The sequence below is a fragment of the Ochotona curzoniae genome, unplaced genomic scaffold, assembly GCF_017591425.1.
Source record: "Ochotona curzoniae isolate NIBS_2020 unplaced genomic scaffold, NIBS_Ocur_1.0 scaffold_4701, whole genome shotgun sequence".
NCBI classification, from domain to species: Eukaryota; Metazoa; Chordata; class Mammalia; order Lagomorpha; family Ochotonidae; genus Ochotona; species Ochotona curzoniae.
In genome coordinates, this window is record NW_024467122.1 from 61,458,661 (window position 1) to 61,602,839 (window position 144,179).

General features: G+C 41.3%; 2 protein-coding genes and 1 long non-coding RNA gene across 3 annotated transcripts; 2 read left to right on the forward strand and 1 right to left on the reverse strand.

Annotated features, from left to right (window-relative positions):
- The first annotated feature begins 21,201 nt into the window (after positions 1–21,201).
- LOC121149200 lies at positions 21,202–28,110 on the forward strand. The gene is made up of 3 exons (XR_005882624.1): positions 21,202–21,266; positions 27,368–27,413; positions 28,088–28,110. It is a non-coding gene; the product is annotated as an uncharacterized LOC121149200 (long non-coding RNA).
- An 8-nt stretch (positions 28,111–28,118) lies between these two features.
- On the forward strand, positions 28,119–78,005 carry TEX9 (testis expressed 9). The gene is made up of 7 exons (XM_040969680.1): positions 28,119–28,189; positions 31,140–31,318; positions 33,656–33,738; positions 34,461–34,634; positions 44,831–44,965; positions 76,937–77,071; positions 77,768–78,005. The coding sequence occupies exons 2-7, from the start codon at positions 31,162–31,164 to the stop codon at positions 77,843–77,845; spliced, it is 762 nt and encodes a 253-aa protein (XP_040825614.1). The 5' UTR covers positions 28,119–28,189; positions 31,140–31,161; the 3' UTR covers positions 77,846–78,005.
- Positions 78,006–78,083: 78 nt separating this feature from the next.
- MNS1 (meiosis specific nuclear structural 1) lies at positions 78,084–109,314 on the reverse strand. Its single transcript, XM_040968453.1, has 10 exons — positions 109,189–109,314; positions 108,626–108,847; positions 96,138–96,265; positions 87,485–87,587; positions 85,320–85,549; positions 84,557–84,773; positions 83,187–83,294; positions 80,577–80,834; positions 79,419–79,544; positions 78,084–78,499 (listed from the first exon to the last, which is right to left on the reverse strand). Exons 1-10 carry the CDS (start codon positions 109,312–109,314, stop codon positions 78,407–78,409), a joined length of 1,611 nt encoding a protein of 536 aa, XP_040824387.1. The 3' UTR covers positions 78,084–78,406.
- Positions 109,315–144,179: the final 34,865 nt, after the last annotated feature.

Below are 144,179 nucleotides of genomic sequence, written 5' to 3' on the forward strand. Positions count from 1 at the left end.
TGCATAAAAAACTGGAAGAGAGGAGAGGGTTCTAAACAGGAAGAAATAATCTAATGATGCCATCTGTGTGAATTCATTGATTTACATTGTCTAATTCTGTATTCCACCAAAATGTAGCAAGTGTCACCTTCTAGTGAAGGCTTGTTCAAAACAGGCAAAGGGGGGAGCATTTGGTGCAGTGGCCACACTGCTGCTTGGGGTACCTGTATTCCTTTTCAAATGCCTGCTTTGAGTCCTGGTACCTCTACTTCTGATCTAGCTACCTGCTAATGCATATCCTAGGAGGCAGGAGATGATAGCTCAAGCACTTGGATCCTTGCCACTTGGGTGGAAAATCCAGACAGAGTTCTGGGCTCCTGGCCCGATCTTGGCTGCTTCAGGCATTTACTGAGTAAACAGAAAATCTTCTAGATCTACTTGTCTCTCTGCCTTTTAAATAAAATAAGTAAATAAATAAATGAAAATTAAGATAAAATAAATCATGATTAAATTTGCAGAAAGTAAAGACAAGAAAAACTAGTTTAAACAAGACGAAGAAATAACGATATTTAAAATCAGTCTGAGCAAAATGGTTTTTATCTATGGGGAAAAAACTTAGATTTATCATGGTAAATCTTTGCATGATAAACAATAGATTAAAGATAGCACAAGATCTCAATAGCACTCAGTATTTTTCATATGCAGCAGAAAAACTGTAAGTCGGAATTCTATACTTCGTGAAAATGTCCCTTAAAAATGACAGAGAATTGAAAACATTGTTAAGTCAATCTACACTTAAGAGAATTTGCTGCTGTTAGGCAAATCCTTAAAAATTAGGCAGAGGAAGTTCTCTAAACAGAAAAGGACAAATAGCAGAAAAACCTTGGATCATCAGGAAGGAAGAAAGAACATGGTAAGCATACTTTTGGGTAGACACAATAGGCTTTTCTTCTCATAGGTTTCTAAATTATACTTAAGACAGTGCAAAAAATCACTGTGCTCTCTGATATGCTATTCAGTAAACATAAAGCAAAAGTTCCTAAAAATCATATGCTAACAGGAAAGAGATCTACAATAGATAAAGTTTCTATATTTTTATTTGAAATGATAAAGTAATAGCATGAGAAAGCTGTGATTATTTGTATATAATATTAGACAAATTGTTTATTAAAAAAAATGCCAGAGGGGAGATATATGGAAAGTCATTATAAAAAAATCAAGTGAAGTCCCCAATAAAATTTCAAGTGTACCTAAGAAATGCATGCAGGGACCAGCATGATAGCATAGTTGTTAAAGTCCTTGCCTTGAATGTACCAGGATCCCATATGGACGCAGGTTCTAATCCCAGCGGCCCCGCTTCCCATCCAGCTCCCTGCTTGTGGCCTGGGAAAGCAATTGAGGATGGCCCAGAGCTTTGGGACCCTGCACCCGTGTGGGAGACCTGGAAGAGTTCCTGGTTCCTGGCTTTGGATTGGCTCAGCTCCAGCCATTGTGGCTGCTTGGGGAGTGAACCATCAGATCGAAGATCTTCCTCTCTCTCTCCTCGTCTCTGTATATCCACCTTTCCAATAAACATAAAACTAAATCTTTAAAAAAAAAAAGGAGAAATGCATTAAAGTGAATAATGGAGACTGAATTGTTTTTTAAAAAGATTTAACATTTAGAGCCAGCATGTGGAATAGCAAATTAATCCTCCGCCCTGTGACACCAACATCTTATGTGGACACTGATTCATGTCCTGGATACTCCACTTTCATCAAGCAATCTGCCTATGGCCTGGGAAGGCTTTGGGATCTTGCACCAATGTGGGAGACCTGGAAGAAGCTCCTGGCTCCTGGCTTCGGATCAGCTCAGCGTTGGACATGGCAGCCTTTTGGGGAATGAACCAGCGAATGGAAGACATTCTGTCTCTCTGTAAAATCTGCCTTTCAAATTAAAGTAAGTAAATACACATATTTTTAATAAAAAGGATTTAACATCATTTCATGATAAAAAAATTAAATTAGGTATGGATGGGAAATGTTTTAAAATTAGAAAGACTATATATGACAAAGTAATAGCTAGTATTATACTAAATGAAGAAAAACTGAAAGCATTTCTCCTCAGATCTGGAATAAGACATTGATGTTCACTTTAACCACTCTTACTCAATATAATATTGAAAGTATCAGCAAAAAAATAAGCTATGAAGAGAAAGAGAAAACGGGCATTAAAATTGGAAAGAAGGAAGTCAAACTATCCATGCTTGCATATAATATGAGATAAGCCTACATAGTCTACAAAAAGTTTTATAACTAAAAAACAATTCATTAAAGTTTCAAGTTACAAAATAAACATGTAAAAAGCTGGCCATATGCCAATGATGAATTTGCTGAAGGAGATAGCAAAACAAAAATTGTGTTCACAATAACCACACTCATAAAATAACAAATATTTAGGACTAAATCAAACCTAAGCAAAGAAGTGGTCTACAATGAAAATTATAATACATTGATGAGAGAAATCAAGAGCATGTAAAAAGTGGAAAGATATTCCTTGTCATGGATTGAAACAATTCATCTCAGTAAATATACTACCTAAAGCAATCTACATCTTTAATGCAATTCCTATTAAAATATCAATGACATTCTTTTTGAGAATTAGGGGAAAAATTCTAAAATTCATATGGAATTTTGTAATACTCAAGATGGCCAAATCAAACCTGAGGGAGGGGAGAATAAAATGGACACATCTTGGTACCTTGATTCAAGCATGCTACAAAGCTGTAGTAATTAAAACAGATTGGTACTACATAAAAGCTGATACATCAATGGAACAGATTTGAGAACACAGAAATGAATCCGCATAAATATAACCAACTGAGTTTTGATAAAATTGCTTAGATCATCCCTGGGGAAAGGAGAATCTCTTCAATAACTAGTGCTGACAAAGCAGATGTATATATGTAGAGGAAGAAAGTTAGAACCTTTCCTCTCACCATATAAAAAAAAATCAACTCATGATGGATCAAGCACCGAAATTTCAGAAATGAGACTTAAGTTAATGGAAGAAAATGTAGAGGAAGCACAGAGAGAAGGATAGACAGAAAGATGTTCCATCTGCTGGTTCACTCCCTAAGTGGCTGCAATGACCAGAGCTGAGCTGATCCCAAGCCAGGAGCCAGGAGCCTCTTCCGGGTCTCCCACATGTGTGCAAGGTCCCAAGGCTTTGGGCTGTCCTCTACTGTTTTCCCAGGCAACAAGTAGGAAACTGAAAGGGAAGTGGAGTAGCCAGGATAGGAACCAGCATCCATATGGGATCCCACCACATGTAAGGCGAAAGCTTTAGCCACTAGGCTATAGCACAGGGCCAAGATGATATCTTTTATTACTTCTGGAGAGAGAAGTCGGTGGTTAATGAAATTGTTTCTATAATATGCTGATTTTCTTTAACTGGCTTCAAGGTTTTTTCCTTTGGCAAATTTACTTTGATGGTATGATTTACTTCATATTTGTATTGCTTTTTATTTTTACATTAATATCTTACTTTATTATGTTATTCACTTAGTTTCTTAAAACTATATATTTACCTCTTTTACTAAATTTGGTAAAGTTTTATTTGTTATTTCTTCTGCATTATACTCCTCTCCTCCTTTGGGACTTTAATATTATGTATGATACAGCTACTGGTAGTATCCTATAAGTCCCTTGGCTCAGATTTTAATATTTTTTTGTTCAAACTAATTAATTTCTATTAACCTGTTTTCAAATTCATGAACCTTTTCCTTCGTCATTCTTACTTCGTTCTCCAACCTATGTAGTGACTTCCTCAAAATTTTAGGGAGTATAGTTATAATTACTCCTTTAAAATTCTTGTGTTTAATTTCAGCATTTGGGTCACTTTGTGATAAGGCTGTGTTGGTAACTTTATTTTGAGAATTAGACACATTTTTCTGTTGCTTCATGTATCAAGTAAATTTGAATCATATCTGAGATAATGAGCATGCTAATGTTATATAGTCTCAGAATTGTCTTGTTGTCTCCCATAGAATTGCATAAGCATGAAATTCAGTTGGCTGGAGTTAATCTGAAAAGTATCTCTTGGAAAAGATCTCAAGTTTCATAATCATCATTACTTGAACTGCTTGGCATCTACTTGTTTATGTGTATTCAGAGTTCAGCTGGAAATTTGAGTAGACTTCATACACAGATTTTTGAGCTTTTCTTCCCTGCCCTCAATTCATCTTTCATATACAAATATATATATATACAAATATGTATATATATAATATGTATGTGTATATAATATATATGTATATATAACTAGTCATGATTACTAACATTTCTTTTAGGATATGGTATTTATTTGAAAGGCAGGGTTACAGAGAGAGAAGGAGAGACAGAAATCTTCCATCAGCTGATTCACTGCCCAAATGGCTGCAACAGCCGGTACTGACCCCGTCTGAAGCCAGAGGCAGCAGAGTCCTGTGGGTCTCACAGGTGGGTACAGGAGCCCAAGGACATAATCTATTGAAAATGGATCAGAAGTGAAGCAGCCAGAACTTGAACCAATGCCCATACAGGATGCTGGCCCCAGAGTCTACCATGCCATTGTGCTAAGCCTGCTTTCTCATTCATCTGGCCTGAAGACCTTTAGCTGCTCTATGTTACAGCAACTACAACTTGCCCTCAGACTTGAAACTATGGAAATGAGAAACTCTCTTCATGATATTCCCTTCTGCCCATTTTCATTTTCTCCTCTTAAACAGCCTGCTGATGCAGTGTCTACAAGTATGTGTATGTGGGCCTGTGTGTATACAGAGTTTATGGTTCTCTACACAAAGATTGGTGCTTAGTCAGACTAGAAGTTGGATGTTGTTTTTGTTTTTAACCTGAAGAAATTTATTTTTCAACAACCAGGGAATTACCTTCTCAGAGAAACTCTCACTTTTTCCCCTTTCTGATTGAAAGTTAGATATCTTCCTCTTGGGCTTTCTGTACCAAATATTTCTGTAGTATTTGCTACATTTTAATTAAAACACTTGTGTGTTTATTTATTTTCCAAAATTTTGATTGCAGACAACCTAGCTTACTTAACTTTATATCTCTAATGTCTAGCACAAGATCTGACACTAAATATTTTGGTGCTAAATATTTTTCATTATATTAATAAGCAAAATATATACATACTTAAAAAAACGACTCTCTTTTGGCAACTGAATAATATTCTCATATTCAAATTATAGAGCTCAGAGGCCAGGATAGCTGTTGGCATGCCAGTGGTAGGATCATGTTGGCAAGCAACCAGGTAGAATGGAGTCCTAGGCATTCCACACACAGCAGTGGGAGTGAAATCCTAACTGGAAACTCAAGTGAAGTCCAGAACCTGCTGAACAGGTACTTGTGGTGGGAACTCAAGAAGGCAACCACATGGTACCCCCACAGATCCTAGATGATTCTCTTATCAACTAATTCCATGAACTTTATTCTGGAACAACCTTTGGAATTGGTGAGAAAGAACAACCCTGGCCAAATAACTGTCATACATTTCTATGTGTATTGTTAAACCTTGCATTTGCATTCATTTTCAAAAGATCTATAACTGAAGTAAAAATGTAATGGGAGACCAAAACCAGGAAGGAATGTGGCAGATGGTGGGTATTTAAGAAGAATGTTTTGGAGTGGCCAGTGTGGCAATGTGGGTTAAACTGCAATTTGGAATGTCCACACTGATATTGGAGTGCCAGTTTGAGTCCTGACTCCCACACTTCCAGTCTGGCTTCATTCCAACGCATTTTGAGGGGCAGCAGATTATGCTGTGTGCTTGGGTTCCAGAAGTTCTGGCCTCCTGGCTCCTGCCTGCTGTAGCCCTGGCTGTTGAATGTATTTGAGGAGTGAAATAGAGGACTGAATCTGAAGAGGGTGTGTGCATGTGTTTCAAGTTACAATGATAGACTAATAAAGGTGTTTTTAGTGTGAGTGTGGCAATGGAGTTAGGTGGAAGACCTGTGACTATAGAATATTCACAGGCCTGGTGCTAAAGTCCTTGCCTTGAATGCACTGGGATTCCATTTGGGCATCGGTTCTAATCCAGGCAGCGTCACTTCCTATCCAGCTCCCTGCTTGTGGCCTGGGAAAGCAGCAGAGAACGGCCTAACGTCTTGGGACCCAGCACCTGTGTGGGAGACCCATAGGAGGCTCCTGGATCCTGGCTTTAGATCAGCTCAGTTCTAGTTATTGCGGTCAATTGGGGAGTGAATCAGAGGAGAGAAGATCTTTCTTCCTGTCTCTCCTGCTCTCTGTACATCTGACCTTCCATGAAAAATAAATAAATCTTTAAAAAAAAAGAATAGCCCCATAGCTTCATTGAAAGTCACTGTTTCAGAAGACACTAGGTCAATTTCTTCTTTGCTTGCTGAATCCTTGAAAATGTAATTATACATCAATTAATATTTCCCTTTCTTTTAAGGAAAAATAAACATAATGATTTATGATGGTAACCATGATTTGTAGGTCTTAACCATGTTTTGTATATCTCTAAAGAGATAAATTGATTGGGCCTGGCGCGGTGGCGCAGTGGTTAAGGTCCTCGCCTTGCACGCCCCGGGATCCCATATGGTCTCTGGTTCTAATCCTGGCAGCCCTGCTTCCCATCCAGCTCCCTGCCTGTGGCCTGGGAAAGCAGTCGAGGACAGTCCAAAGCTTTGGGACCCTGCACCCGCGTGGGAGACCTGGAAGAGGCTCCTGGCTTTGGATCGGCATAGCATCGGCCCGTTGCACTCACTTGGGGAGTGAATCATCGGACGGAAGATCTTCCTCTCTGTCTCTCCTCTCTGTATATCTGCCTTTCCAATAAAAATAAAATAAATCTTTTTAAAAAAAGATAAATTTTACATTTAATAACACACATACGTGTAAATTTGTGTGTGGTTATGTTTATCATCTCTTGTAAAAGCAAAGAAAGACTTAACTCCTAAACCTGTTTCAAGTGAGATAATGAAACTATGATGGGATATTATCGCTGTTGAACATTTTAGTGCCCCCTTTCCAGAAAACAGTTACAGGAGGCTTAGAATACCATTCTCCTTTGCAGGAGACATCTGACTGCAGGCACATGCCTTTGGCTTTGTAGTGTGTGGTTCCACTTGAGTGTAAAAATAGTTACATCACAGGCAGAGTATCAAAACCATGTAGGTCTTGGAAGGCAGTGTGTGTGGTAACATTTGCATGTTGTGTAATACTGTTTCGATGGAGATGATGCAGGAAAGCAGGTTCACTCTTGAGTGATCTGTGAGTCTCTAGCTGGCCATAAACACGACTCATAGCCAGTGTTTGTAGCCTCTAGTTTCAGCCTGTGTCTTAAATGGACTGAGATGGTAAGATTTTGAGCTGCAGGAGTTTCTGGTTTCTTAAGTCATTTTTTTTTTAACCTAAGTCATTTTCAAAATAAGCATAAAGAATAGATTAATGATATCCTCTGTTGTGAAAGAGAAAATGTCTGTTTTATTTAGCATAGTGTATTTCTTTCTGTCAATACGTCTTTCAGCTGAACTATCTAGTTGAAGACTAAAAAATTCTTTGTTTGGTTTCTCTAAGATCTTATGTGTAATGTTGTTAAGGTGTCTTAGATGCTATTGTTATCCTTAATGCTTTAGCTGAGAGACAGAGGACACATGAAAAGTATTTTAGGAGACTCTGGTTTTCAAAACATTCCTGTAAGTGCACTGAAAGCTTTTTAAAGTACACAAGATTGAGAAAGAAGTAACTTAGGCATTTTGGATAATGTACTTCATTTTAGGAAGTTTCCATGTACATATTTAAAAGCAGTAACCCACGGGAATGTATTGGAAAGTGTTGAGTGATGAAGTGATGGATAAAGGAACACCTGTGTGTTCCTATGTGTTCACTGATGCATTTCTGTTAAGTAAGCTTTTCCAATGTTCTTACATAGGTTGAAATGTATTTAAGTGATTTACCTTCTGTTTGATAATGTAGTAGCTGAAAGCCACCCTTGTACTTGTTATTGTCCTTTTAGCTAATACTTCATAACATGGCTGGAAATCTGCAAATAAATTCATTTTCACATGAGAATTATGTTCCTTTAAAAAATAAGTTATTTGTGCAGCAAATATCAATTATTATCCTTCAAATCTGAAATATGTATCCAGTTAATAAAGATTGAAATTTATTACCTACATTCATAATATATGAGAATACTGGAAGAATATTTTGGTGCCAGTGCCACAGATCAAGAGGCTAATCCTCCACCTGCAAGTGCTTATTCATGTCCCGCTACTCTACTTCCAATGCAGCTCTCTGCTTATGACCTGGAAAAGCAGTGCAGCATAGCCTAAGTCCTTGGGACCTTGCAAGCATATGGGAGACCCAGAAGAAGCTCCTGGCTCCTGCTCCTGATCAGAAAAGCTCAGGCTTTTGTCCCCACCTGGGGAGAGAACCACTGAATGGAAGAACTTTCTCTGAGTCTCTTTAATTAAAAAAGGGTGAGAAAAAAATCCTTAAATAACTTTAAGGTGGTTTTTTTTTTTTTTTGAGGGAGTTTCTATCTTCTTATTACTCCCCTAAATACCTGCACAGCTTTATATATAATGGATTTTACTACCTAGTGTAGTTTCACCTCAATATTGTAATTATATTATTTATATTACTTTTGCCATTTAATGGTTGATTACACATGACATTAGAATAAGATTTTTCTATCAATAATCACATCATATTTTTTCACTTCTAAGAGCTAAATTTTTATTTTGAAACATAGAGAATTAAATTTTTCTACTGCTTGCAAGTTTAAAAAATCTTTCTCTAATTTTTAAAATTTTTACAGTATAAAGTACAATTGATTGAGGTCACAAAACCTGATTTCTTCTCTCAAATCGAGTATTAGTGGACATAATATTTTTTGTTTAGCTTTGATTTTGTTTTAAAAATTTATTTATTTTACTTGAAAGTCAGAGTTTCAAAAAGAAAGGAGAGGCAGAGAAATCTTCCATCTGCTGTTCACTCCCAAAATGGCCACAAAAGCCAGAGCTGGGCCAGCTGAAGCTGGAATCTAGAAACTTCCTCTGTGTCTCCTATGTGGACACAAGGGCCCAAAGACTTGAGCCATCCTCTGTTGCTTTGCCAGACCATAGAAGAGTTGGGCCAAAAGTGAGCAGCCAGGACATGAACTGGAACCTATATCAGATGCCGAACATCGGATCTTGTTATGTTTATTTTTAAGCTATCGTTTTGAGAGGCAGACAGGGTAAGAAAGAATGCTCTTATCCTCTGGTTCATTCTCTAAATGCCTGCTACAGATTCAGTTTTGGTAGATTGTATATGTCCATTTATTCTAAGCTTTCCAACTTGTTCATGTATAGTTGTTTGTAATATTCTCTGATTAATCTATGTATGTCTGAGGTATCCATCATTACATTTCCTTTTTTTGTATCTGATTCTATTGATTTGAATCTTCTCCCTCATTTTTTTTGATTGGTTGGGCTAGTGTGGACTTAATTTTGTTGATTTTCTCAAAGAGCCAGCTCTTTGATTCGTTGATCTTACGCATTGTTCTTTTAGTCTCTACTTGGCTTATTTCCTTTCTTCTTTTGATTACTTTTTTCCTGCTGATCTTGGAACTGATTTGTTGTTGTATTTTTAGCCTCTTCAAATATATGGTAGGCCATTTGTTGGTGCTTTCCTAATTTTTTGACATATAAATGATTGAAATGAACGTTCCTCTTACCACTGCCTTGATAGTGTCCTGTATCTACTTGGTAACATATCTACTAGATAACATAATTCTCTATATAAGTGATCCCAATCAAGTCCCAACAACATTCTTCACAGAAAAAGAAAAGATGATACAAAAATTGATCTGGAAGCACAAGAGACCATGAATAGCCAAAGCTATCCTGAGAAATAAAAGTAAAGCTGGTGGAATAACAATTCCAGATCTCAAGACATACTATAGGGTAGTGATAATCAAAATAGTCTGATAGCAGTATAGAAACAGAGAATTAGACCAATGGAACAGAAAAAAACCCAAGTGAGCTCTGACATCTACAACCAACTCATTTTTAACACGTGAACTGAAAATAATCCAAAGAAAAAGTTTGGTCTCTTTAACATATGTTGTTGGTACAATTGGATAGCAGCCTGCAGAAGCAAGATTCCCACCTCTCACTTTATAACAAAATCAGCACTAAATGGATTAAGGACCTAAATCTGCACTCAGAGACGTTCAAAGGAAAATATAGGAAGCACTCTATGAAATATAGGCATTCGTAAGGACAGCTTAGGAAAGTCACCAGAAGCACAGATAGTCAAAGCCAAAATAAAGAAATGGGATTACATCAAACTAAGAAGCTTCTGTACAGCAAAGGAAATGAACAAAGCAAAGAGGTAACCAACAGAATGGGAGAAAATCCTTACACACTACACAACCAATAGGAGGCTAGTATCCAGAATTTACAAAGAGCTTCAGAAACTCAATAGCAAAACAAACAAGTCTATGAAGAAATGGGTGAAGGAAATCAGCAGATATTTTTTCAAAGAACAAATTCAAATGGCTGATAATCATATGAAAAAATATTCAGGCTCCCTGGCTATCAGGGAAATATGAATAAAAACTCCATTGAGGTTCCAACTAATTCCAGTGAAACTGGTGTACATTCAGAACTCTACTTGCAACACTGCAGCCAAACTTTAATTTGCCATGCTTGTCATGGTATGGGGAGGGGCATACTCAGTTTCCAATCCAGCCCATAGACATTTATCCATATCTTACATGGGCCTTTCTCAAGCTTGTGTTGTTGTTGTTATTGTTATTATTATTGCCTTCCATGTAGCACCCTCTTTAATGGCTTCTGTCACTTTGTCAAAATTGTAAGTATAGTGGAATGGGACTTGCCTGACCCAGGAGCAGTAGCTACCACTTTTGTTTTCTATGACCACATTATATTCTGTTTTGTATTTAGTTCATTCAATGGAGGCTCTTACTGGCAACATTAGCAGGAGATTTTTGTATAATTAGGAACCATGGTGACCAAAACAATATGACAATGAATCAAAAAGAAAATGAGGTGGTCAGCAAGTCTGGTAAATATGAGATGCTACGAGGCTATTGTTCGCACAACACAGCATCCTGTTTCCTACTAAACTTCCTTTTAAAATGTAAGTAGAGGGCAGGTATTTGTCATTGTGGTCAAGATGCCACTTAGGATACCTGAGTTTGAGTCCCACCTGTGTTTCCAATTCTGGCTTCCTGTGAACACACACCCTGAGAGGCAGCAGGTGATGGCTCAAATGTTTGGGTCCATACCACCCACATGGGAGACCTGGATGTATTCCGGGCTGCTGCCTTTGGCCTGGCCCAGCCCTGGCTGCTTCTCACATTAGGGAAAAGAAACAGAGTATGGAAGATCTCTCTTTCTCTGCTGTCTCTGACCCCTATCTCAGTCTTTCAAGTGAATAAATTAAAAAAAAAATACTACTCAGTAAGTATTTTTTTTTAAATATGGAGGCACTCTAAAATAATGATAAAAGTATAATATAATAAATACGCAATTTAATAGTCTGTATTTTTATTATTAATTGTTCTATCACATACACAAGCCTGTGTGCTGTGGTTTTGTACTACTGGCAGTACAATTGGTTTGTTTATGCCAGCCTCACTTCAAACACGTGACTAATGTGTTATTATGTTATGGTGGCTGCATCAGTAGTTGGTAGGAAATTTTCAGCTCCATCATAACCTCGCGAGACTATCCTTGTGAAGGGGTGGACCAAAATGTTCTGTGGCTGTATGTGTTAGAACAGCCCTGCAAAATGAATGTGGTTTCTATTCTTGAAAATTAAAGCATGTTTTATGACCTGGAATGTTGTCTATCTCGGTGACTGTTCTGTGTCACCTTGAGAAGAATGTGTATTCTGCAGATGTTGCATACAGGATTCTATAAATGTCAATGAGATCGAGATGACTGACAATGCTATTTAAAGCACCTCAAATCAGTTTCTTTACGAATTTTTAGGGTTGCTTGGACTATATATTACTGAAAGATACTTACTCAAGTCTCCAGGTGTAATGGTGGATTTGTCTGTTTCTTCTTGCATTCCTAACCATTGTTTCTTTGTGTATTTTGACACTCTGTTAGATCCCCACATACTAAGGTTTGTTAGGTCCTCCTTGATCTGCCTTTATGTAATGCTCCTCTTTGTCCTTTTGCTTTTTGCTTTTTGTTATCCTTTGACTCTTTAAATATTTTTTTTCAATAACTTACATAAAGCATTATCCCATGTACTACTCATATATATACTGTGTTATTCACAGGCATGTAGTATATTCAAGCCGTGCAACCACAACCATGATAAATTTTAGAACAGTTTCAATAGTCCCCAAATCTCTGCGTTCCCTTAGTCATGCCTCTCTCATCTGCTAGGCCTAAGCAATCACTAATCTACTTTCTTTCTTCATGGATTTGCCTGTTCTGGACATTTCAGTTACTTGTTAGAATGCAATCATGTTGGGGTGAAGTCATATAATATGTGATCTCTTTGTGCATGAAATTAAATGGTACATTGTTTTTTTGTTAACAGCTTCTTCCACTTCTTTCAAGGGTTAATCCTATTGTAGCACTTACCAGTACTTAATATCTTTTCTTTTTTTGTTTTGAAATCACATGCCACTGCATGAATATATCATTTTAATTCAGCCATTAGCCAGATTATGACTATCTGAGTTATTTTTACTTCTCAGCTATTACAAATAGTGCTGCAGTACACATCTGAGCATAACTTTTTTGTGTAAGTTTTTATTCTAAGGCCATATCTAGAAGAGTTGCTTTATTATGTGGCAATTTTATTGTAAGATCTAAAATGTTGAAATTTTTTTTATTCTCGCCTGCAGAATAGAAAGGTTTGGATTTCTCCGTATCCTCCCTTACATTTTTTATAGTTCATCCATTTGATAATGCCCATCCTGGTGGGTGGGCAGTAGTTTTTCATGAAGGTTTTATTTTCATTTCTGTGAAGACTGCAGACATAGAGCTTATGCTTTTGTCTATTTGAAATGTCTACTTGTGATTCATTACCCATAAATTGGCAATTTTGTATTTTAATGTTTGAAATTTGATAATTGCTTATATAGTACTAATGAAAATTCGTCAGATCCATAATCTGCAAAATTCTCCTTCCTTCTAACTTTAGTATTTTTTGAAAGAACAAAAAAAATAATACTTTGATCATCTCTTCGTCCTCCCCCAACTTTTCCCCTTTCTTTTCCTCTGTTTTTAGTTCTGGTACCAAAGAAGGATGCCCACTTTCACAGCTACTATACATGTAATTCTAGATGCTTTAACCAGAGGCATTAGGCAGGAAAAAGAAATCAGAGGGATAAAAAAAAATCAGAAGTTAGAAACCTGAAAATCAGATTTCTGGCCTTCACCTACCATTCATTGCTAACTACAATATTTCTGCTTTTGTAACTTTTGCTTTGCTTGCTTAGCTGAGAAACTGTGAGCCCACAGCCTGGCAGCTTGCAGGTCAAGGTGACAGAGCATTCCTTCAGGCAAAGACCCCTACTGAGCCAATAGAAACCTACCAACTTGCTCTTTTTAACAGTTAACAGTTAGTGTCCAGCCCGGTGGCCTAGCAGCTAAAGTCCTCTCCTTGAACACACAGGGATCCCATATGGGCCCAGGTTCTAATCCCCACAGCCCCACTTCCCATCCAGCTCCCTGCTTGTGGCCTGGGAAAGCTGTGGAGGATGGCCCAAAGCCTTGGGACCCTGTACCCACTTGGGAGACCCAGATGAATTCCTGGCTCCTGGCTTCGGATCAGCCCAGCTCTAGCCATTGTGGTCACTTAAAGAGTGAATCATTGGATGGAAGCTCTTCCTCTCTGTCTCTTCCCCTCTCTACATATGACTTTCCAAAATAAATAAATAAATAAATAAACCTTTAAAAAAAGTTAATAGCTAAACTGACCAATCATGACTACGTAATTATGTGAATTGGCCTGAAGTGTATAAAAACCCTGTGAATGTGCTCTTCAGGGGCCACACTCGGGTAAGGTTGGTCAGTCAGTCGGTTGCCTGCTCTCAACCAAGAACCCAAGCTCAGAAATGCCAAGCTTGAATAAACTGTCCTGTGCACTTGAGTCGACTTCAGACTCCTGGTGATATATGGGGATCTCAAAATCTGGGTACAACAGAAGGGAGGAAGTCAAATTATTCCTGTTTCAAATGACATGTTCTGCATACAAAGCTTTAGCTTTTAAATCATAGTCTTTTTTTCAATTTTAATATTTGCACATGGTATAAGGTAAGGGCCAATTCATTCTTTCACATGTGGGTACTTTCTCAATGGATGCCTTCCTATTCTTGTGAAGCTCACTGAATCATTCTTGCGAAGACTCTCAACTTCACAATAATTGGAACCATGAAATTTATTTTGTTACTGTGTTCCATCCATGGTTCTAACCATGATTTCATTTACACTTCAGAGTAACTGTGAGCTGAGCACGCTTCTTAATCCCCTTTCACAGCTGAAGTAGCCAAGGCAGAGCGATTGCCCTCAGGCAGCATTTGGCGGTAGAATATGAATTTAGACCAGCTGATTAGAAGGCCTAAGCTCTTAACCATGCTATCAGTAAATGGCAGAAAGCATAATTTTAAAAAAAATCCATTGAAGAGTGCATTTACAGAAAAGGGGTTTGAGACCCTATTGGTCACTAACGGTTGGACAAGCACACAGAGGCAGGGTTTTACTCGCTGGCTCCCTAGGGAGTATTACAAGCCGACCAGCCTCGGGCGGCGGGAGCTCTCTCACGCTCTGTTTGAGCACGCACTCCTTCAGCTGAGGCTTCACCTGGGATTCTCGAATCCCCGCGCCCGCGGCCCCGCCCGGGAAGCGAGAGCAGGAGCCGAGAGCGCAAACTCTCGCGGGAAGACGCATCGTTGCCTCGGTAACCGCGTCGCACACGCGGAAGATGGCGGGGCGGAGTGTTGTGCGGAGGGTCAGTGCAACCCCATCTTCTCGGGGGGCTGCTGGGCTCTACGCGAGGGGCAGGGACGCCTAACCCAGGTGAACTTCGGGCCTGAAAGTTGCCTGTTTTACAGGAACGCAGCGTTCCCGGGACTCCGCTCCCGCCGCGCGGGCGGCACCCTGCGAGTCCTCGACGGGACCTCCTCGCTCAGGAGGAGGAATATAAGTAAGGAATTAAGCGATGGAGCCTTTCCTTCCCCCTCTCACCCCCTTGAGGCAGGCGACAGGCACCTTCCCTGGAGAATGGTAGCATTTGGGGCCACCACCTGGCCGGCAGTGCATCCCGCTCCCCTGCCCCGAGTTTCTTTTTTGTCCCTAAGTGGGTTCACCTGTCTCTTAGAAGATACTAGCAGGGGGCGAAAGTCGACCCGAGGTGACTTATTCTTCAGGTAGATGACGCTGTTGGAGGAATTTCTAGTTTGGCTTACAGTAATTCGGTTTCTCTCAAGGCCCAAGAGTGTACGTCTTAAAACGTTCTCTTGAGCTTGGCCTCGAAATTCTCCGTGCAAGTGGAATTACCGTGCTTGTCCACAGGTTGGAGTTGGAAGATTTCCCTTGTTTATCTCTTAGTAATTACACCCCCGCAGGTTTCACACAGCCTGGAGCAATCATTTGCACGTTTTGAGTTAAAAACGCACCAGGGTTTCCGGTTGCACTGCAAACCTGATCCATCCGGCTCCTGCCTGGGTTTTTTTATTTGATCTTGTGCCTTCCTTCCCACCCTTCCCCCCATTTCCCAGCCTTACTGGCCTGTTAGTGCTTAAATTTTTTCTTTTCCTTCTCTTCTTTTTGGATGATAATATGCCTTGTCCTGAGAATTATCTTCCTTGACTAAGCCACCCCCTTGTTCCTTTTCATTGTCTGTCTTTGTAATTAGTGTAATTTGTCACAGTCGATTCAAAGGTTCTGCATTTTCCAATGAACTGTTCCACAAGGGTTTGATTTGCCATATCATACGCTTGCAGAAGTGTATTTTATCAACTCCCTATTCAGAGTAATGGGGCTGGCTGAGCTTGTGGTGCTGAGGGTTAAGGCCCGAGCCAGTGCTGCAGGCTCTGTAGGAGCCAGAATGGGAGCCGCAGCTGCCGCTTTTCCAAACCAGCTCCGTGTGCACGTGGGAAGGTCATTGAGGACTTGGCACCCGCGGGGGAGTCATGGGTGGGGTTCCAGGCCCCTGATTTTGGCCCGGCTCATCCCGGGAGTGGACCAGTAAGTGGAACTGTGGATGTAAGACTTGCTTCTCCTCTGTCTCCCTCCCTCCTTAATGCTGCCATTAAAAAAAAATTATTTGGTAAGTCTTCAAATATATAAATAACATTGAAAACTTGGGAAACAGGCTGGCAGTTCCTTTGAGTGTTGAATAGTTACTTCGTTTGTTCCATGTGTAAAATTAAAACTGAAGTGCATTGTGCTCAGATGAGCTGAACCAGCCAACTGGCTACGAGGCAGGTCGTCATCCTCTACCTTATCAAACAGGACAGAGAAACGTAAGCAGCCCAGTCTATCCTTCCTTCACAGGTGTGTAGCAGCTGTGCCGGCACTGAAATGGTTATATCTGTTACCATTTAAACCCGATAGTGTTAGATACCTGTGTTAATTAAGTTCATTCATTTGTCTGAGATTGTGTCACTAGAGTAACAGTGCTGTTTTGGGGTAGACGTGTGTGGGAACTGCTGTGTAGAGAAGTTATTGGATGGTAAAGGTGGTGATGGCTACAGAGGTATGTGAAGGGAGTAGTACTGGCTCTGCCTCCATCTTGGAGAGTGCTTTGTGCCATACAGAAGAGTAAGGGAAAGAGTGAGTTCATGAAGATCAGCTGCGTTGCCATTCCTTGCCCTGGTGTTATGCATATTGGGGTGTCTGCGTGATCAGCAGAACCTAGCACTTAAGGGTCCGCAGCCCAGAACCTTGAGTGCTGCAGCTCCTGTCAAATGCTTAGAGGAAATGATGGCTACTTCAGACTAAGGAACATGTTGATCATTGAAATGTGCAGGTTTTCCAAGCTTCCTGTAGGTGTGAGGAAAGTGGAGGGCAGAACAATGAGGTTATGTAATTTACAGGGCAAGTACCCTGCCCTCCCAACACTAATTACATTTATAGATTAACTTGTGGACATCTGATTTCCTTATGAAACTTTTTTCAGTATTGTGATACATGTTTGTTGGCATTTTTTGGACATATATTTGGAGTAGGCTTTTTAATAATAATTTATTATTTTACTGCAAAAGATTGTTCCATGTGTATAATTTCTGTAATGAGTGACTTTTTCTCTTTTCTAATTTGTATGTTAGGAACGTTATTGACTTGTGCATGTTGCTGTTACATCTGTATGTAGAGACAGATTCAGCCCTTGTAACTCAGTTTGTTTTAAAAATTTATTTATTTGAAAGTCAAAGTTACAGGGAGAGAGAACTCTTACATCCACTGGTTCTCTCCCCAGATGGTTGCGAAAGCTGGGATTAGATCAGGCTGAAGACATGAGCCAGGGGCTTCTTTGGGATCTCATGTGGGGGGCAGGTGCCCAAACAGCCCATCATCTATTGCTTTTCCCAGGCCTTGAGTCAGGAGCTGAATAGTGAATGAGCTGATGGCCCTGAGGGCATGTCAGAGATGCAGATGGCAGCACCACCCTCTGTATAGCTCAGGGTTGACTTCTAAATTTACTAATTCATTCTGCACATTTCTTTGGAGGTTTTGATGAAGATAGTCATATCATATGCAAATTACAGCAGTTTTGTGAGTTCACAACTTTTTTCCCTCTCACTTTAGGATCTTTACTGTAATAAGGAAGTTCACCATCACATTTTCTATTCCATAAGGAGCTCATTTAAAAGAATTTGTCATTATCTTTGAGATTTGTTGTATGCAGGGTTTTAGAAGGTTCCTGTTACCAAATTTAGTGAAATTACTACCCTAATTTCCTAATTTGTGTTAAATCCTTCAACACGTTTTCGGATTCAGGTGATGATGTTTTTCCTCAATGTTTGAGCAAGTGCCTCAGACACAGTTTGGTCATTTTGCTGTAAAGACTCTGGGATGTAGTTGCTGTGATTTTTACTTTGGATCTTTTGTACCTGAGGCACACGTGAAGTATGGTTTTCTTCTAGTTATTTTTGGTGTTACTGTTACTTACTTAAAATAGAAATCTTACTCCTAGGAAATAGGCTGGGTAGTTTTTCGGATTTTTTGCCGCCCTGTAAGCCTTTAGGACCAGCGATTGCTGCTTGATGAAAGTTGTGAAACTATCTTTGTCAGATGAATTCTTTTTGCTTGTGATTTCAGTTTTTTCAGTGGTTGTTTATGTATTTGGAGCCACTGTTGCTTTTATTATATATATATTTTTTCCACTGTTGTTTTTAGAATAGACTTTGGTTTCTGAGCTTCAAGTATGCTTTCAGGAATTTGCTCAATGCTTGTTATATATCCTGGCATATAGGATATATAACAAGCATTAGGAGTCTTTTTATGGGAGGAATCTGCAAAAATACGGAAAATGTTTTGTTTAAAACTGTGGATTTCAAATTTTTTGCGCTAGTGTAAATTTAATTTCATTTTTCCATGAATGTTTTGAAGTACTCCTCTTATTCAACCTTTTTTTCTGTATTTTTTTTTCTAGTGTGGTTTATTTTATTTTATTTTTTTCTTCTCTACTAGGTTGGGAGATTTTAATTAGCCTTTTCAAAGAACTGTCTTTGGTTTCCTTGCTAATCTATTTTTTTTAAAAAAGTATTTATTTTACTTGAAAGAGTTAGAAAGTGAGGGAGAGAGATATCTTTCATAAGCTGGTTCATTCCCCAAATGGTCACAAAAGCCAGAGTTTGCAGCCAGGAGCTTCTTCCAGTTCTTCCACATGGGTGCAGGGTCCCAAGCCTTTGGGCCATCCTCGACTGCTTTCCCAGGCCACAAGCAGGGAGCTGGATGGGAAGTGGGGCTGTGGGGATTAAAACCTGGGCTTGTATGGGATGCTGGTACTGCTGGTCGTGATTAGTCTGATTTGCCACCATGCCAACCTTCCAGCCTTGTCTAACCTTTTTTCTTCTTCTACTTTTTTTTTTTTTTTTTAACATTTCATTGGTCTTTACAGAAATAGAAAGTTAGAAATTATCCCTTCTAGTAGTGATAATTGGGTTGAGATAAAATGTCATTTAAGAGTAAGTTCAAAGTAACTGAATTTTCAGAAAAGACTGCCTCTTCGCAGAAAGAGGTACGGACTAGTCTGTACTTCAGGAAAGAGAAAAGTAAACCTGAAAAAAAGAAATGTGAAGAAAAAGGTATCAGGAAACAGTAGATCTATATTAATAGAGCGCAAAAGAAAACACTGATGGATCAACTGGGTAGTGTGTTCAAAATAAAGAAGTACCTAACATACCCATGAAGTGTCACTGAAGTTTTAATTTTGGTTTGCTTTAATTTTCATTTGTGTGATCTCTTTTTCCAGATTCAGAGTTACTTTGTAATGCTATCTATGGGATTTCCATTCTTTGTTTTTTCGAATTGGAGATCTTAATCACAGAGTCCTCCTTGGTTTTGTCTCCATTTCTCACGGTACAAGTTTTCCTTTTCATTTTGTTAATTCTCTTTTTTGCGGCTTGTTTCTTTGTGTAACTTCTTTTTTAAACTGCAGTAGGATTGCTGTCAGAATGAGTAAATGTCTCTGTAGGGTGGTTTAAACTTTAGCTTTATTAGCTTAGAGATTTCAGAGGTTCCAGACCTGCTTTCTCCCACATTGAAGTTTTGGCAGGGTGTCCCTGTACCATCTGGAAAGGGGAATTAGATTGCACTCTGTGTGTTCCAGCTACTCACAGGAGAATCTCTTCCACCATGGCTGTTGCTTCTGTTCTGTTCGCCTCAAGTTATGGGTGGAGTTTTGGTAGTGTGTTTCACAGGTGTAGCCCTTCATGACTCACACGTGCAGCAGCCTCTATCTGTTAAGCTATTTTGGCTTCTGTTCCTGTTTATGGCTCTCACTTTGAATTGCTGCTTTATATTTAGTTCCAGGGCATTTCCCTTGCCTGCATTTGGAGCTTAGCCATATTTCCTTCATATTTTATCTGGTGTTTCCTTGGATTTGGAGTTGAAGACTCTTTCTTAGTCATTCTGATTTACTGTAAGGATTGGGGGCTTCTATTTTAAGTCTTCATAACCCTTGCTAGAAAAATTTAAAATTCAGATGAATAGCATTTTAAATACAGCTGTTAAGTATTTTGTAAATATTCTCTCCAGATAATCTCAAGATATAAAAATAAGTATTAAAACATCAGATTGCTTTATAAAAGAACATGGTAATGCCCCTTTTTCCTGGGGTTGGGATTTGTGATTTCTGATTATTCATTGTTATTGCCTTCCTAACTTCCAGAGAGTCTAGATGGTTTGAAAGTGTGACCTTTCAGTAGGAAAGTAAAGGGTGTTTTGAAAGATGCTGATGGTACTATTAACCTTAAAAAAGTGAGAAGGGGGCTTTGACAGTAAGGGTGGCCTAATACATAATGTTAACTGGTTCACTGGAGTAATATGGTGGCATTTTAAAGATACAGATACATAAACATTTCCTCTCTTGGCTGTGGGAAAACAGTAAAAAAAAAAAATCTGCGTTAGATGAAAAATTAGAAATGAAATTATGGTTGTAAAATTGTAAGCAAGCTAACCTTCAAAGACAATTTTCTTCCATTCTGGTAGATAATACTTTCCACTGTATACTGCATGGATTGAAAAAAAATAGTGGAAGGTGAGGATCAGAATTGTCACTTTAATTTTTGACACAGTGGATTTGAAATGTAGAGCTGACCTCGGGTGTCGCTCCCTCGTGACAGTAGCACCCCTTCCCAGAGTGGCCTTGCCCCACCCTGCCTGCCCCTGTGCTCTGGGCTGGAGCGGGTTAGAGCCTTGCCTTCTCTGCAGGAAGCCGACTGCAAGAAGAGGACGGGTGGAACTGGGTTGAACTCATCAGTTTATATTCTTTCCAAATTTATGATGCGGATAAGTCCCCTCACCTCTGAAGTAAGTTAAAGGGCCACAGAAAGGCCAGTACTGATGGTGTTGGATTCCCTACTGTAAGAGGAGGAGTTGGGATGATAAATTCTATAAGGTAGGTCTTAAGTAGAAATGTCATGTCAGTGATCGGCATTGGTTTATTAGGTCATTCGTTAAAGTCTAACTACTTCCATTGTTAGGAATCTTCAGTATGTCTCAACTTTCTGCTTTTAGGCGTGTAAATGCAGAACTGGAGGCAAAAACAGCTGAGCTGGTTCGACAAGCTGAAGAAGTAATCGTAAGTGAAGACATGTATTTCGTGTTTGTGTGTGTGTATCTGGGATATACATGTATATGTATGTCTGTATGTTTGGGAATGCCAGGTTTTCTAAGTACTATTGAAGAAATGTTTCCCAGTTTTACATTCTCCTGTCATCTAATTAGAATCTTAACCCCAGAAGCTTTTTTAGTATGAGAGTTAAATAATTCATAAGTTACTAGTGGTATGCAGAGAATATTTTGTTTCTTCAACTTTTACATCTGGATGTGACTCAGATACTTAGGGTTAGACTAGAATCACATTTTCCATCCAGCAAACATGGTGAGGTCATATCACCAGGCATATCACCAGCATGTTATCTACCATTCTGAAACCAAATTGGGTATTCCCGTGTTTAAGAAGGCCCCTTATGCACTCCCATTGTCAGCTGATCTGTTAGGGTAGCCCTTGTGAGAGGAGTTTAAATGACTGCTTTCAAATTTTTCCTAGTACTTAGTTTCATTTAAATGTCATTCTTCCTTTGAACTCCTTGTGTTACTCAAAGTGGAATTCATAGACAGGAAAGTAAATATTATACAAGTACGAATTCTTCATTAGCTTAGGAATAAGGATATAACGTAACCTTTCATGTAATATCTGTAAATGGTTACAGTTTGCTAGTGTATTACAGTAAAATATTTTTTACTATTTTTTTTTTTACGAAATGGCAGATACACAGAAGAAATTACAGAGAGAAAGATCTTCCATTCACTGGTTCACTCCCCACATGGGCACAATGGCTGTAGCTGAGACAATCTGAAGCCGGGAGCCCAGAGCTTCTTCTGGGACTCCCATGTGGGTGCGGAATTCCCAAGGCTTTGTGCCGTCCTCCACTGCTTTCCTAGATCACAGGCAGGGAGCTGGATAGGAAATGGAGCAGCCAGGATATGAACTGGTGCTCATATAGGATCCTGGTGCATGCAAGGAGAGGACTTTAGGCAGTAGGCCACTGTGCCGAGCCCTTCATTTTTCTGTATATTGTCAGGATTGAAATTTTGCCAGATTTGAAACAAATATTAATTAAATGGATTTTTTTCATTTCTTATGCATCTTTCCAATTTTCATTGCATGGAACATGACATAGAAGACTTAAGGGAAAAAATTAGAAATTACACATACAGGCTTTGTTATGCAAATTTTCCTAGTAAGACTGATTTTTTTTTAAAGATTTATTTCTTATTGGAAAGTCTTTCATAACAGGCCCCATAGTAAGACTGATTTTTTTTGATTGGACATTTCTCTTTTAGGAATGGTTTTGCAACATAGAACAAGTGAAAGGTGAAACTATGGTATCTATAAATCTTCCTATAGCATTTCAGATTCTGTGTTAATGTCATAGAAACTTGGGATGGTGCTAAAATGACAAAAGATGATTTGTGGGCTCTTTTCCCTTTGTTACTCATTATTTTACTTATCTAACTAGCGAGATCAGCAAGAGGTGCGTTCTAGGCCTGTTTCATCACACACAAAATCATATGAAGAAGGAGATGATTGCAGTTTAAAGTAAGTGATCTTTTACTATTAAAGTTTTCAAGGTAAAGTTTAAAATATGTAACTTGAAGAATACACAATATATAAAGCAATACTATTTGAATGTAACACACAATGCAAGCTTCTTACGTTCCTGTTGTTATTTTCATAGAACAGGAAAAGCACAGCATGCATGTGAATGAAGGTAAAAAAATTCTAGAGCAGAGGCAGTGGTGATAACCCAAATCCCAAGTCTTTTTTTTTAATTAATATCTTTATTTTTTAATTGTTAATAACATTGTATTATGTGATACAGTTTTATAGGTGCTTGGATTTCCCCCGCTCCTCCCACAACCCTCCCCCCATGGTGCATAACCACAGTTCAAGTTCAGTTGAGCAAATCCCAAGTCTTTAACCCTTTTCATCGGGTTGTGAACCAAGGATGGATTAACCTCCTCCCAGCCAAGTGGAAGAGAGTGTCAGCTGACTTTCTTTATGGAGATCTGTGAAATTTCACTTGGCAAAACCTCCCAGCCAGATATCTAGGTGGTCCTGTGGAGTATGTGGAAGGAAGAGGTCTGTATCTACTGAGTGTGTCAAGATGCTGAGGTTTTTAGGTGACTCTTAGCCTTTCTCACTCAGTTGGAAACTGATATAATGAGAACTCAAAGTGTGGCTTTGAATTAGCAGTTAGATGGCAAGCAGCAAAAAAGCTAGTGTTGAAGGCTATAGTGAAAATAGAGGGTTAATGTCATACAGTAGCAGTGAATTTAGTGAAACTGTCAACAGCTGTGCTAAATTGGAAGGCAGGACACATTTTAATGAACTTTTGCTGTAGTGGAAGAGGTTGGAAAACTAGGTATCAGCAGTCCGCTGCTGTCAGGTGAGTTTGGCATCGTATTATAGAAAAGAAATACATTTTAGAGAATTGGCTGTTCTGCAAGTACAAATGACACAGTAATTAGTTACCTAGTTCAAGGCAATAAAGATTTATTATGCCTTAGGTTTCTTGGGAGTTACAGCTTTAACTCTCTCACTCTGGTCTTTGATCTGTTTTGAGTTAATTTGTCTGTATGGTAGGAAATAAGAAGCAACTTTCATTCTTTGAAATTGAATATTTAGTTGTCAGTGTTATTTCTTGAGTAGCATGTTCTTTCTGCTACTAATGGCCTTGATACTCTGATCAACAATCAGTTGACCACGGGCTTAAGTTTTATTTTAGATTCTCAATTCTCATCCAGTGATCTATTTTTCTATCCTTTGTCCAGCCTTGCTGATTTTTGCATTGTAGAGTCTGTTGCTTTTAGACTTAGAAATAAAATATGATTGAAATGATATATGGGTAAATACCATTGACAGAAAAGTAGAAAGCATAAAGACTTTACTAATAGGAAACTAAATTTTGATCCACCATATATTGTTGAAAAAAGAAAAATTTTGTGAGTTAAAGACATAATATGTAATACTCAACTATAATTATTTAGGTAGATCATTCATGTTCCAATCCGAACAGATAATATCTGTACTGAATGACCTTTTGTCTTTCACAGCTCACAACTAATCATCAATCACTATGATAAAAAGTAGCAAAGAAATCTACCTGCTGCAGATAAACAGGTGTCTTCACCACTTTGTTCTTAGGAAAAATTAAAGATCTTATTTATTTTTGGAAAGCAGACAGAGAGGGAGTGGAGACAAACACAAGACACAAGATCTTCCAAACATTGGTTTACTCCTCAAATAACTGCAATAGCCAGGGTTGGGTCTGGCCAAACTCAGAAGCCAAGAACTTCTTTTGGGTCTCCCAAGCATTAGGCCACTTGCTGCTGCTTTCCAGGAAAATCAGCATGAAAGCTGGATCAGAAGTAAAGCAACCAGGTCTCAAATCAGCATTCACATAGGATGTTGGCACTGCAGGTGCTAGCTTTATCTACTATACCACTATGTTAGCCCCAAAATTTATTTTTATTCTTGTGAAATCAGAAGCTAGAAATCAATTGTTGCTGATGCTATTCCAGTTAATTGGATAGTCTTGCCTAAACTTACCTGCGTAAGGTTCATAAAATATTATACAGAATTACATATAAGGTTTAGTTTCATGTTGTATGTATGCACAAATACATGTATCAATGGTAACACAAATTTCAATGTACTAATAAAAAAAATGTATGGGGCTGACATTGTGTGACATGTAAAGCTATCACTTGTAACACCAGCATCCCATATGAAAGCTGGATTTGGGTCCTGGTTATCTAACTTCTGATCCAGCTCCCTATTCGTGTCCTGAGGAAAGCAGCACAGCATGGTCCAAAAATTTAGGCCCCTAACACACCCTAGACAGACCCAGATGAAATTCCCGGCTCCTGAATTCAGCCTGGCCCAGTGCTGGCCATTACAGTCTTCCGCACAGTGAACCAGTAGATGCAAAATTGCTTTCTCTCTGCCTCTTCTTTTTCTCTTTCAAAATAAATAAATCTTTAAAAAAATCAAAAGCAACACATGGACAATAACTTCTTGGGAGTGCCACAGCTAAACGTGGAACCACAGATGTTCAAAATTATTTTTTATTTATATAATTTATACATCATAAATCACAACTGCTTAAGATATGCTATTTATTAAATTTAAGCACTTTTGTGTGACCACATAAACAGAAAGATTCCATCACCCCTAACAGTTTCCTTGTGTAGTTGCCAGATTTATTTATTTTTTATCACAAAGTCAGATATACAGAGAGGAGGAGAAAGAGAGGAAGATCTTCTGTCCGATGATTCACTCCCCAAGTGAGTGCAACTGCCGGTATTGCACAGATCCGAAGCCAGGAGCCAGGAACTTCTTCCGGATATCCCACACGGGTGCAGGGTCCCAAAGCTTTGGGCTGTCCTCTACAGCTTTCCCAGGCCACAAGCAGAGAGCTGGATGGGAAGTGGAGCTGCTGGGATTGGAACTGGCGCCCATATGGGATCCCGGGGCGTTCAAGGCAAGGACTTTAGCTGCTAGGCCACGCCACCAGGCTCCCAAGGGTATTTTTTGTAGTGTGAGAAGTTGCATTTAGTATTAGCTATGTATATCTTTGTTTTCAGTATTGCACAAATCTTGTGTGTGATTAGTAATTGTGTAGCCTTTACTACAGTTAGATTTTTTTTAAAAAAAAGATTTATTTATTTATTGGAAAGTCAAATATACAGAGAGGAGGAGAGACAGAGAGGAAGATCTTCCGTCTGATGATTCACTCCCCAAGTGAGCGCAACAGCCCATGCTATGCTGATTTGAACGTGGGTGCAGAATCCCAAGGCTTTGGGCCGTCCCCGACTGCTTTCCCAGGCCACAAGCAGGGAGCTGGATGGGAAATGGGGCTGCCGGGATTAGAACTGGCGCCCATATGGGATCCCAGTGCGTTCAAGGTGAGGACTTTAGCTGCTAGGCCACACCGCCGGGCCCTACAGTTAGAATTTTAAAGAAGAAATTATTTATTTGAAAGGCAGAGTTACAGAGAGAGAAACAGAAAGAGAGAAAAATACTTTCCATCATTCATCTGGATATTCTCTCTTTGTACAGGGGTCCAAGATGTTGGGTCAGGCTCTGCTGCTTTCCCAAGTGTATTGTCAGGAAGTTGGATGGAAAGTGGAACAGCTAGGGTTCAGACTGCACCCATTTGGGATGCCAGAGTTGGAGGCAGTGCCACAACACTACATTGGTGCTTATGGTTATTGAATCTTTAGAGGATGTGATTGAATATTTTACATGGTAACAGTAAATAAAAATGTTTTATATTTTAAAATATATCAGTGTAGATGCTGTAGACATTTGTTCATGGGTAGGCAAACTTCATTAAGAGCCAGATAGTAAATATTTTGTATGTCTGTGTTCTTGGAGTACAAAATCTTAGCTGTTGCAATGGTTTGAAATACAAAACTTAGCTGTTGTAATGTGAATACAGTCATAGATAACAGGTGAGTGAATAATGGGGGGTAGATTTAGCCCCAGGCCATAGTTGTACACCCTTGACAATACTTGATGCTTTAAGCTGCAAACATATTTTAAAAACTGTAGTTTAAAATGAACTGCATTTGAGGTAAATTTTATTTATTCACCTGACAAATATTTAGCACCAATTGAAGAGCTTAAATGCCACATACTAAAAGTGCCAAACATGCAGCTGTGACTGAGGCAAGCCTAATCTATCACTTTGTAGCATTTGTTCAGTTTGGGGGAAACAAGCTCTTGCCAGATTCTTCAAATGCATCAAAGGAATAAGAATGCTGAGCAGGCTCACAATAAAAAGAACAAAACAAATCTGTAGTGAATCATTTTTAAAATGAGTAATCTTTGTATGTAGCCTCCAGTCACCATTTATGATTTCCATTCATTAAAATCTGTGCAACATTTTTCTACAAAAATATTGGTATTAATATACATATTCTAAAAGGTGAATGCTTAATCAAAACACTTTTCTTGTTTGTAACACTCACTGGAAATAAATTTCACATGTGGATAAATTATACCAGAATTATAGCAGAGTCTACTTAGTAGTTGTGTATCTTTTATATATAAGATCTGTAAACTTTCAGCTCTCATCTGTTACTAAAATGTTTATTTCTGATCTACAGAGGGCTATTATCTGAAGGGAAGCTCAGTCTGCAATCGGAAACTAAGGTATGGATTTGGGCTTTCTATAAATATAATTCCATTCTACCAAATTTAGAATTTAGACAAAACAGTATAAGGGTATCATTTTAGAATATATTCCCTGGTACTCAGACGGGGTTCATGCATGAAATGTTGTCCATCAAGTGCATGGAACCCTTTTTTGTTTCATAATTTCACTGACCTATTAGGAAATACAGTGGAGAGAGCTGTAAAGGAAATGAGTTTGTAACTTGAGACTTGATTTTTTTTTCTCTGAAGTTTTAGTAGAGAGAAGACCCTGGAAAAGCAAGGTACTCACCTCTGAAGGCTGTGATTGGGAAGGGTCATTCATTTTAGTGACTGTAGCGTAGAGGTAACTCCACAAGTTCCACACTTACAGAGACTTTGGGTGAGGGAATGGCTCACGTGAGCCCCGGGGCAGCCTGCCAGGGACTCAGCACATCCATGTTCTGGTATGTGAATGTCCTTCAGTAGTTCCTTTCCTTGAATCTCATACTTCCAGTGCTGTCTAGGTCTTTTCCAGGTAAGCATTTCTGGAAATATTGAAAATACAATTTGATTAATTCCATGAAAAAATAATTCTTTGTGGTAAAATTGCAAATCCTAATATGTTCAAATTTCTCTCCTTGTCAAATGGCTAGACTCTTAAGTAATCAATAATTCAAATTCCTTCCTCGTAGCTGAAGACCAAAAACAGTGGTCCTGTAAAGAAGATACAAAACAAATCACATTCTTTAAATAAAGGAAAGAAAGCAAATTCAAGGTATACTGTAGTTTTAAAGGTGATTACTAAAATGGACTTTATACAGATGAAATGGTCATCATTCCATTTGACTATTATTTGTAGTCCTTGCCTATAATCTCATTATAGTCCTTTGCTTCTTGCTTGTTGAACTCTTTATTTGTTGGAGAGTTAAGCCCTTCACCTAATGTAACTTAGAAGTATATAATCTCAGAAATAAGAAAGGAGGGAGGGAAAGAAAATTATTACATTTTTAGGATTTTAATTATGAACTATATTAAATCTGTTGAATATCTAAAGAAATAGAAAAAAAAACGAAAATGTTACTCTCCTTGTTTTCAGGGTTATAATTCTAAATACCATCCTCTTTTTTAAAAGAAAGATAGTTGATTTGTTTATTTAAAATCAGATTTAGAGAGAGAATCTGAAACAGAGTTTCTGTCTGCTGATTCACTCCCCTGTTGACCACAATGGCCAGCAAAGAGCCTGGCTGAAGCAAGGAACCAAGGGCTGGGAGCTTCTTGGTCTTCCATGTGGATGGCAGGTGTCCAAGTACTTTGGACATTTTCCATTGCCTTTTGTGGGATATTAGTAGGGAGCTGAGCTGGAAGTGGAGCAGTCAAGACATGAACCGGCTCCTTATGGCATGCAGGAATCTCAGGCAGGTACAGCTTTGCCTGGTGTACCACAACACCAATCCCAGCCAGTATCATCGTTCTTACTTATTAAGCTGTTTGGAATAAAAAGGGATATTCCATCTCCCACATAACAGGTGGGGTTGGTCCCTGTCAAAGACAGGATCCTAGAGCTTCATTTGGGTTTCCCACGTGGGTGCAGAGGCCCAAGCACTAGGATCGTATTTTGCTACTTTCTTAGGCACATTAGCAGGGAATTTGATCTGTAGTGGAGCAACTGAAACTCAAACTGGTACCCATGGGGTGCCAGTGTCACATGTGGCAGTTTTACTCACTATGCCACAATCCCAGACTCTCCTTATGTTTTTCTAGATCTTTTTGTATTCCAAATATACAAAATTTTCATTTCATGGGTCTCATTGACATTCAATAATTTCAAATATTTTTTGCTTATATAAGCTTAGAAAGTAGTAACATGTGTATGTGTGTTTCTTTTTAAAAGATTTATTTTTATTGGAAAGTCAGACTTACAGAAAGAAAAGACAGAGAAAGATCTTTTGTCCACTAGTTCACTCCACACATAGCTGCAATGGCCAGGGCTGAGCCAATCTGAAGCCAGGAGCCCGGAACCTCTTCTGGGTCTCCCATGCGGGTGCAGGGTCCCAGGCCTTAGGCCATCCTTGAGTGCTTTCCCAGGCCACAAGCAAGGAACTGGATGGGGAGCTGGGTGCCGGAATTAGAACCGGCACCCATATGGGGTCCTGGGCGTGTAAGGCAAGGATTTAGCCACTAGGCTACCAAGCCAGGCTACATGTTCCTTTCTTGTTTTTTTCTTCTTATTATTATTTTTTAGTTTTATAATACAATTCCAGAGGCTCTGTGATTTCCCCTACCTCCTCATAAAACTCCCAAGACTCTATTCAGGTCTCCACATCGGTGGCAACAGCCTGATTCCTTGAGCCATCACTTCTTCCCCTCAGGATCTGCATCGGCTGATGTCAGGGCAGAGCTGGGGTTTGAGTCCTTGTACTCCAGTGTAAGACACAGGCATCCTTGCAAGTATCTTAATTGTCGGAACAGATATATTCCCTGGAAACGGTTGTCCTGTTTTCAGACTTTAAGTTGTTGGGCCTGGCATGGTGGCCTAGTGGCTAAAGTCCTCACCTTGCATGTGCCAAGTTCCCATATGGGTGCTGATTCTAATCCCGGCAGTCCCACTTCCCATCCAGGCTGCATGCTTGTGGCCTGGGAAAGCAGTCAACAACATCCCAAAGCCTTGGGACTGTTTACCCCCCGAACGGGAGACCCAGAAGAGATTCCTGGCTCCTGGCTTCGGATTGGTGCAGCTTTGGCCATTGCGGCCACTTGGGGAGTGAATCAATGGATGGTTCCTCCTCTGTCTCTCCTCCTCTCTGTATATCTGACTTTCCAATAAATATTATTAATAATAGTAACAAATCTTTTTTTAAGAAGGCAAATAGTTTTTTTTTTTCTTCCCAAAGAGAATGAAACCTTTGCTTTTGTGTTAGGCTATTAACACCTGACTTCCTTTTTAAAAGTCAACGCCAAATCTGGTTCATTTTTGATCTGGGTTAGGAATGTTTCTGTGGGAGAATGGGAGAGGTTTGGTTCAGCACTGGACCCCACTTGAGTTCGCCAAGGCCCCTATTGGAGTGTCTGAGTTTGAGCCCCAGCACCCATCTCAGTTCTCCATTCCTGCTGATGGATGCTTCGGGCAGCAGTGGGACCCCAGGACTGTATCCCTGCTTCCTTCCTCTGGGCTGACCAAGGCGCCTACCAAGGCCCCTTTTTTTTCAGGCATTTGGAAAGTGAACCCAAGATGAGAGCTCTCTGTCACTGTGTCTCTGCCTTGTAAATAAACTTGAAATCCAAAAAGATTTTTTTTTGTTATACATAGAATGCTTTTTTTGTTAGAAAACATTTTGAACTTGACTGGGATAATTCTTGTTTATCATGAAGAGGTTGTTGTTTTGTTTTTTGTAGACTCATGCCCAGTGTGGTATCTGTTTGCATAGTCAGATTGAGAAGCATGGAAAATCAAAAGCCTTGTGCTAGATTTAACCTAGCAGAAGACTTTTGGTATTCTTCATCTTGCTATTCACTTGTTTGGGTTCAAAGGATAGTCAGATAGCCTCATAAGCTTTCCCAAACTTGGTGCTTGTGTATGATTCATGAAGTTCCAAAGTCTGTTATGTCTTTTAATGGGACTTGAAAGGAGCAATTACAGTTTCGTCACAAGTGTAAAAACTTAAATTCGTTGTTTGCGTAACCATTATCTGTTCTGCCTATCCTGTTATAACATACATGCACAAATGTGTTTTGTTTCCTTTTCAGCGTAAAATTAAAATACTCAGAGATGCACACTGCTGATGATGTTGCCATTCCAGAAGATTTCTCAGATTTTTCTCTTGCAAAAACAATTAGCAGAATTGAAGGGCAGCTGGAGGAAGAAGGCTTGCCTGAATGTGTAGATGACGATATTTTCTCTGGAGTTAGTAAAGACATTGGGACAGGTTCGTTATCTTCAATCAAAGGTTTTTCTTTATGTCATAGTAGAAAAGACTTTTGGGAACAACTTTTTAAATTTTTTTAAAAAAAAGAATTATGGATTTGTTTCAGAATAATCAAGTTGGGTGTATGTGATGGTGAGCAGAGTAAGTAGATTAATAGATAAAATCAAATGAGCAGTAAGTCAGTAGTAATGCCTGTAAAAGTTGAATTTATGAGGAGTCACCTGTGTTATTGAAATAGAAACCAAACAGTTGAGTATGTATGAACTATAATTCAGTTATGATCTCATGCAAGCCACACGGCCCTTTGGTAACAATTGTTTTGTTTGAAAATTTTCTAGTTCATACTAGGTGGTCAAAGTTATCTTTAAAATTCTGTTTTTATGACAGGTCATAATAGTTTGTATATGTAATGATTATTTTATATACTAGTTAATTGCAAGGAACAAAATCAGTTTTCTGCATATATGATATTTTCTGATCTAATCAAACTTTCTGGAGTTATGGGTAGAAAAGATAAACACAGTAAGATGTCCCCTTTCGGTTTGCGAAGGTGTCTTGATGGGCAGATGGGGGGCTGCTCCACAATACATAATAGACAGTCTGTTGCGGCCCTGTCCAAAGGTTTCTGCTTCCAGGATCCAGACAGATTTTAAATACTACTGCTTTCTTACTGATGAATCACTTGTCTGCTCTCATTATTTTTCTTAGCATCTTTGGTCTATGTGTTCATTTTTTTTAAGATTTATTTTTTTTTTTTTGTTGTTGGAAAGGCAGATACACAGAAAGGAGGAGAGACAGAGAGGAAGATCTTCTGTCCAATGGTTTATTCCCCAAGCAGCTGCAATAGCTGGCGCTGAGCTGATCCAAAGCCAGGAGCTTCTTCTGGGTCTTCCATGCAGTTATAGGGTTCCAAGGCTTTGGGCTGTCCTCAGCTGCTTTCCCAGGCCACAAACAGGGAGCTGGATGGGTTGTGGGGCTGCTGGGATTAGAACCGGCACCCATATGGGAACTCAGCACGTTCAAGGCGAGGACTTTAGCTGTTAGGCTATCACGCTGGGCCTTCTGTATGTGTTCTTATTCCAGATGATTGTGTAGAGTGGCGAGTTATGGAAGGAAATTAAGATTAAGTTTGAAACAGAGAAAGTTTTGGAAGATTAAACCTGGTGTGAGGAAGGGAGGTTAGCACTTTGGCTCTCTAGGCATGATGGTACTCAGCTCCATGAGATAATATTGGCAGCTGAGGAGAAAAGCATATGGGAAAAGTTAGGCTTTCATTTTCTTCTTTCACTTTTCCTTCCAGATGCCAGCTATTGCCAACGTTGTTGTCATTTCCTTTCTGTCTTGTGTTACCTGAGAGGCTAGGGGGAGTGGCGCTGAGATCAGAGAGCTGTCGGAGGGTCACAGCCCCAGCCCAGTGCTCACTCCAGGGGCACCTCAAAGGAAAGCAGGAGTGTGAGCGGAGCAGTTTGTGCGGTTCCTCACTGGTGTATGGCTTCCTGGGATTTGTCGTATTGGCTTCTCAAGGGCAGTTGATTGTGCTCTCGGGGAACTCTGTGAGGACAAGCTCTGCTTTCTCTCTGCTGGATTCATAGCTTTTGGATGAGAAATTGAGTAAAGGATGAGTATTATGTGCATCTCATTTACTTGTTGGACCTATGAGTTACTGGTAATATTACTTAATAAATAACATCGGTGAGAAATTACTAAAGGTGTATCTTAGGGTTTGTGGGAGAAAGTATGACAAAAACATTAGTATATATCTTCTAAAACATATCCACTACTTTTTGATTTCTCAGAAATTGGCATGTATTACACTCTGGATTTTTGCAGTCAGTGTCTGGGATTGAAGTTAAGTTTTGCTAGACAGGATTTGTGTTTGTTTCTGCCAAACTCTTGGGGACATTACTTACCTGAGAGAACTTTCAATTCTGTTTGATGTGTTTTAGACTACTATGCTACTTAGGAATTCGGTCTATAAACTTAAATTTGAATGTAAGCTGGTGGTGCAGATGCTCAGAGGAGGGTTTTGTTTCTTTGCTCACGTCCAACATTGATGTGTCATCCCTCCCTGTACCCTCTTATTGGGTGGGTTTATTTCTCAAAGGTGGGTGGCTTGCAGGGAGAATTGTGTTTGTGTGCCACATTGACTCTGTTCTCTGTTATTATTAACATGCAGAAATATCATCGAAAACATGGTATCCTCAGTGTGCCCTATCTACCAAGGAGTTTGGTGAAAGACTCTCAAGCATTTTCTCCCATAAAATAGTGTTGTATTTTATGACTGGTGCTGTTCTAGATTGAACAAAAGATAATGCCTGTAATTGTTTAAATCCACAGAAGCACAGATCAGATTTCTAAAGGCCAAACTCCGTGTTATGCAGGAGGAGTTGGATAATATTGTGTGTGAATGTAATAAAAAAGTAAGTTTCTGAAACCTTTCTAAAGAGAATGCTCTGACATCCAAGAATAAAAATTTAGGTAGCAATTTCTGGTACATTGTTTGAATAGTTTTTTCAGATGCAATTCAGTTATATTGTAAATTCAGAACTTGTTAGTACTAAATTTTATCGAAATTGAGTTCTCATGGAGCTAAATAACTTCAAGCATTTGTTAAAATGAGGAGATTTCGTGTTAGGCCTAAAATCATAAGTTACTGGGTGCAAATGAGACTGATTTTTGAAGATCAAAAGGCAACATCATTTTTCCTAATGAAAATGTGTATATCAGGGCTGGTATTGTGCCTGTGGCTTCAACATCCTGTGTGAGTGCCAGTTCGCATCCCAGTTGCTCCACTTCTTGCTAATGTGCCTGAAGGAGCAACAGAGGACAATAGTCCAGGTACTTTTTATGCTCCTTTCATCTTCATCGGAGATGCGGAACGGACGTCTAGACCCTTAGCTTCAGCCTGGTTCAGGCTTGTCCTTTGTTGCCATTTGAGAAGAAATTAGCAGATGGAAGACCATCTTGTCTTCTTTCTGTGCCTCCTTCTATCTCTGTAATTCACCTTTCAAATCAATAGATCCTTTAAAAAAAGAAAATCAGTATAAACATCAAGGATCACATAAAGTTGCTATTATTTTCTTCATTTTTCAGTACCAGATTTTATGTAGTTTTAACACGGTATTTAATTTTATACCTGTAGGAAGATGAAATTCAGGATTTAAAGACTCAAGTAAAAAATTTTGAAGAAGATTGTGGGAGACAGCAGCGAACAATTGGTATGCAACAATCTCAACTAGAAAAATATAAAACTCTTTTTGAAGAAGCAAACAAAAAATGTGATGGATTACAACAACAGTTATCTTCAGTGGAAAAGGTAATTGTTTTTCTTTCTTTTTTTTTTTTAATATTTATTGGAAAGTCAGATATACAGAGAGGAGGAGAGTCAGAGAGGAAGATCTTCCGTCCGATGATTCACTCCCCAAGTGAGCCACAACAGCTGATGCTATGCCGGTCCGAAGCCAGGAGCCTCTTCTGGGTCTCCCATGCTGGTGCAGGGTCCCAAAGCTTTGGGCTGTCCTTGACTGCTTTCCCAGGCCACAGGCAGGGAGCTGGATGGGAAATGGAGCTGCCGGGATTAGAACTGGCACCCATATGGGATCCCGGGCGTACAAGGCAAGGACTTTAACCACTGTGCCATCGCGCCGGGCCCAATTGTTTTTCTTAATGTCAAAGATCTACAGCTATTAAAAGTATCCATTTGTATACTTGATACCTTTTGTAGTGCAGTTATTTTATTTAGTATTTACTCAAAAATCTTTTCCCATATACGGAAGAGCATTTTTAACAGCTTTCTGGAGACGCAACTCACAGACTGTATTTCAGAGTTTCAGTGAACACTCCATTGGTTTTTAGTCTGTGCAGTGCTGTGCAACCATAGATAGAACATTTCAAAACTTTAGAGACACTGTGCTCACTTTGCTGCTGTGCCCTTATTCTCCTCTTTCAGTCCCTCCCAGCAGTCACTAGTCTGTTTTCTGTCTTGATTTATGTGTTCTGAAAATTTCATATACATGAACTCATTCAGTATGTGCCCTTTTGTGACAGACCTTTCTGTCTTACTGTATTCAAGGCTCACCCATGATGCGTCTGTATTTGCTTCTTTCCTTTTCGTTAAGATACAATGTAGAAGTAACACATTTGTTTGCTTGTAGATACTTGATTGTTTTGAATACTGTTGTAAATGTTCATGTGTAAGTTTTTGTGTGATAAATATTTTTGTTTTTCCTGGATACATATATAGTAGTGGAATGGTTGAACCGTATGGTAACCCTATGTTTTAATCTTTTCAAGAACTGCAAACTACTTTCCAAATTAGGCAAACCGTTTTATATCTCTGTCAGCAGTGCGAGGGAGTTTCAGTAGGTCCACATCCTCACCAACATATGTTAGATTGTTTATTGATTGTAGTCATCTTACTGTTGTAAAAGGGTTACCTCTTTATACTTTGAATTTCCCTAATAAATACTAATATTGCTTTATTTTCACAAATATTTGGGCTTTTGTGTATCTTTGAAGAAGGTCTATTCAAATTCTTTGTTTTTAAACAGTGTATAGGCATTTTATTATTGACTAGTAATTTTTATGCACTATACCAGGACACTTCAAGAAATTCAATGAAAGAGCAGATTTTGAGGTTACTGCATGGGCTTAAAAAAAGTTTTTTGCAATAAACTTAACCTTTAATTCTATTTTTCCATGAAAATTTTAAGTAGCCTCATATAAATCCTTTACTAGATACTTGATTTGCAGATATTTCACACAGTGGGTGGGTTATCTTTGCCTTTTTTTCATGATATCCTTTTAAGCAAGGATTTCTTTTTGTATTGATGAAATACAGTTTATCTAATTTTCCATATATTATTGATATCATATATAAGGGAAAACATATTTTAATTCTTTTAATTATTTTAAGATATACTGTGATAAAACTCAAATAGCACATTAAGATTACTTTGTACAATATAGCGATGATGAAAATCATGTAATACAACATTTTTTGAGACTTGAATACTATAGCATTTTATTTCTCTTAAAGTAAATCCATATAAATAAGTCTACTTGAGGCGTTTTGGTCTTATTTAGCTGCACTGTCTTTTGGAAATACATTTTAATATCTGTTTAAATATGATGTAGATGTAGTGAATTCACCCTTTTAGGGTGCAGTGGTGTGCGTTCTGATAAATGCTTACAGTTTATCTGCATAATTGAGATAAAGAAGGATCCCATCATTTTGAGTAGGCAGCTTCCTGTGAATTTAGGTCAGTCCTCATCCTAATACCTTCCCTAGTACTTTGTTGGTGGTATAGTAGTGAGCATGGCTGCCTTCCTAATACCCTCCCTGGATAGCCAGTGGGTGGTTTTTGGTACTTACACTTTGGTTTTTTTTGAATGTCATGTAGACATAATCACATTGAATTTAAATTTTGATTTTTTTTCAGAGCTTAAAACATTACAGATTTATCCAGTTTTAGTCTGTTTCTTTTTACTGAGGAGTGCAAATGTTGAATGGATGTACTTGAATATTGATGGACTTTTTGTTTGCTTGCTTAGTTATTTTTAACGTGCTCATTAGTAAAAGTTAACCATACCTAATGGATAGTGCTGTCCATTGTGGAAACTACGTGCCATATGTTGTAATCTAAATTGTGATGTGCTCTAACTGTAAGATAAACATCAGATTTGGGGAATTTTTATGTAAAAAGTTGAATATAAAATATATTAACATCTCAATTTTTAAAATATTGGTCACACAAAAAATAGCTTGTATACATTGCATTAAGTGAATTGTGTTATTACAGTTAACCTGTTGTATCTTAAGGTGGTGGTATGTTTGTGTTTATAAAGAAAATGGAAGTGGCTATTAGAAAATTTCAGAGTGCATGCTTAATTCACATGTTTGTTTTGGTCTAAGAAATAGAGCTAGCAGTATTACATCTGTGTTTTAATTTGTCCTGACTTCACCATTTGTTGTCATGTAGCCCTGCTCTGCCCTGGCTCTGGTCTCAGGTAATCTTGACAACATGGAAACACACTTGATTCTTTTCTTGCTCATATTGTCATAGTCGTGTTAATTCTTCCAACTGTTTTAATTAATCTCTTTCCAATTCCCATTGTCACCAACTGGTTAAAATTATTACCTTGCTTTTGAATCCTGCTAGTGTTGTTTGGTGTCTGTTCTCTTTTCCTTCTCTCTTGTATTATGTTCTCTGTCAGTGGGCTTATATCTCACAGAGCTACATTGATTTTTTTTTTCCTATCTCTTTGAATGAGGAGACAAAAAGAACTTTTCAGTGCTGTTCTGTCACATAAATTGTGCCATTTTCCAGAGGAGAACCTGAGTAGATAAGCAAATTGCCCAGGGTGACACCAGAAATTGCAGAGCAGGTTAAACAGTTTTTACTCGTGTTCTTCCACAAATCAGAGACTTTTTGCCAAAAACGTGTGTGCACACAACAATTGCAAAATCTCATCACTTTGGAGCCTTAAATCTGAAGCTTTCCACTCACAGTGAATGACTAAGCAGTTATGATGCATTGACTATCTTCAGGTTTATAAAAATGTTTGTGGCTCTGAAATTCCCAGTTTTGATCCTTATCCATCCAACCAAAGTGGCATAATTCTTATGGGCTAAATGAAACTAAAGGTTGAATACCTGTCCTTTCTAATTCTGTTAATTTTTACATCTTCCTGGAAACACATCTCAGAATGTTATAACTGTTTGAGTCTGATAACCCTGCTTCTTTAAACCCACAAAAGCCAACTATTCTGAAAATCTTATCTAAACTTCTTTTAGCTGCTTATGCTTCTGATTTTGCCTGAAATATAAACATAGCATTAATTTCAGCTTTGGGGATTTTGGCTTTTTAATGGTGTCCTTAAGAACTTTTTTGAATAATATCGTAAGAGTATGTTTGTTTATACAATTCAGTGAGTTTTGAAAAGTTAGCACACTCTGGTATCTACCACTAAAATCAAGGTAAAGAAAATGTCTATCACTTTTCCAAGTTTCTTGGGTGCTCTTTGCCCATAAATCTATAATGCCTAACCCTAGCCCCAGGCGATTAATTGCTCATCTGCCTCCTTTAACCACGGCTTTGTTTTCCCATCGTTAAATTTCACATCGATAGAATCATAAACTTGCACTTTTTTTGTATGACTTCTTTGCTTGACACAGTGTTTCTAAGTTTTTTTTTTATAAATTTTATTACTTATTCAGTGGTTCATTTTTTGTGTTCCTGCGTAATATTTGTCTACGCATGTATTTTATCTGATCACCAGTTAACATTAGAACCCTTTCTGGTGGAAATTGTATCTAACTTTTTAAGAAAGTGCCAAATTGTACCATTTTACATTCCCATTGGCAATGCATGAGTGTTTGGTTATTTTATAGCCTCGGTTATATTTAATTTAAACCATTCTGGAGGGAAAGTATTACTTTATTGTGATTGAGTTTGTTTTATAGCTGTTGGTGTTGAATATCTTGTCATGTACTTACTGCCCATTCATATATTATCTTTTTGTAAGATGTCTTTCCAAGTCATTTGCCCGATGGGAAAATACTCCTTCTGTTTACTTATAAACTTGTGTGTTTGTGTGTGTGTGTGTGTGTGTGTGTGTGTGTGTGTGTGCACGCGTGTGTGTCGTGTGTGTCTGTAGTTGAGTTTCAATCTGACTTGACTTTGTTTCAAAAAGCAGTTTTAACCTTGTAGCAAATCCAATAGTTGTTTTCTTGTGGTTGGTTCATATTTTAATTGTCTCCCTATCTTTGCTCAACTTTCTAAAGATTTTCACCTGTTTGCTACTAGTAGGTTTGTGCGTGTGTGTATGTGTGTATTTGAAGTTAATTTTGTGTATAATGTGAGTGTAGATGTCATGGTTCTTTTTCATACAAATAAAAGCATTTTCTGAAAACAGTATTCTTAGTTACTATGCAACCTGTCATCATATATGTGTGGGCTATTTGTAGACTTTGTTCTGTTAAATTGATTGAGATGTTTGATGTAGTTCACAGATAAAACCATGGGCAGTAGAGTCTTCTTTTGGGAGTATATTAATTTGATATTTAGTTTATTTAATCGACAAATTTGTTTTCCTCTTCTATTACCTTTTGAGTCAGTCTTGACAATTAGTGCTTTTTAAGACATTTGTACATGAAATATCTTAATTGTATGGATAATGCCTATATGATCTATAATATTAACTCCTCTTTTGTTCTTGGTATTGATGGGTTTTCTCTTGTCACTTTTGTTTTTATTGTGTTTTTGAGAAGCAGCCAAGTGTCCACTGTGGGTATTGGCTGGAGCTGGTGCTAGATGCCGAGAACTCCCTCCAACTCTCCATCTTGGGTAGCGAAGCCTAACTTCTGCCTTCTCCCCTGCCTCCTGGGAGCCACTGAAGTAGGGAGCTGGCAGTCAAACACAGATGTTCATATATGAAGTCTCAACTGACATCTTAGCCAATACGCCAAATGCCATCCCTTCTCTTTCATCCTCTTTCCAGTCCTACTTCATAAATTTCAGACATAAGTTTTCCTCTTTCACTTTCAGAAAAGTTATTCCTTCAGTCTTTCAAACCTCTCCATTCTCAGCTTATGAATTTGCCTTTCAGTTCATTAATAAAACGTAATCAAAAGAGAAATTCATTGTCTTGTGATGAAATCTACCAACCTCTTTGTTTCTGCTTTCTCATTACAATAGGTTACTCTTTCTTTGGTTAAGCTGATTCTTTCGGTTTAGGCATTCCCTCCGGCTGAAGGACTTGCTATCGGTAATTAGCCTCTCTCTTGCAAAATCAAAGTTAAAGTCATCTCATTGTTATTTAGTCAAGTCGTGGAATTTCATACATACTACCTCCAGCTCTATATTGATGCCCTCTTTTATAGCAGATCTTACCAGATAGTTGTTTCTCATTTGTCACTTTCTCCTGAAACTGTTATTAGGCTTCCGTCTCTATTCTGCCACAAAAACTAATGATGCACATTGCTGGTTTTAGTGATTAGTTGATTTTCTAAGAATTCTGTTTCTCAGAAACCTTTGAAATAGGTAATTCTTTCCTCCTTGTACATTGTTTATGTGACTTTTGAAGTGTTAGACTTGTGATTTTCTTGCTCATTTTTCTGATCTTCCATAGTGAGGTTCCCAGGGATTAATCCTCAGCTGTCTTCTCTGTGTAATGTAATCACTAGATGATCTTGTTCGTGTCTGTGGCCTTACTTGCTGTTCCTTTGTTGGCCAGCCTCATGTTTGTATTTCTTTTCTTACCTCCTCTTTGAGCTCCAGTCTCTGCTTCATATTTGATACATTAAACTTCACCATTGTTGAAGAATCCCTTCTCTGCTTTCTGCAAACCTGGCTTTCCTCCCTAGTTAAGACTTCATCCAGTTATTCATCCCAAGATTTTTAGTGTTTTTTTAAATTTTATTTTTGTATTTTTAAATTAATTTTTTAAAGATTAATTTTTATTGGAAAGGCAGATATGCAGAGAGGAGGAGAGAGAGGAAGATCTTCCATCTGTTGATTCACTCCCCAAGCAGCTGCAACGACTGGAACTGAGCCAGTCCTAAGTGAGGAGCTTCTTCTGGGTCTCGCACATGGGTCCAGGGTCCCGAGGTTTTGGGGTGTTCCTGACCGCTTTCCCAGGCCACAAGCAGGGAGCTGGATGGGAAACGGGGCTGCCGGGATAAGAACCAGTGTTCACATGGGATCCTGGTGCATTGAAGACGAGGACTTAGGACGTTAGGCTATCGTGCTGGACCCTAAATTTTATTTTTGATGATGTTTACGTAGTTGATCAGGGTGGGAAAGATCAAGGCTCAGGGGAATGTGGACAAGACCGTTGTTTACACATTTTCTTTTCCTTCCTATATCTAGGGGATAGGAAGCTAAAGTCATTTTGATTCATCTCTTTCCCCATATCTCTATCCAAGCTATTAGCAAGTACTGTCAGTTCTGTCTTCAAATTACATACGACAGACTGCTAATCAAGCCCAAGTCACTCTCATTTGTGCTAGTCCAATAACCTAGACTGGTATTCTTATACTCAGTAGGAATGCCACAGTAATCCTTGTAAAACTTAAGATAATCCACACCCACCCTTAAAAGGTTATCCACATACACCCCAAAGGTTCCCATGTCACTCAGAACAAAATCCAAATCCCTAGGCAGGGTTTACAGTGTTCACTTAAGCTAACCTTATCCATTTTTTCCTATCAGGATTAACCATAGTATGTGTGCCATGCAGTTGAAACTCACCTTTTAGGTGACTTTGGATGTGCCAAATGGCTTCTTGCTTCAGAGCCTGTGCTTGTTTCTGTTATCTCAAAGTTACTCCCAAGATCTTCGCCTGAATCATATGTCTTCACTTAATAGAAGGCTTTTGCTGACCCTACCAGCTTAGCTTGCTATTACTTTGTTCCTTTACCTACCTTTATTTTTCCTTCATAGCCCTAATCAGTGTTCCCTTCATAGCCCAAACCAGGTGTTGTATGTATTGCTTATCATTTCTCCTGGAATGCAAGCTTCCTGAAGAGTTGAAAATTGAGTTACCTTTTGAGTCTGTCATATAAAATGCTTGGTAAATATGCCAAATAAATGAGTGAAGCCTTTGGATAAAGATGTTACTGCTGCCAGTATTCTGGTACACAAACATAATCCCAGGCTTCTGACTCTAAGGAGTTGCTTTTATGCCTTGGCCAACTCTTTCTGATCATTTATTTATTTATATCATTTCAGTACTCTCTATCTGTATTACTGTTATGCTGTGTGTCCATAACAGCATTAACTGCCCTTTGTTTTGGGCTGCTGGTGCATATCCCATTCTCCACTTGCCCTCCCTCGCTGTGCTTGATACATGCTTTCATAATTATGAAAGAATTAGAACCATTTTTCTCATGAGGCTCATAGTATCAGAATTTTAAAACTATATTTTAGTTTTTCTATGACATTCAGTTTTTCATTTAAAGCTAATGAAAAACTCAGAAATCGAGATTTTTCAAAAAAATTTTGTCTAACAGCTTGTAAACTGCTTAATTTTTTTAGCAGCTTTACAATAGTGACTTTAATTTTAGGATGCATGCTTTCGTAATATTGGTACCTGGTCTGCACTTTGTAAAAGGTACTTGAGTGTGGTTGAATACAGAAGTATCTTGTAGTTTTCTTAAGATTTTCCTCTTTTTTTTTTTTTAAAGATTTATTTATTTTTATTGGGAAGGCATATACACAGAGAGAAGGAAAAACAGAAAGATCCTCCACTCACTGAATGACTCCCCAAGTGGCCACAACAGCCAAAGCTAAGGTGATTGAAAGCCAGGAAGTTCTTCCAGTTGTTCCTCCCACATGGTTGCAGGGGCTTAAGGCTTTGCACCATCCTGTATTGCTTTTTCGAGGCCACAAGCAGGGAGCTGGATGGGAAGTAGAACAGCTAGGACATGAACCTGCACCTTTATGGGATCCCAGCACATGCAAGGTGAGAATTTAGACACTAGGTTGTCACGCCAGACCTGCCTTTCTTAATTGGGTTTACTCATATAATAAACCTGTCTGTTGTACTCCACTGTTCTTCTGGCCATTAATTCATGATGGGGAGAAATCATGCAGTGAAAAATGCTTTTCAGGTTATAAGTCACCAGCTAGAAGGAGAAAAACATTGATTGTTTTGCATAGTCTAAAGACAGAGGGCAGATATAAAGCAAGAATAATTGTGGCCTTTGCGGCTAATGAGGATATCCGTGTTTTCTACATGAACAGTGGGCTAAAGCAGAGCAGCTCTTAGTGTAGCTGCCACCCACCATGCTGTGAAGGAGGCTGCGATAGCAGATGGTATCCATACGCAGCTTGGTTTGTTTAGAAACATGCATAAGGAGCAGCATGTGTTTTGTTTTGTTTTGTTTTCCCCTTAATTACTCAAAGTCAAGGAGATCAGTTTTCAAATAAAATGTAGTAATACAGCCAGGAGAAAAAGATTGTAAAAGAGAGATGCACAACACCATTTTAAGTGCATTTTAACTGTATGACATTTATTTGGTTTTTGCTTTGTAAAAAGCTCTGGATTAGGCCTTACATTGCTAGGGGATAAAGAAAAGAGTGGGTTAAGTACTACAGGATCAGTATAGTGCAGTAAACACATTCAATTACTGGGAATACAGAAATTAAGACTCCTGTCCTCAAGTAGCTTGAGTACAGCAGAAGACATAAAGTAAATGGATAAACACAATAGGTACTGTGCTAATTGTGAACCAGGACACTGGGGAAGCTTGGAAGAAAGGTATCTGATCCAGCTGAGGGGATAGGGAGTGTCAGAGAGGAAAGCCTTACTGTTCACCTCAGTCTTCTAATGTACATATTAGGTGCTGGCTAGGTAAAAAGGTCTGTGGGGGCAGAGGGCAGAGGAGTGGATCAGGGCAGGAGAAGACACTTGAACAATGACCAAGAGGCGGCAAACGAGGTGGCTTTGTGCAAGAAATGTCAGTACTGCTATTACATCTGTAGGAGTTAAGGCTGGTTGAAAAGCACCAGATTGTGGTAGAATTTGGTGTGTTTTAAATGTTCATGCTTCTTCAGAGCTTGGCCTGTTGACTCTACAAGAGAATATCCTAAAATGTTTGCAGAAATAGCAAGCAAAATTCACCCATCGATATGCAGAATAATCTGATTTTTTTTTTCTGTGTGCAGTTTGTGTTTGCCTATGGTGTGAATATAGGATGCTCTGTGTTTACTGAACACTGTCTTAGATGATACATCTTGTCAGTTCTACACAAAAACATTATTCAGAAGAGAATTTACTCTTACGCTGGAACTTTGGGGGGCACCCAAAGGAGGAGCTGTAAAAGAATTGCTCATAAAGTAAATATTGGGGGTATGTACACATAACTTAAAAGTAATTTGAAAGCTTAGCATATTAGCTACACTTTTTAAAAAATTACTTATTTGAAAGGCATAGCAACTGAGGATGAGAAAGGATGACAAACACAAAAAGAGGGAGAGCTCTTCCATCTGTTGATTGACTCTCCAAATGACTACAGCATCCAGGTCTAGGCCCATCTCCCATGGCGGACTATCTGGCCGTGTGCCACTGCCTTCCCAGGTGTGTTGGTAGGAAGCTGATCTGAAGTGGAGCAGCTGGAACTTGGGATCATATGGGATGCCAGTATTGTAGCAGTGGCTTAGTTTCCTGGGCTCCGTTGCCAGCACCGTGACTACAATTGTTATGTCTGTTTTGCTAATACCAATATGGGACAAGAATTTCCCAAAACCTTTATCATTTAGCTCTCAGCTTCTAACATAATTTTCTGAAGTAAAATTTTGAATGTAACTATTTGGGGCAAAAAAAAAAAAAAATTCGCTGAAATCCACGCATGGTGATTTTTAAACACTATATGTGAGTTCCATGAGCTTTCTGAAGTATGTTGTGTGTGTATAAAATTTTGGAGAATCCAAGGAATATGGAAAGGGAAAATGCTGTAAAATTATAAAAAGCAATTTATGATTTAATTATCCTCTTTTTGCTATATAGGAATTGGAAAATAACAAAAGACTTCAAAAACAGGCTGCGACTAGTCAGAGTGCCACAGAGGTTCGCCTGAATAGAGCTCTGGAAGAAGCGGAAAAGTACAAATTGGAGTTAAGCAAATTAAGGCAAAACAACATGGTATGTAAAAAAAAAAAATGAATAGCCGTGATTATGATCATGTTTGCTAACTACTTCCTTTATGCAAATATAAAGAATAATAGTAAAATCTATGATTTATTTAAAGTTTATTTTCATCTATATGAAAGGCAGAGTGACTCTTGGTCAGGGTGGGCCATGCTGAAGTATAAAGCCAAAATCCATCTGGGTCTCCCATGTGGGTGGCACAGGACCCAGAATCTGATCCCCCCAAAATTCATTCAAGCGGATTGGAGGCATGGGAGCCAGGTTTGGAATTAGGCACTCAGATACGGGAGTTTGTGGAAAATGGAATTACATTGTGTAGTTTCTGAGAACTTTGTATTTTATAGCCTTTAATACTGTCATTTTTTATTCTTTATATTTTAAGCTTTGTAATTAACATACACTGATAAATTGTATAGGACACAGTGCAGTAATTTAATACATACACAGTGGCAGTGGATCATACCAGACAAATAGCCTTTCCACTTCCTTGTCATTGCATTTGGAATCTACCAGCACATCTTTTCCAGTTTTTGATTACAGAATCATAACAACATCATTCTTAACTATAGTAACCCCTACTGTGTATGACATTGTGGTTCTTTCCTTTAACTTTTAGTTTCGTTTTGTTTTTGTTTGGGTCCTTCAGATGTACTATGAAATGTCTTTTTGGGGGTGCAAGAACTTACTGCTGTACATTTCCTTCTGAGTCTCACTTTTACAATATCCTTAATAACTTAGTATGTTGTGTTTTCATTTTCATTAGTTTGAAGGAATTAAAAAAATTTTTTTTGTTTCTTCATTGATGCTTTGTTCATTTCAGGAGCATGTTGTTTACTACCCATGTATTTTTATTTTTTGTAAAGTTTTGTTGATTTCTAGTTCTTTTCATTCTGATAAGAAAATATATACGATCTGAATTCTGTGTATTTCAATGTTTTGAGGCTTATTTGGAGTTTAATAAGTAATAAAATCCGGAGGAAGTTCTGGCTGTTGAATGAAATGTCTGTTATGTGAGTTTGGTTGGTAGTGTAGTTTTTACTGACATTCTCTTGTTGATTTTTTTGTCCATGTCATCTTTCTGTTGATAAAAGTGGGTTATTGAAATCTGCCACTCTAATTGCATTGATTCTTTTTTTTTTTTTAAGATTTATTTTTATTATTTTTTTATTGGAAAGGCAGATATACAGAGAGAAGAGACAGAGAGGAAGATCTTCCGTCCGATGATTCACTCCCCAAGTGAGCGCAACGGGTCGATACTATGCCGATCCGAAGCCAGGAGCCTCTTCTGGGTCTCCCACGCGGGTGCAGGTTCCCAAAGCTTTGGGCCGTCCTCGACTGCTCTCCCAGGCCACAGGCAGGGAGCTGGAAGGGAAGCGGGGCTGCCGGGATTAGAACCGGCGCCCATATGGGATCCCGGGCGTGCAAGGCGAGGACCTTTAACCACTTGCGCCACCGCGCCGGGCTCTGCATTGATTCTTAGAAGTAATGTTGGTTTCATTAAATTGGGTGCTTGGAATTAGGTGATTATGCATTTAAAATCATTGATGCCTTCTTGCTGAATTGACCAATATATCATTCTTTTGTGACTTTCTTTATTCTCTTTTTGATATAAGTACATATAAGTATAGCTATTTGATATAAGTATAGCTATTCCTGCGCACTTTTAGTTTCTATTTGAATGGAAAATCTTTTTACAACTGTTGAATTTCAGTCTGTCTTTGCTGGTAACATAAATTTATGCTAGGAAGCATATCACTGATATATATATATAACATATATATGTGAGTGTGTAAATCTATATAGCAGTCTATATCTATTAAATAGGAAATTTACTCCATATATGTTCATAATAAATAGTGACTTAGTCCTGCCATTTTCCTCAGAATTCTTATTTCCTTTGAATATCCTGTGTTCTTTTCCTAGAAGGTTTTATACATGAAATTGTTGTTAGAATAGTCATCCTTCTCTGTGTATGTTGTAATATTTGAAACATCGTTTGTAAGGCTGATACAGTGATGAAAAATTCCTCTAGGTTTTGCTTGTTTGGGAACAGTATTTTTTTCTTCATTTGTGTACACACTGCTTCTTTGTATAAAATATTCTTGGGTGGCAATTTCTTTTCAGAACATGAAACCTATAATTCCTCCAGGTTTATAAGGTTTATGCTGAGAAGTCTGTTGAGATGAGAATTTCTTTAAAAGTGATTTGGTGCTATTCTCTTGTAAATTCTAGAATTCTGTATTGTGCTTTCTCTTATATCTCATTGAGTATTTATCCCAAGAATCATCTTCTGAATTCTTAGGTACTTCATCATTCTCCTTTTCTTGGGGGTCTGGTGCTGTGTTTCTTCTGTGGCATTATGTTGCTGTGCTTTTTCATACTTTCTGGGACCCTGTGTTGATGTTTGTACCTCTGACTTGCCAGTTGTTGCTGTGTATTTTAAAGAGTGGTTTTCATGAGTGGATGGCTTTTTCCCGAAGATCTTTGGTGTGAATTTGGTAGGCTACTCTGGCTTTTGTTCCCTTTGTACACCTAAGTTCAGTGTGTCTGAACTCTCTTTTAATATATTTGATGGTAGCAGTGGTGGGGCTCAGGGTGGCATGCAGTTTGTCATGTGGACCCCTGAATATAGTTCTCTTGATGCTCAGGTGAAAGACTGCAATCTTGGGAGAAGAACTGGTTCTGGGAATAAGCCGAGTTCCCTGAGTTCCAGCTACCCTAGGAGACAGGAGCCTGTTCTAAGGGGTTGGTAGTGACACTCGCAGTAGACTGGGTGTGTTGACCCGCAGCCGCTGCCTGAAGGGGAGAACCTGATTCTGAAGGTCTAGGTATCCTGTTTTCAGGCTTTTGTAAGCAGGATCCTCCCCCGACTTTCCTTTTTTAATTTAGCAGTGAGCTAAATAGCAAATCATGTGTTTTTTAAATTTTTGAAATTAAATTTATTTTATTTATTTGATGGTGGTTACAGAGTTGACTAGAGTGGGAAGGATCGAGGATCAGGGAAAAGAGGGTGAAATCATCGTTTCCTAATTCTCCATTTCTTGTCTCTGGGGCAGGGGGAGAGATAAAGGGGGAAGCCACTCCCAGCCTCCCAAATGTCCCAGGAACCAGGGATGGGGAACTGCCATCCAATATCAACCTATGTCACTTTTGGGCATCAGCCCTTCTTTATGATCTTTAGAGCGCCCTCATGTGGTGTTAACAGTATTATAAACGTGGGTATTGCCATAATTGAATGGTAGCCGTGCTCTTTGGAGGATTCACTCACTTCTTGATGCAACACATGTTTCTTTGGGTATTCATAGAATATATCAGATACTTTTTGTTTAAATTTTTATTCTGGATTTTTGGATTTTATGAGACAATTTAGTAAAGACTGGGATTTTCCTCCCTAAAATCCCTCTACCCCCCCCACTCCCCCTCCACCTCCCCGACAGATTTTCCCCACATTGCTACAATAGTATAGTGCTTCATAAGGAATCATGATTCCATCAGTCTGTTTTTTAAGAGTGCCTGGACAATGCTGGTACAGACAGTGTCAGACAGTCCTGCATCCTGTTGTATCGACACTTTTTAAACTAGAATTTAAGTGGGGGAAAAGAGTGGTGGTTGTATGTGGAAAATGCAATATTATTCTCTCTCAAGTTTCTACAACATAAAGGGGCTGTTTTATAAGACAGAGACTCCTAAACTATAATATGTGTGTGTACCCAGAGGGCATGTTAAATCCAAGATTGCTGGACCCACCCTGCAGAGTTGCTGAGGGTCTGTCCAGGTGAGCTCTGACAGTTTCTCTGGTGATACGCTCCTTGTTCAGAAACTTGGTTGTGCTAGCACTGTTGGAGAGTTACTGCAGGAGTTGTCGTCATATACTCAGTGCTTGCCCAGTGCGTGGCTTACAGTCAGCATGCAGTGCCTTTAATGCTGTTGAATAAATAAGATTCAAATGCTGATGTGTGCAAAAACCTTTTGAATGTCTTACAAATTCTGAATGTAAGTTTTGGTTCTGTGTCAACCTAAAAATATAGTAAAATTGTGTGATAATTTCTCCTTTAGAATAATATTTAATACTTTAATAATTATTTGGTTGGTGAAATTATGAACTGTTTATTTTAATTAAATAAAGAAAAATAGTTTATTAAGTAAAAAAATACATACTATATTCAGTTTAATACTTATTAGGAATAAAATGACACTGACCTCTGTAGTTCCTCTAACATAATTAGCAAAGATAAATAAATGTGACATAGTGACTGCAGGATTGTAAAGTATCATCTGTGACATGGTTTGTACTTATATTTATGCTGGGTTGGAGGACTACCAATGGTTGCATGATAAATTGGATTGATAGAAGTTATTCAATGGATGTTAGTATTTCCAATTTGGTGCATTTTAAAGGAATTTTGGAAAAAAAATTAATAGAAGGGTAACCATGTATAATGTCAGGATGTGCTCATTCTAATTGTGGATTTGATCACAATCATTTTTTAGGAGAGTACAAAGGGAAACTGTTTCCATGGCAACAGATGACTCTCCTTACTGTAGCCAGTCATTTTGAAAATTCAAGTAACACAGTAGTGTTGGAACAACTCAGTATAAAACCATCAACACAATGGAAAATTTGTCAAGGATAAAAGCTTCTAATCTCATGTCTGCATTATGTGTGACTAATTCAATCAATATGTTGTTTGTTATTTACTATGATGTTGACATCAGGTCAATCTTTGATTTTTTAACTATTTTGTCATCTTCCAAATCTTATCTTTGAATGATATTCCTGATATACGTAGTATTTTTTTCCTGAAGTGTGTGTGTGTGTCTTTTCTAAATTTTCTTTGTTACTACTTTGCACCTATAATTATGATTAAGAAGACAGTTGAAACTATTTAAGTCTGTATGTTTAATAAAACATGAGAGAGGAATAGCAGGTTTCCCTAAAATAGAATGATTACCTTATACTCATCAAAAGTTAAAGATCTGTTTTTTTTTTAAATAATGTGTTCTTTTTTTTTTTTTTTTTTAATTGGAAAGTCAGTCCAGAGGGTAGGAGAGACAGAGAGGGAAATTTCCTGTCACGACAGCTGGAGCTGAGCTGATCTGAAGCCAGGAGCCTCAAGCCTCTTCCAGGTCTCTCATGTGGGTGTAGGGCCCCAAGGCTTTAGGCCGTCCTCGACTGCTTTCCCAGGCCACAAGCAGGGAGCAGGATGGGAAGTGGGGCCACTGGGATTAGAACTGGTATCCATATGGGATCCCAGAGTTTGGAAGGCGAGGACCTTAGCCACTAGGCTACTATGCTGGGCCCATAACGTGTTCTTTTTTTTTTTTTTTTTTTTTTTAAAGATTTATTTTTATTATTTTTTCATTGGAAAGGCGGATATACAGAGAGGAGAGACAGAGAGGAAGATCTTCCATCCGATGATTCACTCCCCAAGTGAGCCGCAACGGGTCGATACTATGCCGATCCGAAGCCAGGAGCCTCTTCCGGGTCTCCCACGCGGGTGCAGGGTCCCAAAGCTTTGGGCCGTCCTCAACTGCCTTCCCAGGCCACAGGCAGGGAGCTGGAAGGGAAGCGGGGCTGCCGGGATTAGAACCGGCGCCCATATGGGATCCCGGGCGTGCAAGGCGAGGACTTAACCACTTGCGCCACCGCGCCGGGCCCATAACGTGTTCTTTATCAAGGTTAGGAAACAAGTAGTTTGGCTTTAAAGCAAAAGTAACTTTTGAAATGAAAAGTGAGTCAACTTAAACCATGTACTTGGGCATGGGCTCAGCCAGGTCCTGTCAGACTTTTAGTAGAGGCTTGACAGGTAAAAGTGATTTAAAAGTGTGATATTTACAGTTGTACTACTAACGGTGTACAACAATTTAGATAATCCACCAAGTAAAACTAAATTAGTATAGAGACTTCATCAAGCAAAACTAAAGTACAACTTTTTTTTTTTTGCTTTAGAGGGTACGTGGTATAGCGAGTAGGTAATCAGGCCTAAGTGTGTCTTTAAAAAATGTAATTCTAAGCTGAGATCCAAATTTATGAATTCATAATATTTTTACACACAAGCTTATCTCTTAATTCCTTTTTCCATGGACTTTTTGCAGTACCTTCTTATGTAGGAGTTGGACGCCAAGGAGGAGACTATAGATAGAAGAACTAGTTTATAAAAATTGATGTATAGGGCCCAGCATGGTGGTCCTCAGCTTCAGTGGGCTGGGTGCATATATGGGTGCCAGTTCTAATCCCGGCAGCCCCACTTCCCTTCCAGCTCCCTGCCTGTGGCCTGAGAAAGCAGTCGAGGAGAGCCCAACGCTTTGGGACCCTGCACCCACGTGGGAGACCTGGAAGAAGCTCCTGGTTCCTGGCTTTCGATTGGCTCAGCTCCAGCCATTGCGGCTGTCGGGGGAGTGAATCAACAGACGGAAGATCTTCCTCTCCGTCTTCCATTCTGCATATCTGACTTTGCAATGAAAATAAATCTTTTTTTAAAAAAATTGATCTATAGAGCCAAAAAAGACAAGGATCGATGCAAAGAGAAAGGTGCAAAAAGAGACTTCAAACCTACGTGAAGGTCAAACCATCTAGCTTTCTAGGCCATAGTTAACAATTTTGAATTTCATCCAAAGAGCAGTACAAATCCCCACTCTACAGATAACGTGTAGTTTAGAGAATCAATTGGAAAGGAGCCAGAATGGTGGAGATACACTGTTTAAGCCCAGCCAGGTAATTGAGAGGTGATAATGGTGTTGACTGGAATAAAGTCACAGTGGTGGAAATGGGACAAAATCCAGTTAGGGAAAATTGCCAGGGCTTCCTGGTCATCTGGGTATGGGTTGCGGGAAAGGAAAACCTAAAGAAGAATTTTTCATTTGTGATTTTCAGGATTAGAAAGATTATTATCATAAACTGAATAAGCGATGCTGGAATCGGTTTGAGGAAGGAGATTATGACTCCTTTAGAACATGTTACATGAAATTCTTCCAAGGGATCCAAGAAGCAATGTGAAGACACAGTGGGGGATTCTGTGTAAATACAGGAGTGAGGAGAGGAGAGAGGCAAGCCCCTAGAACTGAAACTTGAGGCATTCCAGTATTTCCCAGTTGTCAGTAATGTTGAATACTGCCAAGAGGATGATGTCTGTGAGAACTGAAGAAGAATCTTGTAGTGCAGTAGTAAAGTGATGGGGAGGAGGTGAAGCTGCAAAGGAATGAAACCAACGCAGAGGAAGAAGCAGAGTGATTATCATGTAACTCCTTGGAAATAATGAGGGAAAGATTGAAACTGGAGGGACGTACAGAGGGTTTTGTTTTCTTCAAGAAGCAGAGACAGGAAGCTCACTGTCCTGCTTGTCCACTGCTTGCATGCCTGCGGCGGCCAGGGCTGGCAGGCAGTGCTGAAGCCAAACAACTCCAGCTGAGTCTCCCACACGGGTGGAACGGACTCACTGCTTGAGCACCTGCTACCTCCCAAGGTCTACATTGGCTGGAAGCTGACACCAGTATAGGACAGGATGGGTGTTGGTGTTGTTTATTTTAGATGATAACATAGTTCGTCAGAGTGGGATGGATCAAGGGTTAGGAGAAAGTGGGTGTGATCATTGTTTACAAATTTTCTGTTTTTCTTTCTTGTTTTGAGGGGCAGGCGTTGATGGGGGATAAGGGGAGAAGACATACCCAGCCTCCCAACTGCTGCTGTGCCCAGGGATTGAGAATGTCCACCTGACATCAAGCCAGAATCCAATGCAGCACATACCGCAAGGGTTCTGCTCAGGGGGTTTTGGTAGTTCTGAAATGTTAATCTTGCCAATCCCAGCATGAGGGACCCCTTTCAGTGTCCATTGGCTGACACAGTTGGCCTCAGTTTGCATTCACCCAGATATTTGCTGTCATCTTTTGGCTGGGGTTGTTGTCCAATTTGTTCTGCCAGACATCTTACAGGTCCATACCTCTAAGCACACAGGGCTTGCTTAGCATGACCCAAGGACCCGCTGGCATATCTCAGCATCTGGGAGGGTGAAAGTCCCAGGTCATGGCCTAGGCTGCCTTACCTTCCCCAGGCCACCACTGCATGCTGCTGGAGTGATGCTGAACCAGTTTGGTGTGCCTGGACCTGTGTGTGGCTCTTGGCATTAACAGGGTGCAGGCCTAGGCTGCCATCCCTCTCCTGGCCACCACTACATGCCATTGGGTGGGGGATGGAGGTTCTGTTTGGCACACCTAGTGCAATCCAAGGACCCGCCATTGCTTCTCGGCATCTGGCAGGTCAAAGTAGGACAGGGGTTTTTAAAATCATCGTCCTAATTGCTGCTCAGATGTTGCGTGATGAGTGAATTATTTAAATGAATTAATGTGAATAAAATAAAATGCTTAAGTTCTATATGTATATTTCAGAAAGAAGGTACACAGAGTGAACTCTCATCTGTTGTTTCAGTCTGCAAATGCCTTCAGATAATGGGGACTGGGTGAAGCTAGATTACAGAAAAATTGTGATGCTAGTACAGATCATTGCTAAAACTTCCAGACTTTGTTTCTCCTATTAAAATACACATTATGATGATACATTTGTTCTAATTAATGAATCAGTACAGATGTGCTGTTACAAACTGAAGATCAAACCAAGTAGGTTTCCTTAATGTCAGCTTCTTGGCTCATTGACTGGATTGTTGGGAATGACACTGTGAACTAGTAGGCATCAGCCTCTGCCTGCAGTGTCAGTATCCCTTATCGGTGCTGGTTCATGTCCCAGCTTTTCCACATCTGCTCCAGTTCCCTGCTTATGGCACGGGAAAGCAACAGAGGATGGCTCAAGTCCTTAGACCCCTATACTCCGCTGGGAGACCTAGATGAATCTCCTGGCTTAATATCAGCTTGGCTCTGGAGGTTGGAGCCATTTGGAGAGTGAACCAATGGATAGAATACCTCTCTCTCTCACTCTGTCCTTCAAATAAAAACAAAGAACACTAGGCTTTTGGATTCATTATTATGTATCGACTTGTGAGAGTTCTATATATATATCCTAACTATACATCTTTTACCAGATTTAGACTGTTTACTCACTGTTCACATTTTACATTTGTAACTTTTTTTTGTCTTTTTTAAAGATTTATTTTTATTGGAAAGACAAATACACAGAGAGGAGAGACAGATGATCTTCTGTCTGTTGATTCACTCCCCAAGTGGCCACAACGGCTGGTGCTGCACTGATCTGAAGCCAGGAGCCCATGAGTCTCTTCCAGGTCTCCCCTGTGGGTGCAGGGTTCCAAAGCTTTGGGTCATCCTCAACTGCTTTCCCAGGCCACAAGCAGGGAGCTGGATGGGGAAGTGGGGCTGCCGGGATTAGAACTGGCACCCATATGGGATCCTGGGTATGTGCAAGGCAAGGACTCCAGACACTAAGTTACTTTTAAAGAGCGTAAGTTTTAGATTTTTATGCTTTTTATGTCCTATTTGAGAATTCTAGAGTACCTAAAATTCACTCTTGAGTTTCCTTATATGACTTTTATTTTTGGCCCAGAGCAATGGCTCAGTGGCTAAATCCTCACCTTGCATGGACCAGGAACCCATAGGAGCACCAATTCATGTCAAACAGCTCCATTAAGTCCAGCTCCCTGCTTGTGGCCTGGGAAAGCAGTCAAGGACAGTCCAAAGCCTTGGGACCTTGCACCCATGTGGGAGACCTGGAAGAAGCTCTTGGTTCCTGGCTTCAGATCAGCTCAGCTCTGTCCATTGTGGCCGCTTGAGGAATGAACCTATACATGGAAGAGCTTTCTCTTTGTATATCTGCCTTTCCAGTAAGAAAAAAATAAATCTTTAAAAATTTATTTTTATTTTAAAGACAAAGTTACAGACAGAAGGAGAGGCAGAAAGAGTGATCCTCCATATACTGGTTCGATCCCCAAATGGCCACAACGACAGGAGTGAGCTGATCCAAAGCCAGGAGCTAGGAACTTCCTCTGGGTGTCCCATGTGGAGGCAAAGGGGCCAAGGACTTGAGCCATTCAGCACTGCTTTCCCAGGCCATAGGCAGGAAGCTGGATCAGAAGTGCAAGCCAGGACTGCAGGTGGAGGCTTAGCTCACTATGCTGCAGCACTGGCCCCGAAAGGTGTGTATCTTTTTAGCTTTTGTGTTTGTGACAGATTAAAATCAAGGGCTATTTTTTTTTCTTCCTGCACACATGCATTTCTTTCTTTCTTTTTTTTTTTTATTCCATTGCATTATGTGACAGTTTTATAGGTACTGGGATTTCCCCCTTCCCTCCACAAACCCTCGCCCCCATGATGGATTCCTCCACCTTGTTGCATTAACCACACTTCAAGTTCAGTTGAGATTCTTTCATTGCAAGCATATACCAAGCATAGAGTCCAGCATCTTATTGTCCAGATAAGTTCAGTGGCTTGTTGGGGAGACCTTCTCTGGTCTGAAGGTAAAGCTGGCAGAGTATCATCCTGATCAGTTAAAAGCCCCAACATAACATCAGCAACAATTTATAACGTTGACATAGTATTGAGTAACCAATATGTTTTTAAAAATGCAAGTTTTTAATCACATCCTGTGACTACTTCATTGACATTTCAGTTTTAGTTTATATACAACCGGTTCTATGCATCTTAAAATGGCTATAGATTACTGTTCAGCTGTTTCGTGTCTATTTTCATTATCATATTTAGCATTTTATAGCGTTGAAGCATAATTTTGCTGAACCTGGCTTTTTTTTGGGTAGTCTAGACTGGCTTATAACTCTAACAAGACATATGTCAACAGTTGAGGTGCAGAACAGTTTTAGGAGGGGTGTGCAGAGAAATCTTCAATACCTTAGTGAGGAGTAACTAATCTTTGTGTCCCACCTAGTAAGGTATAAGTGAATCCACGCTGACTGTTTCCTGTCTGATTCTAAGCTTTCTTTGTTGTTCCCAGTCTAGTTATTCTGGATTTTTTGTTTGTTTGTTTGGTTCTTTGTTTTTGAGAGGTGTCCTGAGCAATCCTGATGGTCATTGCAAGGGAGGGTGGGGACCCAAGTTGGAACCAAGCGAGGACCAGGGAGAGCTCCCCTCCCTAGTCCCGAAGGAAATTTACTGTTCTTCTGTTTCTGCGGGCTGCTCAGGGCTCCTGGCTGTTGTTCTCATGCCCTTGGATCCTGCGAGGAAGGATTTGGACTTCTTCCATCCCATGTGGAAGATCAAGCGGGAGTGGATGACCTCAGAGTTTCCATCCATATTAATGCACATGACAAGATTTCATTCAGTTTTATAACTGAGTGGCAGTTTGTTGTATGTATGTTCCACGTTTTGTTTATTCAGTCAATCGTTGAACAACTAGGTTGTTACCATTTCTTGGCTGTTGTGAGTTGCTGGGCATTAAACAACCCAGTAGTGGACTTCCTGGATCATAGAATAGTTCTGTTTTTAGTTTTTGTGGTGGGGAGCCCCCATGCTTCCCGTAATAGCTGTGCTGATTTCTGTTCCCATCAACAGTAGAGGGATGTGCCCTTTTCTCCACATTTTCACCAACACTTGTTTTGCCTTGTTACATAACAGCCAGTCTAACTGGAATTGGTATTTTATTATGATTTTGATTTGTATTTCCCTAGTAAATAGTGAACAACTTTTCATGCATGTTGGCCTTTGGCCTTTTGTATGTCTTCCCTTGTCTATTAAGATCTGCATCTAGTTTTTGTAAATAGTTTTTTTGCTTTTGGGTTTGTTACATACTCTTTTTTTTTTTTTAATCATTATCAGTGTATAACTTGGAAGTTGCCTCTCCACTTCCACTCCTTGGTTTCCTTTGCTGTGCAGCTCATTAGTTTCATAAAATCTCATTTCTTTTTTCTGTGCTTTGTGTGGCAAAATGTACAAAATCCTAAAATGTTTTCTCCTTTATTTTTCTAGTTACTTCAAAGGTTTAGGTCTTATTACTTTATGCCTTTAATCTATTTTGAGTAGATTTTAGTATACAGTGAGAGACAGGGGTCTGCTTTTAGTCTTGTGGAGAGCCAAAATTTCCAGAGCCACTTCTTGAAAAAGACGGTGCTTTTTCCTAATGCATTTTCTTGGAATCTTCCTCAGGAATCAGTTGGCCATAGATGCATGTACTTCTAGATCCTCTGTTCTAGTCCAGTGATTGGTTTGTCTGGTTTTATGCCAACACCATACTGCTCGGACTGCAGCTTTGTAGTATATTTGAAGTCAGCCAGTGTGATGTCTCTTACGTTGTGTCTTTTGATAAAGACTGTCTCGTCTATTTTGGTTTTCCTATGGTCCCATACTCGTTTTAGTAGTGGTTTTTCTTTAGTTTTGTGATAAAAATAATTGAAATTTTGTTAGGAATTACACTAAATTTGTAAATTGCATAAAAGAGCATGGACATTTCACAGTATTGATTCTTCCAGTCTATAAACATGAATATGGGGTGTCTTTCATTTTCTTTTTCAGAATAGTGTGGTTTTCATTGCAGAGATCTTTCACATCTCATTAAATTTATTCCTCAGGTGACTTTTTCCTCTGTCAATAGCTATTGTAAGGGGGTTTGCTTTCTTCATTTCTTAAGTGCTGCTATTGGTTAGAACTGGGTTTTGTTCATTGCATTTGTATTCTTCAACAGTTAAATTTATTTGTTTTACTACATCTTTGGAAGAGTGTTTGGTATTCTATTTGATTGTGTCCATAGTCAATTATAGTTCGACTTCCTCAGTTCTAATTTGTATATACTTTTCTTTCATCTGCCTGATTGCCCTGACTAGGATTTCAAACACCTCCCGTCTTTCAATTGGAGAATATAATTCATCTAAATGTAGGTAAATATTGACAGGTAAAATCCAGCTGCTGCCATTTTGAAACTTGTTCTAGTTTTACTTACCACTGTAATATTTTCTTCCTTTGTGGTTAAGAAGCTGTGATTCTGTGTTCATTTTGGTAAGTCTTTTATAGATTTTATCTTTTTGCCTTTTAGTTAACAATAAGGATAGAAAAATATCTCTTGGTTATAAAAAGCTATTTTGAAATTATACCAATCTAACTTTAATTTTTTAAAGATTTATTCATTTTTAAATTGGAAAGTCAGATATACAGAGAGGAGGAGAGACAGAGAGGAAGATCTTCCATCCAGTGATTCACTCTCCAAGTGACTGCAATGGCCAGTGCTGCACCCATCCAAAGCTAGGAGCCTCCTCTGGGTCTCCCACACGGGTGCAGGGTCCCAAGGCTTTGGGCCGTCCTCGACTGCTTTCCCAGGCCACAAACAGGGAGCTGGATGGGGAAGTGGAGCTGCTGGGATTAGAACTGGCGCCCATATGGGATCCCGGGCGTGTTTAAGGCGAAGACTTAACTACTACGCTATCAGCCGGGCCCCCAATTTAACATTTATTTTAAAATAGAAAAAAGGGACAGAAAAGAATACTCAGTGCACCCACATGAAAGCCCTGGAAGAGGCCCTGGGCTTCAGGTTTTGAATCAACCCTGCAGCCGTTGTGACCATTTGGGGAGTCAATCAGCAGATGAAAGATCTTGATTTAACACCATAGATGTAATCTGCCTTTCCAATAAAAATAAATCTTAGAAAAAATAGATCTTCTAGGCACGGCAGTCTTGGGTGTCATTTTTTTCTCTTTCATACTATGAAAGCCTAAACCTGCTTTTTCCACTTAGTGTTTCTGCTCACAAGTATGTGCTTAGGTATGAATTGGGACTCCGTTACGTGTTTTATCTTCCCTCTTGCAGATCTGAGAATTGGGTCTTACGAGAGCTTGATCCAATCATATGTTGGGGTAGGCTTGGTTGGACTGAATCCTGACTGGTGACCACTAATATTCCTATGCCTGGATAGTTGTATCTTTCTTCTTTGGTTTTGGAAGTATTTTGTCATTATGTCTGAGTTTTCTTTCTAGTCCTTGGGTATTCTAAAGTCCTTCATGGAACCCCATTAACTCAGATATTTGCTCTTTTAACATTGCCTCACATATTTTTATTCGTCCTCATTATTTTTCTCCTTCAATTCTCCTTCAATTTTCTTCTTCATCCTGCTTGAGCTCTGATTTTTTTTTTTATTTTGATAATTGATGCTGCCTTTCATATCTTTAATTTTACTTAATTTACTTGCTAGAAATACCAATTATTAAAAATTATTCTGCAAAGCCTTTTTTTGTATTCCCTAAGTTAATCAAGTTTCCTGGGAACAACTGTTTTTGAATTTTTTTGCCCAGATTTTTCTTTTTTGCATTTTTTATTATATTTTGACTATCTTTACATAGTTAATTAGGGTAAAAAGGTTCAAGGGCTACAGGAAAGTGGGTAAGACTATTAATAATATTTTTTCCATATTGTTTCCTTCATGTTTAAAGGTGGGTATTAAGGGAGAAGGCCCACCCAATTTCCCACCCTGCCCGGGTCCCAGATGTAGGGTATGCTCTGAGGTCCTTGCTCAAGTGGTTTTGATATTTCAACAGTTATGAATCGCTGCCAGTCTTGCCACTCCAAGCACTATGAAGTCTTTGAAAAATCCACTGGTTGACATAGTCCATCATAGAGTCTCTGTTTGCCCCGTATTACGCTGCCAAGATATAGCTGAGATGGTTGGTTGACCTGTTCTGTCTTCTCTCTTTTCTTGGTTAGGGTTCTGAGTCCAGCATTTTGACTGGGGAGATCTCCAGAGAAATTTTGTCTGAGGTGTTCTCAAACCAGATTCTTGTATGTGCTAGCAAGTACTGGGCCCGGCACAGTCCATCACCCCGATCAGCTGGTGGTTGCAATTGCCGGATTGGTTCTGTTTTCACTCCCGACTTCCACTGGAACCAATGGGTGTTGCAGTCCAGCCTGGTTCTGCCCAGCACATACTCGGCCCTCGCATAAACTAGTGGGAGCTGCAGCCTAGTTGGAGCGACCTGCAATAACCCCCACCAGGCCTGCCCCCTACCCTGGTTTGCCAGTATGTGTAGCAGTAATCCAGTCTGTCCCACACCCCATTCCACCCCAGCCGCTGTCCTAGTTTTTGTGCCCTTCCAAGGGAGTGGTAACCCAAGAGGGAGGAGTCCACTGTTTCCCTCCCAGGCCTCTCCCACTCCCAGATTATGTACTCTCCGGGTGGTTCTGTGGTTTGACTTGACAGAACTAGCCCCCAGTGCCAGCTTCTGCTAGCTAATGCTGTGGCTAAGCCCAAACAACCCTCACCCACTCTAATTTTGTTTGCACCAGTAGGAATAATCAGCCCAGCCTGGCTTTTCCCTGATCTAGTCCACATGAGGCGAACAGGTGTTGTAGCCCTGCCTAGTCTGGTCTGTCCCCATCCCAGTCCACGCTCTCCAGCGGGAGTAGCTGTCCAGCAAAGGAACCACCTCTTATTCCCCTGCCGGCACTGCCCCCTTGTTCTCACGCTTGCTGGTTGGGCGCTGCGGTCCCTTCCGGTACAGGCAACCTCACCTTGGTATTCCATATTGTGCACTAGTCTTTGTTGCGACCGAACCTGGCTCGACCCACACTGTTCTGGTGCTTGGATTTGCTAGTGGATGATGTGAACAGATTCAGCCTGGTCTTCCCCCGACCCCTGCCAATTGTATGCCAGTGGGTACCTTTTCATGGCCTGTTCTGGGCTGTTTCCTATCATGTTTTTGCACTTACCTGCCGGGTCTGTGTCCTACCAGAGGAGTTGCCCAGGCTCCTCCATCAGAACCTCTCCCAGTGCCAGGTTTCACGCTTACCAGTGGGTCCATGAGCCAGCCCTACTCAGTCCACCTCCTGTCCTAGTAGGAACAGTGGCTTTTCCTGACTGGCCTTCAATCCAAACTGGTCCTTGCTGTTGGATGTTTCAGCCCAGCCATGGTTTGTCCATATCCACATATGACTCACACATGGCTCAGTAGGGGGGTTGAGACCTTGCCTAGTCCATCATACATCTATCCCGGTCCTCCAGAACACCAGAGGGTGTTGGGGTCTGGCCCGGTTCGGTGCATCCAATCCCAGTCCACACTTGTGCCAAGGGAGACTACAACCATTCCCAGATCAGAATGCAGCCCCCATTCCAGGTCACACGCCCCTTGGTGGGAACCTCAACCCAGCTAGGGTTGTTCTCTTAGTTCCCCAACCGGGCCTGTTCCCAGCCATAGATCACATGCGTGCCAGTGGTTGCTCTAACTCAGCTTGGCACAGCTCCTCACCTGTCCTGACCTCTGCCTTAGACACTGTGGCTTAGCGTTTCTGGCTCATGTAGACCAGTAGGTGCAAGAGCCTAGCTGGGCATGACCTGTATTCCATGCTTGTTTCTAGTTTTGCTTGTGGGCTAAGGTTTGCTCAGTCCTGCCTGATCTACCCTGTTCCATTACCAATTGACACATTTGCCAGCTGTTGGAGCTACTTTTCCCAGCTTGTCTGACCCCCAGGTCTGGACCACATGTTTACCAGCGGGAGCTATGACTTGCCGGGGCAGTTTCCCAAGTTCCTCCACTTAATCCACTCCCAGACCCAGTTCTCATACATGCCATTGGGTTTAGGCCAGTGCCTGAAACAGTCTGGCCTTCCATTTTGCCTTGTATGAGCTGGTGAATGTTGCAACCCGGCCCACTCCACACCCTAATCAGGATGCACATTCGGGTGCTGCTGCCCTGACCAGTCCAGACTGTTGAGGGTTCCTTTACCTGTGATTGATGGCAGGCTCCTTGGTCACACCTAGCTTAGTCCATCACCACCCCAACTCTTGAGATAACCAGTGGGGCTAGAATTTTCACAGGATGTGGCCCACACATCCCTCACTGAATTTACCCCCGATTATGGTTCTTGAGTGCTAGTTAATGTAATGGCTTGCTTAATGTGACCCTTCTCCTGATCCATCATCATGTCAGGTAACATAATTCTGCAGGGCAAGCCCCAAGCCATAGCTTTTGCATGGACTGGTATTTGGTGGTCAGCATTGTTCAGTGATTACAAGTTTTACAAAGGAAGAGTTACTGCCAATGGGAATCTTTACAAATGCTTCACGTCCTAGAAGCACAGAGGGTTCAACCTGGAGCTAACTAAGCAGCATCTCAAAGAACCAAATCCCCTTGTAGCTATCATTTGGGATCCAGGCATGAGATGGCCCGTCCTGAGACCCACCAGCAACCGGGAGGCTGCTGGAAGTTTAAACTCCCAGGCCCAAGGTCGCACCCCTCCCAAATCCCATTCACCACCCAATGAAGGCAGCAGGTGGGTCCCGGACCTGCCCAGTCATGGAGACCTCCCGCCTCGGTGTACTCACCCTGAAGGGAGCAGCCCCTGGAGCCCAGGCAGGCCCGGGGACAGCTCACCACGTGCACATGGTGGCTATCGTCTGGGATCCAGGCATGAGATGCCCTGTCCTGAGACCCACCGCCCAGATATTTTTTAATGTCATTTCATAGCTGGCTGATTTCTGATACCTTACATTGTTTAACAGGAAAAGTGTTGGTTCCCTAACAAATGTTGATGCTTGTTGGTATATGGCATCATCTGCCAATTGGAGAATTCTTTTTCCAGTGTTCATAATCTGGCTTCATTTGTAGTTGTAGAAATTCTGCCTTGTCTTTCATATTTATTTACTCTGATTCTATTTGTGCTACGGTTATTTCAGCTCTGGATGGTTTTCTGACTTGTGGTTCGCCATATGTCTGCTCTTGGTTTATTGACACTGCGAAACACTGCAGGCTAAAATGTATCACAAATCTGTCCTTATAGTCTGATCATGATGAACTGGAGAAATACAAGGTCATAATGTTTGCTGGTGCCAGCAGCCAGTAACAGGACCAGTGATGCTATAAGGCTAGATCACTCCTTTAACATGCAGTCCACAAAGATTAGCACAGCAAACATTAGGACCTTAAGAGTGCACCGCTATGGCCTGTCTACTACCAAGAAGGATTCACAGGCTAAAGCAGACTGATCCAGCCGCAGGTGATGTTGGCTGGCATGTACTTCCAATCAGCTAGAGTCGTGGGACTCTAATGTGGCACTGAGGCTGATCCAGAAGCTATATCGTCAGGTATTGGATGAGTGACAGGCCTTTAGGATCTATGTATTATTAGGTTTTTGATTTTTTATTATTATTTTATGATACATTTCCATAGGCTCCTGGGATTTCCCTTATCCCCTCCCCAATTCCCAACCCCCACACACCAAGTTCCCCTATATCATCACTAAAGTATAGTTCTTCATACATAGTCATATGTCCATTATTGTGGGCATGGACAGTGGCAGAGAGTCCATCATCTATTGTCATATAGTAAACAGTTTCATTGGGAGTCCATCTTTAGTTTGGAAGTAGAGATGCATGTCTGGATATGTTAGTCTTCATTTCACAGTTACTGTACATCCCCTTAAGTAAAAAGCCACAATACAAAATCAACAGTAGGAAGAAAAATAGAAATTTACAATGCCATGAAGTTAAATGACATGTTACTAGATATGACAGTCTCCATTACACAGCTACTGTACATCCCCTTAAATGAAAAGCCACAAAACAAAATGAACGGGAAGAAAAAGAAATTAACAACACCATGAAGTTAAATAACATGCTACTAAATGACTAATGTGTCACTAAAGAAATGTAAAAGAAAATCGAGTCTTTTATTGCATGATCTGTGAGTCATTGAATGATTTAATCAGAAGAAAGTGTTTTAAAGAGATGAAACTAACAACAACAACAACAAAATCAAAATCCATGAGATATAGTTTGTGCTGATTTTTGTTGGTGAAATGTGTTTCCTGTAGGCAACAGATGGGTTTTGTTTTTTAATCCAGTCTACTAATCCATGGCATTTGATTGAGCTTAAGGTATTTACATTCAGGATTAATATGTATGGGTGGTAATTTGGTCCTGTCATTTTAGCAATGGGTTGTTCATTGGTTTAGTCTTCTGTTGTCATTTTACTGGGATGTTCTTCACATTTGCCTTTGGTTTTGGTAGGTGCTATTCCTCTTCTCTGTCAAGAGAACATCTTGAAGTATCCTTTGTAGGGCAGGTTTGAAAGAGGCTTCTTTTTTTTTTTTCCAATTTATTACGTTGCATTATGTGATATAGCTTTTTAGGTACTGGAATTCCTCCCTCTCCTCCCCAATCCAACCCCCATGGTGGATTCCTCCACCTTGTTGCGTATCCACAGTTCAAGTTCAGTTGAGATTTCTTCCCTGTGAGCCTGTACCTAGCATAGAGTCCAGCATCTCATTGTCCAGACAAGTTCAACAGCTTCTTGGGGAGACCCTCTCTGGTCCAAAGTTAGAGCAACAAAGTAAAATCCAGGTCAGTTAACAGCCCAAACATAACATCAGCAACAATATACAATTTTGTGGAACTGACATAGTATCAAGTAAGCAAGTTCTTAACTACATCCTGTGACTACTTAGATGACATCTCAACAATTGAGGTGCGAAACAGTTTAGGAGGGGTATGCAGCGGAATTCTCAATACCTTGCTGAGGAGTACTTAATCTTCGTGTCCGAAAGAGGCAAATTCTTTTAACTTTTCTTTACTGTGGAAGAATTTTATTTCATTTTCAAAGACAAAGGAAAGTTTTGCTGGGTACGTTATCCTGGGCCAACAATTTTTGCTTTTAGAATCTGGAATATGTCACTCCATTCTCTTCTTGCCTGTAGAGTTTCCTGTGAGAGGTCTCCTATGAGTTTAATTGGCATTCCTTTATACGTCAATTGATTTTTTTCATGCGCACAATTTAAGGATCTTTTCCTTATGTTCAATTGAAGAGAGCTTGATGTTCATGTGTTGTAGTGAAGATTGCTTTTGATCAACCCTGTTAGGAGTTCTGTGACTCTCTTGGATGTTGTTTCCCAATTCTTTCAATAGATTAGGGAAATTTTTCCTTACTATTTCATTGAATACACCTTTAATTCCAGTTTCTCTTTCTGTACCTTCTGGAACTCCCATAACTCTTTTATTTGGCCTCTTTATAGTGTCTTTCAATTCTTGAATACTTTTTTTGGCCTGATCCAGCCCTGCTTCCAGCTTTTTGTTTGCTTTCCCCCGGTGACAGGAAATTTCTTCTGCTTGCCTCATTCTATTTTGGAGACTTTCCATTGTACTTTTAATTTGTTCTACTGTGTTCTTAATTTCTGATCTATCAGCCTTGATTTGCTTTATTGCTTGCTTAAATTGTTTGAACTCTTGTATGTGCTTCTCATTTTTGATCAGAAGCTTTAAAATGAGTCTTATGGATTTTGTGTCCCCCATTTTATCAATGTCTTCCTCAGTGAACTCTGAGGTTAGCATAGAGTTTTGCTCCTTTGCAGGGAAGTCTTCAATAATATTGATATTTGCCTTCCTCTCTTCTTTCGCTCTTGGTCATTGTACATCAGAATCTTCTCCTTGGTGCAGATTTCTAAGCTGTGTCACCCACAGGTTCAATTTCACTTATTGCTGTTGGGACACGGCTCTTTGCAGCCGGTTGTGCTACTCCCTCCAGCAAGTTCCATGGTTCTTATGTTCTTATGTTAGATTTCCACCATGGTCTTCATAGCCCCAGCTCCTTGCTCACTGCTCTCCACCTCCTGTGATTCCATGCTGAGGCTGTACCGTTGATTGTACAACCTTTTTCCCTCTTGTGGTTGGAGCAGGTCCCAGGATTAGGGAGACACCAGGTTTTCTATATAGCTAGGTTTTTGGTGGTGGTAGTCTTGTCAGAACCTATTGGCCATTATGTCTGGGTGCCACACGGACCTGTTTTGACCCATGCGATGCCATAGTCAGTATTATTTTCCTGTGGGAGCAGTGCACTGAGCTCAGTGAGTTCCACATGTGCAGCTCACTGCTGTCCTCTGCAGTCCTAAAACTTTTGCCACACTGTACAAAATGGTGCCTGATGTTGCACTACTAGAATTCTTGATCTGCTGGCCATCAGGTCTGAGGGCTACCTGGACCCATCTTGTGTGGAACCTGTGGGATACCATGTTGTTGTGGTTCGCTGAGTCAGAAATGAGTTCACTCCCAGCTCAGCGCATGCACAGTCATGTGCCTTAGCCTATGCTTCCTTAAACAAAAAGGTGCCTGATACGACTCTAGGAGGCAGACTGGGCTGTGAAATCCACCCTGTTCCCACACCGCCCATCTGAGACCTGCTGCTCTGTCTCTGCTCCTGGTCAAATCAAACGGACCAGCAGGACGGGCAGTTCTTTGTCTGGGTTCACCTCTGAAGTTCCCAGTGAAAGTCCCTTCCCAGAGCAGCCAGGACATGAACTGATGCCCATATGGGACCCCAAAGCCTAAACGGAGGATTTAGCCATTGAACCATTACAGTGGCCCCTGAATTTTCTCCTCCTGCCCCCTCCTTTAAAAAGATTTATTCTTTCTTTAAAAAGCAAGTTAGAGATACACAGAGAAAAGACAGAGAATGATCCTGCATCAACTGATTCACTCCCCAGATGGCCACAATGGTTGAAGCTGAGCTGATCTAAAACCAGGAACCAGGAGCTTGGAGCTTCTTTAGGTCTTCTACGTGGGTGCAGGGTCTCAAGGCCCTGGGCCATCTTCAACTGCTTTCTCAGACCACGGAGCAGGGAGCTGGATGGGAAGTGGGGTTGCAGGGACATGAACTGGTGCCCATCAGAATCCTAGCAGTGCATGCAAGGCTAGAACCCTAGCCAGTAGGCTACCATGCTGAGCCCTGAATTTTGTCCTTTTAAATGACTCCATTGATATCCTTTGTTGGGTTATTTTCTGAACTACTCTATGCATTTTAACATTTATACATCTCTAACATTTCACACCCTTTAACTTTTCACTCTGCCTTCAGGCAATATTATATTATTAATCTCTTCTAGCCAAATGTTTCCATGTATTTCCAGTATATTTCCATTACTTGAGCCTCCCCTTTTGCTCTTCTTGGCGATATAATTTACGTAAATCCCACTATATACTGTTAATTTACAGTTTTGTAATGTTGGTAAGCTACATATAGAAGTTTTACTCTGAAACATTCTTAAGCATAGAATTCAGTAAATGCTGCATACATTCACATTGTCGTACAGCTAATTTGCAGAACTCTTTTTTATTTATTTATTTTTTAAATTGATGACATAGTTTCATAGGCTCTGAGATTCCCCCAACCCCTTCCCAAACATCCCCCCATGTTGGATTCCTCCACATTGTTGCAGTAGTACAGTTTATAACCAGTCATGATTCCTTCATTGTGGGCATGTACCATGCATAGAGTCCAGTGTCTTATTGACCAGATAAATCCAACAGTTTCATTGGCAGCCCATCCCTGGTCTGAAAGTAGAGCTGGCAGAAAATTTTAATCTTGGAAAAACTGAAGCTCTATACCCAGTAAACACTACTTTCCATTTCCTTTGGTCTCTATGTCTGTAATATTAGCACCACACTTTTAATTACTGAGACTTTGACATTTAGTCTTTGCAAGATTGGTTTGCCCTTTTGGGGCTCATGACATTCTGTATGAATTTATTTATTTATTTATTTATCTAAAGATTTATTTATTATTTATTGGAAAGTCAGATATACAGAGAGGAGGAGAGACAGAGAGGAAGGTCTTCCGTCCAATGATTCACCCGCAAGTGGTCACAACGGCTGATGCTATGCCGATCTAAAGCCAGGATCCGGGAACTTCTTCTGGGTCTCCCACACGGGTGCAGGGTCCCAAGGCTTTGGGCCGTCCTCGACTGCTTTCCCAGGCCACAAACAGGGGAGCTGGATGGGAAGTGGAGCTGCCAGGATTAGAACCGGCGCCCATATGGGATCCTGGCGCGTTCAAGGCGAGGACTTTAGCCACTAGGCCACGCTGCCAGGTCCTCTGTATGAATTTATAAATGAATTTTTCTGTTTCTGAAAAATGCTATTTTAATGGAAATCGCATCTCATCTATGCATCACTTTGGGTAGTATTGACATCTTCATGTGGTTATGTCTAGCCCACATACATGGGGTGTCTTACAAAAATTTGTCACCCGGGGAGTGAGGTAGATTCCTTTTAGTTCATTGTAGTGTTTTTTTTTTTTCGTTATGTGTGTATATTCAGTCTTGTCAAATGCTTCTTGTACATCAAGATGATCACATGGAGTTTTTCTTAAGCCTGTTAATGTGGTTTAATATTGGATTTTGTGAACCATCCTTGTATTTCAGTAGGAAAAGGCCACTTCATCATCATGTAATATCTTTTTAAAAACAATCTTACCTAGTTGATTAGGGCACAAAGGGTCAAGGGCTACAGGAAAGTGGGTAAACTAGTATTTCCTCACTAATATCATCATTTTCACCCTTCTATCTGGGGTCAGGGGAGAAACAAAGGAAAAAGCCCCACCCAGTCTCCCACCCATCCCAGGTCTCCAATGTAAAGCATGCTTTGAGGGTCCTGCTGAAGCAGTTTTAATAGTTCAACAGTTCTGAATTGCTGCCCATCTCGCCTTCCTAAGCATGATGAATTCTCTTCAGAATACACTGGCTGACACAGTCTCTTTATGGCTGGGGTTCTGAGATCAGAAGTTCAGTTGGAAGAATCCCCAAAGAAACTTCGTCTGAGGTGATCCCAGACCTGATTCTTGTGTGTGCTTGCCAGTACAGGGTCTGTCACTGTCTGTCACCCCAAACAGCTTATGCATGCACATGCTGGTGGTTGCTATTTCTTGGTCAGTTCTGTTTCCAGCCCTGTCTTCCACATGAACCAATGGGTGTTGCAGTCCAGCCCGATCCTGCCCACTTCATACTCGGCCCTCACACAAACCAGTGGGAACTACAGCCTAGTTGGGGCGACTCCCCATAAACCCTAACCAGGCCTGCCTCCTACCCTGGTTCCCATGCTTGTCAGTATGTACTGCAGCCTTGTTCAGTCTGTCCCACATCCCATTTAGCTCTCGTACATGTGAATGGGCATTGAAGCCTAGTTCAACCCAACCAACCCTACTATCCAGCTCACACACATACTGGCAGGTGCTTTTCTGTCTAGCCACCCCTGCCCCTTTCCTGTTTTTCATGCTCTCCAGTGGGAGTGATAACACAAGAGGGAGGTGCCCACTATTTCCCTACTCCCACTCCTGGATTATGCACTCTGCAGGTGGTTCTGGAGTTTAACTTGAGAGATTAGCCCCCAGTGCCAGCTTCTGCCAGCTGATGCTGCAGCAAAGCCCAACCAACCCTCACCCACTCTAATATATGCTTGTACCAGTTGGAACAGTCAGCCCAACCTGACTTTTCCCTGATATAGCTCACATGAGGCCCACATGTATTGTAGCCCTGCCTGGTCTGGTCTGCTCCCATCTCAACTCATGCTTTCCTGTGGGAGTGGCTTTCCAGCAGGGGAGCCCACATTCCCCCTGCCGGCTTTGCCCCCTCCCTCTCTGGTTCTCATGTGTGCTGTTTGGGTGGTGTGACCACATCTGATATGGTTCACCTCACCTTGGCATTCCGTAATATGCACTGGTATGTGTTGTCACCGAACCTGGTTTGACCCACACTGTTTTGTTCGTTGGATTCACCAGCAGGTGATGTGAACTGCTTCAGCCTGGTCTGCCCCTGACCTGTGCCAAATGTATACCTGTGGGTATCTTTCTCTGGCCTGGTCTGGTCTGGGCTGCTCCCTATTGTGGTTCTTGCACTCACCTGTAGTGTCTGTGTCCCAACAGAGGAGTTTCCCAAGCTCCTCTATCAGCACCTCTCCCTGTGCCAGATGTTGCACGTCCTGATGGTTCCATTGGCCAGCCCTCATTGCTGGCCTTCAATCCATTCCAGTTCTTACTGTTGGATGTTTCACCCCAGCCAAGCCTTGTCCATACCCAGGCACTGCTTACACATGGCTCAGTAGGGGCAGAGACCCAGTCTAGTGCGTCCTACATCTACCCAGGTTCGCCAGAGTGCCAGATGGTGCTAGCTTCTCTCCCAACTTGGTGCACCCAGCCCCAGTCTACATTTGTGCCTAGGGAGATTACAGCCATATCCAGACCGGAATGCAGCCTCCACTCCAGGCTCCGCACCCTCCCGTGGAAACCCCAACCCAGCAAGGGTGTACTCGTACAGCTCCCCAACCGTCTATTCCCAGCTCTAGATTGCACGCGTGCCAGTGGTTGCTCTGACCCAGTTGGCTTGGGCGCTCATCTGTCTCAGCCTTTGCCTTCAATACTGTGGCCTAGTATCCCTGGCTTACGCAGACCAGTTGGTGTAAGAGCCTAGTTCGGCATGACCTGCTCCATCCTGATTTCTGTTCTTTCCTGTGAGTTGAGGTTTGCTCGATCCTGCCCAGTGCACCCCCTTCCAGTTGCAGCTTGGTGGGCCAAGCATGTAATATCTTTTTAACATGCTGTTGACTTTGACTTTTCTTCTTTCTTAAGCAATTTTGCATGAATATTCATAGGAAGTAGATAATTAGGACTTCTTTTCTGTAGGGTTTTTTGATTTATCTTCTGTTAATACTGGACTCAGGTTGGACTTTTTTGTCCTATTCAAATTTGGGGGAGATTTGAGGATTGTTGATAACTCTTTATTACAGTCATTTATCATTGAGCTTTGGCATGTTATGAATTTTCTAGAACTTTTCCCATGTCATCTACATTATCTTACTTGCTGGCTATCATTATTCATTGTATATTGTGTATTCATTGTATATTCATAATTCATTTTTTTTCTTTAAAAGTTGCAGTGTTTCCTCCTCTGCTTCTGATTATAGTTGAACCCATACTTCTCTGCCCATTTGCTGGTCTTTTCATGGATGAACTTCTCATTTTCATTTGGTTTTCTGATTTCTTGTGTATTTATCTCTGCTCCAATATTTGCTCATTCCACTGGCTCTGGACTTAGCTATGTCATTTTGTAGTTCCCTGAAGCATAATGTTAGGTTGATTGGAGATCTATCTACTTTTAGCAGTGGGTTTGCAGCTATGGATTTCCATCTTAGCTTAAGTTTTGATATATGATGTTTTAATTTCATTTGCCTCAAGACATTTCCTAATTTCCCTTGTGATTTTTGGTCCATTGACACTTTGAGAGTATTGTTTAATGTTTCTGCACTTTCTTGCTTTTCTTCTACTGAGTTAGGGTTTCATTCCATGATTGGAATTACTTTTTATGGTCTATATATTTCAAAATGTATTGACAGACCACTGTTGTGTATATCAAGTAAAGCTGCCATCTGCAATACTAACATCCCATATAGGCACTACTTTATATCCCTACTGAAGGCCCAAGCAGCCCCTTGCTACAACCCGGCTCAGCTCCAGTCATTGTGGGCATGTTGGCATTTGAGCAGTAAAGCAGTAGAGAGATCTCCCTCTTTCTCTCCCTCTCTGTTAGTCTTTCAAATAAGAAAACCTTTAAAAGTAAAGCATATTGACTTACTTTGTAGCCTGGTGTCCTCTGCTTTGGAAAATAGTCCATGTACACTTGAGAAAACTGTATGCTGTGTTACTCAGAGGAGTGTACATCTTTTAGTTGCAAGTGGTCTATAGTGGTGTTCAAGTCTCCTACTTTACTGAACTTATGTCTGGTTGTTTTATCCCATAATTGAAGTAGAGTATTGAGTGGCCACTGCAGTGGTTCAACAATTTATTTTCCAACTGTCAGTGCAAGCATTTCATATGGGCACCAGTTTGTGTTCTGGTTACTCCACTTCCAATCCAGCTCCCTGCTTATGGACAGGGAAAGAAGATATCTCAAGTCCTTGGTCCCTGCCCTAACATTGGAGACCTGGAGGAAGCTTCTGATTTCAGTTTGGCTGAAGTCCAGCTATTATGACCATTTTGAGGAGTGGACCAGCATATGGAGGGTCTGTCTCTCTGCCTTCTGAATGACAAATAATTTTTTTTTTAAGATTTATTTTTTTAATTATTTTTTCATTGGAAAGGCAGATATACAGAGAGGAGAGACAGAGAGGAAGATCTTCCATCCGATGTTTCACTCCCCAAGTGAGCGCAACGGGCCGATGCTATGCCAATCTGAAGCCAGGAGCCTCTTCCGGGTCTCCCACGCGGGTGCAGGTTCCCAAAGCTTTGGGCCGTCCTCGACTGCTTTCCCAGGCCACAGGCAGGGAGCTGGAAGGGAAGCGGGGCTGCCGGGATTAGAACCGGCGCCCATATGGGATCCTGGGCGTGCTAGGCGAGGACCTTAACCACTTGCACCACCGCGCTGGGCCCAAATAATTCTTTTTTTAAAGGCCAGCATCACAAGCAGTAGCTTAACACACCACAACACTGGCCTCAAGACTTCCCTTTCTAATATAGATACTTACTGTTCTAAACTTCCCTCTGAGTACTACTTTTGCATGTACCTGTAGGTTTCTTTTTTTTTTTCTCATTTATTAAGTAAATTTTTTAATTTCCATTTTGGTTTCTTCAGTGACTCATCATTTGCTCAAAGGTATGTTGCTCGGTCTTCACGTATTTGCATAATTTCTTAAATTTATGCTGGCTATTTCTAGTTTTATTCCTTTTGTTCAGAAATGATATATGATTTTAATTTTACTGAGACTTGTGGCCCAACACTTCTGTATTGTGTGGCCATGGAGAATGTTCCATATGCAGAAGAAAGGAATGTGTACTCTGTGACTGTTGAAGGAAATTATTCACAAAAATGTTGTTAGATCATTTTGCTTGTGGTACAGTTTAACGGATTTTATTTTTCATCAGATGTGTCTGGGGATGGAAGTAAGGTATTGACATCCACTACCTTACTGTATAACCCTGATTCTTCCTTTATTTTGATTCATGTTTGTTTATGAAATTAGGTGCTCTGGTGCTAGGTGCATATATACCTTCAATAATTGACCCCTTGGTCATTATATAGTGACCTTCTTGATCTTTTCCTACGGCAAAGTCTCTTTAGTTTGGGTTCCATTGTATGGAGTATCTTTATCCATCCTTTCATATTGTTTGCTTTTGACTCATGAAGTTGTATACCATAAATTGTAGGGTCTTGTTTCTGATCAGCCCATCTGCATCTTATAATTGGGAGACTTAGTCCATTTTCATCCATTTCCTGAGTAAGATTTAGTGCTGTTCTTTAAAAATTCTGTTTTGAATATCCTTTGTTTGTCATCCTCTTGTTGTTCATCTTTGCAGCTTGTTGTGGTTAACTATTGATAAGTGCATTTCTTTTCTCTTTCATGTATCTGCTCCTCTAATGGATTTCCTAGGAGGGCACTTCAAAGAATATGGACAATTGAATTAAATGATGTTTATTTTGGTGCTGACAAATTAGAAATCAGTTTTTTCTAGAATACTCATTTTTCTATTACTTCCTAAATATCTTTCATATTTTCACATTTCTAATATAGTTATCTTTGTTTTCCTTCTGGATGTAAGATTCCTTTAAGCACTTTTCATAACATTGGCCTGGTGGTGATTAAGTCCTTCAGTTTCAGCCTACTTGATAAGTCTTTTATTTGTCTTCCACTTAACAATTGATATGGTATTCTTGGCTTGCAAAGTTCCTTTCATAATTCAGAATATGTGTTTCTCTTTCCTCCGATCTTTAAGGTTTGTGCTAAGAAATCTGATGTTGGTCTTATGTTTGCTTTAAATGCAACTTAGCCATCTTCTTTTGTAGCTTTTAGTATTCTTTTTATGTGTTAATTTGACAGTTTGGCTAAAATGTCACCATGAGGATGCTCTTTAGTCAAATCTATTTGGAATCCCTTGGTTACCTAAGTAATGGTACTTATTAGCAATTGGAGATTCCACATAGAAAGGGAGGTTTTCAGCTACTACTTTTTTTGAATATGTTTGCCATATCTTTTCACCTTCAGAAATCTCCACAATTCTAACATTTCATTTAATGGATGTCACAAAGGTGTTGGGGTCTACATATTTTCTCCTCTGTGCTACCTCAAAAATGAGATAATTGTTTGTTCTAGAGTCTGTCTGTCCTCCTTGCAAATCTTTTGAATTTCCCATATAAAAGCATTGTTTTTCTAACTGTGTGAAACGGTCTATATTCTCATCTCATTTTTAAATGAGATGTTTTTTTAATACTTTAGGATCATTCCTTTAGGTTCTTGGTTAAGCACTTCATCTACCTTTTTTTTTGGGGGGGGGTGTTTGTTGCCAATTACTGGCTTTGTAGGAGATACCATTTTTGTACTGTCATGCCTGTATCCCTGTGTTATTTCTTTAAGGTTTATTTTTATGTGAAAGGCAGATTTTTTAGAGTGAGAAGAGACAGAATGATCTTACATCTGCTGGTTCACTCCCTAAATGGCTCCAATGGTCAGAGCTTAGCTGGTCTGGAGCCAGGAGCCTCCTCTGGGTCTCCCATGTGGGTGCAGGGTCCCAAGGACTTGCCATCCTCCACTGCTTCCCCAGGCCACAAGCCCGTTGAGAGTTGGATGGGAAGTGGAGCAGCTGGGACACGCACCAGCACCCATATGGGATCGCAGCACTTGGAGCTGGAGGATCACACTCTGGGCCCCTTAGTTCTATTTCTGTGCTTTGGTAAAATCTCCCTATAGGTTTTTTGGCTTTAATTATTGACTTTGTGCAGAGCACATACGGTGGCAACGTTGGAGTGCCTTATACCCAAAGGGGAGAGGATATTTTGTTGGCTCAGCCAGGTGTGGTACTCATAACAGTGAAGGTGCAGTGCTTCATTATGACACCAGAAGAACATGTGTTGATTCTTTTTAGTAATGCTGGCAGCCGAGGTGCCTGTACTCTAGGCAAACAGAGGCTTGGGCTGTGGGTTGGCCAGGGACGAGGTGGGGGACAGAAATTGTGGTAAGCTCTCAGGCCCAGAGGCAGCTCAGAATGGCTCCAGTTGTGCCTACAGGAGGCATGTGAACTAGGTTGAGTTCAACACAGAGCTGCAGTGTGTCTGCCCGAAGAATGTAATTGTGCTTCAGCAACCTTGGCTGTGAGAGCTTGAGCAAGACAATGCAGGAAACCTTCTCTGAAGCAAGGCTATATAATGCAGCCTCCGAGTAGCTCCCCTAACTGGGCTAAACACCTTTGAACCACACAGAAGCTCCAGTTGCTAGAATGTTGGTATGTATGATGATGGCTATCACGTGGTTTCTGACTTTCCCCTATAATGGGGAGTTCCCTTGCCCAGCAAGCCAGGATCAGTTTGCTGATTTCTTCCCATTCAGTATGCCACCGTCAGGTCGCCAATGTCTTCAGCATTCCTGTTTTTCCCATCCTGAGTTGTGGTGCCACCCTCACCTCAGCATTCAGCTGTTTGTGTTTCTGGTTCTTATTCCTGGAGATGACTAATATTGGGTATCTCTCTTCAGTCATCCTGCCTGATTTGCTTAATCCAGTCTTCCGCATATTCTGATTAGGGACTTTACACTATGTACATTTAAAGACGAACAGGGAAAGACTTCTAACAATTTTGCTCTGTTTTCTGCATAACTTGTCACTCTTATTTTCCCTCTTACTGCCTCATATCACTGTTTAATTGATGCTTTACAATAATAGTTTGGCTCTATTCATAACTTCTGTGTACATTGTGCAGATCTGTATGGTTACCATGGGAATAACAAACTTTTAAAGCTATATCTAACTGATAGCAACTTAATTTCATACAAAACTCCTTTACTGCCCTGTTCCCTACATGATACCACTAATTATACTTTTTACTTTGTATACCCATTAGCATAATGTATCCTTTATGTTATGTTTTTATCTTTTTATCCTATCAAAAGTGAAGTCACAAAAATATAATTACAATACAGGTCTTCATATTATCCCTGTTTATATTTCCATATGATTGAGTTATTACCTAGTATCATTCTTGTTTCAACTTGATTTCCCTTTAGCATTTTGTAAGGCAGGGATGATGGTAGTAACGTCCTTCAATTTTTCTTCATCTGGGAATGTCTGAATTTCTACCTTGTTGAAGGATGTGTAGTACTTTTGTGTATAGGTTTGCCCTTCATCGCTTGAAGCACTGTCTTGGAAGACGTTTGGAGTGGGTCAAACACCACTGGGGATGTGCACATCCCACACTGGACTGCCAGGCTTGAAAGCTTCTAGCTCCAGTTCCAGCTTCCTGTGCTGTGTCTTTATAGAGGAAATCTATTTTGATTTGGCCCTTATTACTATTTCTAGTATTGATCCTTTTTTTCCCCCGTGTTTTTAATGCAGATTTCCTTCAGGTTTATTGTGCAAGAGCTCCGTTAACATTTCCAGTACAGATACACACAGGAATAACGGCTGCAGAACCTACCCAATTACTTTCTACCAAGACTGCAAAGTCAGTGTTGGGCAGTAGTTGGGTTTTCTGTCGCCTTACATCACAGCGTTCCTTTTCATAGGTCTTTTCGTAGCCCTGTTGTGTTGAGGTGACTGCCAAAGACTTGAGGGAAATGTGTATGTAGAGTGTGTGTTTCCTTTTTTTTTTTTTAAGATTTATTTATTACAAAGTCAGATGTACAGAGAGGAGGGGAGACAGAGAGGAAGATCTTCTGTCCGATGGTTCACTCCCGAAGTGACCGCAACAGCTGGTACTGTGCCCATCCGAAGCCAGGATCCAGGAACTTCTTCCAGGTCTCCCATGAGGGTGCAGGGTCCCAAAGCTTTGGCCGTCCTTGACTGCTTTCCCAGGCCACAAGCAGGGAGCTGGATGGGAAGTGGAAGTGCTGGGATTAGAACCGGCGCCCATATGGGATCCCAGGGTGTTCAAGGCGAGGACTTTAGCCGCTAGGCCACGCCACCGGGCCTGTGTGTTTCCTTTCAAGGGCTTCCCAGCTGGAGATGTTCACCCAGCAGGCCTGCTTTCTCCACACTAAGTGAGGTTTACGTTCTGTAGTGAACTTCTGAACTGAAAAGCACTCAGAGGCAGCTGGCGGACAGTGGGTCTCAGAGTGCTTTTGTTCTCAATATAGTTACTGTACCCACCTCCTGCTTAGCACTGATGACTCACCTATACCTTCAGACACGCTCAAACTGTGCAGTTTATACACCTAAGCATGCCTAGAAACTACCAAATTTCTTTATATCAAGTTACTGAAACTGAAAAAATCATCAGCAATAAATTTAATTTTATAGATACAATTAAAAGACTGCATCTAAAAATACTTTCCCTTTGTTGTAGGATATAGCAAATGAAGAACACAAAAAAATTGAAATATTAAGAGCAGAAAACAAGAAACTGGAAAAGCAAAAAGGAGAGTTAATGATAGGATTCAAGAAACAATTAAAATTAATTGATGTTTTAAAAAGACAAAAGGTGAGTATACTCTGAAACTAAGATCTAATTGTTAGACCTTTATTAGTAATCTGTTTAGCTTATCTTCTTTATGTCTGTTAACTTTGTGCTAAGGACATCAATCTAAATTTATATGAAATGTTTTATGCACATTAAATATAACATTGATGTTCACATAAGAATGCATATTTTTGTAAGTAAATTATTCATCTGGGGAAATGAGACAGGTTGCTGTGGGTATTCCTAGTTACAGAAATTATCACATCCCAGAATGACTGTTAGTCCCTTCAGCTTTCTGCCGCTTCCCATCTTCAAGGGGAAGCCGTGATTCCAAGGCACTCGTGTTCCTTTCCCTAAACGCAATGCCTGTTAGAGAAAAGACAGGAATGTACGGTTCTGTCACTTCCCTTTATTGCACAGGTCAGGCATTACTGTTAGTTTTCTCAACGGTAGGTGGATGCTGTACCACTGTTGGGCAGAAAAAGGCTTTTGTTATAGTTCTTGAATTTACAAGGAGACTTCAAAAACCTCTGGTAAGATGGAATTAAAAGTTTGGGGTTTTTTGCAGAAATTTGTGTCTAGATATTTCATAACACTTTATGACATTTTTGAAGTTTACTTTTAATTACCAATTCAGATCTTTCTAGCATGCTTACTGAATTTGCAGTGTACATTCCTTCAGAAAGATTAAAAATGGACAATGATTTTTATAAACAGATGCATATTGAAGCTGCTAAGATGTTATCTTTCACCGAAGAGGAATTTATGAAGGCACTTGAATGGGGAAATACATAATGTACGTAAAGGATTTAAGTCTCTGATCATGCATTGTTGTAAAGAACTCCATAGATTTGAGGGATACAAAAATGTTATGTTACTCAGGTATGTAATTAGGAGATGGAACTATTTTATAAAATCAACAAGCAGAATTAAAACCTCAGTTCTTGCTTAAGAGTCAGACCTTCATTTATGAACAAGAATTATCTAAGAAATTTTCTATTTTACAGACACATTGTCATTCTTTTCTGCTTAAAGTAGACACAAAAAGATGCTTTAAAACAAAACTCTAAAGTATTTATTTCCCTGGCTAAACACAGACAGAAGGCAACAGTTCAGTTTGAGGTATCAGAAGTAAGCATAAGCAGAAAAAAAAAGGGAGCTTTATTATATGATGTTATATAATTCAAGTACTCAGATTGTTTGAATAAAACTTTCTGCTACTTGTTTTTACAGGTTATGAAATAATTTAGAAAATCCACATTATAATTTTTAATGCCACTGAAATGTAAAATTCAAGTTACACTGACATCTAGTGGTTACATACAAAAGAATCCAGGTTTGCCAAATTGGATGCCATCACTTATCTTCACAAGTTGTGTTTCTTTTCTGATATGCTTTCCTGAACTCTTCACCAAGCATATCAATGTCGTCCTCTTTTTTAAATACTCCCTGCAAGAGAAATATTTTTCAAGTTGCTTTTGGTGGCTTTTAAGATGACTAAAGCTTAAGTCTATATGTCTGTTATCTTGAAGGTAATGAAGCAGGTTTATGACATACTGAACACTTGAAAAATTAGTACTCTAAAATGTAACTGTTATTTACATATACAATATTGTTAGAATGTTTCCAGTTTATCACTCAGTATAGAAATAGGATTAGTTATTCTGTACCCTCCACATATTTTAAGACAGTGCTGTAATATAATGAGAGGAGGGGAGCTACAGTGACAAGAGGGAACTTTCTGGATTCCTGCATGGAACTCTCTCAGTTCTGTTAGTAATCAGGAAACAGTTAATGATGCAGAAAGTTTCTAGGTTTTAGATAATCACTGAAATTGCTATTCCTCCCACCTAAATAGCAAATAGCTGTTTAAAGTAAGATCATTTAAATCTTTTAGACTGTAAGATAATGACATGGACCATTGGGGCCATTAGGCCCGCTTCCTACTTTCACAGTTTCGCCTACAAATATTCAAAACCCAAAGATTCCCCTAGAAAGTGAAGTCAATTATATACATATTTTTAACCAATAGAAGATCTTGTGTCCAAGAAATAACTCATAATTTCTCTTTCCTGTATTTCTCCCTTGGTTAGCACTGGGCTGAAGATATTGATTTTCCTATTTGGAGGATGGTGATTTCACTTATAAAAGTATGTCAAGGAATTGCAGTAGCCAATTTAAGCCTTTTATGCTAAAAGTATAATCGATTAGGATTAACTCTTACCGTTAATAATGTACCAAGACCATGTCTAACTTTAGAGGTGTTATGGGCGCAGAGATGGTCAAAGCCTGGCCAATCCTAACAGAGCAAGCCCTGTAAGCTCTCTCTCACCATTCAGGTGAGGAAGAATGGACAAAGCTCACTCACCTTAGGAAGATATCCTAACAGATGTGTAGCATGTTCTTTGAGAAGTTTCAGCCTTTCTTCTTCAATGACTGCATTAATGCATCCTTGTCTTTTTTGTTGCAACTGCCATTCTTCCAGTTCTCGTTGCTGGAAATGAGAGTCAAATTTTATTAGTTGTCACACAATACATTACTCTTTTAAAAATCTTTCCACTGCAAGAGTAGTTCTTACAAGAGTTATTGGTGTTAAAAAAAAGAAAGGTTAGTGGTATATATCTATTTTGTTTCTTACAAGTTACAAAAATGATAGTTATGGCCAGGATTTTAGGGAAGCAAGTACACATGTCTATTATGGGAAAAATATTCAAAGGGATTCTCTAATAAATTTAATATTTATGTAGCAGGAGTTAAGAAAACAAAAATGGTGAAACAGGGAAATATGTAAGATACATTTTTTCTCAGAAAAGTGAATTAGTTATATGAGCATATCTATGTGTACTTACTTATACTTACTTGATATACACTGAGTATATCAAGAAGTTCATGGAAATGGAATTGTTTTCATGTAAAATATAAAATCCATGCATAGTCTTCATAATACACATTTTCCATTAACTACCTCTCATGTATATGTATTTTAAAAACCTGTATGAAGCAGCTAGAGTCCAGAAGAACCAGGCAAGATTCCTGTCATTAAGATAATCACAAAATATTCTGTGCCTCCTAATAGAGATGGCTTGAGCTTACAGTTTATGGTTATATCCAAGTAAACCACTTCAACAAAGAACACTATTTTTACTTCAAATAGTTCCCTTTAAATTCTTGCCAACAATTACTATGAAGTAGCAGAAATGGTGTTTTTCCTTCGTTATGTGCACCACAATGACAGTTTTTTCATCCACTTCTTGTCAGAGACATGCGTAAAGAAATACACACGTCAGCTTGCTACAACCAAAGGCAAGCTCCCATGTAAGCCTGACTGCTGCTCAAAGCTAGTGGAAAAACAAAGGATCCTAAGACAGCTTTGGTGCGGTGCCACTTTAAATGAGGACTGTGTCATGAGAATGTCTGCCTCCCACACAGAAGGGTCTCCGTGAGGGTTCAGTGGATGAATAGGTGAGTCAGTTGCTAGTCAATGACAATGAACCCTTCCCCCCCCCAAAAAATATCCTTTCCTTACTTTGTCTGCAAGGAACTGGTTGCGACGTTCCTCTATCAGCTTTTCCACAGCCCTCCTGTGTTCCAGTTGCTTCATCCTTTGTTTCTGAGCGTTCATGAGTTCTATGCGGTCGTCCTCTGCGAGCTTGGCCAGCATTGTTCTCCGGAACAGCTCCTCTTCCTCCTTCGCAGCCTGCAGAACCAGCTCCTTCAAGGCCATCTGGTCTTCAAAGTCTTGCTTCATCTCCTTTTGCTTTCTCCGTTTCTCTTCTGCTTCTTCCTAATCAACACAGGTAAAAGTTAATGAACATTCCCATATACTGGATTAATAAAGGAAGGTTACGCTTAGCATTAGAATAGATCATAAAAGCCGAAAATTAAGTATTTCACAGTAACATTTTGCCCCATCTTGTTAAAATTGGTTCTGTTAAGGACATTGTACATTTGTATATATTTATCTTGAATTCTGTACTCAGAATTGATAAGTGTTTCCTGAGTTACATATCAACATGTTTTTACATACGTGAGTTTATTAGGTTATAGTTTGTATTACTATTTGTTTTTGAAGTTATACCTTCCACTGCACTAATATCTGGATTATTTTACCTTCATTATGAATTACATCCTTTGCCTACAATAAATGGGATCTGATACTCTGTTTATCCAATGACGATCATTCCTGTACACTATTGATTCATATTATGTTAATGTAACTGGACTATATTAATGTATCTCTAAAAAGTCTATGTATCTTTTACATTTTTAATGCAGTTAGCCACTAGGACTTCATATTAGCCATTTGGCTTACCAATTGGGATGACTCCACCCATCCCAGCTGTCTCCCATCAATAAACAAAAAAACAACCCAATTAGAAAATCCGTGTAAGACATCGAGAACTTCTCCAAGGAAGCTGGTAAATAAGCATACACAGAAAAATGCAGAAGGGCCCGGTGCGATAGCCTAGCAGTTAAAGTTCTCACCTTGAATGTGCTGGGATCCCATCTGGGCACTGGTTCTAATCTTGGGATTAGATCCAGGGTCCCATCTTTGGGACCCTGCACCCACGTGGGAGACTGGAAGAAGCTCCAGGCTTCGAACTGGCTCAGCTCCAGCCATTGTGGCTACTTGGGGAGTGAGCCATCGGATGGAAGATCTTCCTGTCTCTCCTCCTCTCTGTATATATGCCTTTCCAATAAAATAAATCTTTTTTAAAAATGCAGAAAAACTAACAGTGCTCACACTGCCGATGGGCATGCTAATTGGTAAGCTACTCTGGAAACACTGTGGCAGTTTAGTTTATAATTGTTAACATGAAATTCTCAAACCCAGCTAATGGACTCTGAAGCACTGAATCCCAAAATAAAACTTTTGTTTATATAAAAATGTACACTTGAAGATTAGCAGATTCATGTGAGAACCGAAACGTGGACACATTCAAGCTGTCCTGTAATGCCTGAATGGTCACAAACCGCTGCAAGGATCCCAGGGAATGCTGCTCTGGTAAAGGGACAAAGCAGGGACACAAGCAGCCGCGCGGAGCAGGCTCCAGGGAACGGAAGATGCCGACTGCCATAGCTCACAGCTGCCTGATGCCATTACCTGAGTTTTTGAGGCACTTTGAGTGAGGATACAGGTCCATCAGTGTTTTCGTATCTGTCAGAACCTCAGTGCTTCTATGGCTGAATAACATTCTAACACCTGGAAAGTGTCCATTCCTCAGCTGACAGAAGTCCGCCTTATTTCCACTTTCTGGCTGTCATGACCAATGTTGCTGTGAACATTTATGTCTAAGTTTTTGTAGAGAGCGAAGATTATTTTTGACCTTCCTTGTTTTCTAATATATACATAAAGGCATGAATTTCCTGTAAAAACTATTTAAGCACCAGCATGTATTTTTAATAAATCCATTTGAAATCTTTTTATAATCTCTTATTTCCTTTTCTCCTTGCTTATTTTGAATATATTCTCTAGTTATAATATTTTTCAGATATATTCATTATTCAAAATTTTTCTTTCTACAACATTAGTGAACATTTCCATGTGAACGTGAATGGAATTTGTATTGTTGGTGAAATATTCTCTAATGTCATTTAGGTCAAGTCTTCTGATGCTGTAACAATATGCCTGTGATTCTGACTGCATAAGCTAGGTATTAATGAGAAATACATACTAAAATCATCAACTCTCGTGGGTTTGTAAGTTTCTCTTTCCTCTTTTGTCAGTGTTGCTTTCGTGCTGTCAGGCTTTATTATTGGGGTTCACAGGCCTTTCAGACTGCTACATCCCCTAACCGACTCTACCCCAGGAGCACCATCAATTCCCAAGTCTAACAAAACCACTCCAATTGACTTTTGATTAGTGCCTGCACAGTGCTGTTGTCTCCATCCTTTTAAACTCTCAACATTTAAACTGTCTTTACTGTAGGCAACATGGATGCATTATTCTTTTTACAATGTAATTTGTGAATGGCTGCCTGGGCCTAAGCTGTGTTTCCAGCTGGAAAATGCCTTGTACCAGTAGTATTTATACCATTTATATATAGTATAAATATCAACATAACTGGCTGTAAGTCTTTCTACTGCTTTCATCTCAAAATGATATTCTTTTAATATTTTAATTTCTGATACTTACTTTCAGTTTCTTCTTAGATATCTCAGCTTGTTCTTCCTGGTATAGTTCTTGTCGCACTTGTTCCATTTCTTCACGTTGCCGCAGCGTTTCTTCCAGCTTCTGAGACAGCTGTTAAACACACACAGTATTCATAGAACCCAAATTCCATGACTGCTTCAGAATTTTGCCAGTGCTAAAGAAATGGTAATTTCACACCCTGTTTACAGCTGGAGGACCAAGCCCAGCATGGTGTGGGCTCGCTGCCTGCACAGAGCCTGCCCATGGTGCCCCAGAACCAGTGAACAAAGAGGTGCTGCACCGGGGATGACCGTGTCCCCGTTCTCTGTCCCGGTCCCCACAGCCTTCCTGCTTCTGGCCTCCTCCCCACTCTGGGTGCTCCCTCCCCCTGGGGCTTTCTGCTCCTTCATGTAGCATCACTCACCTCCTAGCCTAGAAAACCAGTGTTTGGAGCAATAAATTATTTTTGTCTATCTTCTTCTGAGACAAAGGAAAGAGCTGACAAGGTGGGAATCTCCTTTTTATGCCGTTGGCTGTGTGTTACCTTCTCAGAAGACAAACCACAACAGGATGTATCTTTGGGATCTCTTTGGAAACTTGACAAAGCGGGAGGCACAATGTCACCCCCTGAGGAGGAGCCCTAGCTGCTCTAGCCTGGCCCAGCCCTGCCCACCAGGGGTGCCTCCCATGCGCGCTCTCCCCATACTTGCAAAGAACACTGTGCTGTCACTCCAGCCGGGTCTTGGAGTGTTCCCTTGACAGGTGGCTCCCAGACACAGCTGCTGGGAGTCCCTCAGGACCTACAGTCCCACAACAGCCACAGTGGAGGTGGGTGCTGCCTCTGCCATCCCCTTATGCTTGGTGCCCACTGCTCCTGCCCTCCAAGACAGACCTTGTAAGCCTGAGACAGGACTGGCCAGCAATATGCCCACAAGCCATCACCAAGAGAGAAGCCCACTCCCCAGAGAAGGCAGGGTGTCAGACGGCCCTCTCCCCTTGTTTTCTCCCAGGGAGAGGAGGAAGCAAGCAAATAAAGGGGCACTTTCGTGTCCCAGGGATGTGTGCAATTAGGCAGGGAGTACACTTCATGGCTGCCTCTGCCCAAGTTTTAAGCCAGACACAGTTCCAAATACGGGTTGATCTGTTTTTCTTCCATTTTGGAAGAAGCTGGTCATCTAGAATCTACAGTGAACATCCTTTCTAGGACTGTTCTTTGTACTTGGTTTACTCAGGTTGGTATGAGATGTTGTATTTAAGTTCCTTGACACTGCGCATCCCCCAGCGTGTATCGATGACTGAGGCTTTGTACATTAAGGGACATGTGTGACTAGTTATTTGATGGGGTCAGAAGAAGAAAAAGGAAATTTCAATACCGCATTCTGAAGCTGTAGCCTTTTTTCTTCATTTTCTTGAACTTTTGCCATTCGGTCTTCTTCTCTTCGCTGCTGCATGTTAGTAAACTCCATGATTTTTCTGTTTTCTTCTTCCATCTCTTCACATTTCTTTTTTCTCCAGACAGCCTGCTGTTTCTGAAATTCTTCCATATACTTCTGAATTGTTACCATTTTTTCCAGCTTTTGTTGTCTTTCCCTAAAAAGGGGCACAGTTTTACATTAGCAGAAATGATAAAGACATCAATGATTTCCTTCTGTTGAAATAATAAGAGGGAAAACATCTTTCCTGCTCCCAGTGTGTTCACACATTCATACAATGAATATCTGTTATGTACCAGTAAATACGTCAGATAGGAAGTATTTTCTGGATATACCACTGCTGTGTTTTTTTGTTCTCTATTAATATTCTCATGTTTATTTTTGAAGGGTTACAACCTATTCATGTTAGTTTTGGGGACCCTACATTTAAGCATCTACCAAAGAAATCTGTTAGACAACCTGTCCTGACACATGATAATATTTAAGAAAAACAAAGGTTTTGACCATTAAGCCACTTAAAACCATATACTAATTATCACGTTGATGAACCGCTTTATCTCCATTTACATGAGCATGGCTGACATGTATCAAGCAGTTCACCTTGTGTCAGGCAGTGGTTGTAGGTGCCTGCCTTTTCACAAGCAGCCTATGGGGAGTCTAGCGTTCATGTTTCGGCATAGTAAGAAAAGAGGAATAAACTCACAATTGATCTTCTTCGTAGATTTTCCTGACAATCTCATCAATCATGAGTTTCTCTTTCAGCAACTGCTCATAAGCTTCCTGCTTCTTTTTTTCCTGTTCCTCCAGCTGTTTCTCTAAGTCGAGGTAGTACTGTGCCTTCATCTTGTTCCGTTTGTCTTCGGCAGCATTCTCCTCCTTTACTACCCTTTCATGTTCTTCCATCATGGTTTTGGCTATTTCAGCATCACGTTTCTATATTAAAAGCAAACTTTCTGTTCAAGTTTGAGCATAGTATGACAGAATATTTTAAACAGATATAACTGAATTTTGCAAAAACCTTACATAAAACTAACACGGGGGAACTTAAAAAATGGAATTAAAAGGTAAGCTTAGGCTCGACGCAATAGCATAGTATTTAAGGCCCTCGCCTTGAACACGCCAGGATCCCTTATGGGCGCCAGTTCTAATCTCGGCAGCTCCACTTCCCATCCAGCTCCCTGCTTCTGGCCTGGGAAGGCAGTCAAGGACGGTCCAAAGCCTTGGGACCCTGCACCCTTGTGGGAGACCGGGAAGAGCTCCTGGCTCCTGGTTTCAGATCGGCTCAGCTCCAGCTGTTGCGCTCACTTGGGGAGTGAACCATCGGACGGAAGATCTTCCTCTTTGTCTCTCCTCCTCTCTGTATATCTGCCTTTCCAATAAAATAAATAAATCTTTTTAAAAAAATAAAATAAAAAGGTAAGCTTATTTGGGTTCAGGGACAGTTTGAAATTCATGCATAGTTATTTCCTAGTACGCATTTTCCGTGCTTTTCTGAAATTCTCATTTTCATTATTTGTGTAAAAATATAATTCAACTGTCAACTGAAAGTCCTGAACTGTGAGTCAGACCTTAAGAGACTCCTGTGCTGTCAGGCAGCTTTCTCAGCTACCTCTTAAGTCCATATGTGAAATATAGTAAAATATTGAATAGTCTACTAGGCTATTTCAACTGCCAAAGTGGTAGGCATCTTTTTCTTCTATTTAAGTTGATCCAGGCAGTGTTCATAGTTCTTAGCTCAGTTGTTGATCAGCTGCTGTTAAAAATAATAAAAAGCAAGTATGTATTGACATCACACACTTACTGAAACATAATGGGATCATTTTACAGGTAAGAACACTAAGGCTAGCCAAATCTAGTAGATCCTCACATTTGGTTAAGTCCTGCTAGAATCTGGCTTTAATTTTGTTGATCAGTTTTTCTTTAGAAAAGAATATTAACTCCCGTAAGAGTGTGATTAAAATGTCTGTAGCTCCCTTGGTAGCCTCAACTACCAGGATGATTAAACCTCCGAACTTGGAGTACATCATTGTATTTGTGAAAGGATAAAACTCTAGGCTTTGAGGATGAACTTCCCCCACCTTTTCCTATCATTCCCACTACCCCTAAGATGATGTCTGTTCACAACATGGTATAGAATCCTCCAGATACTTTCTGTACAAAGCTCAGAAATACAGTAATGTCCAAATAAAGTACAAATACAATACTGTATAATAAATGTATTATTTATGGTCATAATTGATACCCACATTGCACTTCAACTTTTTTTGATACTCAACCCTGTAATTTTCTGTATGTAAATGTTAACACAACGCATACATGTGTGCATTCATATGTAACGATAATGAGAATACAAGTGCTGATGTGCAGTCTGCTTTTAAGCATCAACTCAATAAGCCTTATCTTTACACCTGTACCCTTTAACATTACCAGTGGGTATGTCTGAGAATTCCTTTGTCCATAAAAAGTCAAACTGTAGCTGGGAGTATGTGAGGTATTAGAAAAAGAAACATGGGAAGATGGTTTTTATAAAATGAACAAACTTTTTATACAAAAGTGTTAAACAGTTTACTTTCCAAAACACTTAAATGTAGTGATATATGTATCATGTTAAGTAACAGTCTGATCTGAACTTGTGACAGTCACCGGTCACTGAGCCTGAGGGACACGGGTGGTCCCTGAAGAGGCTGTTGCTGCTGCACAGCAGCCCGTGCCTCTGACAGCCACTCAGTCACCAAGTTTTCCTTAGGGGTCTGAAAAGTGGGGACACATTGGAGAAATCTGATAATAACAACACACATAATAACAATAAGACATAATAATATAAATAACAATAAAACATAAAAACAAAATGACCAGAAACATGATTACCATTTGCTCATACTTAATGGCATCCTTTTCAGCAATCTGAGCTGCCCTTTCTTTATTCATGTAAGCTGCTTTTAATTTCTTCTCCAGTTCTCTGAGCTCAATACTGTCAAAGAAAAAAAAAGGGGGGGGGGGTATGGGAGTTAAATTTGAGAACTATAAGAAAATTAAATCTCACAGAAAACTATAAGATTATACTTTTCTATAAAGACAGTAGTAGCTGGTCTAACCTTTAAACCCACAGGAGGTAAGTTCATTCATTACATGTAACAGATGCCTTCCGGCAGTAGGACATACTTTCCTGGTTGAAAAGGACCTCTCTGTGCTACTGTCATCCTCTGGGTTTCCTGTACTAATACCGCGCTGCTGACTGCAGCAGATGCTAAGTCTTCAGATCCTGGGAAAGCCACTTGCAAGTTCGTTTTGTCTTTGGGGCTGCTGCCTGTAATGCCAGTATCCCATATGTGCACTGGTTCAAGTCCTGGCTGCTCCACTTCCTATCTGGCTACCTAGTATTGGACCTGGGAAAGCAGAAGATGCCCCAAATGGTTGGGCCCCAACACACACATGGAAGATCAAAATGAAGTTACCGGCTCCTGGTTTCACCCTGGCTCATTGGGGCCATTTGGGGAGTGAACCCATGCAAGACCTGTCCTCTTTCTACACTTGCTCTTAGCCAAAAGGCTGAGAAGCCATCTCTTCCCTCTTTCAAATAAACAAATAGAGCCTAAAAATTACAAAAGGACCATGATGGCTATTCTTGGTGCTCTGCATATCCATATACTTCTCAAACTTCATAATTAAATAAAACGTGGGAATTCAGATTGATTGTATAGAATTCATAAATCACCTGATAGAGTACAGCATCTTTGTAAAACTGTCTTCAATAGCCATGGATATCCTTCCAGTTGTTCAGGCTTTCTAAAAGTCTGTCCATACAGTTTCTATTTGTTTTGTTTTGTTTTGTTTTGTTTCATTAGGTGTTTTTATTAGTTAAGTAGCTGATCACTCTTAAAATTTCATTTCTTAGAACTGATTCACAGATACACATTAATGTTTCTATACCGACTTCCCATCCAGCAACACCACTAACGCTACTGTTAAGTGCCTGTAGATTTTTGGATTTGCATATCATCTGTGACTGATGAAGGGTTTATTCCTTTACTGCTAGGTTCCTTCCTGTCACCTCACTGATCAGCATATGCAACACAATGATGAGCAGAGACTGTCACACTCACAGCCTACTTGTTTAGCAATTTGGCTTGAAGTATCATATCTTTTTAAAGTTCCCTTTTACTTCCAGGTCACTAAACTTTCACAAAATCTGACTCATATCAACTGGCTTTTCCTATTCACATAATGAAATGTATTTATTTATTATTTTAAAACATTAAACCGAACTGTGGGTTCCTGGAGCAGGGGGAACTGAATTTGATCAAGATGTATCACCTTTCTTTTCACTGCCTTTGGTAAGAAGACTAACAGACTAGTTCAGACTACAGCAGTTGAATTCAGGACAAAGATTCATCTATGATTTTCTCCTAAAACACTGTTGAGGTATGGATTTGATTAAAATAAATTGGGAAGGTCTCCTTTTCCTGCTCTGTGGAACTGTAAGACTGGTTATCACTTTGTGAAAATGTTAAAGTTCACATAGCCCTGATGTTTCTTTGTGGATAAGGTTTCAATTACAGTAGTACAATCTTTAGAAGTTCTAAGAACACTAAAGCTTCTATTCCTTCTTATGCCTATTTTGTAAGTGTATTACCTAGAAATTTACCTTGCCTAAACTTTCCAATTTATCTGCCTAAAATTGTTCATAGTATCCTGCAATCATCTGCTAAATGTACAGCTCTACAGTGACATTATCCATTACCAAAGCTGTCATTCTTATTCTAGCATGTTAGCCCTTTAAAGGCACAAGTCTTGGATTTCTACATTGTAAGCCACGCCTTTATGCCCTTATTCGTTATTGCCTGCTTCCTACATTCTTTCTCTTAATCATTCCAGATGAGAATTTTCTAATAATTCTAGGTGGAATATTATTTTCTAATATAGTCATTTCAGATTACAAATTACTCCAAGGAATGGCTTTAAAGACAACATACAAGGTTTGGGTTTCTTTTTTTGTTTTGTTTTTCTAATCCTGCATTATTTTATTGTGATAATATTACAAAAATTTGCCATTTTAGCCATTTTTAAATATTAATTCCTGGATGTAACCTATTTTCTACACAATGGTTGAGGCCAGGTCCAGGGCCTTAGAGGAGAGGGATCCCCACTTTCTGAACCCCATCTCACAGCTCACTGCGTACACTAGGTAGGCTGGCTGTGCCAAGGCCTTGGAGTTGCCAAGACAACCAGGGTGAAGGGAGCTTCCCTCTGCTTCTCTGCTCAGACCAGGGGATGGGAGGGTGCAGGGTATGCACCCAGAACAGGACAAGTTAGTCACTTGAATAATCATTCAAGACACCTCTTTATGAACCCAGACACCTGGGTCTCCCTGAGCCTCTCCCTGTGCTTGTGATTAGGAAAAGAAAGGGGAAAAAAAACCTAAAAAGCCCAAGCCATTTCCTCTAAAGCCAGTGTCCAGTCAGACACTCCACTTCCCCACTTGTTCATGGGGCAGTGCTTTCCTATCACTTAGCTTTGAATAGATTCTGTTACACTTATACTTGTTTCCCAGCTTTTTGTTTCTATACTGAGCTGAGAAAAGAGCCCATCAAGTTTCGCCAGCAACAATGTCACAATGTTCTACCGCCCTTAGCACTATTACCCAAAATTTTCATCAGCCCAAATAGAAGTGCTTTCTCCATTAAGCACTAACTCCCCTTCCCCTCCACCCCCCCACCCCCCGGGCTCCCATAACTCCTGGATTAGGTTTTATTTCCATGCTTTTGTTTCTACTCTCGGCTATTATACACAGTTCTGCATTGAACACCGTTCTACAAGCGTCTGCTGTGCTCAGTTATTTTGCATATGTATCGGGGGTGGAAGTGCTGAGTCACATGGTAACTGTTAGCTTCTTCCCACAGTGCCTGCAGCATATATATTTTTGCCAGCAACACGTGAGGACTGCACTGCCTTTACTTACTTACCAACACTTCTTTCCATTGTCCTTACTGTAATTGGCCTAACTGGCATGAAATGGAATTTTGCAGTTTTTTCATTTCTCATAACTAATGATTATGCTTTCACGTGCATATTGTCCATTGTGAGTCATCTTTACAGAAGTGCTGACTTAAATGTTTTGCCCACTTTTTAACTGGGTGGATTCTTTGCTGTCCAATTGTAGGAGCTCTTCACCTGTTCTTGATGTTAAATCCTTATCAGGGATAGAGTCTTTGGTCCTGGCCTGAGTTCTGCGTTAGGTCAGTTCTTCACATAGCCCCAAGATAGGCCAGAACAGACATAACTGGTGGATAAGAAGTGCCCACTTCCTCCCGACAAGGGTCAGGGCCCCACACAGGGAGTCTGGGCTACTGTCTTCCAGGCTGCCTCCAAGCTGGGAGTGACTGGGGGTTACAGAAGTAGAAACACCACCAAACTGCTGAAAGGGTCTTAAGCTGCTTCTTTCTGGGTTCTTTCTTGGTTACTATAAACCTCCGTCTTATCTAGAGTTCCCACACAGCTGGTTCTGCCCACTTCCCTGTCCCGTGATGTCCACGGGATGCCAGCAGAAGGGACGTGAGCTTGCAGCTAACCACTCTTACACTTGGCTGACATCACTACACCCGACAACTTTATCCATGTGGCGCTTTCACTATTATTCAACTAAAATACTTTATAATTTTGATTACGTTTTAGTCTAAGGGCTAAAGAAATAAATGCCTAAGAAATAAATTTCAAAATACCTAAGCAAAGACTGCATAGTTATTTTTTATTTGTCACTGACACCTAGTTTAATTCCACAATGGCCCGAGAACATCCTGTATGTAAATTAAAATCACTCTAAAACCTGTGGACACTGTGGTCCGTGCAACATATTGCTTGTTTTTGTAAACTGCTCAAATATGTTTCTAACAGCTACTACATCACTGAATTCCAAGTCTACAGATTTAACATCTTTGTCCTTGCTAACCCATATTACATGTCCCTCTCTTTTGCTTGCCTTTGGGATCTCCAGTTAGATGACTCACTAGGAGGCCTCATGTAACTCTGACGGCTCTTGGCTCTGACTCATTACCACGCAAGAACACACAGCAACATCAGCAGTGGAAGGCACAGAGGGTATAATCCATGGAGCCACAAGGAATGTACTTCATTCCCCAGTAACCAGCTGTGACAACGCATCTGAAATGTCCTCTTTCAGGGAAGCTGCGTAGAGATCCTGCAACCAGGGTTTCCATGTAGCTTCTACCTACTACATACTTCTAGAAGGAGAACAGGTTTTGAACACAGACCATACTTTTGGTCTTCAGAAGCCAAGCTGGTCATCATATCACCTGGGGGGATGGAAATCTTCTCAAAACCCAAGTTCCTACACACTAATCAAGTTCCAAACTTGTAAGCAGGACTCAGACAGCCGCCTAAAGCCTGCCATGTTAACTCCTTTCTCCTCAGTTTTTTTTTTTAAGTTTCCTCTTTTATCTTTTAATTACAAACTGCTTTCCCTATTTTTATTGCGGAGATTACAGAATATTTCTTTGTTTCAAATCTAATAAAAGTTATCCATTATTATTTACTAAATTTAAATTCTTGACCATTGTACTTCAGTAAATTGTGAAATCTGTAATTCTTTTAAATGTTAAATCTCAACTCATAATAAATGCTTGAAACATTCAAGTTTTCTCTTACGTTCACCACACATTCACCCTAAGTACACTTGCCATTCCCCTACCGCAGCAGTTGCGTTTTCTCCTTCAGTGAAGGAGTACTGCTGCTCAATCTACTTTTGTCTGAAAACATTATTTAATGCTTTTTAAATCCATCTCAGCTGGTTTGTTTTTTGAATTAACAGCTTGACTCTCAATCCAGGACATAATTAGACTGGTAGCAGAAAGGAACTGGAGACAGTACTAAAATAAGGGCAATTTTTTTTCTCTCTCCCTCTTTGAGCTGGTTTTGCTGAATTTAAGCACAAATTGCAGGAGTGGACATTTCGCCTGCTGACACTGGTTAAGACAACCATGGCCCACACTGGCTCCCCAGTTCTGCTCCTGATGACAGCTTCCTGCTAATGCAGTCCCCAAGAGACGGCGTTTCTGGCTTAGGCAAATCAATTCTTGCCACCCAGGTGGGAAACCTGGATGAAATTTCAAGCTTCAACCAGCCCTGTCCCTGGCACTAAGGGCATCAGGAGGTGAACAGCAGATGGGAGCACTCTCTCACACTTAACACTCTAAAGTAATTAAAACATACATTCGATGTGATTCTTATTTTTGCATTCTTAAACCTGTGCTGTGTAATAAATATATATGGCATGTTATATACAATTAATTGAGGCTTGGTGCGGTCGCCTAGTTGGCTAAAGTGCTCGCCATGCATGCACTGGGATCCCATATGGCTCTGGTTCATGTCCCCACTGCTCCACTTCCCATCCAGCTCCCTGCTTGTGGCCTGGGAAAGCGGTCAAGGATGGCCTAAAGCCTTGGGTCCCTGCACCTGGACAGGTGACCCAGAGGAAGCTCCCGGCTCCAGGCTTAGGATTGGCGCAGCTCTGGCCACTGCAACCTCTTTTGGAGTGAAGCAGCACACGGAAGATGTTCTGTCTCTCCTTTTCGTAAATCTGACTTTCCAGTAAAAAATAAATTTGAAAAATACATAATCAATTGTAGACTAATACAAAAACAGCGAGTCTGGTATACTTCTCAGTCTTCACTGTGTATATCTATCATTTTTAAAAAATTCTTGGCCATTAACTTTAAATTACGCTTCGGTCAGCACCATCTTATTACCACCTCTATGCGAACTAAAAGTATACATCTATTAGAACTTTTCATTATGTCCTTTCTCTCTGAATTTTTCTATTATTTTGTCTCTGCATACTTTATTCTACTTCCCACTAAACTGTTGAAAATTATAACCCATAAATCTATAATAGATTTATAAAGATATATAAATTTATAATAAATATAATAAAATCTAATCAAATCCTGCATTACTGAGTTAAAAGCATGAGAGCACTTCAAAATGAACACAGAAAAAAAGATCTGTATTACAAAACTAGGTGTGGATGTGAAAGACCTCCCAAACTAAGGTAAAGGTACCTTTAATTCTGGTTTTCTGCAGCCTTTTTGAAGAACTTTATAAGACGTACAAGCCCCGGACACACGGCACACAGTGCCACGAGCACATGCTCACGGGCTTGGCAGCCAGGCACAGCTTTGTCTAACTCTCAGCCATGTTCCGGGATCAGCAGAAACTTGCAAAAGAAAGGCCAGGCTCACTGGAATGGCTCTTTCCCCCTCCTAGATTTCATTGTTAATCATTTCTCCAGACTCTCCTCAGATGGAGGATTTATCTCAAGCTGCTAGTCTGGTGGAAAACCATTTCATTTCATAAGGAGTCATAGTGAAATCTTTGTTTCAAAAAACAGAACCCATTAAAAGGGATGGTTTCAACTATAGATGGTAATGACTAACAATGCCTGGAGAAGTAGAATCCAAAAAGAAAGTGAATTTATAAATAAATGGTTAGTAATATAGATAGAACAGCAGCTAGATATTAGTAATGATAATTTTTTCTAAGAGCTAGAAATTTTTTTAAAAACCTGATTATCATTGTTGACCCAGAAAATATATACATGGGTACATCTGCCAAACACATAATTTAATGGCTCAAACCCCCTGACACTCACCATAATATTCTAAAATGTTCTACTTAACGAGGATATCATATCACTATCAAAGTAAATTTCCAACATTTTAAGCTATAAGTGAACAATAAGCATTAATTGGGATTTTTCAGACTTACCTGTTGAAAGGCAGAATAGGAGAGAGGGCTACATATGTGTGTGGGTGCACACACAGAAGGAAAGGGGGAGACAGCTGGGGAGAGGGAGAGGAGAAGGGGAGGGGAACAGAGAGATACCACCCACTTCCAGTTCACTCCCCAAATGCTTGAACAACCAGGACTGGGCCAGGTCAAGTTCAGCAACCAGCAGTCTAACCCCACAGTACTGCAACACTGTCTCTGGTCCTGGGTTTTGCTCAACAGTGCCACGTGGCTATATCTAAAAAAGAATTTGAGGGCTCAGCATTGTGGTGCAGTAGGTGAAGCAGCTCCTGCTATGCCACCATCCCATATTAAAGCACTGGCTTGAATCCAGGGTTTTTTGAGACCTGTTTTGGCTCCAACTTCCTGCTAATGTTCTTAGGAAAGCAGTGGATAATGACCCAAGTGCTTGGGGCCCTGCCACTTAAGTGGGAAACCAGGATGGGATTCCTGGCTCCTGCCTTCAGCTTGTCCTGGCTCTGACAGTTGCACCCATTTGGGGAATGAACAAGCGAACGGAAGATCTCCTGTCTGTCTTTCCCTGTCTGTCATTCTGAATTTCAAATAATAATCTTTTTCAATAAGTCAAAACAAATGAAAGGCATCATTAAACATATTCCAGGGGTAGGCATTTGGGGCAGCATTTATGTTGCTATATGGGACATTTGTCTGCCATATTGGAATGCCCAGCTGGAGTCCCAACTACTCCACCTTGATCCCCTTTTCTGGGCAAGCACTAGGAAGCAGCAGATGATGGCTAAAATACCTGCATCTCTGCCACCCATATGGGAGATCCACAGGGAACTCCAGACTCCTGGCTTTGGTCTGGACCAGCCTTAGCCATCACAGCCATCTAGGGAATAAACCAGTAAATGCAAGATTTCTGTCTCTCTGCTTTTATAATGAACAATTAAAATTTGAAATAAATTTAAATATGTAAAATCTAAAAGTATAAATATATATAAAGATATAAAAAATTTAAAAAAAATAAGCATTTCTAGAACAGTGTCAAAAGTCCTACCATTTGGGATGCCTTTCAGGAGTATCATACTTAATTATGACAATGATAAATTGCTAAGAGCATCAAAACTCTAAGCCGTGTCTAAAGAGACCAGGCAGCTGAGCAAGCTGGAAGCTTGTTATGTAGGGAACAAAGAATCCTTAACAGGAGGAAACACTTAGTGTGCTTTTAAGTTGGAAAGACTGACATAAAGACAAATGCATGAAAGTTACAGAGATACAAACCATTTTAAAATCATTGAGTGAAAAACACTTAAAGGTAAAGCTCCATTTATGAAAGAAAACAAAAAGGTCTGCTGTAGTTAGTTGAAGGAGTGAAGCACTCAGCCACCTCCGCAGATACTGCAGGAAATGTCCGCAGCACTGTGACATGAATTACCACCTACAGCTTCTCCTAAGGCCAAGATCCCAAGAGTCTTGTTTGTTTAACGGATCATTAAAAAATACATTTAAAGAAAAGAGAAGAAAGAATTGATGCTTATTTCCTATTGTACATAGTAACACATCTATAAATACAATTCTTTTCAAATAAATGTATACGACTTACAGCAGTAAGTAACCCCAGGCAAAATATTAACTAAACACAAAATATTAACGAAATTGGATTTAGTTAATAAACAAAGGGAGTTCACGTTCAGAGGCTAACAATTACAGGAAAATTTAAAGAATAAGTAAAAGGAACCTATGGAACCCGAAGTACCTGTTTTCTCTTACTTGCTGCCTCATCTTTTCATCTTTCAGACTCTCGTGTTTTAGTTTTGCCAATTCCGAAGCCAACTTCTCTTCTTGTTCAAGCTGGAGTTTCTGCAATCTCTTGTTTTCTTCTGCCTAAATAAAAAGAGACATCACCTCGCTGACTCTCCAGAATCAAATTTTTTTTTCATGAAGGTTGAATCTGTTTAGAACAGAAATCTACATACCTTAAGAGCAACAGCTAAATGTTTGTCTTAAGACACAAATTAACAAGTCTGTGTGCAGACATAAATTTTTAATTTTCAGAATGTTTGTATTACCTCAAAATACAACACTGACTCGTTAGCACTCACCACTCCTCACATGCCCAGCCACCCCGCACCCCCAGCCCATGGCATCCACTGACCTACCTTGTCTGAATGAACTCGCCTATTCTGGATCATTTAGGAATAAATTAAATCATCCAATGCTGACATGTGGCCTTTTGTGTCTGGATTCTTTCACTCAATTTTTAAAAAAAGATTGTATTTGAAAGGCATAGTTAGAGAGGAAAGGAGGGAGAGAGTGAAGGGAAAAGAGAGGGAAGGAGAGAAAGGAGAGCAGAGATTTTCCAACTACTGCTCACTCCCCAGTTGTCTGTAATGGCCAAGGATGGGCCAGCCTAAGGCCAGTGACTTCTTCTGGGTCTCTCACATGGGTGCAGGTCCCCTCAGCACTTTCCCAGACCATTAGCAGGGAGTGGGACTGGAAGTGGAGCAGCCAGGACTCAAACTGCCAGCATTGCAGACAGCGGCTTTACCCATTACCACACAATGCCTGCCCCTTCACTTAATGTTTTTTAAGGTTCATCCATATTGCAGCACATCCCAATAATCCATCCCATTCTAAACTGCGAAAGAAAATATTCAAACAGATTTCAGGGTTTATCATCTCCTCTACAGAGAAGAGCCAGGATAACAAGTACTTAAGTGCATTTTAAAGTGGGTGTCCAGGGGTGAGAACAAATTCAGGTGGGGATGTGGAGAAAGCCCATAGGCAGCAGTGGATGGCAGAGCTCACTTGCAGCAGAGACTTGTCCTCAAGGGCCATTGGCAGTCCCTGCAGCAGGGAAGCAGGAGAGCCAACAGACCCCACCTCCAGCAACCTTAGCCATGAGGCCAGGGCACTCATCCTCACTGCAGGCTTGGGTTCCAGTGAAAGAAGCTGCTTGGAATACACTGTGTAGCTCAGTAACAGGGAAGGGGCTCACACGTAACGGGGAAGAGGCTCACACAACACCACCTTCAGGGCACAGGCTTGCACAGGAAGATGCCACTGTGAGGAGAGTCCCTGTCGGAAACTGGGATACCCTAAATGACAAAATCCCCTCCACAGCCCTATCCTTCAGACCTCACAGCCACTCCCCCACGCCAGAGGCAGGGGGTGCAGTTTCACAAAGCCTGCCTTGGCTCTCCTCCATATCACAACCCGCTGGAGGTGAGCATCCCTAACTCCAGCCCCGGGTTAGCAGGGCAAATCCCAGCTTTGGTGGGGATATGGTCTCTACACCTGCCTGGGCTGCCCACTGGGACCTCAGCTTTGCCAAGTGCTTTAGACTCCAGTTCCAGTTCAGCCCCAGTGAGCACAAACTTTGCTGGACATGCCTCATGTACACCTGCTTGGGATGCCCACTGCATTGGCCCTTGGCTTTGCTGAGCACCCAGGATCACGGCACCCTGCCTCTGTCCAGTTGAGTGTAGTGTGCACACCTAGGTGCTTGGGCTTCCTTCTCCAGTAGCCCCCACTTTGAGAAGCACCCCTGATTCCAGTCCTGATGCACGAACCCCTCTTTGCTTTTGTGGGTACAGGTAGGTATGTATGCACAATTCAGCACTAAAGCTCCCTTCCCCAGCTGATTCCTACTTCAGTCAGTGACCCAGACCCCAGCTCCACTGGCCCAAGGTTGCTCTGGCTTTCGCAGACATCTGCCCAGGTCTGCTCAGCCCCCTTTAGCAGCCTGCTTCTGCTGGGATGGGGGATCCAGACTTCTGCTCTACAGCAGCCAGTCCGCTTTGGCTGGGTCATGAGAGCCCAGACTGCAGGGGTCCCCTTGTCAAACTTACTTGGACCTTGGTGGGTATTTCAGATCCCAACCTCACCACCACCAAAGCTTGCCTCCATGTTGGCAGGCAGCAAAGCATTCAAGCCTCAGACCTTCACCTGGCACTGCCACAACCCTGGTAGCCACTACCAAGGTCTGCTTGTTTCTATTGAGACCAAGAAGAGACCTCCTCCCAAGCTCCTGCTCCCACTACCCTCAAAACACAAAGGCTACACTGCAGCAGCAAACAGATGCCAAAGTAGGCCACCCAACAGGCAGCTGAAGCAACAGGCTTCAAGCAACAAGTGCCAGAAGACAACTGGTCCACCAGAGGCAAAAAAATAAATCAACACAGAAATGTGAAAACACATGTCCCCAAAGGATTCCACTTACACGTTAATATCACACTCCACAGAAACTGATGAGTGCCTGACAAAGAATTCCAAAGAGTGAGAATCAACATGGCAGAATAGGGTAAGGACACGTTTAAACAGATGGAAAAACATTTAATCAGGATGAAGCACAGAGGACATATTCCAGGAAATAGGAAAGGACAGAACAACAGCAGAGGTGTACCTGGGGACTGACAGAAACAGGAAGGCAGCGGGCACAGCGGTGTGGTGTTGCAGTGACTGATACTCCAGCAGCATTCAGTTAATGGCCATATGAACTCCACCAGCAGCCGGAACTCCACCAACAACCAGGTGGGAAGGGACTTTCACTGGGTGCTTGGGGGTAAGCCCAGACAAAGAACTGCCCGTCCTGCTGTTCTGTTTGATTTGACCAGGAGCAGAGACAGAGCAGCAGATCACAGATGGACATTGGAAGAACAGGGTGGATTTTACAGCCCAGTCAGCCCCCTAGAGCTGAACTGGGCGCCATTTGCGTAAGGAGGCAAAGGCAAGGGAAACGACTGAGCATACTCTGAACTGGGAGTGATCTCATTTCTGACTCAGTGAACTACAGCAACGCGGCATTCTACAGGTTCCACCCAAGACAGGTCTGGGTAGCCCTCAGACCTGATGGCCAGCATATCAAGAACTCTAGTAGTGGTACATCAGGCGCCATTTTGTACACTGTGGCTAACACTTTAGGACTGCAGGAGACAACAGTGAACTGCACATGTGCTGAGCTCGCGAGAACTCACTGAGTCACGTGGATTGCACTGTTCCCACAGGAAAATAATACCAGCTGTGACATCATACAGTCAAAATAGGTCTGTATGGCACCCAGACCTAATGTCCAACAGGTTCTGACAAGATCAGCGCCACCAACAACCTAGCTATATGACACCTGGTGTCTCTCTAATCCTGGGACCTGCTCCAACCGGAAGTGGGAGAAAGGTTGCACAGACAACAGTGTAGCCTCAGCATAGTATCACAGGAGGTGGAGACCATAGTGGAAATCTGACATAAGAACCCAGACCTGGAGCTCGCTGGAGGTTGTGGCACAAGTGGCTGCAAGCAAAAAGTTGTGTACCAACTGCAATAAGTAGAATCGCAAGGCAGACCTGAGGGTAACACAGCTTAAAAATCTGCACCAAGGAGAAACTCTGCTAACCAGAAGTACAATGACCAAGAGCAAAAGAAGAGACAAAGGCACAATGAATATTACTGAGCACTCCCCTGCAAAGGAGCAAAACCCTATGCCAATCTCAGAGTTCACTGAGGAAGACATTGAGAAAATGGGGGACACAGAATTCATAAAACTCATTTTAAAGCTTCTGATCAAAAATGAGAAGCACATACAAGAGTTCAAAGAATTTAAGCAAGCAATAAAGCAAATCAAGGCTGACAGATCAGAAATTAAGAACACAGTAGAGCAAATTACAAGTACAATGGAGAGTCTCCAAAATAGAATGAGGCAAGCAGAAGAATCTCAGAATTGGAAGATATCTCCTGTCACCAGGGGAAAGCAAACAAAAAGCTGGAAGCAGAGCTGGATCAGGCCAAAAAAAGTATTCAAGAATTGAAAGACACTATAAAGAGGCCAAATATAAGAGTTATGGGAGTTCCAGAAGGTGCAGAAAGATAAACTGGAGTTAAAGGTGTATTCAATGAAATAGTAAGGGAAAATTTCCCTAATCTAGAGAAAGAATTGGAAGACTAGATCCAAGACGGGCACAGAACTTCCAACATGCTTGATCAAAAGCGATCTTCACCAAGACACATGATAATCTAGCTCTCTTCAATTGAACATAAGGAAAAGATCCTTAAATGTGCGCATGAAAAAAAAATCAATTGACGTATAAAGGAATGCCAATTAAACTCATAGGAGACCTCTCACAGGAAACTCTACAGGCAAGAAGAGAATGGAGTGACATATTCCAGATTCTAAAAGCAAAAATTTGTTATCCTAGGATAACATATCCAGCAAAGTTTTCTTTTGTCTTTGAAAATGAAATAAAATTCTTCCACAGTAAAGAAAAGTAAAAAGAATTTGCCTCTTTCAAACCTGCCCTACAAAGGATACTTCAAGATGTTCTCTTGACAGAGAAGAGGAATAGCACCTACCAAAACCAAAGGCAAATGTGAAGAACATCCCAGTAAAATGACAACAGAAGACTAAATCAATGAACAACGCATTGCTAAAATTACAGGACCAAATTACCACCCATACATATTAATCCTGAATGTAATTGGCTTAAGCTCAATCAAACGTCATAGATTAGTAGACTGGATTAAAAAACAAAACCCATCTGTCTATTGTCTGGAGGAGACACACTTCACCAAAGATCAGCGCAAACCATTGCATGGGTTTTGTTGTTTTCTGTTAGTTTCATCTCTTCAAAAACACTTTCTTCTGATTAAATTCTTCAATGACTAACAGATCATACATTAGCATCATTTTCCTCAAGAAGGTTCTTGATTTTCCTTTCTTCAGCTACACGTTAGTCATTTAGTAACATGTTATTTAACTTCATGGTGTTGCTAATTTTTTTCTCCCTGATGTTGATTTTGTTTTTCTGACTTTTTATTTAAGGGGATGTACAGTAGCTGTGTAATGGAGACTGTTATATCTAGTAACATGTCATTTAATTTCATGGCATTGTAAATTTCTATTTTTCTTCCTATTGTTGATTTTGTATTATGACTTTTCATTTGAACTGGAGACTAACATCCAGATGTGAGGATACAATGTAGTATGCATTTCTACTTCCAGACAAAGATAGACTTACAATAAAACTGTTCACTATATCTTGACAATAGGATGCTGGACTCTGTGCCATTGTCCATGCCCACATTAATGGACATATGTCTGTGTATGAAGAACTATATTTTAGTAATGATATAGAGGAACTAAGGGAAATGCCAGAAGCCTATGGAACTGTATCATAAAAAACAATAAAATGTAAAAAAACATAATTCCTAGAAAAAAAAATTTTAAGAAAAAAAGAAACCAATTCCAAAGAGTGACTGCCAGCATACTCAACCATATGAGGACAGACTGCAGCTAACTGAGCTGAGGAGATCGGTATATGATATGAATGAGAAATTAATCCAACAGAGATCCTACATATTAAAGCAATTAGTAAAAAATGTGAGAGTCTCAACAGACTAGGTCAAGCAGAAAGAAGATCTAAACTCAAAAATAGATGATTTGTAATACTGCAAAGAATAAAAATAACAAAACAGCCTGTAGGAGACCATTAAATAAGCCAATATTCACAAAATTCCAGAGGGAAAGAAGAAAGGCTCAGAAAATCTGTTCAGTGATCTAACAGCTGAAAACATCTCCAACCTGGAGAAAGACAGGGACATCGAAGCACAGCCAACGCACAGAAAACATCATCACTGTAACACGTCACAGAAACTCTCCAATGGGTGACACAGAGATAATCCCAAAATTCCCAAGAGAAAAGCACTAGGCTACACTTAAAGCAGTTATGGATTTTTTTCATCAGAAACTTCATATGCAAGGAGGAAATGGAGTGATATGGTCCAACTTCTGAAAGAAAAAAAAAAGGGGGAAGAAACCCTGTGGCCAAGAAGAGTTCACCTGGTAAGACTATTTTTTTCAAAAGGTATAAAGGAGAAATAAGAAAAAAAAAAACTTTCCAGGACAAGTAAGCAGACAAAAAGGGATGGGGCTCAGCCTTGATCTGGTACCCTTGAACTATTACAGAAACAAGACAGCTCTCATCATGAAACAGGGAAAGCCTAGGCTTCATTACCAAAACAGCAAGGAATATTCTGCATACACCAAGGAAATACTAAAAATAACAGAACTAAGCCGTTATTTGGCATTAATGAATTTGAAAATAAATTATACAGCCTAAAAGAGTCTGGCTAAGTGGGTGGAAAAAACAGGGGTTAGAAAGATTTGGCCTCTTAAGAAACCAACTTCACTAATAAAATTCACAGATTGAAAAAGATGGAAAAATATATTCCATGCAAACAAACTACAAACCAGCAGATGTAGGTGTATTAATATGAAGCAAAATAGACTTCAGACAAAAACTATTTTCTGGATAATCAAGTCTTCTACCAATACTGCTTTATTTCTTTTAAAACAAAGACGAAAGCTCTAAGAAGAGGTTAAGTATGATTATAATGGTCAAAGGCCAATTCAAAAAGAACCTATGATTATAAATGTACACATAACTAATACTGGAATGCCCAGTTTTATAAAGTTTTATTAGCTCTAAGGCAGACACAAGCGCCAATATCATCAACGCTGAGCTTCTACACCCCATCTCCACCAACGGACACACCATGCAGACCCCGTGAAAAAAACAAAATTCAACACAGACAGACCGACTCACCCATACAACAGGATCAAGCATTTGTCACTCCTGTAAGGGTGCCTTAGTTCAAACCATATGGCATCCTGCTGATGCACGCAGTGGAGTTGGCAGATGAGGACTTAGGTGTCTGGGTCTCTGCCTCCCACATGAGAGCCAGTCTCAGCTTCCGGCTCAAGTTCAGCTGCCGTGGGAATTTGGAACACGTACCAGAGGGTAAGACTGATTTCTCTCCTTCTCATTTTCTCTTTTCCAAAAACAACCAAACAAAACTACACTTGACCAGATGGACTAAGCAATCACTTAGACACCACTTCATCTAGCAGCTGCAGAAGCTGCATGCTTTACATCAGCTCACAGAACATCCTCAAGTACAGACCACCAAGTCAGACCGAAGATGCTCAGAAACATAAAATTATCCTTTCAGTCCATCGATGGCATAAAAGTAAACAAAACAAACTCCAGGAATTACACAAAGATGTGCAGACTGACCAACATACTTTTGAATGATTTATGAAAAAAAAAAGGGAAAATTAAAATTTTCTTGAAATAAAAAAAAAAATGAAACCCCAGCTGTGGGCAAATGCCTAGGTTCCCTTGTGCCTTGGCAAGTGTTTAACGCTGCTGAGAGAAAATCAGCCAGTTGCTGGAAAACGTTCTGGGGCTGGTTAATGCGAAATCTGTGTTAACTATACCAGTGTGCCAGCAGAGCTGCTTCTTCTTTAATAAAAAATACATATGTGGAGAAGGCAGGGAATGTGGAACTGCAACACGTTACACCAGCATAGACAGGTAGTGGTGTGGCTGCAGATTGCCCAAGGAAGGAGGTCTGGGGTCACATTGGAGTCGGAACAGCTGAGGGTACGATTGACTGAAGGAATAACTTCTGTTCCCACAGACCCACTCATTGCATTCACAGATAGGCAAGGGGGCTGAGACAGCAGTTTTAGAGGAGGAAAACTGGAGGGCATGCTGGGTCAGGCCAAGGTACCTGCCCACTTGGGAGACAGGACTGGGCTAAAATAGCAGTGCCTACATTCCACTGGCACATGCAAAAGCCGGGGCTTGAGGGCACACCTGAGTCGGCCAGACTGTAATACCTACCTGGAAGTATTGGAGCAGGGGGTGTGCTACGTCAGGATGGGCTGCAGCACCCACCAGAATTTAAGAGAACTGGATTTGGGGGCAGATTCTGTAGGGGAATTGTGGACCTGCTTTGTGGAACTGCAGTACCTGCTGGTTTGCAGAGAGCTGAGGGTGGTGACAGTCCAAAAGCCAAGCTGGACCACAGAACTCACCTGACAGGAACCCAACTGACACTGAAGCTGGGGCTAGAAGGAGTCTGGGGTGGGGGAGGGGGGGTGCAATCTGCAGCATCCACCAGCACATGCAAATGCAGAGCATGAGGGTAGACCATACCAAGCAGGGCCACTACCTCTGCTGGCATGTGTGAGATCTGGGGCCTGGGAGCAGGCCTGGTCAGGGAACTTGGGGAACTGCCCTGCTAGGCTGCACACACCTCTTGCTGGTGAGCACAACAGCTGAGACTGTTGGCAGGCAAGGCAAGTTTGCAGCACTTGTCAGCATTTGTGTGGGCCAGGTCTCAGGGCTGGCAAAGCTGTGCCAGACCATAGCACCTGCTGGCACAGGGTGTGAGTCATGCCCAGTTGGGCTAGGCTGCACTACCCACCAGGGAGAGCTGAGACCGCAGGTAGGCCATACCAGCCTGGGTCGAAGCATCCACCAGCCCATGCAAGACCCAGGACCAGGAATGGGCCTGGTAGGGGAATCCTGAGGACTCTCCTGCTGGGATGCAGCTCCTACTGATGAGAGCTGGGACTGTGGGTGGAGCAGGTTGGGCAAGGCTGCAGCACCCTTCAGCATGCGTGTGGGCAGGATACACTCAGCCAGGCTCCAGCCTGCAGCAGCCAGAATGGGTGCAGGACAGACCAGGCTAGGCCGCAGCACCCAACAGCTCACATGAGAGCCAGGGTAGTGGGGGAGAATAGGGAGACATGGACCAAACTGGGATAGGCTGTAGCACCCACTGCTGAAAGCTGGAATGAGTGCAGGCCAGTCAGGCTAGGTTGCAAAACCCGCAAGTTGGTGCCAGGACTGGAGTGTTGGCCATGTCATTCTGGGCTGCAGCACCTGCTGGCATATGTGAGGTCTACTGCTGGGGGTGGGCCTGGTAGAGGAACCTGGGAAACTCTCCTGATGGTTATAGCTCCTGCTGGGGAGCATGAGAGCTGGGTCTGGGGTGGACCAGGCCAGAGTACACTGCCTCTCCAACTCACTAGCACACATGAGAGCCAGAACGAGTACAGGTCAGCTGGGCTGGGCCACCGCTACCAAGGGCCAGGACAGGGTGCAAGTCATGTCAGGCTGGACCGTGGTATTCCCTAGCGAAATATCCTCCAGGTATGCAGGGCTGGGAGCATACCTGGCAGGGGAACCATGGGTACTCCTCTGCTAGGTTGTACCTCCCACTGGTGAGCACAACAACAGGGGCTAGGAGCAGGCCAGTCTGGACAAAGCGGCAGCACCTGATGGCATACCTGTGGGCAGTGTCTGTGAGCAGGTTGGGCTGAGCTAAGTCATAGCACCCATGAGTGTCCACAAGAGCTGAGTGGGATGAGGGCTGGACCAGGCTAGGCTGTAGCAGAGGCTTGCACACACAAAAATCTGGGCTTGGGGTAGAACTAGTGGGAGTTTTGGAGGTTGCCCCTAATAGGTTATAATACCTGCTGGTATGTATGAGAACCAGGTGTGTAGTGAGCTACCTGGACTAGGCCACAGAACCCATCGGTTTGTGTGAGATATGCGGCTGGTACAGAACTGACCAGGCAGCTGCATCCACCAGTATTTGTGTTGGCTAGTGCAGGGGACAGGCCACACCTGACCTTGCACTGGCTGATGAACACAAGATTCAAGTCTGAGACCATAATGATGAGGTTTTGGGCGGGGGGCGGGGGGACTCCAAAACTAGACCGCTGGACTCAAACCCTGGCCACAGAGAAAATCACAGGATGTGTGGTCTGACTTGGGGTGCTGCTGATGCCTGTCTGGCAGACAGCATGTCCAGATGCACATGGAGTATGTGATGGCCAGCTCCTCTAAGCCAGCAGGGGACGTCAACTGCCTCATCAGAGGCTGGAAAGCAAAACACGTTGGACAATTTTCCTGGTCCAGTTTTGCAGCATGTTCCTGGGTCTGTGGGTGCACTAAGGTGGGCTTAGTCAACCAACAAACTTCGGAAAGATTTCTTTGACCCTGGAGCAATGAAACTAACAACTTCTTAGAACTATCAAAACCACTCAAGCGACACCATCAGAACACTCTTCCCCAAACTGGGGTCTCTGAGGTGTCATCACATGATTGTTCCCCAACCCCCAATCGCTGATGTAGTTTGACAATGAGGAGTGGCCGTCCCCTGAGACATAGGAGAAAAAAACTGAACATGTGTCCCGCCACCTTCCTCCATCCCTGACCCTCTCTAAACTATGTAAAAAAGCAAAGAATATGGAAAGAAATAACATACCAAATCCTAATGGAAACTGCCAAAGTGGTCATGAGAGGGAAGTTTATAGGAATAAACATCCACTTTAAAAAAAAAATCACAACCTAAGAACACATCTGAAGTATTAAACAAGCAAACCAATACAAAGGCAGAAGGAAAAAATCATAGCATAAGTAAATGAAATAAGGAAATAATGCAAAAGATGAAAACAATGAGTTGACTTCTTGAAGATATAAATAAAACTGACAAATGCTTAGCTAAATGCAGAAAACTGAATAAGAGCTGAATAAGACATCACAGCTGACATTAAACAAATACAAAGGATCATTAGGGTCTATCATGAACAACTACGTTCCAACAAACTGGAAAACAGAATATTAACATTCTGGATAAACATTACCTTCCAAACCGAACCATGAAGACTCAGAAAATGTGAACAGATCAATAATGAGCACTGAGATTAAATCAGCAATAAAAATACCAAAATCAGATGGCTTCACTGGAATTCTACCAAGCACTTGAGGAAGAACTAACACAAAGTTTCCTCAAACTACTTCAAAAATGGAAAAGGAGCAAATCCTTCCACACCCATTCTGTGAGGCAGGTACTATCACCCAGATTCCAAAACCCAGCAACACTAGGACCAGGAGTTCTAATCTCAGAAACTAGGTAACACATCGGTACTGTTCCAAGCTGCTAAATGTGTGGGAATTCTACATACAGTCCAACACTGGTACAACAAGAGAAGGTATTTGGTAACGTGGTTGAGACGCCATGTGCGACGCCCGCATCCCCTGTCCTGGTGCCGCGGGATAGACTCTACTCCCAAGGCCAGCATCCTGCTACTGGACACCCTGGGTGGCAAGCATCTGATGAGTGAACCAACACATAGTACTTCACTCTCTCTCTGCTTCTCAAAACAAACAAAAATCTACTACAGGAGCCAGTGCTGTGGTCTCAGGGTTAAGCCACTGCTTACAACATCAGCATCCCGTATTAACTGATTTCCCAGATGCCCCACTGCTGATCCAGTTTCCTGCTAATGCACCTGGGAAAGCAGAGGAAGACAGACCAAGCGCTTGAGCACCTGCGTCGGAGACGCGCTTCCTGGCTCCTGGGTTTGGCAGGCCCAATTCTAGCCACGGTGGCCTTTTGGGGTGTGAACCGGTACATGGAAGACTTCTCTCCTCCTCTCTCCTTCCCTCTCCTTCTCTAACTCTTTCAAATGCATAAATACTTAAAAAATAAAACAAAGCAAAACAGCAGCAGCAACAACTGACACAGAGATGTAATTATGGCATAGCAAGTTAAGCCTGAAGCCTCTGCCTGCAGTGCTGAACCTCACACAGGCGCTGGTTCAAGTCCCATCTGCTCCGCTTCCTGCTAGTGTGTCTGGGAAAGACACAAAAGATGGATGAAATCCTTGGGCCCCTGCACCCACCTGGGAAGCCCAGAGGAAGCTCTGGGCTACTTGGCTTCAGACTGGCTCAGCTGCAGTCCTTGCAGCCATTTGGGAAGAGAACCCGTGGATGAAAGCTATCTCTGTAAATTGGCCTTTCAAGTTAAAATAAATCTTTAAAAAGTTTAAAAAGTAATGTCTCAAAAATAAATTATTGTTGTTCGTTTTTGTGAGGTTTGATGGTGTTCTAACACCCATTCAACATGTCGTGTGCTCTAATGATTCTTGCCTGTGCTGGGCTTTACCAGCTGCAAAATGATTGTTTTCTGAGTACAACTATCAGTATGCATTCTCCTGTAAGAGGGAGGCAGGCTAGCCATATGCAGTCATAGATTCAAGGGGTTATCCCTCTGCCACATCCCAAGGCTTTTTACCCTTAGACATTTACAGAAACAGCCGCCACGAAGCTATGGACATGAACAATTAGGAGCCTCACGCTCCATGACTGCTATTCCCCTTTCGAAGATGGAGCCTAAAGGTAAAGCTACCGATTCAAAGTCCTGCAGCTCACACGCAGCAGCCGCGGCCTCCCAGACACCAGCTCCACAACACCAGCACGGCCTCGGGACACCGGGGCTGACTCACACAGCCGCTGCCTGTCTGCTCAATCCGGAGTTAGCAACTCACTTTCCTCTCCCAGGCACCAACCGAGGGGAAAAAAAAAAAAGGTAACAATGAACGGAATCCCGTACCTTTTGAATGGCCTCTTCCATGTCCAACTCGAACTGCTCCTGCTGTAACAACCTGAGGAAGCGCTTCTGCTCCGCGCGGTCATCATTTTCGTTCCTGACCACCTGGTTTCTGACCCCAGCCTCGATTTCTTGCAGGGCTTGAACATGCAATTTCCTGCGGTAGTTCTCATCTACCAATTTCTGGTGCCTTTCACTAAAGCTCAGGATTCTCCTTTTGGAAGTCTAGGACAACAAAACAGGAGGGGAGGGCGCAGCGAAAGTCATACTTAAGATATTCCACAATCTAATTTAAAATAAAAAGGTGCTGTAAAGCCCAGAAACAAAATCAGCCATCGTAACAAATGCAGAATCTGTAGCTTCCTTCCTAACTCTAGCACAGTCCCTGAGAAGAGTAACCGTGATAGGCCAATTACATACGGACCCAGTAAATACTAACATCAACCCCGAGTCTACGAGGAAAGCAAAGGCAGAGTAACTCGGCCCTAGTTTCTGCGCGAATCAAGAGCTGGAAGCAGCGGGGCTCCGCGGGCCCAGCTCTTCCCTGCCTGCCGGTCTCCTCTCACCAGCCCCGGCCACACAGTGCTGCTGAGGTTTTCCCAACACAAACTAACAAGCCAGCGGCTTCTACTTCCACTTGGCTCCGAAGTCTTCAAAAAGCTGAAAACCACCGCACCGCAGGTGCGCCTCATTAACATAAGCACCCGAGACCGCCAAGGCACGGCTCTAAGCTGGCCTTCCACTAACAGAGAAGGCATGAAAAGGTGCAAGTCCCCCGACAGGCTCACCATCCCGCCTGGCCAAGCTCGCCGTCCAGCTGCCGCGACCACCCGGGCAGGGCCAGCGGCGCGCAGAGGCCGCCCGGGGCTGCTGCACCGAGGCGCGGTGGGCGCGGTGGACGCGGTGGACGCGGTGTCCCGGCAACCGCCGCCGCGCGCCCCGCCCGAGGACGCCCGAACACCCAATGGGCACCGAGCTGCGCCTGCGCGCGGGGGAGCGCGGCTCCCATAGGCCCAGGCAGCTCGCGCGGGAAGTTCAGGCCCTGCGTCCTGACGTAAGGCCCGTGTGGTCTGTGAGGGAGCCCAGGGCGCCCCCTCTCCCGCGCAAAGCGGCTAAAGCTCCCAGGGTGACATTGGAAACTTGGGGAGCAGAAGCCACGAGCCACAGGTATCTACTGTTGTTGTACGTGGTCCAGTTACCAAACAGACGGCAGCTTAGATGACAGCATGTTGGTCTGATTTCTGTTTCATTGACAAATTAGAGAAAACCATAAATGGAAGAATGGTAAAACAAGAATGGATTTTTAGAGATAATATATTTAGAGGAACCTTATCAAAATTTAATTTGTTTTGAAAGTAGTTCCAAAGGGCCTGGTGCAGTAGCTCAACTAGCTAATCCCCCTCAAGGGCAGACATCCCATATGGGCACTGGTTCCGTGGGTCCCAGCTGCTCTGCTTCCCTTGCGTCTCTGGTTGGGTCCTGGGAATGGGAAAGCAGTGGAGGACGGCCTGAGGTCTTGGGACCCTGCACCCACGTGGAAGAACTGGAAGGAGCTCCTGGCTTCAGATCTGCTCAGCTCAGGTCATTGCAGCCACTTGGGGAGTGAACCAGCAAATGGAAGATCTTTCTATCTCTCCTTTTAACCTTTCCAACAAAAATAAACAAATATTTAATTTTTAAAAATGTAGTTAGGGCCTGGCACGGTAGCCTAGCAGCTAAAAGTCCTCACTTTGCACACGCCAGGATCCCATATGGACGCCAGTTCTAATTCCGGCAACCCTGCTTCCCATTCAGCTCCCTGCTTGTGGCCTGGGAAAGCAGTCGAGGACAGCCCCGGGCCATGGGACTCTGTGACTCTGTACCCATGTGGGAGACCCAGAAGAAGCTTCTGGCTCCTGGCTTCAGTTCAGCTCAGCTCCAGCCATTGTGGCCGCTTGGGCAGTGAATCACTGGACGGAAGATCTTCCTCTCTGTCTCTCCTCCTCTCTATCTGCCTTTCCAATAAAAAGAAAATAGATAAATCTTTGCCAAAACAAGTAGTTCAAATGATTTAATGGAGCCACGCTGTCCTAATTTAGAGTACATCCTATGGCGCAATCGTAATGTGTCTGCTGAAAAGGTAATGACAAACAGGATGGAGATCCAGTTTCATCTACAACAAGTGAAAATCTTAGGCCTCAATCTCAGCTTTACAATCAGGAAAAAAAAATGATGAGTGAAAAAAAAACACACTTTTCTGTCATACAGCTGAAATTGGGACAAACCCTGAAATTGGACAAAGAATCTAATTGTAAACAAGACCTATCTACTGGACGCACAGAGCCACAGGAGAGCTATACCTGTGGGAGCACGACCTGGCCTCCCTGAGCCAGAGGCTTCTCCGTGACCACAGCCTTGCTGCCACATTCGGGTGGGACAGGAGCTAAGAAATACAGTGCAACCAAGAAACAGCAGCAATACTAACAGATTAACTGAACCCATAAGATGATAAAACACCTGCCCAGAAGAAGGGAGAGCACTCAACAGGAAGGACCAGACAACAGGTAGGACCAGACAGGCCCTGGACTCCTCTCGGCCACACAGAGGAACCCAGACTGCAAAGCAAGGACCGTGTCTTCAGGATACAATGGACAGAAATTTTCAGTAGTTATGGGAATTTCAAAAACCTCAGAGACCCTGAAAGGCAGCAAGGAGAGAAGATCAAGGCAGACTGCAGCTCCTGCGCTGCCTCCCCAGCCAAGGGGAGGCCATGGTGCCTGGCAAAGGCCAGCAGAAACCGCCACTGCCCTGGCCATGGTCGCAGCCCGAAAGCCCTAACACAGGAGCATGGCATAGTCTAAACAACTACTTCATACTACAAAAGCAAACCACAGTCCTTCCTTCACTCCCCATTCTTAGAAAAAAGCAATGCTGCTGAACCCCATTCTTAGAAAAAAGAAGCCCCCTTTCTACCAGGAGCCCCCAAAGCCAGAGTAATTTCTAACCAGACAGAGGGCCTCTCTGCATCCTGAAGTTGCACAATTTCTGCTCCCTCACCGTGTACCACAATCCCAGCACTCACTTGTGTCGTCTGGAGAGCCCTGCATGTGTTCGTCTGTGTTAGGCTAGTCCTCAGCACTCACCCTGTGAGACCTGGGTAAGAAAACTCCCATTGCATCCTGCACTGCTAGGACTGGGGCTTCTGGTGCTGTAAGACCTAGGGCCACCTGCACTCCCTTGTGAGGCCTGTGGAGGACCCTACCCACTGGTACTCCAGGCCTGCATGGGCTAGTGCACAACCAGTTACTCGTGTAATATGACTCCTGAATCATGGAGAATTAGAGTTCACAGCTGTATTCCACTGAGTTACCTGATTTCACTCTGAGGGACCTACATAAGGACCCCACAGCGCTAAGTGAAGCTGTGAGTCTGTGACTGTTCCGTACATCCTGGGGACATCTGTGCTCATGCACGGGACCTGGAAAGGCCCTATTTGTGTCCCACTGTTCCCCAGATTTGGCTTCCTGCGGTGTACAATCCGCAGCAAAACCTGGGACAGAATCTTGCTGCTCTAAGATGGGGACCATTGGACACTATTCCATAGTCACCAGAGACCTCCACGGGATCTGGAAGATATCCCACATCCCATCTGAGCAAAACATTCTTTCCAATGAATATTTCTCCATAAAACTAATACACCAAATGAGCAAGTGTTTACACAGGGACAAAGGAGACAAGAGGAGGCATGACACCTTCAAAATGACACAATGATTCTGTAGAAATAGAGCCTGATTTGAACCAAACATATGAAGTATCTGAAAAAAAAATAGCCTAAACAATGTTTGGGATACCATTTAGAAAACAAGCATTTGTATTATACTGATATCTAAAGGAGACAATGAGGGAAAGGCACTGAAAGCTTCCTTGAATGAAACAGAATAGTGAATTCCCAAAACTTGAAAGAAATATAGACATCCAGATAGAGGGAACTCAAAGGACAATGAGACACTATGAAAGATAAGAAAAAACTTCAAAATAAAGGAAACTGCATTAGACTAACAGCAGACTGCTAAGCAGAAATGTTTAAAAGAATCTTATATAAGAGTAGTAACTCAGCAAGAATATATAATATTTGCATCTAGCACTAGACCGTCCAATTATATAAAGCAAGTATGATTCAACAAGAGCGATTCCAATAAAAGCAGCGGACTTCAACACCCTATTGTCATCAAGGTACAAATCAACTCGATGGAAAAAATCAACAAAAATATATCAGAATTGAACCATTACTAAAGAGATAACTGACAAATGAGACATTCATATAACATTCACCTAACAGCTAGAGAATATACATTCTTATCAGCACAAGGAACATTTTCTAGGACAGAACATGTATTAGTTCACAAATCAAGTCTAATTAAATTCAAGAATTTTAAATAAAACCATACATATCTTCTTATATGAAGGAATAACCCTAAAAATCAACATGAAAAAAAAAACAGTAGAAAATTAAGAACACGGATATTGAATGACATGCTACTGGGTGACCACTAAATCACTGAAAAAGCAGAAATAAAACTATTACTAGAAACAATAGAAGATTGTGAGACACAGCAAAAACAGTAAGTTTATAGCAATAAGTGCTTATATTACAAACAGAAAGATTTCAAAAAACCAGCTTAATGATTAGCTCTTTTTGGCTTGATTTGTTTTGTTTTGTTTTTTTTAAGTCCTTGATGTAAATGGTTAGCTTTTTCTGCCACAAACCCAAGACTCCAGACACAATAAGCAAGCCACAGGAGAGGTTTTTATTTCAGTGGGGTAGGTAGCTGTGAGACAGGAGAAAGTGGGTGCAGAGAGATAGAGAACAAAGGGAGAGGCACCTCTATACCCTCGAGGTGGGTTTGGGGAGTGGGGTTCAGGGATTGGCAGAGGGGCGTGGGTGGACACCAGGAATAAATGCCTCAGGGGATTGGTGGAGCGCAAGGTTGAAACCTGAAGGTCACTAAGTTTACTTAGGCAAGTGGGCCTTAAGGGGACCAAGACCTAGGGGGATTGATAATAGTGCTGGGTAAGCAGATATTCAAGGTGGACACTGGGACCAGGATGGCAGGGTCAGTCTTGGGGTCGCTGTTTGAGTTGCTCCTTACATAAATAGATGCAAGAATTCTCAACAAAATATTGACAAACAGAATCCAGCAGCATATCAGGAAGATCTATATCATGATCAAGTGAGATTTATCCTAGGGAGGCCTGAGTGGCTTAACATTTGCGAATCACTAATCATAAAGCCTTGAGCTGCAAAATAAAGAACAGGAATCATATCATCATCTCAGTTCATGCAGAGAAGACATTTGCTAGGATTCAGCATCCTCTCATGATGCTATGCTATGTGCAGAAGGAACATAACTTTAAATTATGAAGGCTATATGTGACAAACCCACTGCCAATATCAGACACATCTGGAACAAGATAATAATGGTCACTTTTGTCACCCATTCAATACAGTACTGAAAGTATTAGCAAGTTAGTGAAGAGAAAGAAGCAAGGTCATGAAAGTTGAAAAGGAGGAAAACTAAACAACCACATTTGCATATGACAGTGTTTCGTGCATGGAAAAACCTAAACACTCCACCACTGTTACAACAGATTAACTCAGTCTATGCACATAAAACAAACGTAAAATGTAAAACCGGTTTTTTTACGCACGACAATGATCTTACTGAAAGAAAAATTACGAAAGGAATCTCACAATAGCCAGAAAACAAATAATAGGAATAAGCTTAAACAAGTAAAATAAAGACATCAAGTACACAAAAAATGGAAAAGTGTGTCTTATTCATGAGTTAGGATAATGAATACTGCTAATCTACACACTCAACATAATATCTATCCAAACACAAATGACATTCATTAGAGAATTAGAAAAAATATTAATATTCATATGGAAGCACAAAAGATGGAGAATAGCCAAAGTAAGACTGAGCAGAACGAAAAGCTAGGGGCATCACAATATCTGATTTCATAGACACCATGAAATTAAATTAACCAAAAGAGTATGGCACCAGAATGAAGACTGATTCATATATCTATGAAACATAACAGAGTCCAGACAACTACTTTTTGACAAAGGTACTATGAGCATACATTGGAAAAAGGAGAGTATTTTGATTAATTTGTTCCCACAAAACTGAACACACTATGTAGAATAATGAAATTATTTCATTAAATAATGAAATTAATTACCTCTTATTGTATATAAAAATCAACTCAAGATGGATCGAAGGGCTACAAGCAGGGGCCCTACACAACATTATAAATTATTAGGGGGAAAAAAAACTGTAGAGGAAACACTTCAAGAAATTGGTATAGCTGATACAATGATGTCTTGGATAAGCTCCAAAAGTACAAACAACAAGAGCAAAACCAGACAAGATGGGCTTACACCAAACGGAAGCTTCTGCACAGCAAAGGAATCAAGCAGCAGAGTGAAGACATCTGACACAAGGGAAGAATATATTTGCCGGCTGCCTATCCAAGAAAGGATTAGAATACAGACTACATATCAGCAACACAAAAAGCTCCACAGAAAAACCAACCCCATCGGGAAATGCACAAAAGACCTGAATAGCTAGTTCTGAAAACAAAATATATATATATACCTACAGACAATGAAACAATGTCACTAGATATCAGGCAAATAACTCAAAGTCACAAGGAGATAATCACTTCACCACTGTAAGAACGGCTATTTTAAGAGAAAGATAGAAAACAAAATTAAATGTTGGTGAGGATGCAGAGAAAGTGGAGCTTTTTCCGCAGCTGTGCTGTCTTCTGATGAACCTGTCAAAGGTGCTCTTCATGTCCACGTTTTGTTTTCCCTCTAATATTGCCAGTTCAATTTTCCTGCTTCATCCTCTCGGCTAAAGTTTCCCATCTTTCCATGAACATTGTCTACTTTTCCATTAAGCCTGTAATATATTCACCATTGATTTAAAAAGTTCTCTATGATAGTTTTATCATCTGGGTCATATGTAAATTCTGTTTTCTTGATGTTTAATGTTGGACGGCTCACATTATTTTTAACTGAATATAAAAAAAAATAAAACCTGATACCTACAATAAAGCAATAGAGACTGAAGTGAATTGTATTTATGCTTGGGAATACAAGGAACTCAATTACTCGGACCTTCACACTGCCTCCCAGAGCCTGCATTAAAAGGAGGTTGTAATTAGGAGCAGACAGGAATCGAACCCAAGAACTCCAAAGTAGGATGCAGGCTGCCTGACTGGAGCCCTATTAGGCTAACTACTTACCCCTACTCTTAGGTTAAAATTCCATCTCTCCACAAAATGTTGGAGGGTCCTCTCACAGGCACGCCTCCTCTGCTGGGGTTTTGAGTTGCGTCCTGCCAAGGGACCTTCCTATGTGTGGATCTACTTACACAGCACTCCCCGGTCTACCCTCCCTGGTAAGAGTACGTGATGACTGCAGCTCTGACACCATCTTGTTCATGAGCAGAAACATAGATGAAAAGCTTGGCTCGTTAAGTCCATAGAACTACTCTACGAACCCTAGGCTACCTGATACCTGACTTCACGTCATAGAAAAGAAACATAAGCACATTTATCTAGGCTTCTCTCCCCCTCCCTGGGATTGTACTAATGTTAATCAAACACAATCCCTAACTGATTGTTGCTTTCATCTCAAGGGTGAAATGATTGCAACAAATAAAACTTTTTACATTAACTGCTTTTAAAATCCAGACTATTTGGACTCCCAGTGAAACTGTTGAATATATCTTCACACTAGATTGCTGAACTTTATACCATTGTCTATATCCACAGTGTCAGGATACAGCTCAAATAGCAGAATGATGGGCTTGTGATGTTGTTGAGGAACTAATCTACTGTTACAATATAGAGGGAAACAGTGGGAGCGGAAGGGGGAACCCCTGAGCCTAAGGAACTGTCGTGAAAAAAAAAAAAGAATTTTTAAAAATCCAACTATTATCAAATATGATGGAAATCTTTGACTTTCTCATGCTTTTCTTTATCCCTTTAAAATAATTTGTTTGCTTAAAAGGGAGAGAGAGGGAGAAGGAGAGAGGGGCAGAGGGAGAAAGGGAGGGAGGGAGAAAGAGAGAGAGGCACTTTCATCTTCTTGTTCACTGCCAAAATGCCTACACTGAACAAGAGTAGGCAGGCTAAGGCTGACAGCCAGGAATTAATTCCAGGTCATAAGCAGGTAGTTGTGTTGGAAGTGGAGCAGCTGGGACTCAAACTGGCACCCATATGGAGTGTCAGTGTCCCAAGGGGAAGCTTAGGCTACTACACCATGGCACTGGCCGCAAAGGCATGGGGCCATATTAACCAGTGTCTTACCTACGAGCCAATACCGTCCCTTTCTCTCCCATTTTTATCCTCTAGAAGCTACTAGCAGTTCCCTTCCTTTAATCCATCCACTGCTAACAGTCTTGACTGTAACTCTTGATTCTTTTATTTTTCAAAATATCCATATGTCAGTCTTGCAATTCAGAACCTCCCAGAGTCATGATATTTACATACTAAATAAGCAGATATTTAATATTTTCAGACACATCATAAACATTTAAACAGGCCTATGAGGACGTAGCCCTGATCCACAGCAGTATTACAGCTTTCTCAGTGGGACAGATGCACAACTGACTATTATCATCCAACAGTTACCAATGCACCAGTAATAACACACTACCAACATTTCTGTATTTTCTTGTAGAATTTTTCAAGACTTCACTAAAGTCCAAATGCATTACAATTTCTTCACATCAAACAGATTTCTTGGCAATGAGCTTACAAATCATTTCGGTTACATAAATGCAGGTCAACTGAACTTAAATGTCTTTAAAACATTAACAGGATATAAAGATGACCATCAAGTATTCATTTTAGAAGAATAAATGGTGGTTCTGGCACAGTGGCATAGCAAGCCAATCCTCTGCCTGTAGCACTGGCAACCCACATGGTTGCCAGTTTCTGTCCTGGCTGCTCCATTTCCAATCCTGCTCCCTGCTTGTGGCCTGGGAAAGCAGCGGAGGATGGCAAAAGCCTCGGGACCCTGCACTCATGTAGGAGACCCCAAAGAAACTCCTGGCTTCACGTAAGCTCAACTCTGGCTGTTGCAGCCGTTCAGGGAATGAATCAGTAGCTGGAAGGTCTTTCTGTCCTTCTCTCTGTGAATCTTTCAAAAAAAAAACCAAAAAGAAAAAAAAAAAAAAAGAATAGGGCCTGGCACGACAACATAGTGGTTAAAGCCCTTGCCTTGAATGTGCCGGGATCCCATATGGGTGCCAGTTCTAATCCTTGTGGCCCCGCTTCCCATCCAGCTCCCTGCTTGTGGCCTGGGAAAGCAGTCAAGGACGGCCCGAAGCCTTGGGACCCTGCACTCATGTGGGAGACCTGGAAGAAGCTCCTGGCTCCTGGCTTCGGATTGGCTCAGCTCCAGCCGTTGTGGCCGCTTGGGGAGTGAACCATCGGATGGCAGATCTTCCTCTCTGTCTCTCCTCCTCTCTCTATATCTGACCTTTCAATAAATAAATAAATATATCTTAAAAGAATAAATAGTATCATACTTTCTAAATCTGATATCACGTTTCCTATAGACCTGTCACACTAACATGCTGATTTTTGTGAGAGGATAGATATAAGTTAAAGACTAACAAAACATACAAAATATATCACTCAACATATAGATTATCAGTTTAGTTAAGCTGATCAATATCACTTGCCTGTTAAATCATGTAATTAATATTTCAGTATGCTATGCATAACAATAGTATAAATGCATTTAATTATCTAAATTTCCCCCACATTGGCCTAGCACAGAACTCTGAACATAGTACGGCTTAGCACCGACTGTTGAGCATGGAGTCATTTGAGTGTCAGAATTACTAGATGGGTTATCCCAATGAACAGTCAGTCCATGGAATGGGCACAGGGAAAGAGGCATCGCATTTGGTTAGTATAAATAAATGGAAAACTACATAAGCTATTAAGAAATTATGCATAACAGGATTTTCAAAAAGTCAAACTATAGAATGGTTATCACTTTCCTAACCATAAAAGTGAGGGGAACCAGACACTCCACACGATTCTGAAGTAGAAAGTAGAGTGCCAGTTCCTGGTCAAAGTGTACTCATACTTGCCCTGGGAAAAGTACTCCCCACTTTAAAGCAATGGCTTTCTATTTTTAAAAACATGTACACTAATGAAGAAGTAGGGTCCTAATCGAAAGTAGGGCCACGCGTCCTCAGATGTAACAGCTATGCAGTTAGCATGGCTGGAAATTCTCATGAAAAGCGTAAGACATTCATTTATGCAGCAAGCAACGAGATCTGAGGAAAAGAATACAAAGCATGCAACGTGCTTAACCTGAGCCTTAGAATGTCTGGGAGCTGCAAACATTTGTGCTGCTGCGTGCCCTTGGGTCATTTTCCACATGGTTGCTTAGCTCCAGTACCTCTGGTGCTCCACTCAGTGGCATCACTGTCCGAGAGAAGCAGAAGTACAAACCCACCTTCAGGAGCACACGGGCAGCCTGCCAAGATTTCTCTTCTTGGCATAGCTAGACCCCCAGGGCTCCGTCTCTGGTAGGGGTGGAGAACACGGGTGTGTCTGAGGGTGTGACACAGCCAGCAGTGTGGGTCAGGACTTCAGGTCTAACAGCAAAGTGGTGATATAGCATACGATTCCAGCAAACATATGTATTTTTTCAATATTACTGGCCTCCTGATTAAGTACCTTTGAGTAAAAGGCAAATTGTTAGTTACATGAAAGTTCTTCAAAATTTTCAGGGAAAATATGTACCATGGGAAAAAAAAAACAATCCTGGATTTCAAATAATTTTACACACACACACACAAAAACCCCTTAGCTTTTAATCCAATCTTTCCATAGACTTTTTGAAGTACTATAGCTCCTTATTTCCAGCCTATCCATGTCTATGCTAGGACTTACATAATTTAAAAAGTAGCCGCTAAGGAAAGGATTTTCGACCCGAGCATCAATCTAAATTGGACTAACCCATCAGTTACAATAATGGGCTGTTTTTTCCCATTAAATGACAGACTCACAGTTATTGCATTTTTTAACATAGAAGGTTGGGCTTTAAAAAAAGATTTTTTTCTTGCTCAGGGATTTTAAAAAATTCTTATTTTTATTTGTGATGATTTTTACATAGTTGATTAGGGTGACTAGGGTCAAGGATGGGTGGGTAAGGATTTATTTATTTTTATTGGAAAGTCAGATTTATGGAGAGAAGGAAAGACAGAGAGAAAGATCTTCTATCTGCTGGCTTACCCCTGCCCAAATGGCCATAACGGCCAGAGCATCCTTGTACTCACCAGTGTGGGTGCAGGGTCCCAAGGCTTTGGGCTGTTGTTGACTGCTTTCCCAGACCACAAGCAGGGAGCTGGATGGGAAGGTGAGTAGCCAGGACAGGAACTGGTACCCACATGGGATCCCAGCACATGCAAGGTCAGGACTTCAGCCACTAGGCTACCTCGCCAGGCCCAGGGTGGGTTGGTTTTAGAAATCTTAGTTTTTTTAGAAAAATGGACACACAAAAAATGTCCCTATGTTCTATTTCCATACTCAGTTCCCCCATTGACATTACATATTATGAGATATGCTTGTTATAAATGAACTATTGATACATTATTAATCATTAGATATTAATATTAATGATCATATTCTACATTGAGGTTCATTTTTTATAGCTTTATGGATTTCTACAAAGCCTTAGCATGCCCCTTCACAGTAGCACACAGAATAATTCCACTATCCTAAGAATCCTTTGCTCTCTCTAGGTGCCCTTCCTGCACATCCCTCTGGACCTTCTCTGAACCATGAGGCAGTTCACTGACACCAGACTGTCCTGGAGTCAGGCGACACAAAGTGGAGCCTTTACAGGCTGACTTCTTGGAGCATGGAAGCATCCTTCAAGACTCTTCATGACTTGATAGCATACTCATCTTAATCACTGAATAATCTTGCATTGTATGACATTCATTCAAAAATATTAAAGATCAATGCATGGTAAATTATTATTGTGGTCTTAGGCAGCTAGTTCAGGGCTACAAGCTTGAAAGCCACACCTCCCCCACCTACATGAGCCTTTCTGCCCACCTGTGATGCTCTCCTATTATCACCCGGAACCTGAGAGGGGGCAGTACTGTGTGTGTAACCACTCCCCTCGCAAGCCCCCATAAAGGCCCACAATAAGAAGGGCTTCCACCATCCTTCCACTCCGACTCTTGGCCTCCCCAGTGCTTGCTTGCTCTCTGGCTTCCTGTGGACAGACTCTGAGGACAGGTAGTGTCTGAACATGGCCCCTGTATGCCTGTATTCCTCACCTGTCCACTGCTTGGGCAAGTCAGTGAAAATGTTAATGCTAAGATGCTTTGGATTTTTAATTTGTGTGCTTTCAAGAGTCCCAGGAGAGGTGAGACCTAGTAATAATGGAATATGGACAGAGAAGCCAGGAAAAGGAGCATGTTTGCAGCTTTGTAAATGTGTCCAGGTTGTTCGCTGCATGTCTTTTAGGGCAACTTATATTGCTGGGGAAGCTGGGACCGAGGTCTTCAGTTTAACGAATGGACTTCATGATAATGACTGTTTGTTCCTCTTAAGGTTTTGATTCAGATTGGATCACCACGTGGACTTGTCACTTGCTAATTTCTAGTGGGCCCTGCCATCACCAAGCTTGGCTAAGAAAGACTCCTTAACACATTCTAGACTTGTCCGGCATGATCTCTCTCACACCCCACATCAATGATCACCATTCTATATGAAATGGGGTGGGGAAATTTTGGCCCTCCCAGCACTAAGGAGAAATCTTCAGTTCACATCCTTCAGAAAATAGCTTTTAATCTATAGGTCTTTACTAAAAGCCCTAAGGAGGCAAAGGGAGCGAGCTCTTCCTAATAATAAATGATTGATTATGCTGATTAATGCTGCCCAATAGTTACAACCTAACAGGGTTCACCATTGTTGATCTGAAAGATGATGTGATAATAGGTATGAACTATGATTTCCAACCACACAGTAAATTGTTTTCCAAAATGCAGCTTTCTCAAAAGAAGCAACTAAAACAATTTTTGTTTCATTCAGAAAAAATGTCTACATCTAATCTAATTTGCTGCAGCTGGACACCACCTGCAGATGCCTGCTTAAGTACTCTGAACATTACACACTTATCTTTTAAATATTGATAATGTCATTTTTCATTTCCTCGACATAAAACCCCACGGGGAATAATTATGCTAATAAACCTTAATGATTCTTGCGAATAAATGATCAAACCAAATTGCTGCTGTTGATTTATATTAATGGATGCCTTTAGGATGAGATTTGCCGGTACGGTGCTGCCTCTCCAATCTCAATTCATCTTATTTAGCTGAAGAGTGTACATAGTTTGTTAAATAGATGGAGTGTTTAAAATATAATGTTTGTGCAGTTTTTTGCACTTCATAATGCTCAACTCTTGCCATCTTGCCTTGTGGCAATTTTGCATTTAATGACTACATTGTATGTAACTTCCTTTAGTACTTTGCCTCTGTTCTATGCAGTTAGCAAGTGACTTCTCCCTTTGATTCGGAATCAGCAAGCTTCCATATGTTGAATCTGATTGCTTCATTAACACAGTGAAATCTGTTTCTGGGTATCTCAGCCATCATCAACTGGGAGTCAGACTGAATAGGAGATAATGTGTTCCAGGGCTAAATAATTGCCAGGGGTTGGGGGAAGACATTTAATGGCTTCTCTGTCACCACACTAAAGTGCAGTTCAATGGCTCTTTTTCTTTCTTGCTCTCTTCCCTCCTTCATCTCGTATCCTCATCGAGTCTACAGGAAACGGGAGGCTGCTGACCTTGGGAATTCTCCAATAAAAGTAGGCAGGACTTATAGAACGTGTATACCATCAGTTCCAGGATTGTAAAACACCACAAAAGAATGCTGATTCACTGTAGATGTAAGCATTTACCTGGATATCCTTATAAAATTGTTTTCATCTAAAATGCCATATAATGTATACATTATGTTGGCATGGATAATTGTCTCAAGCAGCCATTTTTTGCACTTTTACTGTTTTGTTCTAAGCGTAGATAAGAAGCAAAGTACAGACACAGCCAGAATAAGCACAGAATTGTGTTAAAAACTCAGTAAGTTGGTAGCAGAATCAGGGATGGCATTGCCACATAAGTATGCAAACACAGGGCATGAAACTTGTGGTGCCAGCTGACAATTACAGATGGATTTGTCACATGTTACACAGAGGCTGAAATTTGGTTAGTGGTGAAGCAACAATGGTCAGATTAGATTAGCAGTCACACAGTTTCCCTTATTGGTTTAAAAAAAGGATGTATGGGACCCAGCACAATGGTTCAATTGGCTGATCCTCTGCCTCCAAGCACCAGGATCCTCATGTGGGTACCAGTTTATGTCTTAGCTATTCTACTTCCCATCCAGATCCCTGCTTGGAGCCTGGGAAAATGGTGGAGGAAGGCAAAAAGCCTTGGGATCCTGAGCCTGCATGAAGGATCAGGAAGAGACCCCAGTTTCCTGGCTCATGGTTTCATTTGGCTCAGCTTCAGCCATTATGGCCAACCGGGGAGTGAACCAGCAGACGGAAAACCTTCCTCTCTGTCTCTCCTTCTCACTGTAAATCTGCCTTTCCAATAAAAATAAATAAATCTTCTTTTTAAAAAATAGGAGCAAAGCATTTACCTTTACAAGGATTTGTTTTTTGTTTTTTGTTTTTTAAGTGCTCACTTTGATGAACTTGGTGCATGTATAGCATTTTTTTTCTAGCAATAACAAAAATAACCAGACCTAACATTTAAAACTACTTACTGCATGATTTTACTTACATTGGAATTTTCTAACTTAGCTAAAACAGAAGGAGCCTTGGGAAGGGGAAAGCTGAGTCACTCCAGCCCATCAGCTCCGTGGTTGAGGCTGTGAGTGTCTCTGGAGTGCCAGAGGGGCAGGCCTGCTGGGGGTGGGGAGGATTTGAGAGCCTATGCAACCACAACACAGCACAGAAGCCCTGGGCACTTGGAAGCTGAGCATGGTGCCTGATGCCGAAGAGGAACATAACCAACCTCCAGGATGTACAGGCTGTGAGGAGGAAGCTTGCAGCATCCAACCCTGTGGTGAGCCTGGAGGCAAGGTGGGAGAGTGATGCAAGGCTATTCACCTTGTCTTCAGAGCCAACACCTGCTTGGACCATTGCTGATGACAAGGAGAGACTGAATCAATTCATGGAAAAGCAAGTACACAAGAACAGCCTTGCCTTCAGTGAGCCGATGACAGGGTGAAGAAGGAAAAGCATGAGAAAACATGACTGTGGTATCTTCCCATTGGTGCACATGCCACATCCTTTGTACATAACTGTCTCTGTTCATCAGAACAACTGCATTCATTTTACACATGAAGACAAGATTGAAAGGGAAGAAACAACTGCCAAGTTCATGGAAACAGTAGTGGGACAGATATTTGCACCAAGTCTGCCTCTGCAGCTCACGATCTTCATGGGTGGGTCCAACGTTTCCCAAACTGTGGGCTACAGAGAGCACTTAAAATGTTACAGTGCTCAGGTCTAGTATGCTAGGTTCTGTTCTGTGAAATTTCTTGGTTACACACAGATGACAGATGAATGAATGGATACATTGTTAGTTAGAAAGAAAAAAATGAAACAATGAATATAGCGGGCCATGATGTAAAACATGGTTTTACAGATGTCAGTGTAAAAACGGTTTGAAAATGACTGAATTAGACCACAATGCCTCTCTCCCAGCCCTAATTTCTGAATGTTAGCATATTTCTGATTTAACACATTTTCCTCACTGAACCCCAATTAATTTTCTCAAAGATTCATGAAATCAGACATGTCTGAAGTATTTTCAACAAACTGTACAAATCTTTCCAATTAAAATGATGGAACAAATCACTTAATCCTCATTTTTTTTTCCTAAGCAGACTCAACTTTGTTTTGTTAAAATGTCTTACTACAAACTATAATAAAACGCATGGCATGGTTCTAGGACACAACTTATACATAATAAAACATATGAACTATATTAACAGAGCAGCATGCAATATATATCATACATGGTATCTATGTATTAATAATAGCAACAACTTTTTTTAAATTAAACATCCAAATGATTCATTTGTGTCCTGTCAATTTTGTCTTCTTAAAGACAGCATCATCTCAATTTCTGAAATGTGAGGAGCAATGAATTACACTGTTGCTGCCCCTTTAACAAACCCACCACAGGAGAAAATCAATTCAGCTGGCAGACTTTAATCCTTACTCGTGTTGATTTTTAAGTCCCACATTGTTGTTTTAAGATTTCCAAATTAGGGCCCAGCGCAGTGGCGCAAGTGGTTAAGGTCCTCGCCTTGCACGCCCAGGATCCCATATGGGCACCTGTTCTATCCCGGCAGCCCCGCTTCCCTTCCAGCTCCTTGCCTGTGGCCCGGGAAAGCAGACGAGGATGGCCCAAAGCTTTGGGACCCTACACCCACGTGAGAGACCCGAAAGGGGCTCCTGGCTTCGGATCGGCATAGCATCTGCTGTTGCGCTCACTTGGGGAGTGAATCATCGGACGGAAGATCTTCCTCTCTGTATATCCGCCTTTCCAATAAAAAAAATAATAAAAATAAATCTTTAAAAAGAAAAGATTTCCAAATTAATTGACAGACACAGAGGCAGCATCTAAAGAGGAAGGAAACACTGCTTTCAAATAATTTTAGGAACAGCGACAGAGTCAAATGAGCTCGGCAATGCAGGAAATAGATCCTATAGCACAGGGCTAGCCTGGTGGCACAGCAGGCCAAGCGATGGCCTCATCTCTGAGTGCTTGTTTCAGTCCTCACTGTTCTGCTTCAGATTCAGCTTCCTGCTAGTACATACGCCCTCCCGGCAGCCGCAGATGACTCAGGCATCCGCCAGGTTGGGGAGCAAGTGGCCTTGTCCAGACCAGGCTGTTGTGGTCATCTGGGGAGTAAACCAGCACACTAAAGACATGTACTTCCACCCTGCACTCTCTGCTCCCCTCTCCCCACCCCTCTCTCCCAGCCTTTCAAATGAATCTTAAAACAGAAACTACAGCTGCAACACAATTCTCAGAAAGTCTTGGCCAGGCTAAAGCAAATTCCCTATGATGTCTCATGTTGGGCCCAAGGTTGCCCTCAAACCTGTCACGCACAGGTTTTAGCTAGGACAACCCAAGGACAACGTGGTCTCCGCAAGCACGCAGCTGTCAATCTGAACAGAAAGCAGTTGTAAGTTCTTGGACAACTACTTTCCTTGCAGCCATGTCTACTGAGGGCAGACATGACAGCAAGGCACGCCAGGCCTACCTCGAGTTCCACACGGTGTGTGCTCAGGTTGCCTGCATTGACCATGCTGGCCTTCCCTCTAAGCACCTCACACATCATCTTTGTTATCGCCACCTTGCAGAGATCTTCTTAAAGATATGCTGTCTGCTCACATCCTGGAATCAGGTAATTGGAATCCTTATGGAATGGCACAGCCTGCAGCCTGCAATGCATCACCTGGAATTTACACTTAATGAAGGTGGGAAATCTTTTTTCTGCCAAGGGCCATTCAGTTATTAATAATATCCCTCATGGGCCACACAAAATTCCCAGCTTAAAAATCAACTTGCTATAGATTGATTCAGTTTCAAATTTCACCTTCAGTAACCTAGGCAGAACTAGCTCAAACGGTTTCATGAGCCTTAGCTCACAGGTTCAAGTGATGGATTAGGCCACCACCCAAGGGAGTCAAACTATAATCCTGTTTACCCACAAACCCACATGGCCACTCCTCCATGCCCAGAGTACTGTAACTTCTGCTAATTAGGACACAGTCCCATCCCACTCCCGTTTTACAACTCTTGCTGCACAAAAAGTATGGAAAGGCTTCACATTTCAAGAACTAAGACTTGAAAACCTTTGTTAAGTAAACATGCATGAATTTCCAGATATTTTATGAAAGGCTGGAAAAAAGAACAACTTTGTTCAAATGGTAGTTCCTGATCATGCACAAAAAAACTCGCAAAAGTTTTAAGGATGCAAAATCAAATCAGTTTCTAGGGAACAGTAAAAAAAAAAAAAAAAAAACAGCTGGGCTCTTTGACTTTGAACAAGTCACTTAACCTCCCTGACGTCTATCTCCTCCCCTACACAACGAAGAGGGTGGGCAAGTGGACGCCAGAGGCCGCGTGCAGCTCTAACATTCTACGAAATAAAACTCAACTTCGAGATTAATTGGGTTTCTAAGCCTCGAGCTATTAATTACACTGTTGCTGTCCTTTAACAGACCCACCACAGAAGAAAATTGGATTCAACTGATAGACTTTAATCCTCACTCATGTTGATTTTCAAGTCCTACATTATTTTTTTTAAGATTTGCAAATTAATATTTTCCTGAAAGGCTCTGTGGCTTTCCTAGCAAGGGTTAGATCTGATGGATATAATGTTTACCAAGGCCGTTCTTTTCCATTTGAAAAGGTGGTTGCTTGACTTTTTTTCTAGTACTCAGAGTCTCATCAGGCACTCGACCAGAGCTTTATTGATAGAGTGGCTTTGTGAAGTTCCTCTCCAGTTTTTGAGGTGCTCAAGGATAACTAGGATCAGGAACTTTAATTTTACCAACGTTCACCTCACTGTATGACCAATATCATTTCTCATCCTTTGGCTTTCAGCATTCTCTTATCCTGCCTTTTCCTGTACTTACGTCAATATGGAATAGCTACTAGAAAAATGTGTTGGCTAATTCAAACCCTCCTTTTAAAACACACACTTAAACACTTCGATTTCCAGTTCATAAGAAAGTATTGTATCTGTTTCTTAATATCTGTTTAAACAGTGCCAACCTTTTCCTGTTCTTAAGTATTATATTCCTTTTTCCTGCAAATGAGGTTTATTGTAATCAATCCATTTTTCCAAAGACCATTCAACACATTTAGTATTATTTCAGTAATTACCATGCAAGTATTATATTCCTATCTACACTTGAACTTGGCCGAAAGGTCGAAAGCGATATATTCATATCTAATTTAGGTTTACAACAGCAAACCCCATGATTTTTAGTTGATGGAACTTGGATTTACAATCTGTCTCTCTATATAACGGTATAGCCAGTTTCTATATGCGTCATGTCTACTCGCAATGATTACTTCCGACATTCAGGAGGTAGGCGATTGTGAGCGTCCACATATCCATATGGTGACAGAGAAGCTGTGTCTGTGCTTCAGTGCACATGTTCCCCTCTCATTGCTTCTCCTCACAGACAGCACTGTTCTGTACTTCACCGTGACTTTCATTCCCGTGTTTGTCTATATATATTCAATAATACACATCAACCACTTAAAACTGCCTGATACTGTTTTGCCTGCTATAATGTTCACATTAATTGAGCTTTATGCTCATGAGATCACATGAACTAAGATACTTGAAAAAGGCTGAGAAATGCAATTAAAAAGTAAACTTTGTTTAAAAGGTAAGTATTTTGGGGCAAATATGTTCATATACTGCAAAGCTTTGGTTTTTATAGAGATCTTCCATCTACTGGTTTACTCCCCAAATGTCCCAACAGCCAGGACTCAGCTAGGAACTCCATTCAGTTCTCTCACATGGATGACAGGAACCCAAATACTTGCGCCATCATCCGCTGCCTCTTGGATGTGCATTAGCAGGAGGGTGGAAGCAGAGATGGCATATCAAAAGTCTTTAAAAAGCTCATTAAGTTTATGACTTGCAAAAAAAAAATAACTTTATGAGCCTTACTGTAGCATAGTAGCCTAAGCTTCTCCCTATGGCACCAGCATCCCATATCCATATAGGTGCTGGTTCAGGCCACTTCCAATCCAGCTCCCTGCTAATACACCTGGAAAAGCAGTAAAAAGACGGCCCAAGTGCTTGAGCCTCTGCATTCAACTCAGAGAGCCAGGACAAACTCCAGTCTCCTGGCTTCAGTCTGGCCCAGCTCCCCATACTGTGACAACTTGGATTGTACAAGAGCAGGCACAAGATCTCTGTCACTCCTCCTTTCTGTAGCTCTGCCTTCCAAATAAAAATGTAAAAAAAAAAAATACATTAAAAACTTAATCATTTAATAATCTGAGTCTGCAAAGTCTTGCATGACATACCTTAACAAATCTTGGATTTAAAACTTTTTGGTATGCTAGAGAATTAGGTGTCCAGTTTATTATGTCCATACGGATAATCAATTATACCAGCATCACTGTCTTTCCTTACTGATCCATATTGCAGTGATTTTATCCTATTATAATAATGCTTTTGATAGAATAGAGCAACACTTGATATGATTTGTTCTATTAAAAAAATTGGCAGCTATTCTTTGCCCCTTGTTATTTTATATAATCTTAAAATTTTCATGCAGAGTGTTGTCGGAAAAATGGAGAGAATACTTTGGAACTGCACTGACTCTGTGGCACAACTTGGAGAAAAGTCATTATTTTTAACAGCACATCTCCCTGTCCACATATTTAATAAATCTTTTCTAAAAAGACATAATAAGGATGTATTTATTTTAATTGGAAAGTCAGATTAACAGAGACAAGGAGAGACAGAGAAAGATGTTCCATCCACTGGTTCACTCCCCAAGTGGCTACAATGGCCAGAGCTGAGCCAATCTGGAGCCAGGAGCCAGGAGCTTCCAAGCCTCCTAAGCAGGCACAGGGTCCCAAGGCTCTGGGCCATCCTCAACTACTTTCCCAGACCACAAGCAGGGAGCTGGATGCGAAGTGCAGCAGCTGAGACATAAACTGGATTCCATATGGGATCCTGGTGCATGGCAGGTGAAGACTTTAGCCATCAGGTTAATGCACTACAACTACTGTCTTTTCCCTAAAAAGCCTTTTATTGAAGTTTTATGTTCTTTATAAAGAGATCTCATGCCTCTTATGTTGGGCTTATTCCCAAATGTTTTAAATTGTTTGTTGCTGCCATAAAAAAAAAAAAATCTATCATTTAGGGTCTAAGTAGGGCGGGCCCTGCATGATAGCCTAATAGCTAATGTCCTCGCTTTGCATCCACTGGGATCCCATATGCATGGCAGTTTGTGTCCTGGCTGCTCCTCTTCCCATCCAGCTCCCTGCTTGTGACCTGGGAAAGGAGCAGAGCATGGCCCAACTCTTGACTTCCTGCAACCACATGGGAGACCTGGAAGAAGCTCCTGGCTCCTGGCTTCTAATTGGCTCAGCTCCAGCCATCGTGGTCACTTAGGGAGTGAATCAGTGGAAGGAAGATCTTTCTGTGCCTATCTCCTTTATATATGCTTTTCCAGTGAACATATAAATCTAAAAAAAAGTGTAGGCAAGGTTTATGGGAACCACCAGAAATTATCCAGTACCCACAGGTCAGTGACACTAGGAAAAGGTTACTACTCCTAGGTCTAAGGGACGAGGGAAAGGGCATTTTTCCAGAAGCCAAAAAACAGAAACAGCTCTATGGAGATCAAGGGACACAGCCCGGCAGGGACAGAGCTGGGCCGATGAATCCCAATCTGCTGCTCAGTTGGTTCTCCTGGAAGTACTGCCACTGGTTGGACCTATCAAAAAGCAGAAAAGCAAGGGCACCTGCTATGGCAGGGCAGTCTGTAAGCACTACCAGCAGACTAGAGTGGGAAAGGCAGTGAAGGGGGCAAGTAGAAGATATCCATTACCAACAGTAATTTTCTGTTTTTTAAAGGAATATGCAAATGCACTAACAAAATTTCTATATGTTGACTTTATATCATCTTGTTTTGTTGAATGTCATTTTAAATTCTAATGATCTGGGCCCAGCGCGGTGGCGCAGTGGTTAAGGTCCTCGCCTTGCACACCCAGGATCCCATATGGCCGCCAGTTCTAGTCCCGGCAGCCCCGCTTCCCTTCCAGCTCCCTGCCTGTGGCCTGGGAAAGCAGTCGAGGACGGCCCAAGGCTTTGGGACCCTGGACCCGGGTGGGAGACCTGGAAGAGGCTCCTGGCTTCAGATCGGCATAGCATCGGCCGTTGCGCTCACTTGGGGAGTGAATCATTGGACGGAGGATCTTCCTCTCTGTCTCTCCTCTCTGTATATCCGCCTTTCCAATGAAAAAATAATAAAAATTAAAAAAAAAATTTTTAAATTCTAATGATCTAAAAAAGTCCAATTATCTAAAGAGTCTTTTGTGTTTACAGACATTTTCTCTTCTTATCCCATACAGAAAATTTTTCTTCTTTAATTAGCCTGGCCAGAATCTGCAGCAAAATCAGAAATAGAGTAATAAGGGCATGCTTGAAATCTAACCATGACTATATCTGTTATAGTTTCTGTTTTTTTTATTGCTGTAACATCAATAAGTGTGTTTTGCATTACATCAGACTATGTAGATGAACCAAATGTAAAAGGCACAGTGTACTTCTGTCATCTAGATTACAACTGGCACCTAGAGAACTTCAGACATTTATGGGTGTTGCTAATAGAAAAGGAGACACGTTGCATCTCCAGCTATGAAGGTTACAAGCTGCTAACTCTTTTCCTGTTATAGGAGTTTTATTACCTTTCTCCCTTTGTGAAGACTTTGCATCCTGAATGGGAATTTGATTGTTTTTGCATTCAGAGAATCACTTTCTTTTTGTTAATCAATTAACATCTGCTGGAATGGCTTCAGTATTATTCATTATTTTGGGGGAATTCCTGGAGGATGGCTTGTAATATAGACACAAACTTTCTAGCTCTTAACCCTGGGGGGGGGGGGAGATATTTTTCCACTGCTTCACATAAGCTTTATTTAAAAAATAATAACAAATGTTATCAAGATAAACAAGATTCCCATACAATCCAGCAAAGCCAAAACAAATAGAAGCAGGGACTTCCAAAACTGAAAGCAATCCAAGTGGCATAAATGGATTGAGTGAATGGATAAACAAATGTTGTGAATCTATACACTGGAATATTTTTAGAGATTTATTTATTGTTTGGTTGTTCAATTGATTCATAAGGAGATTAGCAGGAGGGGCAGAGAAAGATCTTCTACCCATTGGTTCACTCCCCAAATGGTTACAACACCCAGGGATGAACTGATCCAAAGCCAGGAGCCAGAGTCTTCTTTCAGGTTTCTCATGTGGGTTTAGGTTCCCAGGACGTGGTCCACCCTCCACTACTTTCCCTGGACATACGCAGGGAAATGGATAGAATGGAGCGCCTGGGACATGAACCAGTGCCTGTATGGGATGCTGGTGCTACAGGGCGGGGGATTAACCTGTTGAGCCACCATGCTGCTTCAGCCATAAAAATAACAGAAAGGTCTGGTGGGTAAACAGTTTCCAAGGGGCTCTATAAGTAAGCTTTGCAGATTCTAAAACACCGGGTTAAAGTCAGCCTATGAAGCTGCTTACAACAGTTCATTTCAAGTGGAATCAACAATTGATGTGCACTTTTCACGAACATTTGAAAGGTCTCCAGTACACCTAGCTTGTCTTTTCTACGATTTCATTCTACTCCTCGCTGTTCTAATCAGTCTAAACAAACCGCATATATTTGCTTTGTTTCATTTATATAAAACTTTCAGGCACCTAGTTTTGCTGTGAGATTTTTCTGTTGACTCTTGTAGTTGGAAACTTTCTCTTTTTCTTTAGATTTTTATATTTTACAGTTGTGAGTTCTTTTTAGAGAAACTTAATTTGAAGAATGCTGTGAAGCCATACTGCCTTATACCCTCCCCAGTGCCACCCCAAGAATTTTGTTGTTGTTGTTCCAAGATATAACTACATGACTAACCCTGGTGCATTGTTTATCTGGAAAAGTCAGTAGATGGGGTGGGGGGGGAAGCAAAGAAAATATGGAAATTTTCCCATTGTGGCTAGCAGTTATTTCACATTTTAAAATTAGCTCAAGCTCACTTGGTTAGCTATGTAAATTATAAATACTTGGCTCTGTGCGTGGCCTGTAATTTTACTTTTTTTAAAATGAGGAATCATCCAATATTTTTGTAAATCATAACTGGCTGGCTATCTCTGGAACTTTAAACTTAAGTGCACATATTACACACAGCAAAACAAAGTTGGTCCTTATGTTACACCACACACAGAAGTTAACTCAGGGGACAGGGTCATGGTGCAACAGTCAAGCCACTGCCTGTGACACTGGCATCCCATATGGGTGTTGGTTTGAGTCCCAGAGGCTCTATTTCCAACTCAATTCCCTATTAATGCTCCTGGAAAAACAGCAGAAGATGGCCCAAGTCCTTGGGTCCCAATATCCACGTGAGAGACTCGGAAGAAGCTCTGAACTCCTGAGTTCAGCTTGGGTCAGCTTCAGCCATTCGGAGTGAACCAGTAAATAGAAGATCTCTTTCTCTCTCTCCTCTCTGTCATTCTACCTTTCAAACAAATAAACATTCTTTAAAAGTGACTAAGAATGGATAAAATTCCTAAACATAAGAGCTAAAACCATAAAAGTCTTACAGTAAAATGTAGAGGAGGAACTGGTGTTGTGGTACAGTAGGTGAGGCTGCTGATTGCGGTACTAGTAATCCCCCTATGGTGACTGATGGGTGTCTTGACTGCTCCACTTCTCATCCAGCTCCCTGCTAATGCACCTGGCAAAACAACCAAAGAAGCCTCAAGTGCATAAGCCCCTATACCCATGCGGGAGACACAGATGAAACTTCTGGTTCCTGGCTTCAGCCTGACTGAGCCCTGGGCATTTGGGGAGTGAACCAGTGAATGGAAATTCTCTTTCTTTTCTCTCATTCTATTTATCTCTCTCCTCTCTGTTGCTCTGCCTTTCAAATAGCAATTAAAAAAATAAAACGTAGGGAAAGGTTAATCATATTGAATTGGGGAATTATTTATGAATATCACAATAAAACCGTAGGAAGTGAAAGAAAAAATGGATAAATTAAAGAAAAATGTTAAAAACTTCTAAATATTAAATACAGTGAAAATGCAACCTTCAGAATGTGAGAAAATATTTGAAAAAAATCTATCTGATAAAGAGTTAACACATATATACACACACTCCATGAATCTCAATGACAAAAAATAAACAAGCACCCAATTCTAAATAGAGCACTAGGGTAGGCGTTTATCATGGCAGTTAAGATGGTCTTCTTCAGAGACCCTGAGTTTGATGACAGGACCAGGTCCTGACTCTCATTCCGGTTAACATCAACTCTGGGAGACAGCACAGTTGGCCAAGGAATTGCATTCCCATCACCCAGAAGGGAATTCTAAACAGTTCCCAGTTCCCAGCTTTGGCTCAGCCCATCCCCCGTGCTCCTCTCTCTTCTCCCTTCTCTTCCTGTCCCCTTCCTTATCTCCCTCTCTTCTCCCACCTTTTCTGCCTCTCAAACAGTACAAAGGCCTTTGGTCGACAAGTCGCCAAAGAAGATATACAAATATCACACAAGCACATGCAGATATACTTAACATCATTAGGGAAACATAAAATCAAAATGGCAAAGAGATACCATCTCGCACCAATTAGGATAACTATTGAACAAAATAATCACCACAATCAACATTGGAAGTTGGTTCATCAGAGAGCAGCTATCTGCACTCTGGTATTCACAGCAGCACAAACTACCATAACCGTGTCACAGAAACAATGACAGTCCATCAGAGGGGGATGCACTAAGACACTGCACATAAACTGGTGAATTACTTTACAGCCTTAAGAAGGAAGAAATTCTATCATTTGCAACAGCATGAACGGAATCAGAGAACCTTATGCTAAGTGAAATAGGCCACAAAAAGAAAAATACCACACATTCTCAGTTAAACATGGAAGCCACCCCCAAAAGTGAATTCATTGAAGCAGAGCAGAATGGCAGTTGCCAACAGACCAGCAAGTGAGGAGATGGGGACATCGCAGTTAGTGGGTGCCAGGGCTCAGATGGGAATGATAGCTTCATCTTTTAGTACAAGTTGAATATTTAATATTCAATATTATTCAATATTCAATTAAACATTAATGTTTAATAATATTTTATACAAAGTGACTACAAATTAGAACAATTGAGTGCTGCACATTTCAGTATCATTAAGACAATAAATTTTAACTATTCTCTATCCAAAATGTTAAATATTTGAGGGGAGCGATATGTCAACTAACTTGATTTAATCATTCTACATTATGTGAGTTCTACAGTCATAACACCACTTTGTAACCCACAAATATACACTAACATGATTTGGCCATATATACTAAGTTAATAGCAAGTCTGATAGGATATGAAAAACTGCAACATTCATATGCTACTGGTTGGAATGCAAAATGGTGCAGGCACAACAGAAAACACCATGGTGACTTTTTTAAAGCAGAAATACCAGGTGCCAATATCGTGGCACAGCCAGTTAGGCCTCTACTTGCTACACCATCATTGTGCTTAGCAGTATAGGTTCAAATCCCAGATGCTCCACTTCCAATCCAGCTTCCTGCTAATGTGCCTAAAAGGCAATAGAAGATGATTCAAGTACTTAGACACCTGCCGCATATGCAAAACAGCAAGGAGTGGTCTTGGCTCCTGACTTCAGAATGCAGCATTATGAACTTTTAGTCAATGAACTAACAAATGGAAAAGCAATCAAAATCACTCTTTCACTGTGTGTGTACCCCCTTTCAAACACATAAAATAAAATCATAAATCTTTTAAATCACCATATAAATGCAATTCTGCTCTGGGTACATACCCCAAAAGAAGTGAAAACAGGGGTTCATGGCATCACTGCCAACAGACAAAGGTGGAAGCAACCCAAGTGTCTACGAACGACTAGAAAATAAAATACAGGGCTAGACAACAGAATAATATGCCTCTGATATATGCTACCACATGAATGAACCTCAAAGGCACCATACTAAGTGAAAAAAAATCATTTACAAAAAAGCAAATACCACATGGATATACTTACATGAAGCACTCACAGGAGGTAAGCTCAGTCAGGAAGCAGCTGCCTGGAGCTGTAGGTTAGAGAAATGGATGTTATTGGTCAATGGCTTAGGGGGTTTCACTTTTGCAAGATGAAAAGTGTGCTGGTGAGGGACTGCAGAGATAGTACAACAACATAACACCCTGAAATGTGGTTTAACTATACCTTAATGTGGTAAGCAAGTATATTTTGCTAGGACTTGAATTATTTTAGCTTTATGTGAAATATAGAGAAGGGAGCAAGAGAGAGAGAATCTTCCATTCACTAGCTCACTCCCCAAATGGCCGTAAGAGCCAGCGTAAGGCCACACTGAAGCTAAAACTCAGTTCAGTCCTCTCTTGCCATCACCACTGACTCCCAGAGTGAACCTTAGCAGGGAATTAGAATTAAAAGTATAGCTGGGACTGAGGCCCATGAATCCCAATATGAAATGTGTATAGCCTAAGGGTGCACCCAACCTCCAACCATATTTTGCTGTATTTTACTGCAAACATGTATGAGCCTTACTCATCAGATGAATGGAATCAGTCCCAGTTAAACATTGGAATTTCTCTTTCACACTAAAAACCAAGTTCAGGGCCAGGTGCCATAACCTAGTAGCTAAAGTCCTAGCCTTGCATGCTCCAGGATCCCATATGGGTGCCAGTTCTAATCCTGGCAGGCCCTGCTTCCCATTCAGCTCCCTGCTGTGGCCTGAGAAAGCAGTCGAGGACAACCCAAAGCTTTGGGACCCTGCACCTGCGTGGGAGACCTGGAAGGAGCACCTGGCTTCGGATAGGTTCAGTTCAGGCTATTGAGGCCACTTGGAGAGTGAACCAGCAGATGGAAGATCTTTCTGTCTCTCCTTCTCTGTGTATCTGACTTTCCAATTAAAAAAAAAAAAAAACCCAAGTTCAATTATTTAAGACTCGAGTAGTCTAGAAGAAGCAAGACACTAATGAAATATAAATAGATAAAATAGCTTAAATAAATTTTGTTTAACCATCTCTAATAGACACAACATATTCTGATACTTTCAAATAGAACCTTTATATTTTAGAAAATTCCACCTGTAACACATAAGATGTTAAAGCTTTCAGTAACAGTTATGAATTCAGAGAGACAATAATTTTTATTTTATCTTTTGAGATTTACTTTTTTTTTTTTTTAATTTGAAAGATAAAGTTACAGAGAGAGGAGGAGACAGAGAGATGTTCCATTCATTGGTTCACTGCCTAAATGGCTGCAAGAGCAGAGTTGAGTTTATCTCAAGTCAGGACCCAGGAGCTTCTTCTAGGTGTCCCACATTGATGAGGGGTCCCAAGGACTTTGGCTAGCCTCCACTGCTCTCCCAGGCCATAAGCAGGGAGCTGGATCAGAAGTGGAGCGGCTGGGACTACAGTAGAAAGCTTAGCCTACTATGCCACAGACGTCTAGACAATAACTTTTTTTTATTATTTTTTCATTGGAAAGGCGGATATACAGAGAGGAGAGACAGAGAGGAAGATCTTCCGTCCAATGATTCACTCCCCAAGTGAGTGCAACGGGCCGATGCTATGCCAGACCAAAGCCAGGAGCCTCTTCCGGGTCTCCCACATGGGTGCAGGGTCCCAAAGCTCTGGGCCGTCCTCGACTGCTTTCCCAGGCCACAGGCAGGGAGCTGGAAGGGAAGCGGGGCTGCCGGGATTAGAACCGGCGCCCATATGGGATCCTGGGCGTGCAAGGCGAGGACCTTTAACCACTTGCGCCACAATAACTTTTATAGTCTCTTTCCTTTTTTTCCCAATTATTCCTTGCATCTTGCCTTTTTTTTTCTGTATCTCGTTTTGAAGGAATAAAATTTTGTGCCTCAAACTTTTAAAAATTTAATTGTTTGAAAAGTTGAGTGATAGACCCATCTATCTGCTGTTCACTCCCCTACAAGCTACAATAGCTGTGGATGGCCCAAGTTAAAGGCAGGAACCTGGATCTCCATCTGGGTTTCCCACGTGGGTGTCAGCAGCCCAAGCGCTTGGGCCATCTCCTGTTGCCTTCCCGGGTGCATTAGCAGGAAGCTGACTGGAAGCTGAGTGGCAGGACATTAAGCAGCACTTTATTTTTGCCTCAGTGTACCAACACACCACAGAGATGCACACCATCCTGTCGGAGACCGCAGAGCTCTTACACCACCACGGAGGTGGGGGTGTGGTCCCAAATCTACGGTGACAAAGAACTGAATTCAGTCAGACTTGCGAATACCAAGTAGCGAGAAAAGGAGATTTTTAAAGGATATTTTCCAATATGCTTTACTATTTTTTATCATCTTCCTTTTCCTTCTGCTCAGCATGCTCACCTACTCTATAACTTGTACACAGAAGGTACTAAGTATTTATTGAAGAATAAACATGGAGCATATTCAATTACATAAATACTTCGATGTATAATCAACAACTTTCTAAAATACAACAGGCTATTAGAGCCCCCAAAGCTCAAAGTTTTAGGTGAAAATCTGTGAGTGATGGAAGAGGCGTGCTAGAAACACACTAGATTTTTCAGACTTGCTTCTTGCTTCATGGAAACGGGCCTCAGCTGCCAACAGAGCTCTTCATTTTCCTAACGAACAGGTGACATTTTACCTTTCAATTCTTACTTTCTAGTGAGCTCATACCTTGGTGAGCTCAGGTGAGGAATGTTTATTGGAGACAGGAAAGTCCAAGGCCTTGACTGATTCATGAACTTTGGAACAAAACTATTCCTGAACTTGAACTGACAGCAAAAGCTACTAGCAAACGTATCACTTTAAAAATCTGCCTTGGCTAACAGTCTTCCAGTTTGTATAATTTTATCTTAACTTCAAAAAGGGAATTATCTCATTGGTTTCAACTTTACATGGAAATTATTCTTTGTTGTTGCTTTACTGGCTTCATTGCATGCACATCCACAGTACTTCTGGGCTGAGCAGGGTTGTATGCTCCAATCTGTCCTGTTCTTAAACACATCTTACCTCTGTGAACTCAATCTTATCACATAATAGCAACACTTACTGTTTATTAGTTACACTGCATGCTATTAGGGCATCGCATCTATCATGTAACCCAACCCTTTCAAAAGCCCTGTGAGTAGGCACCATGATTGCCGCTAATTTAGAGACAAAGAGGTCTCAAAGCAGTGAATTGAGGATAAGATAATTCCACCACAAAGCCTGTAACCAAGAATCCCTGTGCTAAGCTACTGGCCCACGAATATTGCAACCATCCCAAGCCGCGAGGATCACCTTGTCCTCATCACCCTTAAATGCTGCGAGCGGTGTAGTGAACCTAGCAACGATGTGGTCCCAACTCGGACCTTCAAGCACGAGATCAACATCTCCGAAAAGCAGAGCGTACCTAATCAGGATCTACGATTTCCCAGTGCTTGATACGACATGGGCAGAATGCATTTGCATAATTCCCTTGCCCATGTTTTTGCAAAGAGATGAACATGCAAAGGTGTAATTTAGTCTCATTTCAGAGCCTAACCTCACTCAGCTGAAGTCAGAGCAGGAAGAGTCCTTTTGCCTGGGTCCACTGGCCAGGCCCAAGCACAAAGGCCCCCAGTCCTGTGTCCTTACTGTCCATTTACATCACCAGAATCCAGTGTTCCCTCATGGGGACTGCCTCAGTTTTTCTTTCTTCCATCAGAGCCACAGAACACATTAATTCTTCACTATGCTTACTCAGGGCTCCGATCTGTAGTCCTTACGTAGGCAAAACCATAATGGGAAGCCTGAGTAATTAGCTCCTTCAACATATTCAGGCTAAGGGGTTTATTTGTTTGTTTATTTAAAGAAACCTTGTGGGACTTAGATCTAAATGAATCTGCAGGATTAATGAGAGCTGGGTGTTATCTTTCCAAGCAGTCTCATTGCCCACCCCTTCCCCGGGAGCTAGAAAACAATCTCAGGATCTGGAGCAGCCTAGAAACTTTTTTACAAAGTGCTACTTAAGAATAATAATGACATACAAACAAACAATAAAAAAAAAACCCACTTTTATCTACATAGGATTATAGCACATATTAGGACCAGAACAAAGTAGAAGCATTTTAGAGCCACTGTATTAACACAAAAAGCTTCCGTCGGCATGAAAGTCATCTCAATTACAACTTCAGAAGATAACTTCTCTAATTGCCTCATTGTAGATACTCAGGATAATGTTAGCAACCTGAAAGTGGTTTTGCTATGAAAACCCAAGGGATATAAACAATGCTCACTTCTCATCTGAGGACTTCTCCTTGATGCTGGAAGTACTGTCAGACACCGCCCTGACCTGTCAGCCAATTCCAGAAATTACCCCATGCCACAGAGCACACACTCCCAACCCAGGGCTGGCTTGCACTCAACCACTGGCTGTTGTAGGGTCTGGACATCTTCCTTCCTCCCGAAGGGAGGAATCCAGCCGCCTTGAAGGGCCATCCAGCCCAGCTTCAGGGCCCTCATAGGGAGCCAAGGCCAAGTTCAGCCTTTCCATCAGCCCGGTCCTGACTCCTTCTCTCCCACAAATGCTCATGTGGAGAGTCACCAAGTACACATTCCGCACACACCGAGTTTGCTTCGCAGCCCAAGTTGCAAATGTCAGAGCATTCAAGTGCTTGGTTTCTGACATGTTATTACAATTTATTACCATGCTGATGTCTATGAGTGCTTGTGTTTTAATAATCACTTAGCAATATGATAATTATTAGGATATTTCAACATTATCCGCTACAAAACTGCTTTCCATCCAACAGGTCTGGTTGTTGTGCTGCAATGGGAATATAACCAAAAATGGAAGGAGTACTTGAAGCAGATTAGCAAGATGTCAAACCCTGATACTCAAGAAACTGTATTAGGCATTCAGGAACGGAACTAGAATTGCACAGGGTGGAGAGGGCATGGGAGGTTGCTGGTCCAATGGATCCACACATAGATTTTGGTCAAGGCCTTATAGCTAGCCAGCTCCCTGATGATGAGGATGAATTTCCCTGAAGGGCTCAGTCAAGGCATGGCATAATCCAGAGAGCGTAGTGTGAACGTCACCCATCTTCACACTGTTCTTACCTCCTTGGCCCTTGTTCTGAGTTCTCAGAACACCTTCCTCCCTGAATCTTATTGGTTGATAGAATGATGAGGAGCATATTTGAGCTTTAGGGCAGAATTAAAGACATGAACTCAAGGCAGGAATAGGAACTGCCAATGGACAGTTTCATACACCAAGTCCAGCAGGAAAGGAAGCATCGTCCACCTTACGTCTGAGCCCCGTATGTCCTCAGACACCATTCATAGAGCCTTTCATTAATCACACCCTGTGATAACTCATCCACTGCACAGTGACCCCTTGGCAGTAGTACAATCTGCTTCCCTATTATGTGAACTTCAACTCTGGATTTAGCAATGCTTTAACAGGTAATTACTGAGAACCTAGCAGGTGGCAGAGATACAGTAGTTAACAAAGCAGACAAGGTCTCTGCCTTCTGTTGGACAGAGATAAAGAAATAAATACGTCAATAGATATTATCATTTCAGATAAGAAGAGCTGGAGAAGAGAATGAGGCAAGGTTAAAATAAAGGGCGGCTGGGGTGATAGCAACCATGTTAACCGTGAGGCGTGAGGAGGGTGAGAACATTTATGAAGAGATAACGCGAGGGCAGACAACTGAATGGTAACCCTCAAGTGAAGAATCAGGGAGAAAAATACTTGAGACAAATGTTTGACTCTATAAACATCAAGAAGGTTAGGCAGTGGCAACTATTTGGATTAAGTATTCAAGAAGACACGTGGAAAGCCTACCTCCTACATCCCAGAGTCTGGGCTCTCGCTCCACTTCAGTTCTAGCTTTCTACTGATGCATTCTGTGAGGCTTGGCCCAAGTTCTTGGAACTCTGCCACCCTTGTGGAAAACACTGCTTGAGTTCTGAGATTCTGAGTCCATTGCAAATATTTTGAGGAACAAAGATTTGCTCCCCCGCCCCGTCACCCATCTTCTACTTCCCACCTCCCTTCAAATGAAATGGAAAAAAAAAAAAGTCACAGTCACAGACAGGAGTGTAGCCAACTAAGAGGAGAATAAAATCAAGGGTGGAAAGGCAGCAGGTGGACAGATTACAAAGAACTTTAACAGGGAAAATTTTTGTTTTACATAGTCACTGTAGAGTTTAAGAAACAATATAAGTTGGTAAAGTTTCCTCCACCTGCTTTGTGAAGAAAGGTCAGCAAGGAGCTGTAAGAGGTTAGGAATGAAGGAGGTTTTGCTTGCAGAGCAGCTAGAAGGAGAACCGTGGGTAGATGTCATGGGAAGTGGCCGGGTGCACAATGTATCTGATAAATAAAACCAACAGGACTTGGAGTACATCCGGGGGAATGACAAAGGTCACTCAAAGATGACTCCCTGGCACAACTGGACAATGCTGAAACTGGGTTAAAAGTCTAGATGTTCACATCAGCTCTTAAGTTAGCCATTGACACTTAGGAAATCATGAGTAAAGCCATAGAGGAAAAGCAAATACAGTGAGCTCAAAGTGGGGAAGTGGTTTCCAATGCTATGTGTCTGCTAGGATCACCAGAAGTTTTCAACACTGAAACACTGGACCCGCACTCACTCCTTCAAGGATTCAGATTTAACTGGTCTGGGTTCACTTTGAGTATCAAGAGATGCCAGGAAATAAAGAAATAAAGAGAAGGCAAGCAGAGCAGCAACTCCCTGGGTCTGTTTCCTGTTTTGTGAAAAGGGAAAGCCATAAGTATATTCTCCCTAACTCAAGCTTTGAATTTCCATAGTATTAGACTCACCCCATACCTGACACCGAGTTTCCCATTTCAGAGCTGCATTTGTGATGGGAGTGGGGGTAGGAGAAGCAAGGGACAATGAGCCTATCAAATAATAAAATGGTAGCTGCAAACAACAGAAAATGGCAAAGAAAAAATAGAGAGAACAGGAAAGGGATGCTCATGGTTGAGTCTCCGCAGAGTTGCACTGGGCTTAGAACCTCCAGGAGGCAGCTGGGCGGTGTTGGCAAATCCTGAGCATTTCAGGAGCAAAGGCTGAGAGAGGAACACTAGGGGGCGCTAAGGCTCGCTGTCAGAAGAGACATTTCCTGGTTCAATCAGGGCATTTACAAATTCCAAAACACATGCTTGGTAGATGGAAATGGACCATCTTTATCACACAGTCCACTGCTTCTTGAAGGACTTTACAAAAATGCAAACTATCCTATTTCCAGCTTTTATGGCATCAAATCTCTTTTTAACAGATTTTATATTAGATATGTACTATCTGTGCATTTCATGCCATTTTTGTCAGTATCTCCTGAATCTTAACTCAGAGCTGATCTAGGACATTTACTATCCCCTCACAAGGCTGCTCGGGTGGGATCCTGATCCATGCACTTTCCCCACCCACCTGGATGGTCCTGGAACCCCCACAGCTCTGGGCTCGGCCCTGGCAGGCTCCCTATGGAGCTTCTGGAGTTAATCATCACCCAGACATCACCCTTCAGCCTTTTCTGCAAGTCCTAACCCACAGGGAATCCTAAACAAGCAGCGTTTATACATTTCTGGAAGGGGCAGGTGTCTCACACAGGGGCTAACAGGTGCTCGGGAGGCAGGTGTCCCATTCAGGAGGGTGTGTATTTCAGTGCTGGCTTCCTTCCCAATTCCAGCTTCCTTCTCCTGTGTAGAACTGAAGGCAGCAGCAGCAGGCGACAGCTCAGGCACTTGGCTTCCTGCTGCCCACAAGGGAGACACAGAGGGAATCCCAAGCTCCTAGTTCAGTCCTAGCCCAGCTTTGGTTCATGCCAGCCCTTGAGGGGAGTGAACCACCAAATAAAAGATGGTCTCTCTTGCTCATTCTGACTTTCAAATAAATGAAAATTAAAAAGTCAGACATACTATCTTAAGTTAGGGTGGCAGTTTATGCTCAGGCCAGTCATAATTGCCAGGCCTGGACCTGGCTCTGGGTCTGAGTGGGCAGCTGAAGGCTGAGGTTGATGTTTCTGTCCACAGTCAGGAGCCTAGCAGTTGAACAGCTGGCAAAAATAAGCTGGGTAAAGCCCTGATGTGCAGTCCCACCTCAACCTGTGTGGCATGAAACATGAAATGACACATCTCCTAAAGTAACAGGACTGGTCACATCAATTACCCAAGTGTGGCTTCTCAGCTGAAGCAGAGAGAGGGGTGCCTTCCCCAGCCCCCCGCAGCTGCTCTGTCACCCCGATGCTTAACCTTCTCCTCTAAGGAAGTAAAGTAGCGAGTCCGGCAGGTGCAAGCCAGCAGAGGCACGGAGTGAAGATTGCTAGCGGCCTAGGGAGGAGAGCCACAGGTGCACAGAAGTGAGAGTTGTTGGGGGATGTGGTGAGGCAGGTTCCAGAGCCACGGGAAGGGAGTCCAGTGCCCTGGTTCTGCTAAGGAGCCTTCTGTGTGCAGAGAGGTGGCCTGTGAGGCGAGCAGCCAGCGGAGGGAGAGGGCTGAGTGCAACAGGAGAGGCAGCTTCCAGCCTGTAGCAACCTGGCTTCTGTGCCTGCCAAGGGCAAAGCCTGGAGGCAAGCGAGTGGGCGGGCAGGGAAGCCCCCAGGGACACACCGTGACTCTGGTATGAACCAGGGCGGCAGGTGCACCTGGCGCCAACAATGCTGA

What these genes read in the sequence shown, in the direction of transcription:
- TEX9 (XM_040969680.1), top strand. Translation starts at nt 31,162, where the DNA reads ATGCACACTGCTGATGATGTTGCCATTCCAGAAGATTTCTCAGATTTT. An exon ending in AGTTATCTTCAGTGGAAAAG is followed by an intron (nt 34,635 to 44,830) that starts GTAATTGTTTTT and finishes TTTGCTATATAG; the next exon opens with GAATTGGAAAATAACAAAAG. An exon ending in ATGTTTTAAAAAGACAAAAG is followed by an intron (nt 77,072 to 77,767) that starts GTGAGTATACTC and finishes TTTTATAAACAG; the next exon opens with ATGCATATTGAAGCTGCTAA.
- MNS1 (XM_040968453.1), bottom strand. Translation starts at nt 109,314, where the DNA reads ATGAGGCGCACCTGCGGTGCGGTGGTTTTCAGCTTTTTGAAGACTTCG. An exon ending in TGGAAGAGGCCATTCAAAAG is followed by an intron (nt 96,266 to 108,625) that starts GTACGGGATTCC and finishes CTTTTTATTTAG; the next exon opens with GCAGAAGAAAACAAGAGATT. An exon ending in ATCTACGAAGAAGATCAATT is followed by an intron (nt 84,774 to 85,319) that starts GTGAGTTTATTC and finishes GCCCCTTTTTAG; the next exon opens with GGAAAGACAACAAAAGCTGG.